General features: G+C 40.4%; 8 protein-coding genes across 12 annotated transcripts; 2 read left to right on the forward strand and 6 right to left on the reverse strand.

Moving 5' to 3' along the window:
- Window positions 1–515: 515 nt before the first annotated feature.
- On the forward strand, window positions 516–36064 carry slc24a6a (solute carrier family 24 member 6a). Of its 5 annotated transcripts, none has more exons than XM_028460382.1 (17): window positions 516–959; window positions 1117–1218; window positions 5817–5893; window positions 5972–6046; window positions 6357–6441; window positions 9212–9315; window positions 9393–9467; window positions 13320–13345; window positions 13437–13490; window positions 13585–13721; window positions 16325–16494; window positions 22700–22952; window positions 24137–24303; window positions 24383–24497; window positions 25618–25797; window positions 28765–28830; window positions 35538–36064. In XM_028460382.1, exons 1-17 carry the CDS (start codon window positions 851–853, stop codon window positions 35636–35638), a joined length of 1896 nt encoding a protein of 631 aa, XP_028316183.1. In that variant the 5' UTR covers window positions 516–850; the 3' UTR covers window positions 35639–36064. The 5 variants fall into 5 exon arrangements, with proteins under 5 accessions (XP_028316183.1, XP_028316184.1, XP_028316185.1 ...); XM_028460383.1 differs by having other exon boundaries at window positions 25618–25730; XM_028460384.1 differs by having other exon boundaries at window positions 16325–16413.
- Window positions 36065–38218: 2154 nt separating this feature from the next.
- LOC114471389 (zinc finger protein ubi-d4-like) lies at window positions 38219–57729 on the reverse strand. Its single transcript, XM_028460161.1, has 11 exons — window positions 57621–57729; window positions 55462–55622; window positions 54834–54941; window positions 53077–53273; window positions 48695–48787; window positions 46326–46410; window positions 44918–45052; window positions 43868–43999; window positions 41498–41610; window positions 41171–41252; window positions 38219–39494 (listed from the first exon to the last, which is right to left on the reverse strand). The coding sequence occupies exons 1-11, from the start codon at window positions 57650–57652 to the stop codon at window positions 39409–39411; spliced, it is 1224 nt and encodes a 407-aa protein (XP_028315962.1). The 5' UTR covers window positions 57653–57729; the 3' UTR covers window positions 38219–39408.
- Window positions 57730–61253: 3524 nt separating this feature from the next.
- Window positions 61254–68457, reverse strand: zdhhc24 (zDHHC palmitoyltransferase 24). The gene is made up of 3 exons (XM_028460516.1): window positions 68120–68457; window positions 65413–65690; window positions 61254–63214 (listed from the first exon to the last, which is right to left on the reverse strand). The coding sequence occupies exons 1-3, from the start codon at window positions 68422–68424 to the stop codon at window positions 62922–62924; spliced, it is 876 nt and encodes a 291-aa protein (XP_028316317.1). The 5' UTR covers window positions 68425–68457; the 3' UTR covers window positions 61254–62921.
- A 4335-nt stretch (window positions 68458–72792) lies between these two features.
- LOC114470696 (uncharacterized) lies at window positions 72793–75979 on the reverse strand. The gene is made up of 3 exons (XM_028459041.1): window positions 75593–75979; window positions 73781–74659; window positions 72793–72825 (listed from the first exon to the last, which is right to left on the reverse strand). The coding sequence occupies exons 1-3, from the start codon at window positions 75977–75979 to the stop codon at window positions 72793–72795; spliced, it is 1299 nt and encodes a 432-aa protein (XP_028314842.1).
- Window positions 75980–83380: 7401 nt separating this feature from the next.
- Window positions 83381–86143, reverse strand: LOC114470697 (homeodomain-interacting protein kinase 3-like). The gene is made up of 7 exons (XM_028459042.1): window positions 86131–86143; window positions 85227–85402; window positions 84958–85134; window positions 84659–84840; window positions 83834–83957; window positions 83585–83704; window positions 83381–83497 (listed from the first exon to the last, which is right to left on the reverse strand). Exons 1-7 carry the CDS (start codon window positions 86141–86143, stop codon window positions 83381–83383), a joined length of 909 nt encoding a protein of 302 aa, XP_028314843.1.
- A 16185-nt stretch (window positions 86144–102328) lies between these two features.
- LOC114470699 (homeodomain-interacting protein kinase 3-like) lies at window positions 102329–110584 on the reverse strand. Its single transcript, XM_028459043.1, has 9 exons — window positions 110412–110584; window positions 110143–110319; window positions 109844–110025; window positions 109598–109721; window positions 109349–109468; window positions 109169–109261; window positions 108821–108990; window positions 108578–108726; window positions 102329–102357 (listed from the first exon to the last, which is right to left on the reverse strand). Exons 1-9 carry the CDS (start codon window positions 110574–110576, stop codon window positions 102329–102331), a joined length of 1209 nt encoding a protein of 402 aa, XP_028314844.1. The 5' UTR covers window positions 110577–110584.
- A 7604-nt stretch (window positions 110585–118188) lies between these two features.
- On the forward strand, window positions 118189–127238 carry LOC114470700 (uncharacterized). Its single transcript, XM_028459044.1, has 5 exons — window positions 118189–118271; window positions 119873–120023; window positions 120105–120176; window positions 126742–126811; window positions 126886–127238. Exons 1-5 carry the CDS (start codon window positions 118246–118248, stop codon window positions 127236–127238), a joined length of 672 nt encoding a protein of 223 aa, XP_028314845.1. The 5' UTR covers window positions 118189–118245.
- Window positions 127239–133266: 6028 nt separating this feature from the next.
- LOC114470701 (homeodomain-interacting protein kinase 3-like) lies at window positions 133267–134706 on the reverse strand. Its single transcript, XM_028459045.1, has 6 exons — window positions 134534–134706; window positions 134265–134441; window positions 133966–134147; window positions 133720–133843; window positions 133471–133590; window positions 133267–133383 (listed from the first exon to the last, which is right to left on the reverse strand). Exons 1-6 carry the CDS (start codon window positions 134696–134698, stop codon window positions 133267–133269), a joined length of 885 nt encoding a protein of 294 aa, XP_028314846.1. The 5' UTR covers window positions 134699–134706.
- Window positions 134707–144179: the final 9473 nt, after the last annotated feature.

The raw sequence follows: 144179 nt of genomic DNA on the forward strand, positions 1-144179 counted from the left end.
GTCTCTCAGAGGAGGTAATAATGAATAGAGGGTTTTTACCTACGTCACGTTTTAGGCAGTAACCCGGATGCGTGGCCATATTGGAGGCACTAGGAGGTAAAGACTGCGATGGGTAAATGTCTGAAACCACATAAGCTCCTCATAATACGTTCTAGATGCAAAGGCATACAGGGATGGACTTGGTTCACAGGAAAGGGCACGATATTTGTCAAAGTTACGGTTTATTGGTGGTGCAGATCCATGCTAGTTGGCTCCTGCGTCAACTCAAAAAATTCCTGGGGATCACGGATCTGGGTTGATAAGAAGTTGGACATTTGTTGCACCAGGATATCTCAGTCGGAGGCTGGAGAACACTCCGTTTACTCGTATACAAGTAGTTAATGAGATGTTTGTTTTTTGTTTTTATTTTTGGTCTGTGGACATTGTATAGTAATACATTTTAGGTTGGAAAAAATACAAATGCTGAAGTGAATATCAGACTCTCGGTTAGTTTTGTAACCAGTGGATGGCGGTAATGTACCTATTACTGAGTGCAAACTGCCAATAAACCCCATAAAGAAGAAGTAGAAGAACCAGCCAATCACACACCAGGAATATCAAAGTGAGGCAGGAGCTCTGGATGCTGGGACCATAGACTGTGAAAAGAAGGTGGGACCTTCTCTGTCTCTACCCAGCTGATGGCTTCCTTTTCCCGGTGTGGCTGGAGGTGAAGATGCTGAGAACAGGCCGGTGATGGAGCCTCCATCGGAGACACGATAAACCGGAGGAGCCTGATCCCGTCTGAGAGGAGGTGTAGGCGGGTTGAGGAAGAGGAGGATGAATGCTGTGATCTGAGGAGCCGAGCAGCGGGATGAAGCCTCTGAGGAGAGCCGGGAGGACGGCGCTCCTCTGCCGGTTGTGCGTGTGTGTGGCCGCTGTGCTGGCTGCTGCCTGGACCTTTGGCTTCAATGATGCTGCAGGTATAAATAACAATAACACCATCACTACAACACCCATTCTCCTTTTCTGACATTTGTATTTATTTGTCATATTAGAATGATAAAAGCAGAACTATATATGCTAAAGTAGGCCATTTGTTTCCAGTGTAAATGAGAACGTCTAACCCTCTTTCTCTAGGCATCAAAGCCTCATCTGTACATCAGAGCATCTTCATATCCAAGAGAGAGCATGTTCATCATAAAGAGGAGGACAACCAAACTGCTGCTATTCCTAAATCTGGTGAGAAAATGATTTAGAGGCAGCATAACACATGGATGTTTAGATGATTGTTTTCACTGATCAGCCAGAATATGGAGGTAGATTTTTGTTTTTATTATTCAATAATAATTAAAGAAAAACCTCTTCAATAAAAAAAAAGTGTTCAGAACTTTTTTTCTTTGATTGAAAAGGTTTTTTTTTTTTTTTTTTTTTTTTAATTGAAGTCATCTTTTTTTGTATTTGGGCCATACTATGGGTAGTACATTTGTGTCTTTTTTATTCAATCAAAATATAAAACATTTCAATCAATAATAATAATAATAATAATAATAATAATAACTCAATCAAAGAAAAAAATTGAGCCCCCCCCCCCAAAATAGCATTTTAACACTTTTATCCTTGATTGAAATGAACAGTTTTTTTGATTGAATAATAAAGACGCAAATCTACCTCCATACCAGATTAAGGATGTTGCCTGTTGCCAGGAAACTGAATGCTGTGTTGTAAGCTGATGAGGCTATCCATAGTGGCTGGCCTTCAGTAATTATCCGCTAGTATAGACCCTTGCGACTGACGTCACGGCACATTGACCCAGAGCCATTTTGGAAGATGATAGCCCTATAGAGATGCACCTGCGTGGGTGTGTTTATTTGAATAATAGTGCTATTTTTTGACTTATTGAAAGCTGCCCACATGCTAAACGATTGTCATCTCCATTCGGCCTCAATATGTCGGAGGCCACGGATTATGTTGACACTCTACCAGGAGCTGAGAGAAGTCAGTACAAGGAGATCGGCGGTAATGACCCCTACAACGTTCCTGTTGACAAATGGAATGAAGATGTCTCTTATTTCCCGGGAGTGACTTATCCTGACATTGTGAACTATCTCGTTTTTACATCTAGCTCATATACAATGGACCACATGAAAAGTTTCAAGGGACTGGAAGCTTACAACCAGTTTGTTTGTGGCTGGATTTATGAAGTAGCTGCTTTTATTTATAATGAACTCCATGTGGTTAAATCCAGGGTAAGAATGCTAATTAAGGTTTTTTGATTAAATCAAAAACATAATATTTGAGGTTTATTTTCCCAAACTCGCCTGTTTTTCAGAGTTTTAGCCTCTGAAAAGTCACTTTCTGAGCAATTCTACACAAAGAGGCTGATTTGCATATTCATGAGTGGGCGTGTCCTCCCTAACCCTAACCACTCCATAGCTGAGCTCATGCTGCTTTATAAACATGAGACAGAGCGTGGGGGCGGGGCATTCGCCAGTACATACATAGACTGTAGAAAATACATACATAGCACTGCACGAAGGACGCTGAAATGCTCATCTTCCTGGGCGTGTCTCTTTACATGTCAATAACGGCAGAGAGCTTCTTGGAGGCGTGGCTTCTCCTGCTCAGTGCCGCGTCAAATTTGTCATCAAAGTGGGAATGCTTCATGAAATTGGAGTGAGGTGTTTGGACTCGCCCTGCAGTAAGAAAGGAGCAAATCACCCTCTAACTAACGATTGAGGGAATCAATGAAACAAACACTTTGGACATGTGTATGAAACCAAAATAGCACTTTATGATGAAAAGTTATTTTAGCTTAACATGGGCCCTTTAATTTATCTGTAATATGAGTGTGCAATGCTAGTATTTCAGAATCTGAGCTATTTTATTGATACATTTGTGTGAAAAATAGATCTGCACACTTGGATCAATGCAAATAAAACAATTTAGTTTAGTTTAATTTAAGTTCCTGAAGAAAGACTTGTGTACTCCAGTCCCAGTCGTGTTAGAGATTATAGATGGAGGGAAGGATTTGGTTAGCAGGAAAGGGCATGATATTTGGAAAAGTTACGCTTTGGTGGTGCAGATCCATACAAGTTGGCTCCCTCGTCTTGGATCAATGACGACCGGAGAGTCTTCCGTCTATTATGTGTCCTGATATCGTCAAATACCTGGATTTCACCAAGCCCGTACACAGTGGAAGACCTTAAATCTTATAAAAGTTTGGAGGCCGGCTGCAGATGCTCGCGTTAGCAACAGATATACTGTATATTCGCAGATAACTCAGGTGCCGCCCCAGGCTGTGCACGGAGATGGATATGACCATGGATCAATGTCGCTTTGAACACACTGCTCCAGTGAGCTCCTGTGTCTTTCTCTCCATGTTTTGACCATCAAAGTCTTGATGTCAGGCCAGAATAAGCTGATCAGATGCATAATTTACGCAGTGATCACTGATGGCACATTGTTCATATATGAGATGGTCAGTAGATCATCTTCAAATAGTGAATACTGATTGACAGACTGTGATGCTGCATTAACTCAGATCAATGGTAGATCAATAGGACGGTTTATGTCCAAATCTGCCAATTTTTCATGGACTGATCAGAGCAAAGTTACAGGACTTTATGGAGCAGCAACATTAAAATGGGGGAAAAATATCATTAGGTTTTAAAGTTATTGGTTTAGTTAGTTTGCTACATTATTAAATGTTTGTGCAGCAGACAGAGAAGTCTGTTTGCCTCCAATTTAACTTCCTCAGATGTCTTTGTGTACTTCTGTACACTCACGTCTCCACATTAAATGAGCAAAACATTCATTTAAATAGGGAGATCTCCACCACTTCTGCACGTGTGCTAATGATTGCTGCAATCATAGTGAGTTCCTCGTAGCAGGTGAGGAAACTGCATCACACCAAAGGATTTAGGGAAGCAACTGGTTTACCACCCTTTATTTCAGATCTTAGTGAATCTGCCCCTCAATGTCTGTAAATATGTAAATAACTCTCATTGCCCCCACCTGTAAATATGTATGTATCTATGTTCTTAATATTCTTTCACTTTTTATAATAGTTTTTCTATTTATATTTTCTATTGATATATAGCCTCTACTATTTTATTGCTTATTTTATTTCCTTCATTGCACTATTTTTCAGGTGTCTTTTGGTTATTCTGTATTGCCTTCTGTTGTCTTTTTCTTGCACTTTATCTGAGCTGTAATGATGATAAATTTCCCAACTGTGGGATCAATAAAGCTACTCTTTCTTTTTATCTCATAATTATGGCTTTTCTATCACATCATTATGACTTTCTGTCTCATAATTGTGACTTGTTATCTCATATTTATGACTTGCCATTGGGATTTTTTCCCCCATAATTTTAAGCCCTTTCACAGTAGTCCAGTTCAGAAATGAAAAAGAATGACAGTGGAGCTGTTTTCAGTGATAAAAATAGCCTGTTGCATATGTGTGTGTGTTTGAACAGTTGTGTGTGACATGTTGTCAAAGCATCACACTAGACCCGTGTATCCTGCCACCACATGATCTGTGTTTTCCTCTAGCTGCACAATGTTGTCTCTGTGGCCGATCCTCTCCAGTTTTATTTCTACACCTTTCTGATTTTGATGAATGTTTGAGAAAATCATGACCTACATCTGAACCATTAAACCAAGAAAAGGAGATGAAATCACTCACTCAGGGTTCTGTTTTGCAGATCAGAGACACGCCCATTCTTCCATTGTAAAACTAGTTATCCATAACAAGTATGTGTGGTATGTGGACTATTCAAGATCACTGAGGACACTACGTTGTCACAGTTCAACAAACAGAAACACTGTATCAGATGTAAATTTGTAGACTCCAGTATATTGGCATAGACTACATGCCTTTGTACTGTGCATGAAACCAGAAAACTAAATAAGCTGGGATTTAAATTTAGCACGAAAAACTTGTAGATGGGACCAGGGGTGGACTGGGACAAATATTCTGCCCAGGCATTTTCTGCACAGACCAGCCCAGTACATTATCAGCAGACACCACATATAAGCCATTATTGAGTCAGTGATCCTCAACATGTGGCTCTTTATGTCTTGATTTTAATTATTATTATTCACTCAGAAAACCTTAAAATGGGGAAACTTTCAATCCCTTTTTACTTTTTTCCTTTGGCCATTTGACCACTTCCTTTCTCCCGTTTTTGCCCCTTTTCAAAAAGTTCTGACACTTTTTTCAGATTTAGATACCTTTTGCCAACACATATCCCTTTTTTCCTATTTTTTGTCAATTTTTGCAAGTTCTTTTGGCACTCTTATTAAAATTTTGTCCTCTCTTTAATTTGTTTTGGCCACTTTACATCCAAATAAGCTAACTTTTGCGGAATATTTATCACTGTTTCCTTTTTTTCTCTACATTTTGCCTTTTTGTGTTCCACATTTTTGCCCTTTTTCACTATTGTTTGGCACATTTTGCCACATGCTTTAATGTACCTTACCTTTTGCCATTACATACCACTTGTTTCCTCTTTATCTGACCATTTTTTGGCCACTCTTGACTGCTTTTGGCCTGTTTTAGTCACCTTTCACTCTTTTCTTGCTACATTTATGCCACTTATGGACCATTTTTGGCCACGTGTTACCATGTCTGCCTCCATTGCCTCAAAAAAAAAATGTTTAAAAAATGTAGCGGAACGGAAAGGGCCCATCTCGGATCGACCGGGATGATTCCCGATATGCCAGATGGGCAGTCCACCCCTGGATGGGACACATTTTATAGTATGTTGTTTATCTTGGCTGAATCAGAAATATCAGACTTTGAAGGTTGTCTACTCTCTGTGCATCTTTCCCAGCGATCAGTGACTTTCCCAAGGACGTCTTTACTTCTGATCAGAGGAGACAAGGAGCCATTCTTCTTCACGTTCTCTGTGTGAGTTTTTCTGAAACCTCTCTGACGTTTGCTTCCATCAAACTGTGGCTAATAATGCGTGTCCTGCTGTTTTCTCAGGCTATCTACACGTTTCAAGCATTGGCCATTGTGTGTGATATTTACTTTGTGCCATCGCTGGAAAAAGTGTCAGAGGTACGAGTAAATTACCCAATGAAATCCTGTGTATGTTATTTATTTATCTTGATCTAGGCAATAAAACAAACACATAAAGGTTGTACAAAAAATGGAATAGATTCTGTGCAAACCAAGTCTGCATCTGGCTCAAATAACAACATACAAGAAAAAAAACATAAATGCCTGAAATGTTAATTTATAAAGTGATAATTTTGGAGTATACAATGGATACAATGTTAGTCTTTGTCTTTGATTAAACTGCATTCACACAGTCTTTGTAATCTTACTTATCTCTAACCTGTTTCACTATTGCCTCTCTGATCACCAGAACCTTCATCTTAGCCAGGATGTTGCTGGGGCAACCTTCATGGCTGCTGGAAGCTCCGCCCCTGAACTCTTTACTTCTTTGATTGGTCAGTACGACACTCACCTAATCAGTGTTCCTACTCGGTCTACACGATAATTACACCATCATTGCAGTAACTGATTATCTGCAATCACCTGATTTGGACCCAGGGAGGTTAAGTCCAGTTATCTGATGCTTTGCCATCACAGCACTAAATTAGATTCATTTACCCTGAGCTTTGTCTTTCTTACTTCCATCAAGGAGGTAATATTTTCACCAGCATTTAACAAGATTATGTCAAAAGTCCTTAACGGATTTCTACATAATTTTAACCAAAAGTAAACCTTATGCCATGAAAGATTCCATTACATTTTGGAGCGAATCAGATCAATATACTGATACGGCAGGCAGGACACTCCTGGGGAGTGTTGTTGCAGACTATCTGGTCAAGTTCTGACAAGACAGACTGGGATAGTTTTGGCAGAGTTGATGTAGAAGAGAGCTCTGGCAGAGCTGACATGGTTGATGAAGATGTTGGCCTGGTGTGGGACACATCAGTGTGCAGGACAGACTACTGGGTGAGGTAGAAAATAGCACCTCCTGGTGCCTGGGAACCAAACGGTCCAGTTTTGGCTCCTCCTGGAGCCAGTAGGCATTAGGGAACTTAGTTGGAGTCTGGAAACTAGCCAGGAAACTAACCTGAGCTAAACAGCTATCCTGGAAACTAGCCATAGCTAAAGAGCTAGTCTGGAAACTAGCTGGAACTAAAGAGCTCGTCAGGAAACTAGCCTCGTAGCTACAGGGCACTAGAAAATTAGCCTGTAAGCTAGGGGGTGCTAGGGAGCTTGCCTGGGAGCTAGAGAGTGCTAGGGAGCTAGCCTGGGAGCTAGAGAGTGCTAGGGAGCTAGCCTGGGAGCTAGGGAGTGCTAGGGACTTGCTCCCGACCAGGTTTAAGCAGCAGGCTTGGCTTAAGCTGCAGACGCACTCTCATGAAACCATTTAGTGATGCTTTAAAACACTCAATAAAGATCTACAAAATGAAAAAGGAGTCGAAAAGACTTCTGTTATACTTTTTTTTTTAAATACCGCTTTAATACGTTATTTTTAAAGGAAATTACACAGAATGTCATGGTAAATGTTTAAATATGATTTTAAATCTATACAAATGACGATAGAATAATTGCCTTACTACGTGTTTAATGTGTACCGTACTTTTTAATGAGATATCACAGTCTCCATGTGTTTAAACCATCAGTATTAATGTGTCTATATAAGGATACATGCGTATCCATCGCCTCCGTTTATCGCATGGTGTAAATGTTTATTCATTGATCATAAATTAATAATGAGGAAGCTCTGAACATACAGAGAGGGAGGGACTGTTCAGGGACAGTCACAGGGCAGAGCACTAAGGCTCCCCAAAGACTAAAATACACTATCGCTTTTCAGGATGTGCGTGTAGTGCACGTAACTCACCTGCACCTGAAGCGTCTGCAGTGTTGGACGTGACATTCAGCAGCGCACACAGCACCGCTGAGCTGCTGCCTCTATTAATTTGAATTTAATGTTTAATGCTGAGTTCAACAAACAGAAGTGTCATAAATTACATATTTATTTCTGAGTTACAGCATCATATTTTATTAAACACTGACAGGTGTTAAAAAAAACTCATTAAACTCACATGATCAGTGTGTGATCACATGCTTCAATTGTTTTCTGTGATAACTTGACTAAATAACACCATCTTTAACCCTTTAGTACTTTAAAGATGTTCAAACCACAGAAACTTCTTAAAAATGACATCTCTAATTATTAAATGATCAATCTTGTAGGTCTTATGAAGATGTCCACTTAAGCTAAACACTGTCAGCTGGCTTGGCTCAGCTGGGAAGCTCCAAACTGAGAAGAGTTTGATGGAATGGGAAAAGCCAGCATGGTCACAGAAGGCTTGGCTAAACCAGGTTTAAACCGTAGGCCTGGCTCTATTAGGAACACTTTGATTAAATACCCCCAGGAGTGTGTGCGTCTCAGTGCTTACCTCTGCTCTGCTGCGCTCCTCCCTCACCTGAGTGTGAACAGCAATCAGGTGTGCTGCAGCCACTCAGGTAGAGGGAAAACACAGCAGCCTCTATAGTCCCTCTATAGCAGGGGTCCCCAATCCTGGTCCTCAAGAGCCCCTATCCAGCATGTTCCCTCTTCCAACACACCTGATTGAAATGACCAAGATCGTTATCAGGCTTCTGCAGAGCATGATGGTGAGTTAATCATTTGAATGAAATAAATCCCGGAATTTAGCGCGATAAGTGGAAATCCAGCTTGTTAGAACAGGCCGAAAGGGCCCTGGTTTTTTTTTTTTTTTTTTTGTTTCATATAAATGCATCCCATATTGTAAAAAGTTGATCAATTCCCTTAATCTTAACTGCTCGTGTTGTAAGTCGCCTTGGATAAAAGTTTCTGCCAAACTAAATTGTAATTGTAATTTAACAAAACAATGTTGTCTAGACTAACTGAATCAGTGAACAGTGATCAATATTGTATTTTTCATTGATCAATGATCAGGGATCGTTCATAAAACCGTCATCGGAGCAGCTTTAAAAAACAATACAAATCAGTAGCTACTTTGACACCTACCAACCAAACTAAACATTATAAAACCCTGTTTTGGAAAATGTATTTCCTGATTGGCCTTGTTTCACTGCAAAAATGTTTCAGCATCTGTTGAAGTGATGTAGAATATGTCCTCTAATTTAATCTGGCAGATGTTGAGCATAAACTTTCGGTTCGCTTGCCCTGTTGTTCATCAAGTATTTCCTTTCCTTTTGTGTGTGTGTTTTCAGGGGTTTTCATCACAAAGGGAGACGTTGGTGTGGGAACCATCGTGGGATCCGCGGTGTTTAATATTCTTGTCATCATCGGTATCTGTGGCATCTTTGCTGGGCAGGTAATACTTTCACTCTATAGAAAATCCTCACTATTTTGGCTCAATGCTGTATTTAGTGTTGATCACTCTTTTTACAGCCTATCTCACTGAGCTGGTGGCCTCTGTTCCGTGATGCTGTCTTCTACATCCTGTCCATTCTGGTGCTAATTATGGTGAGGAATCAACTCAGGTTAAACTAGAGAGACCATGGGGTTATTTCATTAAAGTGCTCTTAAAAGAACCAGGCCTGCACATAGGCGGGAAGGGGGGGGAATAGAATGAAATTAAGTCTCGAGACTCTCGCCAACCACAATGAGTGTAACGTATACAATAATGCAAAAATTATTAGTAACATAATTGATAACGGTGACGACAGAAATTACCGTTGACGCATCGTAACGTCCACCTTCCTGAATAAGGGTCAAAATGCACGTTCTCACTTGTTCACGCTCTTAACGGATTAAATGCTTTTCAAATTTATCAAAAAGTATTATATACTGTTCGAAAGTCTAGAATCTTTCGTTCTTAACCATATAAACCAGTGGGTCGGGACCCAAAAGTGGGTCGCAGACCTGTACTTAATGTCTCTCATGTTGGACTTGACTTTTATTTTGAAAGAAAACTTTGCTTAACAGGCATGCTGTAAAAATGCATGTTGCACAAGAAAATGTATATATTTATTTTTTAAAAAGATTATATGTGTGTGTTTTCAACAGCTATTTTACATTTGGTTGGTTGAATTAAAAAAAAAAAAAAGTGGGTCCCAGGGTGAGACCAGTTGAGAACCCCTGATATAACCATTCTATGACACAACCATCACAGCAAACATTTAAAGTAATGCCATGTCTTATAGAATCCATATATTCCATCAAAAATGCTCTCAAAATCTTCCTAAGACAATAAAAAAATCCAATGAATCCCAGCATTTATTCCAAAACACAGTAAAAATGCTTTAAGAAAAAAAAAAAAAAAAAGAAAGAAATGTAACGCCTTATTCCCAAGAAAAAAGCAGCTCCGCCCTACTATCTTCTCACTTTTTCAGCACTGTGAGACTGACTGTGTCATTAAAAATCTTTATTTTTAAATGAATGTTGTAAATTTATGATAAAATCAGGCCAGTTGCTGCTTTCTGCTTAATTTTTTTTGCTGCAGTACCATACATGAACTGCTGGGTGCAGTGTCGCTTCACCATTTACATTGTGAAGAAGAATTGCAGAAGAAGAACCAAGTCACATGACTCGAGCGCCAAAAAATAACTTGAGTTATTTATATTTTGAACAGTCATTATGTTTTATGGCACTTCAAATATTTGTATATTATGTACATTACATTAAGAATTTTATTTTTTCAAATGAATTTGGAAAAACTGTAATAAAAATCTTTCACCACTGGGGGGGCACTGCTCCCCCTGCCCTCCGCAAACTCTGCGTATTTCATCAAACTCTTCTCATCTTTGAAGATCAGCGGCTCAGCCAAGACAACTGACGTTGTTTATCTTAAGTTCACGTCTTCAGATGACCAATTGATACACACAAATCTTTATATAGGCAAAATACTGAGGGTTTAAAACACATAGAGAGTGCTCTTTAAAAAGTACGGGACACAATAAACATAAGACGATGATTCTATTGTCATTTGTATGAATTTTAAATCCTAATTACACATTTTCCTTGATATTCGGTTAAATTCCTTTTAAAAGACCACATTAAAACAATTGATGGTGAGAAAATGTAAAACAGAAGTCTTTTTGACTCCTTTTTCCATACGTATATCTTTGTTGAGCACGAAATGACATCTTTCAAAAATAATATAACCCTGCACCTTAAACCTGGCCTGACCAATTAGAGCTCCATTTAAGTGAGTCTGACTCTCAGGTTGACCCTGGAAATAACCCTGAACTGGCTTTGATGAAATAATAATTAATTGATCAAAAAATAATTAATGATACATTTTTTTTTACAGAAATTTTAATTGTAATTTTTTTTCAAGTGAAAACACACAATCTTAAACAACTGTATTCAATACTTTGACTTTCCCAAATTCAGAGCTGGCAGAAGTTGTCACTAATCCTGCAACTCTGTATTTGTATAACAGCATAACAAACATGATCAAAACTAATTCTAGAGGGGAAAAAATTCAATTTGTGATATCAAAACAGGGTCATGATCCAACAAAGTGTCAGCGATTCATTTTAGTTTGACAAGAGATGTATTATTTTGTGTGTGTGTGTGTGTCTAAAACAAGAGGGAAGGGATAGAGAGAGGAAATGTTGATATTAATAATGAAATAAGATCTAATAATAATAATAATAACAAAAGAGAAAAAAAACTAAACTAAATAACAAATTAAAAATATCTACATTGACTAGGACTCAGTTGGTAGCCTTGATGCCCTAAGAGGCCAAGGGGCCCAACCCAGCAGACATGAGGGGGCCAGTGCAGCTGCAAAATATATAGTTTTTAAACATGAATGAAAATAAATAATAAATACTAATAATAATTAAAAAAGATCATACATATAAATAAATAGAAGAAAAAAAAAACAAGCTAGTATCTATCCATATCGTTATCCATCCGTACTTTAATGCAAGAAAAGTCTGCATGCGTGTGTGTGTTTGTGGAGCGAATATCTCCCGGTGCGGTATCTGTTTGACCTGAAAGTTTTTCAATGGCTTCCAAAATACTCTGAGTGTGTGCATCCGTTATTCTGGAGTAATTTGGTAATTTCAAAATGTTTATTTTAATTTTATTTTGGCTTGACGGCACATTCATGTTCGCCCAGAAGTGAAACCTATTCAGCTTTTGACCTCATTGTGTGAGGGGGCGCTAGCGCACCATCTATGTCTCTTTCACTGCACAGCTCTGCTCCGGTGTGTGCCAGAGCCAATCACAGTGGCGAGTTAGAGTCACGTGTGCGGCCAGAGCCAATCTGTGCTGCGCACACACATAATTTTCAAAATGTTTATTTTCATTTTATTTTGAAATCACCGCGGAATCAACACGAGTTAGACCGGAGAGGGAGGAGGGCCGTCTGAGCAGCTGCGCTCGCACTGATATACTAGCAAAGCTCTCAAGTCTCACTCATTGGGCTTGAGACACATGCATTTCAACCTGATGTGAGTCACTGAGTGCGTGCATGTGCGCGATCCCACGAAGGAGTAGCGAGTCACACACACACACACACACACACACACACACACACACACACACACACACACACACACACACACACACACACACACAGTACTTATAATAAAAAATATACTAAATGAGTAAAATAAAAAAATTAACAATATTTATACAAAAAGTACACAAAACGACAACAAAAATGCACAAAAATATACAAAAAGGCTTCAAAATCACACAAAATGACTCCAAAAAAATGTACATTACAGAAAAATACATCAAAATGCACAAAACTAAATATTTATACAAAATGACAACAGAAATGCACAAAACAACATAAAAAAAGATACAAAATTACACAAAATGACACCAGAATCACAACAAAAACAACAAAAAACAATAAGAAAACAGAAAGATACCAAAATACACATAATGACTGACTCCAAAAAACATACATCACAGAAAAATACACCAAACGAAAAAAATATAAAAATTAGTAAAAAACAAACACATTTATTATGCGCATGTCCCATAGAATTAAACCTGGGAAATCACACACAGTATTTTACTTTGCGCCCACAAATATACCTCTTTATAACACTACAGAGTATGTACACCTCTTTGTACAGCCAACCTTCAAACACATACTCATTTGGCCGTAATTCTCAACTCTACTTAAGCTCCCACTATATGAATACCTGTACATGCTTCCTACGGGCACTGTACTAGTTAGTAATAATAATAATAATAATAATAAACAAACAAATAATGATACAAATAATAATCAAGCTGGGAGACCTGAAATCCCCCCAATAAAAGAGAAGCACTTATGAACAATTATTCTTATCTTCACCCCCTCCCAAGAGATGTATCATTAATGTTATTGTGTTTTATTTTCAGGTGATCTATGATGAAAAAGTCATGTGGTAAGATAGTGATAAAAGTTTATCAGACTTTAGTAATTGTGCTGCCGTAATTGTGATCAAGTTATTTTTAATTCTTCTGTTTGCGTGTGAGGTGGGAGACCATCATCCTGATTTCTATGTATGGGATCTACATCATCATCATGAAGTGAGACACTCTTCCCATGCAACACTTCCATCATTTTAATTAGAATAATCTCACGGTCTGTATGCATGCACACGTGTGTGTCTGTGTTTTGTAGGTTCAATAGATCTCTGTGCTGCCTGGTTCAGAGGCACTGCGGCAGAGCAGCTCAGCCCTGTCTTAGCAGCCTGCGACGGACAGCTGCAGTGGGACACACAGTGGACTGTGACAATGACATGGTGCCGCTGAAGCCAGGTGCTGCAACTCATGTTTGTATGTGTGCACGAGTACATTAAAAAAAACCAGCATGCTCGTCTTTCAACTGCATTCAACTGACAAAGTGACACATAATCCAGGATGTTTATGTTCCCTTCATAGGAAATGTCTTTACACCTTTATTCTCATGCCTCAAGTTTTGTTATGTGGTATTCATGTGTCTAACAATCTATTTTGGGTTTAAAAGAGTGTGTTTTGAATTGTTTGCTCAAAATTTGGCAATTTAAAGTTATTCCGACTTAGTTTTATCATAGTTACTTGTCGACTAGTTGGAAAAAGTTGCAGGAAAACTGCAAACTATCTAAAAGTAGGCTTATAAGATGACATTAAACACTTTTTAGTAACACTTTACTTGAAGTTTTATACATAAAGGCGGACATTACGCTTTCATTATTATGACATGACACCTGTCATGTCATAATAACCCTAATGGCAGGGTAGTGTCAGTATAAAACTTCAAAATATTTCCATACGTTTTGCATTTTATTGTTGCTTTTATTAATATGATGTTGTTAAAAATATAATGGCCCTCATTTATCAACATTGTGTGAAAACGGGTGTAAATCTGAGTGCACATTGTGTCATACGACAGGGCCAACGTGGGACTTATGAAACAGCGTGAGCCTCGTCCTCCTCCCCAGTGCGTGATGCACAGCGACTTAACCTCATATCAGGGCAGAGATCCTGGAGAGAGAGACAGAAATATGGCATTTATTGGCTTCAGTTGTCCACACGCTGGAATAGAATAGAAGCAATAGAATAACACATTAAAGGAGACATATCATGCTTTTAAATCCTTCCTTTTTACATATAAATCATACAGTTGTGGTCTATATAAAGCGGAACTGCAATGCTTGGGTCTGAATTCCTCATTAATATAGCTCCACCCCTTTTCTACCCCTTTTCTGATGTGCTTCTGAGAGCAACTCGTTTTGGTGCGGTCTCTTTAAAAGCAAATGAGACACTTCATACCCCGCCCCCTCTCCAGGTTGCAGAGGTGATACTCGGTTCAACTCCACCGTGTTCGGCCATTTTTGTAGTTTGATAGAAGAGATACGATTATTTAGCGGCGTAGAAAATGTTTATTCACACGTTATTTACAAAATGTCAACAACAGAAGACTTGTCCATCCAGCCTTACATGTTCGAGCCAGAGTCTGACCCGGCGGAGCGAGATGAAAATGAAGATGATGACCCTGCAGAACCCTAACAAGTGAGCTAACACAAGCACCGAGCTAACGCTAGTGCCAAGCTAACGTCACGAAATGCATTTTAATACAGTCTTTTTGGAGACGAAAACGGCAAAATGAAATGACTAATGAAAACTTTAGACTTTAATTAAATCACGTAGGCCATATCATCAAGGATCTAAAACTAGCACACAGCGCTAACATATGAAGACAGTGCAACTGCTAATGCTAACAAAACAATGACAGGGACGTCTTATCATCACACTTTTTAACGTTATTTACAGCTTACCGAAGTGCTCTGTTCGTCGTCTCCAAAGATAGAAGGAATTGAACCCTCAATCAGACAAAGTCTTTCGGTAAATCCTTCTTTATACTGGCGGAGGTTGCAGAAGCAGTCATCCTTGAAGTGCTTCGCGCACACAAAAATGACCTTACCCACAGATGTGGGTACATTTCCAACAACCAAACATTTTGACTTATCCTCTCGTAACTTCTGCATCCTTGAGCTTGGACTACAAAATAAAAGCGAGAAATAAAAATGGCGGATTGCTCGAAGTGTTGGGCCTGGAGTCGATGTCCTAATTTGGCAGTTCCGCTGCAAATACTGTGACGTTATTGTTCAAAAAACGTAATAGAGAATAGAAAAATCGAAACAGATTGAAAACAATGACCAAAACAGAATATAAAGATATCAACGGAGCACCTGAAGAGATTAATTTGAACTTTTCTGTACTTCTAAACACTCTAAATATACAACAAAATGCATTTAAGGGCTAAAAAAGTGGATTTAGCATGATATGTCCCCTTTAAAAGAAATGAATCAATCCTTTAAAAATCCTCAGTGGAGGCTGAGCTGACACTGGTTCACCTTTGGCTGCTCATGGAGCACTGGTATATCAGACATCATTCACCTACGCAATGTTAACAGGTTAAAATAATGTCACAGACTTCCTCTGAGGTATACAACAGCTTTCCCACGCTGGTCTAATGCACAGTAGAAGTAAGGCGTCTGTGATCTGTGTGCGCGTTGTGTACTGTTGAACCTCTGCACTCCTGCCCGGTAGCACAGTTTAAAGCCTGATATATAAGACTTGTACGTACGTACGATCACATCAGAATTGATTAATACTGACATTTGCATTAATTTAGTCGAACGCACATCGTACAAGATCTGAAAGTATGAACAGTTGATAAATAAGGTCCAAGATGTCCAAACTGTTGTTCTGTGCCCTTTAAGAGTACTAGTACCCCAGGTTGGGAATCACTGCTACACCACCCTGTCCTTCTTGCCCTTTACTCATCACTTTCCGTCATCATTTATTCTTTAGCTTGTCCTCATCTCACTAATATTGAAGTATTAACCCCCTCCTGCGTTGTCCCCCCTCCCTCCCAGACTCTAGCATAGTGGCCGGTCAGGACTCAGGGGTGGTGATGGTGGATGAGCTGCTGAACCTGAACCCACACCAACTCACCTTCTCAGAGGCAAGCCTTCGCCTTCTCATCACCCCGCATTTCCCCCCCTACACCCGCTTGCGCATGGCAGGACGCATGATCATCAACGAGGTACATTACGTTTAGTTCCATGGGTTTTTATCCGATGGGTTGGTGGGTATTTTAATGTGAATGCACAAACTACACTAATAAAGTTACAATAAGTTGGTAATTTATGCAATATTACAATTAAATAAATACAGATCATGCTTTATAGATTTATAATAAAGGACAAAAGCGGCATTTTCTGAAGAAATTACTTTTAGCAAAAATGCTGAAACTATGTTTACAGTCCACATTGACACTGCTACATCCAGCTTTTTCTCTCTCTCACACACACACACACACACATTTTCTTATTCAGTGGCTGTTAATATTGACTACTGTTTTATTTTAATTGTTTTCTCATATTAGAAAGATTAACTGGAGTTTTTTTTCCATCTTCACTGTGTTTTGTGTCAACATTTACTGCAGCGGATCTCTGCGTGTTTGTTTGCACCTGCTTGACACTCGTGTTATTTTCCATTGCTAAACCAATCACCGCAAACAGTTCTAGATTTGAATTGCTTTGCGTCCCCTGCATCAATTTATTTGCATTTCCTCTTCCCATTTTTCTACTCCCCTTGTGAGATCTGCCTACTTTACACATTCGTCAGAGGGGAACACTAAATGGATTGAAGCTGCATTCTGACGTGCAGCAGCCACGCACTCCTGATTCCCTGAAGTTTGTGCCCTTTATTAGCACGTGGAGTGACAGTTGCACATGTTTTAATACCCCTACACCTTTAGTGAATCTGCCCTTCAGAGCAGAGTGACAACCAGGACTCACACACCAAGTATTTATATGACCTGTAATGGACTGGCACCCTGTCCAGGGTGTACCCCCCATCTAGCACCCGATGACCCCTGGAGATAGGCACCAGCAGAACACTGCGGCCCTGAAAAAAGGAGCAAGTGGGTTGGAAACTGGATGGATGTATTAAAATATATATATACTGTATATATATATATATATATATATACATATATATTTCGGCAAGATGGCGCCGCGGATGGCTGCTGTGGTGTGTTGGTGCGCACTTTTTTGTCTTGTTTTTGTCGTAAAATCCGCAACTGGCTGCTCTTATTCCAGAGAAGAGCTCTTGAACGTCAGGGCAACAATCCCCAAAGATTAATTTCCCACTTTCATCGCATCCTCTGTGGATTTACTGGACATTTTACTCAAAGGTGTGCTCACCTTTGCTCACGCAGTGAAGCGCCGGAGGAGAGGAAAAAGAGCTGGTGCGCTTGTGCGCCTCCGCCAGCGCGGCCGACGCACACCGTTACCGGGGATATTCCTCTCTGACGTGCGCTCACTGTGTAACAAAATGGACGAACTCCAGCTGCTGTTGGGTAGAAACAGAGACTTCTCCTCATCTTCTGTTCTGTGCTTCATGGAAACGTGGCTGTGTGGAGCGGTACCGGACTCTGCGCTGCAGTTGGCCGGCTTCCAACTTCACAGAGCGGACCGAGACGTGGAGCTCACCAGGAAGAGGAAAGGTGGAGGAATCTGCTTTTATGTGAACAGCAACTGGTGTAACGACGTGACAGTGATCCTTCAGCACTGCTCTCCTCACCTGGAATCCTTTATTATCAACAGCAAACCCTTCTATTCCCCCCGTGAGTTCGCTTCATTCATCCTGGTTGGTGTGTACATCCCACCGTCAGCTGACTCTTTTATCATTTTGCTTGGTGACTTTAATAAAGGGGACCTCTCACACCAGCTCCCCAAATATAGACAATTAATTAAATGTCCGACCAGAGAGAAGACACTGGATCACTGTTACACCACACTAAGCAGTGCTTATCACGCCGTTTCCCGTGCTGCACTGGGCCTGTCGGACCATTTGATGGTCCACCTGATTCCTTCATACAGACAGAGGCTGAAGCTCTGTAAACCTGTGGTGAAGGAATCTAAACAGTGGACCAGTGAAGCAGTGGAGAAACTCCAGGAGTGTTTGGACTGTACTGACTGGGATGTTTTCAGGTCTGCGAACAGTTCTCTGGATGAGTTCACAGACGCTGTGACGTCCTACATCAGCTTCTGTGAGGACAGCTGCATTCCATCAAAGACCAGGGTGAGTTATAACAATGACAAACCCTGGTTCACAGCTAAGCTCAGAGGGCTGAGGGCAGACAAAGAGGACGCTTTCAGGGGTGGAGACAGAGCCAGGTACAGAGAGTCGAAGTACACGTTTGGAAAGGAGGTGAGAAAAGCCAAACGTTTGTACTCAGAGAAGCTACAACATCAGTTCTCTGCGAATGACTCGGCTTCTGTCTGGAGAGGGCTCAGGCAAATTACAAACTACAAGCACAGAGCCCCTGCTGCTGCTAACGACCTCTGCCTGGCCAACAGTCTGAATAACTTCTATTGTAGATTTGACAGACAATGGGTCAGACCTGACTCCAACCCCCCTCACACCTCTGACCAGCCTCACTCCAACACCTTCACCCCCCACATCAAAGCTACAGTCTCACCACAGCTGCTTACAGAGGCTGTCTCCCCTATCTTCCCCCCCTCCTCCCCCCCTCCCACAGAGACACCTTTCTCCATCAAAGAAAGAGATGTAAATAGACTTTTCAGGAGACAAAACCCCCGTAAGGCTTGTGGACCGGACTCTGTCTCTCCTTCCACCTTAAAGCACTGTGCTGATCAGCATGCACCGTACCAGCCTGTTTTAAGGCCTCCACCATCGTTCCTGTCCCTCAAAAGCTGAGGATCACAGGACTTCATGACTACAGACCCGTCGCTCTGACATCTGTGGTCATGAAGTCCTTTGAACGCCTCATGCTCTCCCACATCAAGGACATCACCGACCCCCACCTGGACCCCCTGCAGTTTGCTTATAGATCCAGCAGGTCTGTAGACGATGCTGTAAACCTGGCTCTCCACTTCATCCTCCAGCACCTGGACTCCCCAGGCTCCTACGCCAGGATCCTGTTTGTGGACTTCAGCTCTGCTTTCAACACTATAATCCCAGCTCTCCTTCAGGACAAGCTTTCCCAGCTGAACGTGCCAGACTCCACCTGCAAGTGGATCACAGACTTCCTGTCTGACAGGAAGCAGCACGTGAAGCTGGGAAAAACCATCTCTGCTCCCCGGACCATCAGCACTGGATCTCCTCAGGGCTGTGTTCTTTCTCCTCTGCTCTTCTCCCTGTACACCAACAGCTGCACCTCCTCTCACCAGTCGGTCAAACTCCTGAAGTTTGCAGACGACACCACCATCATCGGTCTCATCTCTGATGGAGACGAGTCTGACTACAGGTGGGAGACAGACCGGCTGGTGTCCTGGTGCAGCCAGAACAACCTGGAGCTCAACGCTTTAAAGACAGTGGAGATGATAGCAGACTTCAGGAAGAACCCAGCCACCCTCACCCCCCTGACCCTGGGAGACTCTACAGTGAGCTCTGTGGAGTACTTCTGCTTCCTGGGGACCATCATCAAGTGGGAGCTGAACATCAGCTCCCTTATCAAAAAAGCTCAGCAGAGGATGTATTTCCTGCGGCAGCTGAAGAAGTTCAGTCTGCCAACAAAGATGATGGTGAACTTCTACAGCTCCATCATCCAGTCCATCCTCTGCTCCTCCATCACCATCTGGTACGCTGCAGCTACTGCCAAGGACAAGGCCAGACTGCAGCGTTTCATCCACTCTGCCGAGAAGGTCATCTGCTGCAATCTGCCCTCCCTCCAGGACCTGTACGCCTCCAGGATTTTGAGGCGTGCAGGAAAGATTGTGGCCGACCCCTCCCACCCCAGTCATAAACTGTTTCAATCTCTCCCTTCTGGAAGGAGGTTTCGGTCCATCAGGACCAGAACCTCCAGACACAAAAACAGCTTCTTTCCCTCTGCCACCATCCACACGAACACACCCCAAGTCACCCACTGACACCCCCCCCCCCCCCCGATCACCACCTCCATGATGACATTATCTGCTGCACTGTATATATATATATATTTATCCTATTTATCCTTTATTCTCTATCTATCCTTTATTCATCCCTCATCCTTTATATTTATCATTATTATTATTATTATTGTTGCTGGGTTGTTCTTTGTTTTTTTTCTTCTTTTTTTTTTTGTTGTTTGTTTTGTGAACCAACTACCAAGACAAATTCCTTGTACTGTCCTTAAAACTGTACATGGCCATTAAAAACATTTCTGATTCTGATTCTGATTCTGATTAATCAGTGGTAAATGCGTTGGACTGTCACACAGTGGGCCAGGGTTTTTTGTTTACCTTGTCTGCACATGATATCCAAGGTCAACACTACATATAGTGCAATCTTTTTTACAACTATGCATGTTTTTGTAGTGATTACAATTAAATAAATACATGTATTTTATTGCATAGCTGTGACCATCACCAGTCCTTCTTAAGGAAGGGTAAGAAAAACTTTAGTAGAGGGAGAATATAAAAAGAGAGGGCAGTGTTACACCTTGGTGAGGGGGAAAGGGAACGGGAGTGGGAGTTGGGGGTGGGACAATGGAGAGTGGGGAGAGTCTGCAGAATTAGCTATTTAGTTTGTGCTGAAAGTGTAATGTGGTGCTACTGTTGTGCATATTCTGGTGTCATCTATTGAACCAGTCTGGTTATCAATGTGGAGAGATTCACTAGGGTGACACAACATCTGGCGTAAAGCTGCACTGAGAAGACACTGAGAGAAAGGCAGCATCAGGAGTGGAGGTTTTTCCATTTTTTTTCTTTACTTGGTCATAAAAAGAACCACCAGATGATTTTTAAGATTGTGCTGCAGTTCCTGCATGATACTGGAATTTACGGGAGGATCTAGTCGTTAAAATAAAGACCAGTGGAGGGCAGTAATACACCTTGTGGCGTCACACACGTGGGTTAAGAGAGAGGCAGGGCTATGGCATCATCGTTTGCGGAGTATGCGTATACGCCATCCGCACAGCGCCCCAGCGGGTGGCGTTCCCAAATTTTCTGTGGTAGAGGTGTTGTCTTCTGATCAAGGTTGGGGGTTTGATCCTAGTTTATACCTCCTGTCAATGTGTCAAAGTGTCCCTTGGGCAAGCTCTTTGCATGGCAGCTCAGTCCCATTGGTGTGTGAATGTGAGTGTGAATGAGCTGATATTGTAAAGTGCTGTGAGGATAAAGCGCTATATAAATCAAATCCATTTACCATTTGTCATCTGTCCTTAGAGCTGTCAATTAAAAGATCCAGAAGAAGGTAGCGAAAACCTTACAAGAGAACAAAAGCAATTCATTTGCTGGATGGGGAGTGATGTGGGTCTGACCTGCAGCTGAGCCAGCATGTGTGAGCTTGTGGCAGAGCAGGAGCTGACGGCTGCAGCCACTGCACAGGACAGTAACTGCAGAGAAAATAACACCAGAAAAAGCCCCTACATTTGTCATTAGTCTCTAGTGAGTACATACAAAGCCCCACAGTTGTGTGCGTTCACCAGGGTACCGGTATGGGACGATAGGTTTTGAAACAGGGAGGGGAGGGGGGAGGGCGGTTGTTCCTATACAAGTCTCACGATTTTACAAACTGCAGCTTTAAGTGTAACAATGGTGGTCATTAACAGAAGGAGAGGGTGAGTACTCAGACCTATCTATACCTGCTTATCCTGTCCAGTGCCACAGTTGACGATAGCCTATCCCAGCAGACAAGTTTGGTCCCCCAGTTGGACTTTAACCCACAATCCCTTCACCAAGAGGCAGATGTGCTCACTATTGTGAGCAGAGTGACCCCTTGAGAATATTAATATATAATAATATATTATTTAATTACTGATTAAATACAGAGGCTAGAGTTTTGCAGAGACAAAGGTTTTTTTTTGCTAGATAAAACTTATTTTATTTATTATTGGAAGCTATTCAGCAAATTATTAAGAGTATTTAAATGATTTAATCAACTTTGCTATTAAAAGGTTTGTTTAATATTAACTTAGGTTAATCAGTTGCTAATCACTCTTTTGCATTGGTTCACTGCATGCAATGTACTTACCTTTCATATAAAGCAAGAGAAAAATAAAGAAATAGTTGGGTAGTGACTGAGATATTCTTACATTTATTTAATATATGGAAACATATCCATAAACCATAGCAAAAAGCAGTGAGACCATATTAAAGTAGAGATCTCCTGTCACTCCTATGCATGTGTGCTGAAGCTACTGCTGCTACTCATCACGTGAACTCACATTAAGTCCTTTTTATATCAGTGTTTCCTTTAGTCTCATTTGTCTCTGGTTATGAACCATTACTGACCTGCAGAGGCAGAGGCTGATCCGATCTCGGGTCATCCCAGAGGAGGCTGCAGCAGCAGGGGAGGAAGGTACAGCCTGGGAGAGGGAGAAAGCAACGGCGGCTCAGACAGCAGAGGGAGAGCTGGAAAGGAACAAAGATAAGAGAGAAGATACAGGTGGAGAAGCACAGCTGAAAGATGAAGAGGAGGAAGAAGAAGAGGAGGAAGAGCAGGACAAAGAAGAAGAGGAGGACATGCCTTTCAAACCCTTCACTATACCAGGTGAGAGATGAGATAGACATGAATTAGACAATATGATACAATTCAGGATTTGCATGTCACGATACGATATCCCAATACTAAACAATACGATATATATCGCAATATTAATAATTACAAATTTCACCTTTACAAGTACAAAATGGTATAAAATATACTTTATTTATTTTTATTGTAACTTGTAAAATCAAGTAAATGGTAACTAACTAATTCAACTACAAATATCAAAAACAATGTATGTTTATCAAACTGTCAAATTACCTTTTTCAATAAGGTTTAACTTTTGATTCTTCTACAGATTCTGATTCTGTTAAGTTCTTAAATTCTTAAAAAAAAAAGTAACCACATACATCTATCAAAGTGCCCAATCAACTTTCAAACTAAAATGCATTGAGGAGTGATGTAGTTTACAAAACTCTGAAGTGGTTTACTGAAAATCAATTTGGACATTTTCTGGACCGATACGATGATCATCGCGCAGTGAAACAATGTGATATTGTATTATATTATATGAATTTTTTCTTACACCCTTAATACACACTGTTTTACTTAAATGCTTACATATAACTATTGTAATATATCCTGAAAAATAGCACACATGTCCTGGAACACGACACCCAGTTTTCTGTATTAGGACACAATTCACAGAGCACTGCACACTTGAATCAAAAGTGCACTTTATTGTCAAAATTTGAAGTTTTTTTCCAAAATGAGCACACAGAGCAAAAGTAGCACACTGCACTTCTAAATACAAGTTTTCAAAGATGACAACACAAATGCATCCTATGAATAAATCAGAAGGGACCATCGCAGTGCCTGACAGAACATTACTAAATAAATGTAATAGAATTACAGTGCTTTAGTTTTGACATCAGAGTTCTGTTTTTGAGGAATGTGTGCAGTCAGTTGGTGCCTGTGTGCAGTGAGTGGAAAAAGCAGCACCAGGTACAACGGAGGAGGAACTTTTACCCAGTGGAAACGGGAGAAAGGAGAGTAGAGCCGAGCCTAGTAGAGCCGATTCCGCTTGTGGAAACATGCCATTAGTGTTTTATCAATAGAGGAAAAACTGTAATTGGAGCTGTATTTTTTCTGCTCCAGGCTGATGAATGAGCTGTATCTGAGCATAATGGTTCAGAATGATTTAGCAGGACAGATGGATGTGTATGCGTGCACTTGTTTCCCCTCAGGTGGCTGGTGTGACCGTCTGAAGTGGCTGCTCTCCTGGCCAATCAGCTTCCTGCTCTACTACAGCATTCCCAACTGCAGCGTTCCACGCTGGGAGCGCTGGTACCTTCTCACCTTCCTGTCGTCAACGCTGTGGATCGCCCTGTTCTCCTACCTCATGGTCTGGATGGTAGGAACCACACACACAGCTGCATCACACGTGCACACTTACACATTACACTAATGAAGGACAACTGTGCATGTGTTAGGTTACCATCATCAGCTACACACTAGGAATCCCTGAGGTCATCATGGGCATCACTTTCCTGGCAGCTGGGACCAGTGTTCCTGACTGCATGGCCAGTCTCATTGTGGCACGACAAGGTGTGTGTACATAGTTTGAATAATAATAATAATAATACCAATCTGACCCAAAGTCCATGTTGAAGCAGGCAGAGGGTTCTAACCAATGCAAAGTTTGAGATTCTTCCAGGGAGGCAAAAGAAAAAATATTATTAAATATGTCGGTCTCGAGATTCACACCAACCACAGTGTATAACATATACAATAATGCAAAAATGATTAGTAACATAATTGATGATGCTGAAAATTGCGTTGATGCGTCGTAACGTCCACCGTCCTGAATACGAGTCACATTGCATGTTTTGACTCTTTCACGCTCTTAAAGATGCAGTCTGCAACTATTATAACAGTGACTTTTTGTCATATTTGCTGAAGCTGTCACTAAGGACAGCTTTACATCAAACTAGTAGTTTGTGTGAAGAAACAGGCTTGTTCGTGTGCACGCAGCAGCCTCCATTTGAGCTGCTGTAAGTGACACTGTGTTGTTGCTGCTGCTGCTGACATGTGTGCACATAGAGAAAGAGAAGCGCTGCAGTAATGTGCTTTTAACAGAGCATGTTATATGACTGTGATGTTACTGTCTGGCTAACGTTAGCTTGTTAGCTCCTCTGAGGGAGTGACTTTGGAAAGTTTGGAGGCAGGGCAAGAGAGCAGCGGGGAGGGAGGGGGAGGGAGGGAGGGATCCGAAAGTAGCAGAGTGCACCTTCAAGGGTTTAAATACTTCTTAAATACAGCAGCATATGACCAGTATCATAAACAGTTTGAAAGCTTGGAATCTTCTGTTTTTAACCATATAAACCACTTTAAGTCACAATCATCACAGCAAACACAGTCACATATGTTGTCAAACTTGGAAAAGAAATGGCGACATAAACAAGCCAGCACTCCAACAAATTAATTCACATATTTTGTACAATCACTGTGTTTTATGGCACTTCAAATATTTATATATTATGTACATTATATTAAGATTTGTAGTTTTTCAAATGAATTTGGGAAAAACTGTAAAGAAAATTTTTGATCACTGCATGTGATTCTAACCTGCAGGACGCAGATTGTAGCCTCTGTTGAAAGCTCACATTGAGCTGTTTTGTGTGCGTGTGCGTGTGTGTGTGTGTGTGCATGCGTGTGTGTGTTGCAGGGATGGGGGACATGGCCGTATCCAACTCCATTGGGAGTAATATTTTTGATGTGCTGCTGGGCCTGGGCTTTCCCTGGGCCTTGAGAACCCTCATCGTCAGCTATGGATCAGTGGTAATCACCACATCACAGGCAGCACATTTCTCATCACCTCCATTGTGTCACAACTTGGTTTTTGTGGGTTAGTTTTGTGTTGTTTTAAACATTTGTTCAATTATCCATGTTCAATTACGACTCAATTATGATTATGTTGACCAGCATTTTTACCAATTACAATTAAAATTAGAATTATTGTTTTTCCCCTGGAAGTCAATTCCAATTACGTCCAGAATTACTGAAGTTCAAATACTATTAAACACAATTACCGAGCCTTCAATAAATAAGCCCATAAATTTGACCTTCCTCTTGTGTTAGCTTTCTGTTAGCATCTCTTATGATAACGGGTCAGTTTTGACACATGTCTTAAATCATATAATTAGTTTTTCATCTCTTGGTTACCTTATTATGCTTCCTTATCAATTAAAATATTGGTGGCTGTGGACCAGTGGCGGCTGCTGGTCTTTCATGCAGGGGAAGCTCATTTTCTGCCTACTTCAGAAAATGTATCTGTTTATTTAAATGTGAATTCTAGTAGAATTCACATTTTGTTGTCAACAACTATTTGTAGATTATCACACACGCACGCACGCGCGTAGCTGCTGCGCGCTGGAGTGTGAGTGTTTGGTCAAAAGTCTCACAACACAAGCAGTAACAGTCTCCACAAACACCAAAAACAGACACTAGGTTTGTCAGAAGTTGATTCGCTATGAGAGGATCAGCAAAGTCTCCGTGTCAACACAGAGCAACGGACTGAAATATTTGAAAAACCCGCCTGTGTGCTTACAACGTCATACTCTCTGATTGGCTCATTTCGCTGTCAATCAAAATTGAATTAGCCTGAGACAGATCATCCAATCATCATCCATTATTCCAGCGTCTGGAACAGACAGATCCAGCCCACTGCTCCATAGACCTCCTGTGAAGCCCGGCGTCCGATGGGCGGGACTAATTGCGTCATAACCGAGCATTTATCCAATGAGCGTCTAGTTTGACGGCAGTGGATCAACCCCTAAATCTTCTCCCATTGAAGTCAATTGAAGCTGAACTTCACCACTGTTTATTAACACTGTGACGCTGCGGTAATGAATGAAGAACGTCACGCTGTCACTCTCAGTTTCCTGTTATAAGAAGCTGATTCTGAACTAAACATACATGTGTTCTGTCATATATTTAGTCAATGAAATGTACACACAACACTACATATTTGACCACTGATTTTAGGGGAAGCTGAGGTTCCCTTGTAGTCTTAAAGCATCCGCCACTGCTGTGGACAGAGGGAATGAGTGAGTGGTAGTACCTAAAGCAGGTATTTGGGATTAACGTGTCTAAAGTTAAGCCCAGTATGAGTTTTATCCCACATCCCAAGGCGTGCCAGTGCATCGAATACCAGTATATGTGCAAAAAACCAGATGCAGCCAGGCCAGCAGAAAGAGTGGGGGCCAGGGAGCCCCAGGCCACCCCCCCACAGCCGAGCAACCCCCCAGACGCCCCCAAGATCCCAGGCTGAGAGGCAGCCACCGCCCCCCACACACACATCCGAGGAAGCCCCAAGCAGCCGAGCACCCAGCGCATCCCGCCACCGACCCCAACCCCAAACCCCAAGGCCCCCCGCCAGCATCCCGCCCCCCCATCCTCCCACGCCAAGGCCCACGCTCAGCAGACGGCCAGAGCCGCGCCGAATGGGCAGCCAGCGGGCACTCGCCGGCAGGCCCAGAGCCAGCAGGGACCAATGCACACAACTGTTAACCTTCAGACTGGTTTCAGGTTGCCACGGTGCTCAGATGATGAGAGCGACCGACTGCTCAAGTGCGTGTCAAGTGAAGGCGATATGAGCGCAAAAGCGGAATTTCAAATTTTTCAAAATAAAATGACCAGAACATACTTCAAAATGAAATAAACTTTGTTTTGTAAACCTTAATTTTTTGTCTTTGCGACTCAGAACCAAATGGTTTCACTGACCAGAACTGGTCCGCTGCCCGGCGGTTGGGGACCCCTGCTGTTGGGTACACAGTTGGTTTCCCACCATGTGCACTGTCATCAGCATTAAATATCTGTCCCAAACAATAAACTCCACTATCCCCCCTGATTTTATTTTACAACTCCACTACTGGTCACTGACAGTGTGGTTTTAATGTAGAGGAGTTAAAAAGCTTTTCTACCTATTAAAGCTGCTGGAGTCAATAGTTTTCATAAGATTGAGACCCCGGCCCCATTTGGGACAACAGATGGAGATTGGTTATAATCTGGCGCGTTTACATTCATGTATGTTTTAATCATTTTTGTTCATTAACAAGATAGTGACATAGTGACAATGCTTATTTCATCAGATAGTGACAGTGTAGGCCTCATAGATCAATAAATCAAAGATCATTTGCTTCAAAAAAAGACCTAAAAGGTTGAAATTGATGCTCATTAGCTTGTTTTGGCCTCCACTGTAAATTAAAAAATGAAACATTGTTGCGAGCAGAATTGTTAGAACACCCAACAACTGCGTACATAACTCCCTTTTTTTTTCCCACTTTTCTCAACGGTTACCGCCGTGTTGTAAATAAAGATGTCATAAAAGATCGTGGAAACTAGCAAATCAGAGAGGATCATGGGATATGTGACGTCAGTTGCAAACCACATATTGACATTGGAAAAGTTTCTCACGTTGCATTGTGGGATGTGGAGTCCCAGAGATGGATGCACTGATGTGTTTTTACTTCATTCTCATCATGTCTCCAGAAACTGTCAAAGTGACTTCCCAACACATTTGTGTTGTTTTCATGGACTGAAAGTTGTTAAAAAACAATGATGGATGTTAACTGTGGGGCTTACACAGAAATCCAGACAAAATGTAAAGTCTGGTGCAGTGATGTGATGTCACAGGGAACAAATTACTGTCCTCCTTATTAAATATAGATATTTGATTTATTGATCTAAGAGGCCTACACTATGTCTATCTGATAAAAAACAAATATAGTCTCCAGGAGCTTTAAGTGCAGTTTGGATGTATTAATGGTTTAAGTGCTGATTTTTAATTTCCATAGATTTTTTCTGTTTCTAGGTGAAGATAAACAGCAAAGGTCTGGTGTACTCTGTGATTCTGCTGTTGGCCTCCGTCACACTCACTGTGAGTACAAACGCTGCTGTTTAACATTAGAACGTTTCACAATAAGTGCCTCTTGATTTCTTATTGTGACTAAAACCACTTTGTTTTCAGGGGTGGCGTAATGGGGTAACAGTTCTATGTCTTACACATACACAGTTACAATTATTAAAATATGCTTCATATCTTAAGGATTAATGTATCATAAAAAATATTAATACCAATATTTTCTTTGATTAGGAAGCATAATCAAACAAATTACATTATAGATAATATTTTTAGGGTATTTTACAGCTGATTTAAGACAAAACTGACCCGTAATCATCAGAAATGCTAACAGAAAGCTAACACAAGAGGAAGGTCACGTTTTATGGGGTTATTTATTAAAGGCTCAGTAATTGTGATTATTTAAAATTAAACTTCAGTAATTTAGGATGTAATTGTAATTGACTTTCAGGATAAAAATTATAATTGCAGATTTAATTGTAATTGGAAAGAATGCTGGTCACGATAATCACAATTGAGTTGTAATTGAAAAATGTATTTGACCCCAGCCCTGTTTGTTTTTGGCACCAATGTTTTTATTATGAATCCATTTTGAATAGAATGACATCTTTAATGACAGAAATATGCTTTTATGAATAAACCATCCCTATTCAGCCTGTTTAGGTTAAGTTGAGCAGCACAAAACAACAGATGTGTCACATAATCCTGTAATTAAAAGATGTTGGTTTTTAAAGTAAAAGGTAAAGAAAAGTGCCTTTAATTTACAGGTAATGTTCTACTATACAGTTCAGAAAAGTCACAGGAAACATCTGATCAGCTATCATATTGGTCACTAGGCTATAAGGCTGATGCTTTTACTGTTGATTGATGCTGAAGAGTGATTGGTTGGAGATGATGACGTAGAAACCAGAGATGTGGACCATACGCAGAGTTTGCTGGGGGCAGGGGGGGCATGCACATGCTGTCAAAGGTCAACGCTACAAGAAGTGCAATCTTTTTAAGACAACAATGCATGTTTTGTTATCGCAATTAAATACATGAATGTATTTTATTGCATAATTGTGATCATCACCAGCCCTCCCTAAGGAAGGGTAAGAAACACTTTATTATAGGAAGGATATAAAAAGGGGAGAGCAGTGTTACACCTAGGTGAGGGGGAAGGGAACATGGAAGAGGGAGTTAGGGTAGGATATGGAAGGGGAAGAGTTGACTGTTTTAAAGTGAGATGTGAAGTTATAGTTGTGCATATTATGCTTATTGTGTTATAGTTCAGTCAGTCTGGTGACAAGTGTGCAGAAACTGAAGTGGGTGACACAGCACCCAGCTTAAATATACTGATGGTGGCCATGAACAGAGGGAAAGAGTGAGTGGTTATACCTAAAACTGGTATTTGGGATCAACGTGTCTAAGGTTAAGCCCAGTACAGGCTTATCCCACAGCCCAAGGCCAGTGCATCCATGGCCAATGTTTGTGCAAGAACCGCTTCTGCGAACCCAAGTGCCACCCCAGGCACGAAGATCCCAGGCCGGGAGGCAGCCACCGCCCCCCACACACACACACCCGATAATGCCCCGAGGAGCCAAGGACCCAGCGCACCCCACCACCGACCCCAACCCCAAGGCCAACCTCCACCCACGCCCCAGCACCCAACCCCACAAGAGGAGGGCCCAGAGAGCCCCCCCGCTCTAGATCCCAGTGGAAGAGCAAAGGCCCATGCCTATGGGCATCGTCATGTCCAGGAAAGTGGTCAACACGGACACCAGCCTGATGGGCTGGCGTCCGTGTTGACCACGGACGCCAGCCCCTCGTGCGATCAGTGAAAGGGTGCTGGAGTGTGGGCCGCCAGCACTCCTACATCAATTACTTGGAGCTCTCAGCTGTGTTTCTTGCGCTGACGCATTTCCTTTCGTTCATCACGGGCCACCATGACCTGGTGAGGACGAACAATACGACCACGGTAACGTACATCAACCGTCAGGGCGGATTGCACTCCAGTAGGCTGCACCTGCTGGCTCGCAGGCTGATCCTGTGGACTTGTGGTTGCCTCCTCTCACTGAGAGCGACGCACATTCCAGGAGCCTTGAACGCGGCGGGTATAGACCTGTTCTCCAGGAAGGTGGATCTGTTTGCCACGGAAGAAAACACGCAGTGCGTGCTGTTTTTCCAGTAGACGTGTTAGCGCACATTTGGCTGCACATGCTGCTCTATGCCTTCCTCCCACTGTCCATTGTACCCCCATCCTCACCAAGGTGCGGGAACACGGGCACACCTTGATCCTGGTGGCTCCGCATTGGCCGGCCATGCACTGGCTGGCGGAGATTTACTGGCTGCTGTGCACTCCCTCTGGCAACTCCGGCTGCGGAGGGACTTCCTGTTTCAGGCGGGGGGCTCAATTTTCCATCCTAACCCAGAGCACTTGGCGCTATGCCCTTGGCCACAGAGTGGCGCAATCTGTCAGCCGTGGGACTCTCACAGCGTATGATCTCCACCATACAGGCTTCCTCCACCAGGTCTTTGTACGACTGTAAGTGGAGGGTGTTTGAGAACTGGTGTCACCGGGCGGGACACACCTTTTTTCAGTGTAGGAGTGATTTTGTCATTCTTGCAGGACTTGATTGACAAATGGAAGGGTTTTTCCACGGTGAAAGTGTATCTGGCAGCTAGTAATTTGTAAATTAACATATTTTTTTTATCTATGAATGTAAATGGTTCAGACAGAGTTAAACAGAGGTGGGGGGTGGAGTAAAACATGGTCATAGCACAGGACACCTGGGAAAAGATTGAACAGAAGCTCACTTGGTCACAAACTCAAATACATGGGGAAATTACAATGGAAAGGGATTATTCATTTATTTATAACTCCAAAAATAATGTCAAAAATAGGACAAAAAAATCCTGTCTCCTGTTGGAGGAACAGTGGGACGCATGTGGCTAACCACCACACTCACATATTCTGGACGTGTCCCAAGCTGAGTGTATTCTGGAGAAAAGTATTTGAAGCATTGAAAATAGTTTTCCAACACACCATGGCACGACTGAGAAGCAGGTACAAACACACGCAGAGATCATCGCTGCAGTAAATGTTGACACAAAACATGCAGCGGTGATGAAAAAAGACTCCAGTTAACCTTTCTAGTATAAGAAAATAATTCAAATAAAACAATAGTAAATATTAACATCTACTGAATGAGAAAATAAAATGTGTGTGAGGACAGACTGTGATGCTGCATTAACTCAGATCAATGACAGATCAATAGGACGGATTTCTGTCCAAATCTGCCTATTTTTCAGGGACGGAGCAGTTACATTAAATTAGGTGGAAAATTATCATTATCATTGTTTTTTAAAAAGATAATAATAACAAAAAACATTTTTATTTGTTTATTTAATTTTCTACATTATGAAATGTTTGTACAGCAGACAGATAATTCAATCTGCCTCCAATTTAACTTCCTCAAATGTCATTGTGTGCTTGTGTGCACTGATGTCTCCACATCGAATGAGCAAAATGCTCATTTAAATAGGGCGGTCTCCACCACTTCTGCATGTGCACTGATCATTGCTGCAATCTTACTGCATTCCTCACATGAGGAAACTGCGTCACCAAAGGCTTTAGGGACGCAACTAGTTTACCACCCTTTATTTCAGATCTTAGTGAATCCACCCCTGAGTGTTTACACCATGTACTGTACCTGTACTCCTAGAAATGGACTATGCACCATACAGTATACAGTATATCTGAGATTTATAATGTACCTCCTTCTCTTTCTACTGTTTTTATTAATTATCATTGGTACTTAGGAATTTTGTTTACTCTTGTATGTTTATACAAGATTCTATAGAGTATTTATATATGTTATCAATATATGGTAGATATGTATACATGTAATTTGAGGTGTCTTAAAGACTGACTACAATATTGTTTATTTCTGATTTTGTTATATTTTGTGGTTTACCCTCTTGGTGCTTGCCTGGTTGTTGTTGTTGTTGATGTTGTTTTATTTATTCCTATAATATGTTGCTTCTTTGTTTTTTTCTGTCTTGGGGTTTTTTAACCTGTTTACAAATTTAAAAATGGTTATGTGGTAGGACAATTTTACTATTACACCATGTACTGTACCTGTACTCCTAGAAATGGACTATGCACCATACAGTATACAGTATATCTGAGATTTATAATGTACCTCCTTCTCTTTCTACTGTTCAGCCAACACAGTACTGTACTGTGTTGGCTGAAATAAATAAAACCTAAGTTAAAAAAAGAAATAAAATAAAATAATGCTATTATTATTAATGATCAATAAGTCTGCTCAAACCCCTGCTGGACGGCACTCTGAAGGCAAACGTGACTTTGATTGACAGGTCCACCTTTAAACAAACTGACAGCCAATCAGGAAGCAGCTGAAAACATCAAGTTGGGCTGAGGCGTGCGCGCACTAGCAGAGAAAATGATTCAAATAGTGATATCATTTAGATTCATAGATTATACCAGTGTAATTATTGGTTGTTTAACAGAGGAACTGTTCACATTCTAAAATCTAAAAAGATGCTGGATTATCTCAGATTATGTCATTATTATTTGACAAATAATAATGTTTATAATTGTTTTGTTCATAATAGTTAAATAAACCTGCTCTGTAAAATGGCACAAGCTGTGGCACATTATGTCCTCATGATTATTTAAGACTTGGACATTAAAGTGAACTTGACTCGAGGCTTTAATGACATGACTTGAGAAACAGTGACTTTATTCCCAGCTCTGGAAGAAAGCTTCGAGCCCTGAAGTATATGAATAAGTGTCCTCTGGAGTGTTGGGTCCGCTACGTTTATTTTTGTGCGAGTGGAGGCAGATATGGTAACACACGTGGCCAAAAATGGTCCAAAAATGACAATAACATGGCAGGAAACGAGTGTAAAGTGATTAAAACGGTCTAAAAGCCGTCAAAAGTGGCCAAAAACTGTGGGCAAATAAATAGGAACCAGGTGGTAATGGCAAAGGGTGGCTTTAATAGAGAAAATGTAGCAAGCAATAGTGAAAAAGGGCAAAAATGTGGAACAAAAACAGGCAATATGTAGTGAAAAAGGAAAATAAGTGATATTTATTGGGCAAAAGTTGGCTTATTCTGATGAAAAGTGGTCAAAAAAAATGAAGAAAGGACAAAAAAAAATAAAAGAACTTGCAAAAAATTTACCAAAAATAGGAAAAAAGGGATAAAAACTGAAAAAAGTTTTTGAAAAGGGGCAAAATCTGGACAAAGGAAATAGGGAAAAAGTGGTTAAAAAGTTTTTAAAGTTTTCTTGGGGGAATAATAATTAAAATCATGACATAAAGACTTAATAGCAGCTTCAACATGGTGTCCTCTGATAATGTAGTGGACTGGTCTGGACACAAAATGCCAGGGCAGAATATTTGTCCCAGTCCAGCCCTAATTACACCCAATAAGGCAGTTCTTCTCAAATGGAGGTACGTGTACCCCTAGGGCAGGGGTCTGCAACCTTTAATCTCAAAGGAGCCATTTTGCCTATAATCTCACCTGGATTAAAGTCCTTCCGGAGCCAAAAAACAAACAAAAACCTCCTCAATGAAGACAATACAGTGTTAAGATTCTATACAGTTAAAATAATGTCAAATCATTTTATGGGTAATGGATTTGAAGGGCTACAAAAAATAACTTGAATTTGATAACTTGATCATGTCGGTCAACACATGCTAATTTCTTGCAACATATCAAGCATGCATATTAAGCCGTTATGTGGGCAATTAAAAGAATCTCTTCCCACACAAATACAACCTCTATTTTCTTCCAGAATAGTCTTTTTGTTAGTTTGATTATCTTACCAGGGATTTAAATGTAAGGTTAGCCACAGGTGCAGGAAAGTTTGGTTTGTAGATGTTGCAGGAGGTGAAGTAGAAGGTTCCAAAGTTATTACACAATGTGATACATTTTTATGTTAACTAATTGTTTTATCATTATTTTATTGGAAGTTGATGTCATTAATCATCAATACCCTCTGTAAGAAATAACAATTCATTATTTTAATATTTTTTAAGGCTACAGGGAGCCATTGCAAAAGAGTCAAAGGGCCACATGAAGCTCCAGAGCCGCAGATTGCAGACCCCTGTGCTAGGGGTATACAATGGCACTTCAGGGGCTGAGAGAGAGAGAACAACAACAAAATACACAAAATGACACCAAACACACACTAAGAGAGAAAAATACTATTACCAGCAACACACAAAATGACAAAGACTCATAAAATAAGAGAAATATATTGTATAATAAAAAGAACAGACAAACAACAACAAAATGACACAAAAACACAAAATTGTGACAGAAATGATCTTGATTAAAACATGAACTGAAAATACAAAGGTCAGTCTTGGTCTCACATCAGGAGATGATAGTAAATAATAAAAACCATACAAATAAATCTTACTAAATAATGTTTAATTCCACTTAATTAGAAAATGTGTGTTATCACTCATTCATTCCATCATTATGATCTATAGTTGTTGTTTCATATTATGCTGAGGATAATGTTGTAGTAGGACATAAGGTGGACTTTAGCCAAGAAAAGTTTGAGAACCACTGCAATAAGGAATGTCCACATGGAAGATTCAAAGTCTTAGAAATAATGGACTAATCCTGTGTAGTTAAGACAGATGAGATGATTTCTTGTTGTTTTTCAGGCTTGTGTTTTATCTTTCTGTCCGAACTCCTCAGGTGCTGAGTGTCCACCTGAACCGCTGGAGGCTGGACCGCAGACTGGGACTGTGTCTCCTGCTGCTCTACGCCATCTTCCTCCTCTGCTCCATCGCCTTTGAGCGGCTTTAAACACACACATACTCACACTCAGCAACAAAGTCACTGCTGCCTTTGTTAATCATGTGCGGAGTGATGACCACCTCCTCATTTCACTGCTGCGTTACCATGACTACGGCTGCCCTAACGTGCTGTTGTTTACCTTTGATATATCTGAGTATTTTACATGGTTTTCTACACTCACTGCAGTCTCTGTGAAACTGAACCTGACTGCTGATGCACCACACATTTATATAGTAGTACATTAGTATTATGAAGTGTGTTTGTTTACCTGTGATCACTTTATGACTGCCACAATAACCTCAACGACCAAAGTGTGTGTGTGTGTGTGTGTGTGTGTGTGTGTGTGTGTGTGTGTGTGTGTGTGTGTGTGTGTGTGTGTGTAAAGTTTTGTATTCCCATCAGGATTGGGGTCAATTACATTTTTCAGTTACAATTATGTTTTCAATTACCTATGTTCAATTATGATTACAGTGACCATTATATTTTCAATTTACAATTAAATTACAATTATTTGTTATCCTCAGAAAGTCAATTACAATTACGTTCTCAGTGACAAAAGTTCAGTTACAATTAATCAAAATGACTGAGCTTGAAATAAATAATCTGATAAAAGTGAACCTTCCTCTTGCGTTAGCTTTCTGTTAGCATCTCTTATAACAATGGGTCTTAATCAGCTGCAATAGACACTAAAAACAAATATCTATCATCTAATTTCTTTCCTATCTATTGGTTACCTTATTAGGCTTCCTAATCAATGAAAATATAGATTTTATTATTTTTGGTGTGTTTGCATTAGAGGTCGACCTATATATCGGCCGGCCGATATAAGGACTTTTTTCAATATTGGGCATTGGCCGATTTTTTTACTAATTTTTTTTTTTTAATTTAGCACTTTAGAGTAGCTATTAAAGGTAAAAAGAAAGAACATTAAAATATAATATGAATATACAACAAAAAAAGGTAATAATAGCATGTGCATGGGAGAGGTAGAAGCCAATAGGCTTATAAATAAAAAGCTGATATGATAGGATAAGGATTTTAGTTTTACTTGGTTCAATTTAAAGTTCAATAAATGTAGTTCTATTGGTGTGTTTAATTTAATTTCTAATTTATACATTTATATCATGAGTGTTTAAATTGTCTTTCATAATCAATGTGCTTTAAAAAAAAAGTTTATTGGCCTCAAATATTGGCTTCCAAAATCAGCTTTAGATATCGGCCATTGGTTGAAATTTTTTCTAAAAATCTGTATCTGCGTCGACCTCTAGTTTGTAAACCCCTAGATTTCTTTTTTTTTTTTTAAATGGTAAAATGTGGGAAAGCTTAATACGAAACACATGTTATTAATTATTAACTACATATGTGTAGAACTGTACATAGAAATGTAACATGGTTCCCCAGTTTTGCATTAAATTATCATTGACAATTTTTATAGACAAGGCAATTACAAAGTTAATTATCTAAACATAATTACAATTTCATTATGATTATGACAGCAACATATTTTTTGAATTAATTATGATTAATAATCAATTACGTGATAACAAATATAATTCACCCCAACCGATTCTGATTCCCTCCACCTGTGTGTGTGTGTGTGTGTGTGTGTGTGTGTAGCATTGCATGGCTCACCATTCTGCTCCTGATGATTGCACTAACTAAGCCACTGTTGTCTTTGGCCTGTTTGTAGACATTTGGCCTCCTTTCCTCAGAGCTCTTCAGTGCAGACCTCATGCTTGTTTTTCATTGTCGCTAATATTGAGCTAATATAAAATCTGTCCTTGTTTGAAACGAGAGTCGCTAAGTTCAATAAAATGCTTTATTTGTTGCTGGGTTTTCTCTGCAGCTCATTAAACTTCACACATTTCCACTGACTCTTATGTTATCCTTGTAAAGACTGAATCATTAAAGGTGCAGTCCGCAACTCTTGGATCCCTTTCCCCCTCCTTCCCCGCTGCTCTCTTGCCCTGCCTCCAAACTTTCCAAAGTCCCTCCCTCAAACAAGCTAACATTAGTCTGACAGCAACATCACAGTAATATAACATACTCTGTTAAAAGCATATTACTGCAGCGCTCCTCTCTCTCCACGTGCACACACCTCAGCAGCAGCAGCCGCAACACAGTGTGACTTCAGCAGCCCACACGGAGGCTGCTGCACAAACAACACATGCACCACAGAGTTCTAGTGTAACAATTACAAATCAAAAATAATGTAAATCAGGCAGCAGTAATTACCTTTCAAGCAGAAAGGTTGCTAGTTCCATCTTCTACTCCTCCACACCATACACTGTAAAAAAGACGGTGCACTAGCTCCGGGAAAGGGGCGGGGCCTGTGTGCAACAGCTGTCAGACAGCCTAACAAACACAATCCTGGCTCTGATTGGTTCTTTTTGCTCGGTCGCGGTGCATTCTGGTAGTCAGCCAAAGGCTGCAGGAGCAGCAGGAGGGACTCAATGAGTCAATGAGTTTTTCACACAAACTACTAGTTTGATGTAAAACTGTCCTTACCTAGTGACAGGAGTTGCATACTGTTCTTTTAAATCATTTAAAAAGTGTTAAAATACAAAAATAAAGACACATTTCAAAGTGAACTTTATTCATCAGGCTACTTTTGCTCCAATACCCAAAAAAAGTAAAAAATAAAAATACAACATCATACAAATACTCATAATGGAGGTTCGACACATCGGAAAACAATTAAATCAACTTAAAACATATCACAGTCATAAAAAAATAGAAAAGTCCATTGTCCAATACAGTACATGGAACGCCTCAGGAGCTATAATATATTGACGTGTTATAGTATAGACTTTACAAAAATCCTACTAGAAAAAACTCCCAGTGAAATATCAGGTCATACAAAAATGTAAAAAATAAAAAGCAAAACAACACGACAGAAAATAACCAGTTACGGTGTGAGAGTGTGTGTGCGCGTTTATACGGGTGCTGTGCAATCTGCATGCAAAACCACGTGGCGTTCACTGATCACTGCGTTTCCACGTTTCAACGCCATAAAGAATAAAAGTCACCACAGAGCTTTAGAGACACGGTGACAAAGTAGAGCAGGAAACAGTTTCTACAGGTGATACTGGTTCCAGTTCAACAACTGTGTGTGTAAATGAATGGATTGACCTCTGACCTCTGATGTGATTTAAGACAAACGTGAATGTTTAAATGATGAACCTTGGCACTGACAGGCCTCCCTCACTGAAGCCTCTTTTAAACACAAACACAGACAGATGATAGTTCACTAGTAACCATAGACCCAATAATAATAATAATAATAATAATAAATCTCATGTGTTGTTTATCTGCTCTCACCCACAGGGAGTAAAAATAGAGAATTTGGCTGCAGAAAAGCAAGGCAGCACGTATTTATTTAGCTCTGAAGCTAATCTATTATTTCCTGGGAGCTACCATGGAAACAGCAGTTGCTATGGTTACTAGATGTGCTCTGCCTCTCCATGTACTTTGAGTAAAAGATGGGATAAAGTGTGTGTGTGTGTTGATTGTGTATGTACACACAGTGTGTTGGGTTCCATGCTGGCAGGTTGTAGTGACGATGTGATCCTGTGTGGACCAATCAGAGGTGAGGACCATGAGCCCCCCCCCCCTTTATGTCACTGCCGTTATGAAAGCACTCTCGCGCTGATCTTTGAGCTACATCACAGCCAGTGCTGAACTCAGAGGTGGTCTGAAGTTTGGTTATTGGGGGGGGGGGGTCATCGAGTGTCCTGGTGCTGAATGGGTGGAGTTACTGAGAGTGATGTCACTCTGGGGCGGAGTTCTGGTTCTGCTGGTATATGGAGGCCTTGTCCTTCAGCAGGGCCAGGCACAGGTGGCAGCTCCAGCTCCCTGTGGGACGAGAGGAGATAAAGAAATGCTTCAATCTGGATATTAAATATGAATCAGCAGCTAAACAGTCATTTCATTTAAGGTGGAAACAATACTCTCAACCAGAATCATTAAACACAGGACGTGATGTTAAATTGTCCTTTGTGCTGAAAGATGGTAATCACATGAGATTTACCATTTGAGAGTGGTGTAATCATAATAATCATAGGGGTGATAGATCATCTTTATTGTTGTCACATATGTACAGGTGTTTTTCAATTTCAGATAGCCTACAGTACCTATAAGTTTGAAAGTGTCAGCATTTTGTGCTTTTCATAGCCTAAATGACAAAACACCGCTATTTCCTGGTACGGCAGAGATGCTGCACATTCTCAATCCGCTGTAAGGCAGGAGGAGGCCACACCCCCTCCCAAAAGCACAATGCTGCTCTGCCTCTGTTCCCATAGTGTGTTTCTGTGTTTGCACATGTGCAGTCAGTTCGCCAAGATGAAAACCATTTACGTAAAAAGGCAGCTCTCTACCCTGCCTTTGGACGTAACCGCGCTATGCTAAATGCTATACGTATGTTCACAGTGCAATAGTGAATTGATATTGCGTGGCCGCTGCTACGTTTTCCAGGTAGAAGCAGGATAACACTACAGTCAGGATGACAGCGTTAGAGACGAGTTGTTGTTGTCATTTTCCCAGAGCCAATCTCATTTCAATATGATTTACATATGTAAATGAGGACGTGGATAGGGAGGGGGCATATGTTCGCTAACATCCGCGCTGATTCAGATGTTCAAATGATAGGTGTGTGGATCCAGTCCTACACGTAGATTTAAACATCTGAATTTTTACGAGTGTATGCCTGTCTCTGGACTGAGACGTACGCTTATTTCACACCAATTTTCATGCAAGTCTTTGTACATGAGGCCTCAGTGGAGGGCAGTAATACGGCTTGTGGCGTCCACTCTGCCGTGAATACAGAGGACGAAGAAGACGACACATGAGGATGCTCATAAAACTTGCGTTACAAAAAAAACCGGACATACAAAAGAAAAGAGGAATTAGATGGAGACAAAGACAAGAGGCGGTAGAGCTTCTGCTTTGTTGTTAGTGTTACTGTTGTTGTTGTGGTGGTTGCGCATGCAGGTTAAGAGAGAGGTGTTTGCAGAAAATGCATATACGCCGTCCACACGGTGACCCAGTGGGTGGAGTTCACACACTTTCCTATTCTGGGACCCGTTTTCAGAAGTTGTCGTATTCTGCTTCCAAATCATCATTGCCATGTGCCGTAAATTAGGGGTGCCCAACGCATTGATCGGGGAGGCATTTTGTGTCAATCGCGCTCGTGGGACGCAAGACTTCATAAATGATTGAGAACGACATAGTCATGTATACTAGATATGAAACCTAACAATTCAGTTTATGACCTCAATTTGAGGGGGCGCTGGAGCAAAAATCAGTTCATTTACAACCTCTAATAATCAGTAGAAGAAGACCCTCCACCAGCTCAAAGACGCTCACAGACGACCACAGACACACTCCCAAAGTTACAGATCTGACTTGCCGACTTCCCTTACAAAAGAATCTATCGTCCTTCCCTGTGCTCTTCTTTGTTAACTATGCCCACAATCTGTTCCCTAAGAACACCACACCTATGCGTTATGCTGTGAATTGCTAGCTGGTCTTACCCTCTGGGGGTTCAGTCATGGGGGGAGTCAGACAGTACATGTGGTAGCCTCGGTCGCAGTCATCACAGAACAACAGCTGATCCTGTGAATACACACATACCGACATGACACAAACATTAAAAAACAGGATCAAATGGCTAAACCTAGTGAAACCTAAATAACAGTAAATTAAATAAACTCAGCAAATATTTCCTTTTTGTAGAAGAAACCAAAAAATGACCTGAAGAAGATTTCTAAAAGAAACTCATAAAACTGTATATTTTTTACTCTAAATATTTGGTAATTGTGACCAAATATTTGCATCAACATTGAAAAGTGGAAGCTCACGTCGTTCTCTGAGGTCCCACAGACGTTGCAGCACTTGCACTCGATGCACTGCCAGCGGTAGGTTTTCACTGCAGCCATCATCACCGGGGTGAACTGCAGGCACGTGGGGTGGCCTGGGGGGGGGGGCAAAACCACATTCAACACAAGCAACTTTGGACAAACTGCTGCTGCTTACCAGTGGTGTCTGGTGCATTTTTCTCCAGGGGGGCTACAAGTCCAAAATAGACATACACCAAAAATAGGGGTTGTGTAGCTTTGAACAAATTAAGTAGGGAAGATTGCAATTACAGAATTGCTTTCAAACTAACCACATTTATTTCCACAGAACCCATAAACAAACAAGAAGAATTACAATAGAGTGAGTGTGTGTGTCAGGGTTATTATACGTTTTGAAATGTTATTTGTTTTTATTTTAATTTAGTTTTTCAGATTTCTTTTTTTTTTAACAAGTAACAAGTAACAAGTAATTAAATAAAAAATGGTGTGAAAAAGAAAGTGGTAAATTAATATACATAATTTAAAACCTGACAAAATGTAATTTAAGACCTATTTTACAAAAGTGAAAAAGTGCTTTAAATCAGTCATACGTGTCTTCATCTATGCTGGGTCTGATTCTGACTTTTGTAAAAGGAGGAAGGAAAAGCACAATTATTGAATTTCTCTTTCTCCATTTTGCTTCTCCTTCTATTGTCCCACAGCTTCACCTGTCAAAAAGTCACTTTACAACGGACGACTGTGGCGTCAGCACCTCCCATGGCGGCAGATGGTGTTGTTTAAATGATCAAAAGCTGCATTCAACTCTGCACAGCCGCAGACTGTACTGACACACCATTTGCTTAAATTGAAGAGGAGTTATTGCGCATGTACAACTTTTTATGAGAGTGAATGGTAAAAATGAGTGCAACCCAAAGCGGAAACACATCACCAATCAGACACAGATGAACAAAACAACTTTACTCATCACCATTATCTATTTAATATTTATTTTGATTATCTAAATACAGATATAAATTGGTTTTATAGTATTTTTAATTCATTATTTTGTTTAAATCTTCCACAAACTAACATGATGAGTGGTGGAGCGAAAACAAGTAATTTCAGCATTATTGTGCCCTTGTTTACACTTCTACGTATACGTAAAATGTAAAATATGTAAGAAACCGACAATATCCAAGCAATAAGTGACAGACATCAGTCCCAACAGGACCTTTGCTTTAAATTTCCTAAATTCTGTGACCAATTTCTATTTAATGAAGGGAAATATGCATTTGACACATGTCCTACAGGGCCTGTACTATGAAGCTGGATAAATATATACCAGATATCTGTCTTTCAGTGGGCTTCACATAACCAAACATTTGCAGTCACCGAGCAGCTGTACTATGAAGCAGGTTATCAACATGCTCACTTAAGCCAGGGGATTCCAACCAGGCTGTGTGCGTGCTCACATTAAAGGGGCCCTGGTTGCTGCATCTGATCAATCACAAACACAGAGATACAGGCTCCAGAGCAGCATACGCTATGTATTATGAAGGACTAAGAGGAAATCCAGCGTCGTAGTACAGAACGTTGGGATCTTACACCCTAATATTCCCTCTACATTAGTCACTAATCTGGCACAGCTGATTTTACTCCTCTACGTACCAACATCAGTCTCCAGTCCTTTTTTATCCTGTCCTCCATCAACTGTTAACCCACGTATTTCTTCCCTCACTCAGGTGTAACACTGCCCTCTGTTTTTACATCTTTCCCCACAATAAAGTCCTTCAACATCTAGTATTAGACAATCTTTAGAGTGAGCTTGTAGCTAAAGTTCACTACAGGTCCCTGTCACGGGGCTAACCTGTGCCCTCCATGTGCAAACAGAAAAGAAACATGTCATGGGTTCATATCGTGGTGTGCTTCTTGGAAGGTACCACATGTAATAGAGTTGGAGGGGTGTTTCAATGGTTGGTGTCAAGAGCCGTCAGGCTGTAAAGCAAATTTTTTTTGTGTAGAGCTTTGTTTTCATTCGTTTTCACTTTTCCCCCTTATTTTGCAAGTTGGATGTCTTCTATTTTTCTTCAGGCCTGCACTGTAAATACTGCTGCACTGTTACCACTGTAAATAAAAACACTTTCACTGCATTTTTGGAACCTTGTACTACTTTTTGAGCCTACCCACTAGGCCATTCTTATAGTCCCCATTTAAAAATAATAAAGTATTGATAATCCTATTTTGTATCACAGTTGAGGCTGATAGAGGGTGTGGGGAATGTGTTTGTGGCACAATTTGAGCCCGAGATTTGAGCTGATTATGTTTGTCCATTTAGGATAACAGTGAAAGCTTCTGATGCAGCATTATCACAAAGACCAAACCATGATTTCATACCAGAGCGCCCGCAGTCAGAGCAGGAGACCAGCTCCTCTGATTGGCCGGTCTTCTGGTTTAAGGTGGAGTCTCCCAGACAGAAATCACAATAATCGTTGGGCAGGGCAAGGCCATTGGGACCCTTCTTGTTTGCTGAGAAAAAAATAAAAAATAAATCATATTCACGTCATGTTTAATCATTCATGAACAGAACAAGCACAAAGTTATTAACATGAATATTGAACGAGAATTTCCCAGTTTTAACAAACAAAAGTCCCTTCAGAGATAAAATTCCAGATGAGGCACAAACATCCATCTCAGCACCTGACTGATGAACTAAGGAAGCGGTTCCCAACTAGTCTGGCTTTGGGACCTACAATCACACCTGAATATGGAGCTGTGGTCCAAGTTTTTCAAATTCTCACATACATTCAATGAAAAGATGCTGGAGTTTCAATTTAAAATACAAAATATTACAATAGAAGGAGTTTGTACGAGCTTGGGATGCTAGAGAGTAGAATATTCTCTTTTTTTCAGTTACAGCTGCCTTTTAGTCAAAAAGTGCAGTTTTATCCAAATGCTAAAAGAAAAGAGAATGTGCCAAAATCGCCCTCCCAAAAAAAAAAACAAAAAATGATCGACTTATGATTATGTGATTATTAAAAACTGAAAATTGGGAAAATAAAACTACCAAAGAATTATTTCCCCATCTATTTTTTGAGATACAAATCAATCTTAACCTCCTTAAAAGTAGAGGATCTTTTTTTGCCAAAGGAAACATTACTGACCCAATAAAAATGAGTTCCCAACCCACCAGTTGAGAACCTCTGAACCCAGAAATAAATGAGAGCTGATCATGTGGAGAGGAAGATATGCCCATGTCTATGAACATGTTGAAGAGAAGAAAGTATGATATGCCTGGAAAAAAAATGAAAAATTATAGAAATAAAAAAATAAATAAAAATGAAGTGTGATATTTAAAAATTAATGAGAGGGAGAGTTCTTTGGAACAAACACACACACATGCAATCACACCTCCCTCCTCTCTCTCAACACTACAGTGTGACTCACTCTTCGGCTCCTCTGGCTGGCGAGGAGTGGGTGGTGCCTCGATCTCCTCTCGGTCCTCGCCCTCCTCCTCGGCCAGGTGAGAGTGCGTATAGTGGTAGCTCAGGCCGGGGCGGTTCTTGTAGCGCTTTCCACAGACTGACACACACACACACACATAGACACAGAACAGTGTTATAACGATGGCGCTCACTGTAAGCACCACCTAGAATCAGCCCGTTAGAAAGCGAGGGGGAGCTACGATAGTAAGAAAGTCATTCAGCCAATAGTAAGCGTTTGTACGGTTACACAAGTTACACACTAACAACATCTCTGCATTAAAAGAGCAATGTTCCCTGTGTTGTTGCTGTTGTCAAACAGTAGTTCGAGGTGTAGTCTTCCATTTCAAACCAAACACAGTCTAGGCCTGGGCAATATTATCTAGATACAAGATATCGAGTTTTCCATTTGGCGATACAGAAAATTACAATATCGCTTAAATCGATATATTTTTATTTTATAGCCTATTTTGTATCAAAATACTGTCGCTGTTTTCACTTTTTCTCAGAGCAGCATAAAAAGCACATTTAGATGGATTTCTGAGTGCGTTCTAACCCAGACCTTCATCTAAACAAACACACTACAAAACTCACTCACACGTGCTGTCCCTTACAGGAGAAAAAGCCATAAGTGAAACATATTGTGCAGCCGTTTGTTAAAAAATGTGCCAAAAATACACAAAAGGACAACAAAAATACACCTAATGACTCAAAAAAACACAAGGTATACAGAAACGTACATAAAAGGAAGGTATTCAGAAAAAAAGCAAGAAAAATACAAGAGGTTACTCCAAAAATACACAAAACTACTGCCAAAATAAACAATTCAACAACAAAAATATACAAAGAATGACTCCAAAATAAATCGAGTTTTCTATTTTGACAATATATAAAATTACAACATTGCTTATAATGTTATACTTTTATTTTATATCTTATTTTGTATTAAAATATTCATTTTATGAGTCACTGCTTTCACTTTTTCACAGGACAGCATAAAAAGCACAGTAAGATGGATTACTGAGTGCATCCTAAACCAGACCTTCCCCTAAACAAGCCGCACTACAGAACTCACTCACACGTGCTGTCTCTTAGAGAAGAAAAGGCCACATATTGTGCAGCTGTTTGTTAATAAATGTGCCTGTGTGGTATTTTACATCAGTAACTTTAACCCAGTATTGTTTTTATGCTAAGACTTTATTGAGTTAAAAATATTGAAATTTATATCATATCGACATTTTGAGAAAAAATATTGAGATATGAGTTTCGGTCCATATCGCCCAGCACTAGCACAGTGTAAGCTTTTTTTGTGTTTCAGGGAAAACAAAGCCAAACATCTGCTTCTCACACACACTTTGAAAGCTTCTACTCACTGTCACATGCATATGGTTTGTCCCGTTCCTCTAGAGCTGCTGCTGCAGCCTCCGTTTTCTTTTTGCCATTTTTGTCACTGCGGCCCTGAGAAACAACACATGGAAGACTGAGCGCCACACAATCACTAATAATGAGTCTGAAAATATTTGTATTCAAATCTGTTGCTCCAGTTGTGAACAAATGACAACTTTAAGTGAAGACAGACAACCAATAAAAACAAAAAAAAGACTCAATAATAGAAGTGATTATAATAATCCAACCTTTAAGTGCTCAAGAAGTGTTTGAAAAAAAAAAAATTAAAAAATCTAAATATTAAGATGAAACGTTTTTGTCATACTTTTGTCATCCACTAGAAAACAACCACAAAAAACAAAAGCAATTAGGTCATGATTCTCAAATGCCTCAAGAGATTTATTCAAGAATCTCGATTTTGGCATCAGGCAACGTGCCAGAGGCAACATTAAAATGCTAAATGTTGCATTATGATAGCCATAATAATGTCAAATATTCACTTTTCAGGATCTGAAACTGAATTAACCTAGGAGCCACTAGTGGTGGAGTCTGTGTGAGATTGGGCCGCATCTAGGGTTGGGTATTGGTTGGCTTTTTTATGAGTTGTCTAGAAATCACAGAGTTTTGCTAACGCTTGTAAATGTGACTGAAATCCGTGAAAATGATAAAGCGCACTTTTAATTTGAAACGCCTTTGTTGATCAGTCATCAACGTCTCACTTGTTATTTACTCTGTAGTGGATCAAACTGTGGCTCTACGTTGTAAACAAAAATAGTTAAATCATTCTGACGTTTGTCAGAGTTTCATTGTAACGAGCTGCAGCAGCTGACGCGCACACCTCCATTTCATTCTAATTTCATTCATCTCCTGTTGGGGGCGGAGTTTCCCGTTTCTCATGATTTTGTTCGTACGGCAGGGTCAGAGCTGCCATGGAGGTGTACACATTATCTCGCCAGGTTTTTTTTTTATAAATCCCAAACTGCTTATATGTGGCGTATGTTTTCTTTTGTAGGTACGCAGCGTTTATAAATGAGGCCCATGGTGTTTACATGTTATGCATATGTTAGCACAATTAAATGGTTGCTTCATTAAAAAACATGATTAACTTTTTTTTGACAGGACATTTTTTTCATCGATACGATAATCCTGCAGTAAAATTACACAATATATCGCCAAATCAATTTTTGTCTTAGTGTACTATTTAAAATCTTATTGCCCTCCTGTTAATGACAAAGTAACTGAAGTGTTTGTTAGGTTAGTCCTTTGCTCATCAACAAAACAGCCACGATGCTGTGCTTTCCTAATCACTGTATCAGTCCTCATCCCTGGAACTGCTCTGGGAAAACTTAACTGAGAAAGACCAAAACAAGAAGACATGAACACAATAAATATCTAATTAAAAACTAAACTATAACCAGATTTTCAAAAATGTGCATTAAAATTACAAATACTCTCATTAATGTGCAAGGAAACATTTTAATGAAGAAGCAAAGGCACATTTAATACCATATAATTCTGCTCTGGACATCAGCACACTGTGCTGAATTAAAATCTGCCTGTTTTCTAGGGGTGTTGAAAAAAATCAATTCTGCAATATATCGCGATATTATGTCGCGCAATTCTCGGAACAATCCTAAATACGTCCATATCAATTTTTTTAAAAATAAAAAAAAAATAATTTTATTTTTTTCTTACCTTTATTTAATCAGGAAAGTCTTTTCCACTGCAGAAGACATTGTAACTGCACAAAGAAGTGCTCTGAAACCTGGACATGTTGACTAGCTTGTGTTTTACAATAAAATCTAAAAAGAAAGAACTAACTTTCTGCATTTATTTGTTGTTCTAGGCATAAACCTCAGTTAAGCTGCACTTAAGTCATGTTGCACTAAAGTCAAAGTTGGTTTAAAAGCCACAGGCAGATTGTATGTTATTTTATTTTAAGTTGTTGGCACATGGCATGTTAAAGCCAATGTTTTGAGTGTAAAATATGCCAATAAAATATATTTCATACATAATGTTCTCATGAAGGTGCACACAGTTACAGATTAGTAGTTTCTTAAGTCATATATATATATATATATATATATATATATAAAATTGCAATTATACTATAATTACTATTATACTTTAATACCGAGATATATCGTATCGTATCGTGACCTGTGCATCAAGATACGAATCGTATCGCCAGATGCCAGGCAATACACGCCACTACTGTTCTCTAATCCAATCAGAAGTAGGGATTTAATAATGATGGTAAAATGACAAAAGGAGATTCTGATATGAAACATCCTAAAAGACTAAATGAAGTGTTAAAGGAAGCTGCCTCAAGCGCTGATGCTGAACAGTAACTCACCTTGGACTTATTCTTGCCTCGTCTTTTTGGAGTTTCATCCTCAAAGTCTTCATCATCCAGGTCGTCTAAGTAGTCATCGTGGTCCAGGACTCTCTGAGGTGGAAAAGGGACAATTATTTCAGATTTAAACATCGGACTTTCAGGAAGTAACAAAAATGTTATCAGTGTTATTTTCGGAGCCTGAGTTTGGTTAAAATAAAAACAATAAACAACTCAACAATAAAAAATATTGCACTAATAGTATGGAAAGATCCACACATTTTGTCACACTGACATTAGCAACACACGTTGATGTACAGCAGAGTTGGGGTCAATTACATTTTTCAATTACAATTACATCTTCGGTTACAATTACCAGCATTTTTACTATTATCCTCAGAAAGTCAATTCCAATTACGTTTTCAATTACTAAAGTTCAATTAAAAATGTATCACAGTTACTGAGCATGAAATAAAAAACCTAATAAAAAAGTTAACCTTGGGTTGGGGTCAATTACATTTTTTCAATTACAATTACGTCTTCAATTACCCATGTTCATTCTCAACTTACTTACAATTACAGTGACCTGCATTTTTTCCAATTACAATTAAAAGTAGAAATCTTACTTTTCCCATCAATTACTAAAGTTTAATTACAATTGATTACAATTACTTAGCCTTTAATAAATCAGCGGCGTAAAACGTGACCTTCCTCTAGTGATAGCATCTGTTATGATAACGGGTCCTAAATCAGCTGTAAAATACACTAATAATTATCTATCACCTCATTTATTTCCTATCTATTGGTTTCCTTGTTAGGTTTCCTAATCAATGAAAATATAGGTATTAATATTTTTGGTGTGGGCGTCTGAGCCCTTTTTGTGTCAGTATACCCCTAGACTTCAATTTTTTTTAATTGTAAAATGTGGGAAAGCTTGATGGTGTTGGTGCGCACTTTTTTGTCTTGTTTTTGTCGTAAAATCCGCAACTGGCTGCTCTTATTCCAGAGAAGAGCTCTTGAACGTCAGGGCAACAATCCCCAAAGATTTATTTCCCTCTTTCATCGCTTCCTCTGTGGATTTACTGGACATTTTACTCAAAGGTGCGCTCACCTTTGCTCACGCAGTGAGTGCCGGAGGAGAGGAAAAAGAGCTGGTGCGCTTGTGCGCTTCCGCCGGCGCGGCCGACGCACCGCGCCGTTACCGGGGATATTCCTCTCTGACGTGCTCTCACTGTGTAACAAAGTGGACGAACTCCAGCTGCTGTTGGGTAGAAACAGAGACTTCTCCTCATCTTCTGTTCTGTGCTTCACGGAAACGTGGCTGTGTGGAGCGGTACCGGACTCTGCGCTGCAGTTGGCCGGCTTCCAACTTCACAGAGCGGACCGAGACGTGGAGCTCACCGGGAAGAGGAAAGGTGGAGGAATCTGCTTTTATGTGAACAGCAACTGGTGTAACGACGTGACAGTGATCCTTCAGCACTGCTCTCCTCACCTGGAATCCTTTATTATCAACAGCAAACCCTTCTATTCCCCTAGTGAGTTCGCTTCATTCATCCTGGTTGGTGTGTACATCCCACCGTCAGCTGACTCTTTTATCATTGTGCTTGGTGACTTTAATAAAGGGGACCTCTCACACCAGCTCCCCAAATATAGACAATTAGCGGTGGAGAAACTCCAGGAGTGTTTGGACTGTACTGACTGGGATGTTTTCAGGTCTGCGAACAGTTCTCTGGATGAGTTTACAGACGCTGTGACGTCCTACATCAGCTTCTGTGAGGACAGCTGCATTCCATCAAAGACCAGGGTGAGTTATAACAATGACAAACCCTGGTTCACAGCGAAGCTCAGAGGGCTGAGGGCAGACAAAGAGGTCGCTTTCAGGAGTGGAGACAGAGCCAGGTACAGAGAGTCGAAGTACACGTTTGGAAAGGAGGTGAGAAAAGCCAAACGTTTGTACTCAGAGAAGCTACAACATCAGTTCTCTGCGAATGACTCGGCTTCTGTCTGGAGAGGGCTCAGGCAAATTACAAACTACAAGCACAGAGCCCCTGCTGCTGCTAACGACCTCTGCCTGGCCAACAATCTGAATAACTTCTATTGTAGATTTGAAAGACAATGGGTCAGACCTGACTCCAACCCCCCTCACACCTCTGACCAGCTTCACTCCAACACCTTCGCCCCCCACATCAAAGCTACAGTCTCACCACAGCTGCTTACAGAGGCTGTCTCCCCTATCTTCCCCCCCTCCTCCCCCCCTCCCACAGAGACACCTTTCTCCATCAAAGAAAGAGATGTAAATAGACTTTTCAGGAGACAAAACCCCCGTAAGGCTTGTGGACCGGACTCTGTCTCTCCTTCTACCTTAAAGCACTGTGCTGATCAGCTGTCTCCAGTGACATTTTTAACACCTCACTGGAGACATGCACCGTACCAGCCTGTTTTAAGGCCTCCACCATCGTTCCTGTCCCTCAAAAGCTGAGGATCACAGGACTTAATGACTACAGACCCGTCGCTGTCATGCTCTCCCACATCAAGGACATCACCGACCCCCACCTGGACCCCCTGCAGTTTGCCTATAGATCCAACAGGTCTGTAGACGATGCTGTAAACCTGGCTCTCCACTTCATCCTCCAGCACCTGGACTCCCCAGGCTCCTACGCCAGGATCCTGTTTGTGGACTTCAGCTCTGCTTTCAACACTATAATTCCAGCTCTCCTTCAGGACAAGCTTTCCCAGCTGAACGTGCCAGACTCCACCTGCAAGTGGATCACAGACTTCCTGTCTGACAGGAGGCAGCACATGAAGTTGGGAAAAACCATCTCTGCTCCCCAGACCATCAGCACTGGATCTCCTCAGGGCTGTGTTCTTTCTCCTCTGCTCTTCTCCCTGTACACCAACAGCTGCACCTCCTCTCACCAGTCGGTCAAACTCCTGAAGTTTGCAGACGACACGACCATCATCGGTCTCATCTCTGATGGAGACGAGTCTGACTACAGGTGGGAGACAGACCGGCTGGTGTCCTGGTGCAGCCAGAACAACCTGGAGCTCAACGCTTTAAAGACAGTGGAGATGATAGCAGACTTCAGGAAGAACCCAGCCACTCTCACCCCCCTCACCCTGGGAGACTCTACAGTGAGCTCTGTGGAGTACTTCTGCTTCCTGGGGACCATCATCACTCAGGACCTCAAGTGGGAGCTGAACATCAGCTCCCTTATCAAAAAAGCTCAGCAGAGGATGTACTTTCTGCGGCATCTGAAGAAGTTTAGTCTGCCAACAAAGATGATGGTGAACTTCTACAGCTCCATCATCCAGTCCATCCTCTGCTCCTCCATCACCATCTGGTACGCTGCAGCTACTGCCAAGGACAAGGCCAGACTGCAGCGTATCATCCACTCTGCAGAGAAGGTCATCAGCTGCAATCTGCCCTCCCTCCAGGACCTGTACGTCTCCAGGATATTGAGGCGTGCAGGAAAGATTGTGGCCGACCCCTCCCACCCCAGTCATAAACTGTTTCAATCTCTCCCTTCTGGAAGGAGGTTTCGGTCCATCAGGACCAGAACCTCCAGACACAAAAACAGCTTCTTTCCCTCTGCCACCATCCACATGAACACACCCCAAGTCACCCACTGACACCCCCCCCCACCCCCACCCGATCACCACCTCCATGATGACATTATCTGCTGCACTGTATATACAGTATATATATATATATATTTATCCTATTTATCCTTTATTCTCTATCTATCCTTTATTTATCCCTCATCCTTTATATTTATCATTATTATTATTATTGTTGCTGGGTTGTTTTTTGTTTTTTTTTATTTTTTGTTGTTTGTTTTGTGCACCAACTACCAAGACAAATTCCTTGTACTGTCCTTAAAACTGTACATGGCCATTAAAAACATTTCTGATTTCTGATTTTCTGATATGAAACATATTTTAATAATTAACAACATGTGTAGAACTGTACACAGATCTGTAACATGGTTCCCCAGTTTTGCGTTAAATTATAATTGAGAATTTTTATAGAATTTTCATGGCAATTACAATTACAGAGTCTATTATCTAAACTCAATTACAATTTATTTAGGATTACAACAGCAACATGTTTTTTAAAATTACAATCATAATTACACCATCATTGTAACTAATTATCAATTATGCAAATACAATTATAATTGACCCAAACCCTGATCTACAGCAGAGAAGTCATAAAAGCATGAAACTGATGATTTCTGGCACGAGATTTGAGTTTTTTCAAAGTAGTAAAACATTTGGGTTATTTGACAGAATTTCTTCACTTTGAAATCCTTTAATGAAATATTTTGGTGAGATTAACGTGTTGCACTTTGTGCGCTGCTATTGAAAGCCATCATTAGTCATCATCCAGAATCCAGCCTGACCTTGCGAATGCGCCCAGAGGACGTGTGAGTAGCTGCTGATGAAGCGGGCGGCTCCACAGAGGCCAAATCGTCCTCTGGGTTGCGCAGATCGGTTACACCGCTCCTCCTGTCCAGTGGCTCTCCTTTCAGCAGTGCCTCCAGACTGCTGCCATCCACTCCTCCTATCGCATCACGCTTCAGGCCCAGCTCTATGTCAGCTGCACATTGCAACACACAACCCAAAACCATTTAGGTCAAACACATCAGAGCTTTGCTAACACTTAACCAGTGCAATTTTAACTCACCTGTCAAATAGTTAAATATAAGTAAGGCTGCAACTAATAACTATGTTGATAGTCGACTAGTCATTGATTAATCGATTAATCGAATAATAAATTGTACAAGTTTGAGTTTACCTCGTACTGAGATCGTTTATGAGCATATATGTGCGCGTATGCAACTCTAACCTAATCCAATAAACTAATAAAACAAGTGTCCGTTCACTTTGAAAACAAAAATGAACAAAACTGATTTTTTTTTTTTTTAGCAAATTCATTTTCCGGTAGTGCACATGCGCATATGCTCATAATGAATCTCAGTACGAGGTGAACACAGACCGTGACACATGTTTATTTACTTTTGGCGAAGATTGGAGGCTGCACTCAAGTGTTTAGAAAACCTTTTGGGTCCCGGGCCCGCATAACCTTATCGGCCCGTAACGCACGGTAACAAAATCAGACCAAATGGTAGATCATGTCGTGCTTTGCACTGTACAGTAAGAATCCTTTTTTTTAATATTTGTAGCCTTCTATTTAAAACAGCTGGCTAACGCTAGCTGTAACACAGCACTGAGCTCTGGTCAAAAGCCTGCAATGTAGTTTTAACATCAACTCACACTGTTTCACGTTTTCAGATATCTGTAAATTTCAGCAAAATCTCAGGCTTCGGTTATCCGAATGCGCTACATAAAAAGCAGACGTTGGGGGGTCATTTATTTATTACATGTGGTCTTTAGGTAAAACTAATCCTGTGCGAATAGGGCTAATGAAAACATTGGTATTATTATTTGTGGTGTGGGCATCTGAGCCTTTCTTGTGTCAGTATAGGCATTTATAAAAATGTTAATGGTAAAATGGAGGAACGCGTTATGTGAAACATATTTTAATAATTAACTACATATGTGTAGAATTGTAGAGTAGACAGAATTTTATAAAATTTTCATGGCAATTTTCTTCACAATTACAAAGTCAATTATCTAAACTCAATTACAATTTCATTACGATTACGACAACAACAGAATTTTAAAACTTGTGACATTTGTACTGATAAATCTAATTAATGGACCATGGGATTCCTGGCGCTGACGGAGTGTCATGGCCAGGATGGGCTGCTCTGCTGGGAGCGCTACGACAAAAGTAACCAGCTTTGTTTAAAAGGCGTCACCTCCTCCTGAGCAACGGACATCGTTTGCCCTAAAGCTGCAACATCAAAGCAGCGGCAGCTACCAGTCGCTATAAAACATGGAACCAGCTGATTTTTGTTTACCTCCAGCTCAGCTAAGGTTCAGCGCATCCCCACTCAGCCATTTCATTATGCTGTCCATACCTATCGTCACTCGCTCTACGCAGCTATTCAGCTCCACGGCATGAAAAGGACGTGTGATGACGTAACCGACAATTATCAACAATTAAATTTGCACGCGACTATTTCTGTTATGGATTATTATCGACAATGCCGACTAATCGGTGCACCCTTAGAGCCAACCTTGTTTGACGTACCTGCTTTGAGTGCGGGAAATGCCAGGCGGGGGTCCTCAGGGGGGTGAGAACGCCGCTTCTTCCTCCAGCGACGGGCTGGGTACGTGTACAGCTGTCCTGGAGCTACACCTACATTGACAAAAGATAAACTGTTAGACAATCAGAGATGGCAAATTTTAATCACAGCGGGGGCCACAAAATAAACATTCATGTCAGCATTTAAAATAACAACAAATGTGGACATTTTTGCAGACAAGAACATATATATTGTTCTGTAATTTTGGGGTTTTTGTATGTTTTTAGTCGATTTTCTGTATTTTTGTTTTCGTTTTGTGTGGTTCTGGAGTCACTTTGTAAGTTTTTCTGTAATTATGAGTGTTTTTCTTGATGTTTTGTGTGTTTTTCTTCAAGTCATTTAATAATTTTCGTTTTCATTTTGAATCATTTCAGATTTCTTTGGTATATTTGTAGTCATTTTATGTGTTTTGGAGTAAATCTGTGGACTTTAGTTGTTGTTTTGGGTCATTTTGTGTGTTTTGTGAGTAATTTTGTGTGTTTATTGGAGCTATTTTGTGCCTTTACTTTGGGAGTTGCACAAAAATAAACCAGGGCCACTAGAATATTGTAAAAAAAAAAACAAAAAACAAACCTGCACTGCGATGTCTCTTTTCCATCCAGATGTAACAATTGGACTGGGCCACGCCAGTCTGGGAGTCCAGGAAAGGCATGAGGATGCTGCGTTCGGCACACAGACGAGCATTGTAGCTGTGGCACTGCTCGATGGCGTCTCTGTAATACTGCTCTCCCAGCCTGAAAAGCAAAGATTACACCCACAACACAGATGAAGACAGACTATTTACATGGTTAAACACAAAAAACATATAACTTGTCCTAAAAAATTGTTTCTTTTCCAAAAGCAACAATTTTTGCCTCCAAGGAGGTTATATTTTTGCTGGCATTATTGTATTTACTTATTTGTTTGTGAACACTCTAACTCAAAAACTAATTTAAGGGTTTTGATGACATTTTCAGGAAATATCTAAAATGGGATAAAGAAGAAGTGATGCATTTTGGGAATTATCTAGATCAATATACCGATTGTTGATTAGTTTAAAAAGATTGATAAATCCCTACATTCAGGTCTTTGCACTTGCTCTACAACACCTCCTGTTCTTCTCTTTCTTTTTCTGTTTAGATCATACAACAGCACAGCTATGTGCTTTAAAGTGAGTGTACATGACCATGGCACCATGATCAGGATCATTGATCACAACTGCAAATATCTGCCTAAGAGGATATTTGCTGCTTGGCAGAGGTTTGCGCTCTTATTTTGACTGAAGCATTCTCACATTAAAAACTAAACTGTATTGTCAATACTTAATAAAAGTAAAACTGTCACAACTGGAGGTGGTTTTAAGAAGAGGATGACGCTTGGGACATGGTGTTGTCCAATCGACATCTTGAATAACTACTGTACTTAACGTTCAGAGCCTTGATGCACTCTCAAAAGACACATAAATAAGCAGCTTAGTTACTGTAACTACCATCCACATATTTACCAAACTCAAGGCCTGGGTGATATGGACCAAAACTCATCTCAATAGTTTTTCTGAAAATGGCGATATACAATATAAATCTCAATCATTTTAATTAAAATTAAGTTTGACCAGAAAGACAAATCAGGGTTAAATTTAATGATGTAAAATACCACACAGGCACATTTATTAACAAACAGTAGCACAATATGTTCCACTTTTGTCTTTTTCTCCTCTAAGGGACAGCACGTGTGAGTGAGTTCTGTAGTGAGGCTTGTTTAGATAAAGGTCTGGGTTAGGACACACTCAGAAAGCCATCTAACTAATGTTGTTCTGAGAAGAAACGAAAGCATTGACCAAATCGATATAGGCAATAATGTAATTTTCTATATCACCAAAATGGAAAACTCAATATAGCTTGAATATATATATATATATATATATATATATATATATATCGCCCAGCCCTTGGGTCCAGTATGACCCGTCAGCGTCACAAAAATCACAGAGGACAACATTCATCTTTGAGATGAACTCTTTATTATTGAGTTCCAGTTATTTGTCACTGATTGACCATGATCAATAACAGATAGAGGTGTGGAGTCAAATGTTATCTCCTTGAACTACAGGTTAAGCACTGCTATAGTATTTTCTTTAAACTCTCATTGAAACCCTTTGATATGAACATAGTACACAGCTATTTGGTCCACAGTGTAGGGAGAACGGCCTCTATAGCTCCTCTCTACACTCGGCATCCATTAGCTTGTGTACATGATGTTTTCCGCAGTGCTGAGACAAGCAGCTGCTCAGTTGGCTTTACCTTCCTAGTGTCTAATGACCAGGAGGCTGTTAGGTTAGCATCAGCACTGTGATGATGATGATGAGTGAGAACAAAAGAATGATCCACAAAGCGCCCGCTACCCTGTCCGCCTACAGAGGAAACTACTGCTCTCCGTCCACCCGAATGAGCACAGGACAGATACCGAGCTTAGACCGGCCGCAAACACACACAAACAACAACAGGGAAGCTTGTAAACAATGGTTTGAACTGTGCTCAGCGGCGGCTGACTCATATTAGCGCTAAGCTAACATGCTAACCGCAGCACCGAAAATAACGTTTCCTCCTGGGACAATTATTGTACTACCGTCGACACGGAGGACTACATGTAAACAGCTGCTTGGCGCTGTCTGGGGCAAATTCACCGAAACGATTAGATACAGTTTCTGTACATCTGGTTCTTCCGGTCTTAGAATAAATAAAAGGCAAACTTACACTTTAACAACACTGTCGACGGCCGCCGCCATATTTGCTTACTGCGGTTATATCAACGGACACTGCGCATGCGCCCGAAGATTTGAGGAGCGATGTTATATGGCTGTGTTCGAAATGGCGAACTCCGCTCTCATAGATATAGGCTAGTGGCTAACTGTCAAAAAGGGCTTTAGTTTTTAAAATACATTTTTATAGCAGGGCGTTTCCTTTTAAATTGAATCCAAAATCATATTTATTTTGCACCATATTTGAAACTTTGACAGGCTTTTATTTTGAAACTACACATCAGAATGTCTTGATACTTATTGGGTCACACTATGGGGTCGTGTACTATAACCCTGAAGTGGAATTAGTCTTTGATAACAGGGTGTTTCCTTTTAAACCGAATCCTAATTCCTATGCATTAGTCTCATATTTGAATCCTTGGTGGGCTTTTATTTTGATACAACACCGGTGTCACGGTCTGAGTTTACCTCCGGACTGAGATTCTTTTTCAATCTCAGTACGTGACTGCTACGTACCGAGATGTACCCGTGCTGGATTAGCCATGCACAGAGATTGTTGTACTGATTTGAAAAAAAAAAAAAATGCTTAAACATCAAATCAGTCGACAATCGATAAAAATCGACCAATGATAAAAAATATATATGATATATGAATACAAGAGCTTATTATTGTAAAGATACATTAGGTTAACTGTTATTTATTGCAATTGCTGCATGAGACACTATTACTTACTCAAGTTTTTGACTGAGATTGTCACTCAGATTGCCATAGTACTAAGCTTGCCATGGGAAATTAGTGAAAGGAAGAATAAATTCTGAAAAAGTATATTCCAACAGGTGCTTTATTTTTATCCAAACAGAATACATGTAATAATAAAAAACTGCATAGAATAATATATAAAACATATATTTTTTCTATACAAACACAATACAAACTGCATAGAATAGATTATTAAACATGTTTTTTATACAAATACAATACATGTAATAATAAAAAAACTGCATAGAATAGATTATTAAACATATTTTTATACAAATACAATACATGTAATAATAAAAAAACTGCATAGAATAGATTATTAAACATATATTTTTTATACAAATACAATACATGTAATAATTTAAAAAAACTACATAGAATAGATTTTTAAACATATTTTTATACAAATACAATACATGTAATAATAACTGCATAGAATAGATTATTAAACATATTTTTTTATACAAATACAATACATGTAATTATAAAAAACTGCACAGAATAGATTATTAAACATATTTTTTGTATAAATACAATACATGTAATAATAATTAAAAAAATGCATATAATAAATTACTAAACATAAAAAAAATTTTTAAACCAACACATTGCTTTGAAATTGAATTTTCAATCTCAGCACGGTGGAAAATTCATTTTCCGGTAATGCGCATGCTCATAATCGATCTCAGTACGAGGTAAAACTCATATCATGGAACACCTGCATAGTTGCTCTCTAGTGCTCGCGTAGAGTAGGAGCATAGACCTTATATACGTAGACGCCTCATGACGTGCTGGAACGCATGAAACGTCGCTGCCATATTGGAGAGGTCTCCTCACTCTACGCTTTTCAACCAAGCTACATCTTTTCATTGAAAAAGTCACACCAAAATGTTTGTTAAAAAAATGAAACTTTGAAGCCAATCTTAACAATATACCGTAATTCTTATCAAAGTGGCTCGAATTTGAATCAAATAAACACAAAATAGGTGTTTTTAATGGGAATCAAATGGACAACAACAAAATCTATTATTATTTTTCACATTTTGTTTTTCAAATAAAACGTGCAATTAACAATAAGCAGTAATTGTTATCAAAGTGTATTGAATACAAATCAAACAAAAAAAACAAACAAACTTTTTTTTAATCATCTTTCATGTTTTGCATACTGGGATAAAAGTGTTTTAAAAAAACAAAACAAAATATGATTATACAGTTGCATTTTATTCTGTTCAATTTGGTTTTGTTTTATTTATGTCATATTTTGTATATATAATATAATACATTAGTATATTATTATTAATAAAAATTACGAAATCTAATATAATACATTGTGTGTGTGCGAGTGTGTAATAAATTCAAATAAACAATCAAACTTGTTTCTTTAATGAAATATCAAATTAATTAATTTACACATTTACCAAGAGCACAGTACAAAGTCTTTTAGCATGAAAGCATATTTTTCATTGTTGACAGCATCCTGTTTCATAACTAAATCTCTGCCGTTTGTAACAAACCAAACCGTGTGAAAATTGGGTAAAAATTCGGGGAGTTATGATGATTATTGTACTTGGGGATAAACCTTCCTCAGTAGAAATAAATGCAGGCCCGGCGCATTAGAGACCTGTCCAAGATGGCGGCCGCGTTGATTGTCAGCTCCAATAGGCAGCTTCAGTCCATGAGGCGTCTACGTGTATAATTGTCTAGGGCAGAACCACACTGCTTAAAACAAAATTACGACAACAAAAATTATTTAAGCAGAAATTATGCATTTAACATCTAATACATGTCATACATACAGTGTGCATCAGGTATTAGTTCAGAACTTTGTGGTTACACTTTTTGTTTATTGCTAGCATTGGTCTAAACTGAAGTCACAAGTTCAAAACTCAAGACTCAAGGTAGGAAATAGAAAGGGTGGTGAAGAATATATTATTTTACAGTGAGGGTGAGATATGAAGTTGTAGAACATATTGTGCTTATTATGTTGTGTAATCAAGCCAGTCTGGTGATAAGTGTGAAGCTTAGCTATTAAGTTGGTGGCTGTGGACAGGGGGAAGGAGTGAGTGGTAGTACCTAAAGCATCAGCTGAAAGTTTGAGAAATTAATTGATTATAGTATTTTGTGTTTTATATTACTGTCCTGTGTATTTGGGATGCATAGGAATTAAGGAGAGTATTATTTTTATGTTTACAGTAATCTATATATTTTTTGTAAGGTACTAAAGAACAAAAAGCACATACAGTATGTTCTTACTGTAATGTGCGGCACTCCTGATTCAGTCTTGTTGCAGTATATTACAGTATTTACAATAATTTAGAACCATCAATGTGCAAAAGATCTTATTATGTAATACGGACCTGACAAAAATCATTCAATTTTGAAATATATGTATTTCATGTACTGCTCTTTGTTGTTAGTATTTTATAGTTCAGTGTGCTCAGAGTGACACTGTGTGTTTCCAAAGTGAGATTATTTGCTTGTGTTGTGGTTGAATGAGCTTTTTGTGAGACGTGTATGAAGTGTTTAGTTGGTGAGAAACAACTGGGAATGAGATTAACTGTTGAGATGTGATAGACATGTAAGCTGTGTTTTGAACATGTGACTTCAGTTTGGACCAATGCTTGTTAGCAATCAAAAAAAGAAAAAAAAAAAACTGTAAAATGATCAGTCACAGAAAGTTTTTTTTTTTTTTAATTATTTTATTTAAAAAAAAACAAAAAAAAAACAGTTTTATTATTTCAAGCAAACATTTTTTACAAAAATACTGTATATAATAAAAGTGTCTCCTCTGTCCCAGAGATCATTTCACAATTCATTCAAAATGTATCCCAAAATATCAGGAAACAGCAAAAAGGAACAAGGCAAAATTAAACCTTTAGCAAAAACAATAAAGAAGCGTAAACTCCAATTCAGTCAACAGAAAAATACACTTACACACAGTAATCTGAATAACAAACAAGTGCAAATAAAAAGAATACAGGACTGAAGTGAGTCATTAAACTGTGTAGAGAAAGTAGGCACTTTTCAAAAAAGACTAAGCATACTGTACTTCATATAAACAAAACTGGATGTGATCATGTGACTGCGCTCTAATACACAAACTTTTCTAAAAATATCAAATGTGTCCTGTGTTTACAGTGTAGGACCAGATAAAGCACAGATGTTTCCTAAATGTTGTGCGTGCACGCACGCGCACGCGCGCGCACACACACACACACACACACACACACACACACACACACACACACACACACACACACACACACACACACACACACACACACACACACACACACACACACACACACACACACACACACACACACACACACACACACACACACACACACACACACACACGGGGGGGGGGAATCACTTCTAGATGAATGCACACCAGTCCATCCCACGTGTACCTGCCAGCCTAACTTTCACTAAACTTACCTTATTTAAGTAGTTAGGTGTAGTGGCAGTGTTGCGAGTGAAGCTATAGCGATCAAGTGACCTTCACTATCGATCACCATCTACGTGACATGAAAAGTAAACACAAAAAAATATTAGGCACTTAGGCGTGTACACGCGTGCACGTCAGTAAGTGTACCATGGGCCACCTTTCTTATCAGTCTTTTTGGGATGTCTAGAATACGTCGTTTTCAGACGTCCACAAACGACGTCCAAAAACGACGTAAAAACTTTCACTCTGCACCCGCCAAAGACGTTTTCTCAACTTCAGGCCATCACGTCATTTCAACATCGGTCTGTTCAGTGGGATAGCTTCACTTGCGCCACACCTGCTTTTACATGTGACTGATGTATTTATGTTTGTTAGGTGCACATCCAGGTGTGCAGACACTTTAATGTGTATACACATTAAAGTGTGTTAACACGTTAAAGCATCTGCAAGCACACATGCGGACGTGACTTGTGCGTTGTGCCTTGTACCCATTCTAAGTCAATGGGAAATGTAGATCAGACATACAGACGTGCAGGCGCAGGGTACACGTTCGTTTACTTGTTCGTTGGACTGGTGCGCATGAATTTAGAAGCGATCCACCCCCCCCCCCACACACACACACACACACACACACACACACACACACACACACGTGACTTTGCGATGCAAAAATTTAACAAGATTTCAAAAATCTGGCTCGATGATGTTTTGTAGTAAAATAAGTGGAAAACATGCAGGTGGAGCTCAGGAGCGCCAAAGGAGGTTTTTTTTTAATCCAAAAACTGTACAAACCATTTTATAACAGCCTTCAGATTCAGTCCTGTGATAATTACGTCACTGTGTACTAGTGAGTGATTGTAAAATGCTTTACTTATGATAACATTCTTTGTTCAGTGATGAATTCAAACACTTTCAGTGTTTTGTAATGAAAACATTTTGATTCCAGAGTTCACCTTTAATACAGACCCTCAGTTTATTTTTCACATCCAGAGAGAACTTTAGCTTCTTCATCTACCACAAGCTGCCCCTCCCACTGCTCCCAACAACATCCACCATTACCATAAACACACTGAGGCTCTCAGCTGTTATTGGTTGGGCTGCAGCGACCCTGTGACCTGAAAGTTGATCCCATCCCCAGGCAGAGGCGAGGGGATGAGTGGAGACAACCAGCAGACGTACCAGCGCAGGCCCAGCGTATGACGCAGGTTCCCCACAGGCCCCAAGCTGTAGGGCCGACGGGACGAGTACCACTCCCTGGTGGTCTGACCTCGGAAGAGCAAAACCACGTGAAAAAAGAAGAAGGCCGACACCAACAGGAAACCCACTACGCACGTGTCGGCGATGAAGGCGAAGGCAAAAGCTCGAGCTGTGACCTGACCTGAGAGAGGAAACACAAACAGATCACAATCCTTTAATCCCTGTTTACACAAACAACATTTTGCTTCTGTTCCCGCTTTTGTTTCCAAAAAGCTCCGTATTCACCCAACGTTTTTAAAATGATCTATTTTTGCAAAATCAATGCAGCATACATGCCAGGCCAATAGATGGAGGTGTAGTTTTGTAATGAACCAAAATAAAAGCATGCAGAGACACTTCTGTCGAACACAAGTGAGAGTAGAGCCTCACTCTTTAGAATTCTTCAACAAAGTGTTGATTTACTTCTCCATCACTTGGATCAGAAGAGACGCATTTGAATAAATGGTCAGGTGATGTGTTTCAATAAGCGCGAGAATGACACAAATGTTTGCTGAGAAGGTGAATGGAGGCTGTCCTCTGTTACATGATTAAATGATGTTATAAAATACATAAACGACTTGTTCTTGGCTCATTGTGTAGCTGTGTGTGTCACACATGTAGAAGCAGGTTGCTGAGTTGCTGATGATAGCATGGCATAGTGATAGAGACAGAGGAGGAAGTGGACTCCGTGACCAGTGATTTAAAGGAAGTTTGGTATTACGGGAATAGTTTTAAATAACCATGAAATATTAAATTAAATAACTTTTAGAAGTACAAAAACGTTTTTAATATTGACCTTTTTTAAACCTTAACAAACTGCGACACAGTGACGTCATGAACCGGATGATCCGGAACCGGAAGTAGCGTGCTCAATACCAAGAGGGAGCCATAATCTTAAAATTAAAATGAACGTTTTGAATGTTTTGCAACACCAAATTACTCCAAAATAACAGATGCACACACTTGGGGTATTTGGAAGCCGTTGACAAAGTTTCAGGTTGAACCGATACCGCTGTCGGGGAGATATTTGCTCCACAAACACACACGCAGAATTTTTTGAAGTTGTTTAATTTCCATAATTCCATTCAAAAAGTTAAACTTTCATAGATTATAGATTCAGGGCGGACAATTTTAACGATTTCAAGTATTTTTTTATTTTTATTTTTACATAATTTGGGCTTCCAGTTCATAAAATCCACAAAAACAGGATTTCAAAAAATTAGAATACTGTGAAGAAATCACCAGTTACTTTTCAGTTTTTCAGAAAAAAAAGAGAAGGACTGGACTGTTGGCCAGTGGTCCAAGGTCCTCTTTTCTGATGAAAGGAAAGTGTGTCTTTCATTCAGGAATCAAGGTCCAAGGGTTTGGAGGAAGACGGGTGAGGAATAGAACAGAACATTGCACCACAAATCTTGACTGACTAGATATTTCACACTGGACCTCAAGCAGCTTGGGTGTATTAAAATAGGCCCAAGCTGTACCCAAGCCTATTTTCTTACATAAATGTAAGAAAATACTTTAAATTCCTGTGAACAGTAAACTTCAAGAAAACTTAATTTTTCACTTGTTTTTTATTTTTTGCTCATTCTCATCATTTGCTGCTGGAGCGCAAGGAACAACTATGATTTCACATGGCCGTGAAGGCATCATGTTTACGTGCAGCTTTCTCTGCCAGTGTGTGTCTTGTTTACATGTGTTCTGAGTGTTGATTGGCTGGAAGGCTGGGGAATGGGCGGGTATAAGCGGAGAAAGAGTCACAGTGTGTTAACACGTTCCGTTCCCACAGGAAGTGTTTGATTGTTTATATTTAGCATTGACTATTGTCTACAGGTTACTACGACCTCCATTAAAGCCTGTTAAACTGTGATAACAGCTCCAATCATGTCCTTACAATACCTTTTGGGTAGAGCTGCGGTGCGTGTGCCATCCCCACCCCCTCCCCCCGAGCAGCGCTAGGCGCCGCGCTACTAATCTACAGGCCGCAAGATGTATTCAAAGGTTCGATTCAAGAGTTTTATGAATCAATATCGGGCTATACAAAGGAGACTCGATTCAAATTGATTGATTTTTTTAAACCCAGCCTTAGTTTTATTATTTAAGTTAAATGCTAATTTAGCACTGTGGTTGTGTATGTTTAGGCAATGTTGTTTATTATGCCATTCTTTAGGCAATACCTATTTAGAAGGTCATGTTAGATTCTTGTATGTATTTTATGCAATGTAAAAAGATCAAAATGTGTGATCTCTCTCTTCTCTTGTGATGAATGAATTAATCAGTTAAATAGATGAATGGATTACTAACAGAATTGTTTACTACTGCTTCGTTATTGTCAGGTCCTACCTGAGATGAGCATGATCCAGGGTATGAGCAGCAGCAGCACACTGTGCACGGTCACGCCCTCCTTCAGGATCACAATGAACACCTCAGCATTCATCAGCGTGGCGTACAGAAGCCCCGCCCACATGAACAACAGGCAGCACAGGAAGTAGCGGTAGTTGTGGAAGCCGACGCACTGGTCAAAGAAGACGCAGTGGTGGTCCCGCCGCAGCACACACACTCTGCAGTCGTAGCAGTGGGAGCAGCGTGGAGGAGTGTGGGCCTCACATGTGTAGCAGAACCTGTGAAACAAAAACATCCAATTAGTCTGGGATTAGTGAAACAATATTATAATTCCTCTGTAATAATAAAATCCCTTAACATTTAACCATTTCAACATAAAAATCTATTCATTATGAGATGAAAACAACAAATGGCAAACATGAGCACACATCCAGCTCTAAAAGGACATTATTTAACACTTCCATATTTTTCTGTGAAGCATTAAAGGTCAGCTGAGCTGGCTAAGGCCAACCTATCTAACAATTTTCTTATTAAAAAGATGACTATGTTGATCTAATATGGAGGAATTGATTAATATATACACAAATATTAGTTATAAATAGTAATACATTTCAGTTCAATCTCAAACTGGACAGAACCAGAAATATCTGGCCATTATTTTAAAAAAAAAAGACAATAACATTGTGTCCTTGAGTTAACGCACGCACCCAAATTAATTTTTATTATTATTTTTAAAGTTTCATATTTGACCACAGGGGGCGCCCTGTTTCAGTGGCAGTACAGGTCCAACACAATGTTTTGGTTGTCAATAAGACTCTTGCCTGGTTAAATAAATGCAGTAAAAATCCTCTGTGGTCTCTCAGTTGGAAAGCACGTGTTTAAAAATTGCAGTTATTTTATTTTATTTTTTGGTTTTTATTTGTTGTAAAAGGATAGTGCAATAAATGCCAAAATGTTAATATAATTTGCACCAAAAACAAAATTGGAGTTCTTTTTATTCATTTATAGATCATTATTTTATGGCTCTGGCCTGCTTAAAGAGATCCTCCACTGTTTATGATTTTTACAAATGTGGCCTAAAACCTTTGAAATTCACTTCAGTTAGAAGATCTATGCCTAACAAAATACATTGTTATGCACAATATTCATTTTATTAACTTCTAAAAATGAGACTATTTTACAGTTTTAGAGCCTGTGTTCCACCATCTTTGAATCACGTGATTAATAAGCCTTTTCACACACTCGCTCTAACCCCTCCTTGAGGAGCAGTGGGCAGCCATGGTGTAGCACCCAGGGAGCAGTTATGGTTAATATAAGGAACTGATCAACATCTCACAGTGATGGACCAGGGAGATTAGAACCAGTGAGAATACAAGCCTGCTCCCTTAACTAATAGTCCCTTTATCCACAGATCATATATTTATGTTCAGTATACAGTATAGATTATCCAGTATATACAGTAGATAATGCTAAACACAGTGTGAGCGCTCAATAGAGGGTTATCATGGCACATCATCACTGCTTATTAAATCGTAAGTGGCCATATTGGAGGTACTTAGCAGGTAAACAAAGCAGATCCCAAACGTCAAAGAAAGGAAATGGTTAATTATTGACGTGTTTTTGGCTGTACCAATCAGTCAGACCGTGAAAAACATTTGGAGTATTATAGACTGCCAAAAGTTAGAACAAATCAGGGAGAACAATGTCAAAAGTTATCAGAGGAAAGGAGGAGCTTGTGGTTAGCGAAGCTAAACCAGGATCTACGAGGCAAAAATCTAAAACACATCTGAATGTGTTTGGCCCATTTCTTGTCAGGTAAGTGAACTGTTGATAGCAGCGACTCTTAACTAATTTTAGAGTTCCTTTGTAGATCTTTATTGAGTGTCTTAAAGCATCACTAAATGATGTGCGTCTGCAGCTTAAGCCAAGCCTGCTGCTTAAACCTGGTCGGGAGCAGGTTTGACCCACAGACTGTGTTACTATGGTAACCAAGGTGTTTTCTCGTTGATGAAACTGCCATGGAGCCGGACTCCCAGGTTAAACCTGGACTTAACCCTGAGCTGGCTTCGATGAAATACCCCCTCTGGAAATGAAGATACTTTTTTTTCTTTCTTTCTTACTTTATTTAAACTCATTTAAATACAATATAACACAATGTATCACACAAATTAACATACAACTGCAAAGGAATAGAAGACAATTAAAAAAAGGAACAGACAACTAAAAATAATAAACAAAATAATCAGAAGGGACGGCTTAAGTGCCCGTGTTGATATATTTCTGGACTGTTTTGTAAATGTTTATGGCCTTATTGTTTGCAGTGGTTTCAGTTGTGTGAAAATAACTTCGTTTTGAAAGTGATGTTGATCTGGTTTGTTTTGGCTCCATTTGGCTTTGTGTGTGTGGTATTTAGTGAGGAATATTAGGGTTTGAATCAGAAGCGGAAATGTGGGGTTATCAAAATAAAAGGATGTCTCTCTCCTTGAATCCAGCCATATATCCTGTTTTATTGTAAATAAGTTGCTGTAAGTGGATCCAGAAGTTTTTACTATAAGTGCAGTTGTAAACAGGTGATTAATTGTTTTGATCTCTTTTTGGCAGAATTCACAATTATAATTAATATCTAACTTAAATCTTTCCAAGGTTTTTTTGGAACTGAAGATACTTCTACTAACAGAACACACGTACTATGAAGAGTGAAGTGTACCTCCAGCCCTGGCCCATTCCCTCTGCTCCCAGGAACACCCCCTTGATGCTGGGACTGGTTCTAACGAAGAGCAGAGCGTTCCAGCAGATATTCCATAACATGAAGTACTGGGCCAGCAGGTGGACCACCTTCCACCGGGAGGACCACTCCGCCTTCTTCTGCTCTTCATCCAGAGGAGCCTCCACTACCACCAGGTAGCTCACCTCCCCGGTGATGGAGAACACCAGGAAAGTGTTGAGGAACACGGGCAGATGGTGACACAGCTTTTCCACCTTACAGAACACTCTGCTGCCGAGGCTCGCCATGTTTGTCCGACCCTCAGCTCCTCTTCACACGGCGGAGGGATTTCAAAGACGCACGGCGGTGAACACCGACTCAATTAACGGTCAGTTTCACCGTGAATTAACACAACAAACATCATTTTAAAAAGACCATGAATGACCGAAAATTATAAAATGCCAATTTAAGTAAAACAAAAATGCATACATCTATATTTTAAATCCTAAAACCTTCTCTTCCTCAATTATCAGTCAGGTGTTACACAAAAATACATCCGCTAAAAAGATCATTTGTTCCGTCTTCTACAAAAAGAACAGTCTCATGTGATGTGTATTCTCAATGTTCAATTTTTCTTAAAGATCTTGTAAAATATTCACAGAATAACCAGTTCCACCAGTGCTTGAATAGGGTTTTTGTGCTCCGAGGGTTTTAAATCAAATTTGTAGCACACAATTGTGCCTATTTTGTATGAAACTGTAGTTTAAATATTCAGTGAGTTAGAGGTGCTGAAGCAAAACACATTTTTTTAAAAGATCATAAATCACCGATAATCATGTAATGTCAATTTAGGTGAACAAAAATGTATACATCTATGTTTTAAAACCTAAAACCTTCTCTTCCTCAATCCGTGGCATCTATAGACGAATGATGTGTTACATAATTAAAGTTCTCATATATCACTCAATTCTCAAGCAGTTTTCACTGGGTTTGTTTGTAACAAACGTCAGACATAATATCTATCTATCTATCTATCTATCTATCTATATATATATATATATATAGAGAGAGAGAGAGAGAGCGAGAGAGAGAGATAAACATAAATAGAACAAAAGGAACCTAGAAAACGTTCAGATGTGCTTGTATAATTGTACTAATACTGTATTATTGTTATTGCTATTCTTATAATTATCATTATATTCGCATATTATTGTATTATTATTTTATTATTGATACTTTATATTATAGTTAGTGGTATTCTCATTGTATTATTATTTTATCATTATTATTATATTGTATTATTATTAATAATAAATGTTGTTCATTTTTAATATTATTGTTTTTTATTATTGTATGAAAGTTACTGGATTCTTATATTATTTTGTTATTGCTATTATTATTAGGGGGCCATGCCCGCGGGGCCAGGGAACCGCGTATGTAAGCATACGCGGTTCCTAGGACCAGCGGTGCTAGGAACCCTATTGTAATCGTAAGGATTTTTATTATTATTATTATTATATATATTATTATATTTATTATTGTGGCAGCCATGGAGGGGAAGCCGGCTGCAAGGGATTGTGGAAGTGCACTGTGATGTTCTGTTTAGCGCTTTAGAGTGGAATTGTACACTTTGTTAGCCCTGTTCTGAAGTGGCTGTTAAATATAAGTTGTGTCTTCATGTTATGTAATGAAGAAGGTGCGTTGTGTTTGCACCGTGTGTCAGGTCTGTGTGCGCAGCAGTGACTCTGCGCACTGTGCATGTGAAGAAGGGTTATTAAAAATAGCACCCCCTGCAGTTTTGGGTGTGTGTGAAACGTGACCAGTCGTCAGTGTCTCGTGTCTCCGCATCGATCGCCACATTATGTTTCCCCCGGTAAAAGTAGTGCTGCAGGCTAAACCGTGCAAGGTAAGGCAGTGCCCTTTGGGTATTGGGTCCAGACCACCCCGTGTACCTTGGACGCAAAAATTCACATATGTCCGCCTGCAGGTGGCGCTATAACAAAGGTCAACGCGTTTTGGTCAATAACTCCCACACCGTTTGTTGCAAATTTAAAAACTTCATATCCACAGATTCCTTGAATAGCACTGAATCACCTGGGCTAGGCCACGCCCATTTCCACAATTTTTTCTCGGAGCAAAATCGCAAAAACTGGAAAACCTACTTTTTCGAAATCCTCCTTGGGGTTTTGTCCAATCAGCGTGAAACTTGGCACATACAGTCTTCAGTTGGACGTGATATACAGTTAACTAAATGAGTTTCTTCGGGTAAATTATGCGCAAATTATTAGCGAGTAAAGTTTTCTAGCTCGCTATAAAAATGCAAACTGGCGCATATCTCGGTCAAAATAAATGCTAACAACACCAAATCTAAGATCCTTAGTTGGCATGTGACTGTGAAGAAATGCGCCAAATTTGAATGATGTAGGCCACTAGGGGGCGCTACAAATAACGAATATTTATATCTCTTAATTGGCACGATCAATTTTTACCAAATTTGGAGGGTATGATCTTGGGTCCCTCCTGAGGCGATATCTCAAAGTTAATCGCAATTGGTCAAAGTGGGTGTGGCTAATGACATCATAACACATAAATAAACAAACATTTATTTCTGCTGAATTCTTATGTTGAGGGTAGTGAAATTTATAGAACACCACATAGACCACCCATACCAAAATTTGTGCCACTAGTTGGCGTTATAATTTTCAAAACTTTTTGGCCTTGAACTTTCACAATTTAATTCACATCTTCGTAAAATTCATATCCACTTGTTCCTGATATAGAGTCGCATTTTCCGACATAGGCCACGCCCACTCCCACAGCACAATGCTCTTTGTAAGTCACGACATATCAAAAACCTACTTTTACAAATTCCCCTTAGGGGGTTTTGTCCAATCAGCGTGAAACTTGGCACGTAGAGTCTTCATTTGGACCTGTTCTACAGTTCAGCAAAAAAAATTGTTCGGGCAAAATATGCGCAAAATATTAACGAGTGAACTTTTCTAGCTAGCTATTAAAACGCCAACTGTTGCATATCTTGGTCAAAATATTTGCTAAGACCACCAATTCTGAGATCCTTGGTTGCCATGAGACTGTGGGGGTATGAGCCAAATTTGAATAACTTAGGCCTTGAGGGGACACTGCAATTATGAGAAATTTATATTTCCTAAATGGCACAACTGATTTTTACCAAATTTGGTGGGTATGACCTTGGGTCGCTCCTGGGACCGTATCTCGAAGTGAATCGCGATTTGTCAAAGTGGGCGTGGCTTATTACTACATAACATATAAATAAACAAACCTTTATTTCAGCTGAAGTAATATGTTGAGGGCTGTGAAATTTACAGGGTAACTATAGAAGAGCACACAGATCACCCATACCAAAAAGTGCACCACTAGGTGTCGCTAAAATGGGTGCAAATGCATTTTGGCCTGTAACTTTCACACTTTAAATCACATCTTACAAAACTTCATATCCACCTGTTCACAGCAAATGGCACGTTGGCCTGTGTCCTGACGCTCGCCACGAGCCTGTCATCCTTCGTGACGTACTTCCACGGGCTCCTCAAAACCTGGGGGCAGAGTCGCACGGGAAGTGTAATGGCAATTTTTCAGATTTTGTTCCACTGTTCCAATGATTGCCATTATCACACAGGTAGGAGTGAAGTCTTACGCAGATGCAATCAATGATGTTCCAGCCGTTATTGTAGTTGAATTGGGTTTATTTGTAATGTTTGATAAGTCAAACGGAGAACAACACACACCTTTCCAGCTGTTTGTCTGAGTGCTGAGTTTCACCATGAAAGCCTGTCTGGTGAGAACTGTATGTGCTCCCCCTACCTGTTACACCCCTTCCTGTCACCTATGCCCTTATATACACACACCCCAGTGCCCTTTGGTGTCCCTAGTGGAAACTAATATATAAGACATATCCACAACTAAATATCATGCCAACAATAAACACAAAATGGCTCCTACACACCGGCCCCTAATTGTTTTAAGTAAATAAACAAACAATTAGACCAACAAAAGTTAAAGGAGCTATAAACAGTACATTTTTTTTTTTTTTTAACAAGATATGTATGTGGTGGCATGAAATCTAGTCTTTTCATTTTTAGGGCCAGAGGTTCTAGAACATAGCACCTGTTGGGATCTGGTCTTTACCACCAGTCCTTGCTGTTGTATTTTCTTGGAGCAGACATATCTTTGTTATTGGTCTTTCCAATATGTTGCAGACCTTGCGCATCTGGTTTAGTCTCCAGGATTCTGCCCAGTAACCAGGAACCTCGTGAGGCAGTGGAATCAACCACCACAACAATGTCACCTGGAAAAAAAGCTTCTTTTTTCCTTAGGCCATCGTTGTCTTTCTTGGATTAATGGCAAGTATTCCTGTATCCACCGTTTCCAGAAGAGATCTGCCATATACTGCACCTGCCTCCATCTGCGTTTAATGTATAGATCCTGCTTTACGAAGAGTCCAGGTGGTAGTAGTGGCTTGGTTTTCAACAGAAGAAGATGATTTGGAGTAAGTGCTTCCAGGTCCATTGGATCATCTGAAATTTTGGTTATGGGTCTATCATTTAATATTGCTTCCACTTCACAAATGAAAGTTTGCAGTCCTTCCTCATCAAGAACTTGTTGATTCAGAACGGAACGCATCACATGTTGAACCATTCGGATCAGTCTTTCCCAAATACCGCCGTGATGGGATCCTGCTGGGGGATTAAAGTACCACCTTATCCCACGCTGAAGCATAGCACTATGGATTTTGTCTTGGTTCAAGCCAGTTAGTGCTTCCCTCAATTCTCTTTCTGCTCCAATAAAATTAGTGCCATTGTCTGATCTTAATGTTGAAACTTGACCTCGTCGACAGATGAATCTTCGTAACGCATGGATGCAGGAATCTGTGTCAAGTGTATGTGCAACTTCAAGGTGTACTGCCCTGCTTGCCATGCAGGTGAAGATTACACCATATCTTTTAACGAGACTTTGTCCTCTTTTAATTTCTATAGGACCAAAGTAGTCAACTCCTACATTTGTGAATGGAGGCCTATCTGGCAGAATCCTCTCTAGGGGCAAATCTGCCATTTTTTGTTCTCCAATTCTTCCTCGCTGTCGTTTACATATCACACAGTCTGTTATGACTTTTCTTGCAGCAGAGTTTGCTTTGATAATCCAGTATTTTTTGCGAAGGCGAGCCAGCAAATGATTTCTTCCCCCATGTCCGAGTTGTTTATGAATGTGGCCCAACAACAGTGTGGATATGTGAAGGTCTTTTGTGAGAATAATTGGATTCTTTGACTCTTCAGGCATCGCTAGTTTGTTTAGTCGACCACCTACTCTTAAAAGTCCATTATCCAGCACAGGATCCAGTTTGTACAAATTACTGCATCTTTTGACATAATTTTTACCAGATTCTAGTACAGAGAGTTCTTCTTTAAATTTTTGTTTTTGACTGAAAGAAATGACTGCTTTTTCTGCTTGGGCAAGATCTTCAGGACATAAATACTGTCCGCGGAGTGTTGCTTTAAAGACTTGCATTTCCTTTTCCACCTTTTCTTTTATTTTACAGGGATCATTTTCAAAGCCACTGACTGTGGTCTGAATCTCCTTTCGTCTTTGAGTCAGCTGTAAGAGGGTTGTTTTTACTTTGAGAAGCCAAGCTACAGCAGTTGTGAGATTCCTCCATGATGAGAAATAGTTGATCAGAGTGTTTGTGGGATTCAATGGATTAGTAACAATGGCATTTACTGTAACATCCTGTTTGATTTCTGGATCATGAACAGAGATTGCGATTTCCAAGTAAGGTTTTGGCCATTTTTGTTGTTGCTTATAGAGAAACTCTGGTCCTTCGATCCATCGCCTGCAGTTTAAGAAGCGTTCTGCTGTTAGTCCTCTGGAGGCTTCATCTGCAGGGTTTTCCTTTGTGTTGACATACCTCCATTGTGCAACTTCAGTAGCATCCCTCACGACGGAGATCCTGTTTGCTACGAATGTTTGGAAGCGTTTTGTTTCATTGTTGAGGTACTTTAACACTGTTGTGCTATCAGTCCAGAAGATGGATTTGTCCAATTTAAGATGTAATTCTCTTTGCAACATTATGTCAACTCGAACAGCCAGGACTGCAGCTGTGAGCTCCATTCTGGGAATTGTCATCTGTTTCAAAGGTGCAACTCTGGATTTTCCTAATATGAATGCAACATACACTTCATCTTTATTATTTTCCAGCCTTAGATATGACACTGTGCCATACCCACATTCACTGGCATCTGAAAAATGGTGCAGCTGTGCATATCTGATTTGGCCGAAGTTTATTGGTTTCATACATCGGTCCACTTTGAACTCTGCCATCTTGTTGAGATCTGCAAGCCACCCAGTCCACCGTTGACAGAATGTTTGGGGTATGTTTTCATCCCATCCAAGGGCATTTTTACAGAGCTCTTGCATAATCAGTTTGGCTGGCAAAGTAAACGGCGATAAAAACCCTAAAGGGTCATATACAGAGCCTACTACTGATAAGATGCCACGTTTTGTGTATGGTTGTTCCTGTGCAGTAATTTGGAATTTAAACACATCCTTTTCAACACACCATTGCAGCCCCAATGCTCTTTCCATTGGCAGATGGTCTTTGTCCAAGTCCAACTCCTTGGTTTCTTTGGTTCTGTGTTCTTGCGGGATGGAAGCTAACACAGCACGACTGTTGCTGATCCACTTTGACAGTAAGAATCCTCCTTTTCTGCATAGGGTAGTCAAGTCTCCTACCAGTTGAATTGCTTTTTGTTCTGAAGATGTGGATTTCAAGCAATCATCCACGTAGAAGTTGTTGAGTATTGTGTTTGTTACCTCTGCTGGAAAGTGAGCTTTATTGTCTTCAGCTGTTTTTCTCAATGCAAAGTTTGCACAACTTGGTGATGACGCGGCTCCAAAAAGATGTACCTTCATCCGGTGTTCAACAAGATCTTGATGCACATCACCGTCGGGCCACCACAGGAATCGTAGATAGTCTGTATGCTTCTCTGCTACTTTTACTTGGTGAAACATTGCTTTGATGTCGGCCAGCAAAGCAATCGGTTCTTGTCTGAATCTGATGAGAATTCCAATGAGTGAGTTAGTAAGGTCTGGACCTTTCAGCAGTTGGGAGTTAAGTGATGTTCCTTTGAAGACTGCTCCACAATCAAAGACTACTCTTAAGGTTCTCTTCTTCGAGTGATACACCCCATGATGCGGTACGTACCATAGCTCCCCATCACTTCTCTTCAGCTGCTCTAGTGGTACCATTTCAGCATAACCATTGTTAATCATTTCTGTCAGGAAAGATGTGTACTCATCATGAAAGTTTTCATTTTTGACAAATTTGTGTTTCAGACTCTGGATGCGCTGTTCTGCAATGCACCGATTATTTGGCATGCTGGGATTTTCTTGTTTGAAAGGCAAGTCTATACAGTAGTGTCCATCCATCATTTTTGCAGAGTGACTCACGATATTCAAGAATTTGACCTCCTCTTGAGACATTTCCTCTTTCTCCTTGCCGTTTTTACTAAAGTCATGATTGTACTGTTTGATTAACAACTCCTCTAGGTTCACAATGGATATTCGATTGACAGAAGCAGCAGCAGCACCATTTGGATCTCTAATGATGTTGTCTCCTCTCAGCGGACCGTAGATGACCCACCCCAGTAAGGTCCTTGCTGCATATGGTCCATCTCCTTTGCTGTTGACCAGCTCCCAAGGTTCTGATACCTTTGAATTATTTGTCCCAATAAGAAGGTCTATGCCAGAGTCTATTTCGTGAATTTTGATATCCTTCAAATGAGGCCATTTTATGAGGTCTTTTTGTCTGGGGATGCAGAGCTGGGAAACAGGCATAGTCTTATGTGTGAACACATCGGGTAATAGAATGAAATTGTCCTTTTCCAGACTAGATATTTCCAAACCTGAGATATGATGACTGGTAATTTGTTTTACTTGGTTCATGGTCTGCAAAAGAATATTGGTTCTTTTTCCTGTTATATTTAGTCTTCTCATTAAGCTTTCTGTGCAAAACGTAGATGTACTTCCATTATCCAAAAATGCGTATGTTTGTAGCACTGTATCTCCTTTTTGGCTTTTTACTTGTACTGGTACAATGGAGAAGATGCAATTTTCATCACCGGCCCCAATATGCCCACATGTATGAGGTGAGAGAACAGCAGTGCCCGCAGTTAGTTTCTCATTCATTTCAGAAATTTCAAGTTTCTTTTCTTTGTACTTTTGTTCAATGTGAAGTATTTCTGGATGATTTTGCTTGCACACGTCAATCGACTCTTGCAGTCTTTGCTCATGTGTCCTATTTTCAAACACCCAAAACACATTCCCTTTCCCTTTAGGAAGTCTATTTTTTCTCTGTGAATTTTCTTCTTCATCTGTGGACACTGCACCAATGTGTGACCACTCCTATTACAACACAAACAATATTGATATTTGGGGTTTGATACATTTCTTTCCTTTCCATTTGTTGTCACATTTTCTTGTTCTTGTGGTTCTATAGGTGTTGCCGTTGTTGCAAAACTGCTTCCTCTTGGTCCTGACTTTCCTCTTGGTTTAAATGAAGTTGAGCTTTTCACGGTTACAACTGGCTTAGGATCCTGGATGTTTCCAAAAAGTGGATCTGACAGTACCTTCACTTCTCTCTCTATGAAGTCTACCAGGTCAGAAAATGTAGCTCGATGTCCATGCTGGTCTTGTAGTTGACATGCTCTATTCCTCCACTTGTCTCTCAGCTTATAAGGCAGTTTCAGAAGTATGGTCTTTATATTGGAAACAACATTCATTTCTTCCATATAGGTGAGATGTGTCATTGCGTTACAACAACCTCTGAGAAACAATGAGAATGCTTGTAATGTTTTTAAATCCTCCGATTTGATTGCTGACCAGGCAAATGCTTTGTCCATATATGCAGTGGCGATTTTATATTCATTCCCAAAATGTTCTTTGAGAAGATGTTTTGCTCTTTGATAGCCTTGAGCTGGAGGCATATGTTGGCAGCTGTGGACTAAGTCTTTTGCATTCCCCTTTGTGTATTGTCCTAGGAAATGCAAGCAATCACTGTGGTCTTGAGTCTTTTGTTCCACTCCTCTCTCAAATGCCCTGATAAAAGTTTCGTACAGCAGAGTATCTCCATCATAAACAGGGATATCTCTTGATACAGAAGAGCGGTAATGTCATTTTGTCTCTGAATTATGTCACAGAGATCACTTTGGTTATAAGGATTAAATACAGGCGGTGTATTGTGAACATACGTTTGTAAACCTTCTTGCCTATAATTCTGTTCTTCATGCCTGTGAAGGGAGTTTTGCGTTACATGCGTCCCATCCTGAGCTTTAATTGATGGTCCATGAGTTGTTCGTTTTGGTTTAACTGCTTGTTGCTGGGTGAAAAAATCAGCTTCCTTCCTCATATCCTGTCCTTGTTGCATTTGATCAGGAAAATGTTCACTTGCAGGTGCTTTCAACTTCGCTGATCCTTCCTTATGAGCAGTTGCCTTTTTCAAATATGAGTTCATCCCATCAGATACTCTGGAACCGTCTCTCCCATTTAATACATTGATTTTTGCATTGGTTGCTGCCAGCTCAGTCTCTATTTCCAGTTGTTCCTTTTTTCTTTTCAATTGCTCCTCTAGGGCTTCAAGTTCATGCCTTTTCCTCAAAGCAGCAGCTCGTTCCATGAGTGCAGCCTTTTCTGCCTGAGCTTTAATACAGGCAGATGAAGTTGAAGATACACGTGATGAAATTGAAGATACACGCGATGAAGAACTAGACTTGTGGTTTGATTTAGCTTATGAGGCGTTTGACACACTGTCATCAGGTTCAATAATATCTGAGTTTATCTCATCTTGTTGTGTGGCAATTAAACCTTCAGCAGTGGTGTGTGGTTTCCGTCCAACTTCAGATAACCACATTTTTACATCTTGTATGAAGCCATCATATATTTCCATTTTGTGTTTAAACCATTGATTTTGCTTTTCACATTCATTTTCAGGCAGTGGTAAATTCATCAGTGACTCATGTTTTTCTTTGGCTTCATAACTTCATAACATTAATTCTTCCAAGTTGTTTTTGACGACAGTTGCATTTTTATTTAATTTCATGAGCTCTTTCAGCATTTTTATGGACTTTTTAGCTTGTTTACATTTTAAGTTTCTTGACTTCTGACATGTTTCAACAAATAAAATCATGCCCTTTGCAGTGGGTCTGATAACTCGTTTTTCCTTCTTGGGATCCTTATCAATGTCGCCTTCTTGTGGCTGAACGTCGGAATTGACAGCAGACATTTGTGACTGAAAACCCCTGCCTTGATGATGCAATGTTTCAAACAGCTGATGTGTTGCACGATTGTAGCTTTCAATTAGCTGACTCCACCATAGCTGCTGTCCAATGCAGCACTTCCTTTAGCTTATCCAATAAAGCTTAATGATAGCATGTACCCAGTCTTTTGTGCTCCGGTGGTTTCCAATCCTCCAGTTAATTGTGTGTAGGGCAGGTGTCCTTTCCAGTTGATTGTGCATGGACGCCAGGCATGTGAAACAAAACAATTGCATGTCAACATCTCATTCTTCTTATTTCTTTGAATTGTTACAAGTTTCACTCATAGAGCGTAGTTCTCACTTAATTGTAATGGCAATTTTTCAGATTTTGTTCCACTGTTCCAATGATTGCCATTGTCACACAGGTAGGAGTGAAGTCTTACGCAGATGCAATCAATGATGTTCCAGCTGTTATTGTAGTTGAATTGGGTTTATTTGTAATGTTTGATAAGTCAAACGGAGAACAACACACACCTTTCCAGCTGTTTGTCTGAGTGCTGAGTTTCACCATGAAAGCCTGTCTGGTGAGAACTGTATGTGCTCCCCCTACCTGTTACACCCATTCCTGTCACCTATGACCTTATATACACACACCCCAGTGCCCTGTGGTGTCCCTAGTGGAAACTAATATATAATACATATCCACAACTAAATATCATGCCAACAATAAACACAAAATGGCTCCTACAGGAAGGCTTGGACCCCTTTAATAACTGCTTGCAGTTCTAGTTATTATTGGTATTATTATTATTTTTTTTTTTTTTTTGTCACTGGCAATGTTTTCATGGGAGCTTTCATTCCTCATTAATTCAGAATAAAAGTGAAATCATCTTTAAACATTTAATTCCTAATGCAAATTGTATTCCAAATTAAACTTAAATCTGAATTAGGTGGCTGGTTTGTTCCGATTTAAATTCTGAATTAAATAATTCCTCTATCTTGTATTGCATTTTTACCTAACCATAGTAAAAACACTGACGAAACAGGGAGTGGGTTTAAACCTCTAAACCCAAAGAACACTATAATAGGAAAATAGTTGAGCAAAAACAACACAGAAAATCAGGTAACCGGGACTCGAACTCGCAACCTTGAGCATGAAAATCCAAAATATTACATAGGACAGTGGCTTCCAAACTTTTCACAGTCCCGTACCGCTTCAGACATTTAACCTATAAACCATGTACCCCCTACTCCTCCACACTTAAAAAAACATAATAATGTAATGTCATATGCAGTTTAGCCCTACAAGGGAATTTTTCTCAGAATTTTACCTATCCTGTTGAGGAGTAATATATAATGGAAAAAAACAACAATAAGAAAACATCTTTTTCAGAATTATCACTTGTTTGATTCATCTAATAATTTAACCAACTGGCATTTTTAGTAATAAACCTATTTTTTCTTTGTTTTAGAAAAATAAGTTAAGTTAAATTTGTTATGTTGCTGCTGTTTTTATCCTGCAATACGAGCCAACGCAACGACATTTCATTGTTATCTGTACTGTAAAGTTCAAGTTTGAATGAAGTTTGAATAAAGAAAGTCCAAGTCTTAATTGAACGTATCGCAGTAATACAGCATATTGATCACCCTGAAACTATGAAATACAACTCACTACAACTTAAATAAGATGGATGAGCCAATGTTTGGCTGAATTTGAGTGAATCTGTCTTTAATCGTTCTCCACGTTTCTATTTTTCTGTCCACATTCACACACGTAGGGGTCTACATGGTGGCAAAGTACATTAAGGTCTTGATAAAACATTTGTCTAGTGCAAACAAATGCAGCTTTTGCCATATTTGCAATTTTTTTGTCAAGATTCTTTCACTCTGTTTGGCATCATGTGCTGGTCTTCTTTAAAGCTTGAGTTTGACTGTGAATAATTCATCCAAGTAGAGAGCAGAGGCTCTTTATTATTTTGGTGTGTAGTTTTTTTTTTTTTTTTTTTAGATCACCCATCACCAACCCTTTTAATTATTTTCAGTAGGAAAATGATTATAAACAGAGTCAAAATGATCACTACTGTTCATTAATCAATAATATTTTGTCAGATTTTATTCCATCACAAATGTTTTACCAATTCTAAATATATGATCTGTTATTGTATCAGTGGCATTATTGTTGAAGCATTGCATGAGGTGAATAGCTGGGACAAAGGCCACATGGACCTCTGGTAACTATAGGAGGAAGCTGAGATCATGCTACCATGTTGGTGTTTGGAATTAGTTTTTCAGGCCGACATGTATTGGGCAATGCCCCTTTTCATTTCTATCCAGGACTTTTAGCAGCTCTGCAGAACATTTAGCACACTACAATGTCAGGTACTTCCCCAAAAAGCTGAGAAAAATTTTTTTGAGAAAGGGGTCAAAACTATGAAAACATTAACAAAGCAGGTAAGTCATAAATGTTTATTGTAAAAATGTCACAAAATTATGCCAATTGCATGAGAGAGGGTACTCGGTACTGCAATCTTTGGGTTAATATGCCACAATTTTATTTAAAACAGGGTACACAGCATCCCAATCCTCAGGCAAATGTGCCTCCATCAGTCCACATTTGCCGTTTTCATTAAATATGGGGTACTCTGCATCCCAGTCTTCAGGTGAATGTGCCTCAATGAGTCCACATTTGCCGTTTTCATTAAATATGGGGTACTCGACATCCCAGTATTCAGGTGAATGTGCCTCGATGAGTCCAACTTTGTCGTTTTCATGAGAAACGGGGTACTCGTCATCCCAGACTTCGGGTGAATGTGCCTCAATGAGTCCAACTTTGTCGTTCTCATGAGAAACGGGGTACTCGTCATCCCAGACTTCGGGTGAATGTGCCTCAATGAGTCCAACTTTGTCGTTTTCATGAGAAACAGGGTACTCGTCATCCCAGACTTCGGGTGAATGTGCCTCGATGAGTCCAACTTTGTCGTTTTCATGAGAAACGGGGTACTCGTCATCCCAGACTTCGGGTGAATGTGCCTCAATGAGTCCAACTTTGTCGTTTTCATGAGAAATGGGGTACTCGTCATCCCAGACTTCGGGTGAATGTGCCTCAATGAGTCCAACTTTGTCGTTTTCATGAGAAATGGGGTACTCGTCATCCCAGACTTCGGGTGAATGTGCCTCGATGAGTCCAACTTTGTCGTTTTCATGAGAAATGGGGTACTCGTCATCCCAGGCTTCGGGTGAATGTGCCTCAATGAGTCCAACTTTGTCGTTTTCATGAGAAACGGGGTACTTGTCATCCCAGACTTCGGGTGAATGTGCCTCAATGAGTCCACATTTGCCGTTTTCATTAAATATGGGGTACTCGACATCCCAGTATTCAGGTGAATGTGCCTCGATGAGTCCAACTTTGTCGTTTTCATGAGAAACGGGGTACTCGTCATCCCAGACTTCGGGTGAATGTGCCTCAATGAGTCCAACTTTGTCGTTCTCATGAGAAACGGGGTACTCGTCATCCCAGACTTCGGGTGAATGTGCCTCAATGAGTCCAACTTTGTCGTTTTCATGAGAAATGGGGTACTCGTCATCCCAGACTTCGGGTGAATGTGCCTCAATGAGTCCAACTTTGTCGTTTTCATGAGAAATGGGGTACTCGTCATCCCAGACTTCGGGTGAATGTGCCTCGATGAGTCCAACTTTGTCGTTTTCATGAAAAACGGGGTACTTGTCATCCCAGACTTCAGGTGAATGTGCCTCAATGAGTCCACATTTGCCGTTTTCATTAAATATGGGGTACTCGACATCCCAGTATTCAGGTGAATGTGCCTCGATGAGTCCAACTTTGTCGTTTTCATGAGAAACGGGGTACTCGTCATCCCAGACTTCGGGTGAATGTGCCTCAATGAGTCCAACTTTGTCGTTTTCATGAGAAACGGGGTACTCGTCATCCCAGACTTCGGGTGAATGTGCCTCGATGAGTCCAACTTTGTCGTTTTCATGAGAAACGGGGTACTCGTCATCCCAGACTTCGGGTGAATGTGCCTCGATGAGTCCAACTTTGTCGTTTTCATGAGAAACGGGGTACTCGTCATCCCAGACTTCGGGTGAATGTGCCTCGATGAGTCCAACTTTGTCGTTTTCATGAGAAACGGGGTACTCGTCATCCCAGACTTCGGGTGAATGTGCCTCGATGAGTCCAACTTTGTCATTTTCATGAGAAATGGGGTACTCGTCATCCCAGACTTCGGGTGAATGTGCCTCAATGAGTCCAACTTTGTCGTTTTCATGAGAAACGGGGTACTTGTCATCCCAGACTTCGGGTGAATGTGCCTCAATGAGTCCACATTTGCCGTTTTCATTAAATATGGGGTACTCGGCATCCCAGTCTTCAGGTGAATGTGCCTCAATGAGTCCAACTTTGTCGTTTTCATGAGAAACGGGGTACTCGTCATCCCAGACTTCGGGTGAATGTGCCTCAATGAGTCCAACTTTGTCTTTTTCATGAGAAACGGGGTACTCGTCATCCCAGACTTCTCGTGAATGTGACTCAATGACCTGTGCCTCGGTTTGACTAGAGGAAAAATTTAAAAAGATTAGTATAAAATTCAAAAGAACAACAAGTTGATTTCCATGTGCACAAATGCTTAAACAGTGCAGTTACTCACTGTTCTCTGCTGTCTGGCTCCTGGCTCAGGTATGACCCCGTAATGTAGGGATGCTGAAGAGCATCAGTGGGAGAGATTCTCTCTTCCCCATCCAGATTCAAGAGTTCTTTCAGGAACTCGATGAAGGCCTTCCTGTCTTCGATTGTCTCATTGTGCCATAGTTCAGTCATCTGGATTAATAAAAATATAGAGCGTTAGGTCAATACACAAGTTCATACCTCTCTTGCTCATGTTTACAAAAAAGAAACAGTGAGTAAATTCAGCTTATAAACGCATGTCTAAAGTAGGTTACATTTTAAAGAAGAGATCTCTAAGTATTTGAACTCAAATATCATAGAGAACACTTACATAGAGCAGGTCATCTAATGATGACAAATGTGGACGATATTCGGGCCACTCCTCAGCTTTTGTTCTGTTCCTAGACTTGTACTCTTCTGGTGTCTGAGGAAACACAATGACAATAAAAGGGGTTTAAGATACGTTTAGGGCAACAATCAAGGTTCAACAACAATAAAAACTATGTTTTACCAGCAACCTCCATCTTGTGCCCAATTCATCCACCTCATGACAAAAGAACTTCTTGCTGTAAAGGCCAAATTGGAGCTGTTGTTTTGATGGCATTCCCAGCATCTCCACCATGCTCTGCATCTGCAGAAAGAACACAGTTGCACACATTAGGGGCAGGTCGTCAAGACTATCTATACCGGTGTACATGTGAAAAAGAGAATGTAGGTAATTAAATGATTGGAGGGATGATGTATAAAAAAGACGACCTACCATGAGGTATTCGCAGTGGACAGGAAAGAGGTTGTCATTAAGGAAGAGGAATGCCAGCGTGCAGCCCGCTCCCCACATGTCAATGGCCCCCGAGTAAGGAAGGCCAAGACAAATCTCTGGGGCCCTGTGAAGCAAAATTAATGAAAGACACTTTAGAACTCTATATCTTAGCATTAAGTACCAACACTATAATAACACAGATTTGTTACAAAAACCTTTTAGTTAGGAACCAGCTCATAGCTCATAATTAAGATGCAATAGGCATAGACTGCCGGGGGGGGGGGTCTGGCATGCTCGGTTGGAGAGAGGTTGGAGAGGGCGTTAAGAGAGAGGTCATTTAGGTTAGAGAGGGACCGGAGAGGGTCCCATTCCTCTTTCAAACACTCCCTCTATGTCTGCTTACTCCCTTGTGTGTTTGCTCCTGTACTCCTTCTGGCTTTTGTCTTGCAGGTCCGTGGGATCCTCAGTGTGGAGTTACAGAGACTCAGCGGCTCTGTCTCCACCCTTTTCTCTGCACACACCCAACACAGCATAACGTGGATGGCTGTTCATCATAGGAATGGGATCCACACAAGGTTCCTGCTGCTTAACAGAAGGTTTTCCTTGCCGCCATGATGAATTCATGTTGGGTGTGGGATACATATGTATGTGTATATACGTATATATGCATATGTGTGTATCCATAAAATGAAGAGTCCGTCCTTAAGACTGCTCTACTGTAAGGTGCCTTGAGATACCATTGGTTATGATTTGGCGCTATACAAATAAAGATTGATTGATTGATTGATTGAAATCCAGAAGTTGTTCAGGGTGACACCCTCATACCTGTAGCCGGTTGGTTGAATTCTGAGCCCGGGCGTGGCGGCAGAAATGGGAGAAGCCACTCCAAAATCAATTAGCTTTACGCTAAATGAACTGTCATCAATGTTGACCATCATGATGTTGTTTGGCTTGATGTCATTGTGCATTATTTTTACAGCTTTCAGTCCCTGTAATGCCACCATCAGCTGCAGGGACACAATGAGAAAAGGATGAGAATGGAGTTCCTCTTATGGAGCTGTTTAAGCTCAGGTTTGAACTCATGGCTTTCTTAATTGATCAGCAAGTAATAAAAAGATTCATACCTGCTTTGCAATAGGACGGATGAAGTTGACGTTTAATGAACGGACCAGGTGGAGCAAATCCACGTCCAACAGCTCAAAGACGAGGCACTTATGGCCCAGGTATTCAAACTGCTCATAAAATGTCACCAGATTGAAGTGGTCAGCATTCAGAGAGCTGATGGTCTTCAACACTGACAGCTAGAGGGGAAAATAAGGACAATTAGATCATCTTCATCACTTTACCCCAAAAATTCATAGTTAAAGTTCTGTTGAAGGCACCAAACACTTACTTCGTCCTCCACATTTTGAAAATACGTCTTCTTTAGGATTTTTACTGCCACCAATTTGCTGCTGTTGTGAGCACGACACTTGGCAACTTTCCCAAAGCTACCTTCTCCGATAAACTCCAGGATTGTGTACCGAGTGGAGGGGCTGTGGAGGGCATGGCCTACCATTAGAGGATGTGCTGTCAAAGTGGATAGACAGGGCACAAGGTTAGTATTCAGTATTTTAACACTAATAATCAATCAAAGAAGGAAATCTTGTTCTGTACTGTCACTTCTAAAGTTTGTGTTAGAAAAAAAGGCCAAAAGAAAAAGTCCTGAGTAACAAGGGCATCAATAGAAACGTAATGGTAAAAATATCCAGCAAGAATAATAATAAAGTACGGATACTTCAAAACTAGTTAAATACAGTATTAAGTACTTTAAGTGCATTTGTCCATACTTAATGTATGCATGTACAATATAGCAAACAGTTTATTGATGTTATTTGAAAGTGAACGGTTGTCTAACTGCAAGATGATAGAGAACCCAACAGTATCTACTTGTAGTTTGGTTTTAAAGAAAAAGCAGGCCTGCAAATCCACTATATATGTGAAGTCCTGTCTCTCTATTGACTGCATGTGTAGCACATCCTCATTTTCTGTTGGTACACTGAGCATTTTATTTTTGCTGTAAAAGTTATTCAAAATATTTAGGTCAAACACTCTTATATTTTGTATGACATGCACACACATCTTTGGCTCTGAAAGCTCCCACGAAGTGTTCCAAACATATTTTCTATAGATAATCTGTAATTCTTTATGGAAATCTAGTGATTCCTTCACTGACTACAGTGTTTTTTTTAATTTTTTTTATTTATTTTAGTAGATTACAATTCCTCCTCATATTTTGTATGTAAATTCTGTCTTACCTGTAGCAGCCATTCCTCACTCAGGTCTTTACTATTTAACCTTTCAAACTTCACAAAAAATGCTTGTTTTACTTGTTAATACAAAGATTCTCAGAGAGCTTTTGCTACTTGACCACTTGCAGTGAGAGAAGCAACTGACGTTCTAAAATTGTTTGGTTCTCTTTCATCTTGCTGCCACGGCAACCATTCAACTTTCAAGTAATGTCAACAAACTGTTACCTAAAAAAAAACAAAAAAACTTGCAAATCCAGTAAGTTTTAACAATAATAATTATAAAAAAAAAGTATTAAGTATTAATACATGGAGCTTCTCCTGATATATCACATCCATTCTGTGAACATTGAGGTCAAACACTTTTTTTATGTATTACATGTAGGGATGGGAATTAAACGCGTTAATTGCGATTGATTAAATAATTACAGAAAAATAACGCCGTTAATCGCTTTTTTTGCGCTCCTAACAGAGCGGAGCCTTTGTTATTTAAAGTGTTCCCGGTATACCCATAATACTGATGCACAGACTACAATACAAGACGGGACACAGGTGTGCTTCTTTGGTGTTAATTTTGGCTTGTAAAAACACCAGATGGAAAACAAAAGCCAAGTTGTTTTCAAATTGTTCAAGAAAGAGAGTTTGCTGATCACTGGACCTTTTGCAGCCTCTTGTACCACCTCAATGCTAACATGTAGCGGCTAGCGTGGACACTCGCACAGTGCTAGCTGCTACATGCTAACACGCTGTGTTGTCTGTACACACTGGACATGATGACAGGGTTCAGAGCCAAAATGAATGTCTACGACTGACAAATGAACAAAACTCACTGGATAAATGTTATTATCTGAAGGAGAGAAAAAGCAACAAGTTCTGTGTAATTACACGGACTGTGTTCAATGATGTTATTGCTCAGAAAAGTTTGGTTACTGTTTTTGATGCGTTAACTTATAGCACTTCATATGGACCTGATGTTTTATTTCATTTCTATTTTTTTATTCTTTGAAAATTGACAAAAATACACAGCAATATTCTCCCCTGATGGTCTGAACTAAAGGTAGCAGCAGCCGTTGGGATTATAGTCTCAAATACAGCTGAATTATAGTAAATAGCTACAATAACCACAATAATGTTATTAATATAAATGAAAATACCTGAAGTTGAGGGCTTTTCTCAGATAATTTTAGGTGAGATTAAAAAAGACATTAAATAAACAATTACAAAGCACAATTAGTTAAACACTCAGTTTTTTTTTTTTTATCTCTTGACACAAATCATTTAAGGAAAAAATATTTATAAATATATTAAAACCAGAGTAAAAGTACTTTCTAAAGATCTAGGAAATCTAGTGATTCCTTCAATGACTACAGTTTTCTTTTATCTTAGCAGGTTAAAATTCATCCTAATATTTTGTCTGTAAATACTGTCTTACCTGTAGCAGCCATTCCTCACTCAGGTCTTTACTATTTAACCTTTCAAACTTCACAAAAATGTTTGTTTTACTTGTTAATACAAAGATACTCAGAGAGCTTTTGCTACTTAACCACTTGCAATGAGAGAAGCAACTGACATTCTGGTATTGTTTGGTTCTCTTTCATCTTGCTGCCACGGCAACCATTCAACTTTCAAGTTATGTCAACAAACTGTTTCCTATATTGTCCATGTATACATACAGTGTGAACAAAGTAAGTTAATGTACTTAAACACTGTACTTAACTAATATTTTCAAGTATATGTACTTTACTTGAGTATATTATTTTGAGATATTTTTTACACTACATTTCGATTGATGCCCTTATTATTACTCAGTACTTTTTCTCTGCTGTCAGCTTAGTTTTTTGCAATTGCTTCATTTCTGATAAATAGTTTCAGTAGATTCTATGATACATTTAGTCTGTCACACTCATCATTGCGTTCAGTATTTCAACACTAAGACCATGGAAATTACATCTTGTTCTGTCACTCCTAAAGTTTGGATTCAAATAAAAATAGCAGGCCTGTACACACTTAGGCTGTGAAAGCTCTCAAACTGCTTCAAACAGTATCATCAACACAAGATATTAAACTTGTTTTTGAAGGGAAATATTTTCTCAATATTATAACCACAGTTAATGTATTTTCTAAGGATAATCCATACTTTTATTTATTTTATTTTTTTTGAAAGAAAATCTAGTGATTCCTTCAATGACTAAAGTGTTCTTTTATCTTAGCAGATTAAAATTAATCATCATATTTTGTCTGTAATTTTTGTCTTACCTGTAGCAGCCATTCCTCACTCAGGTCTTTACTATTTAACCTTTCAAACTTCACAAAAATGCTTGTTTTACTTTTTGATACAAAGACACTCAGAGAGCTTTTGCTACTTAACCACTTGCAGTGAGAGAAGCAACTGAAGATTCAGTTTTGTTTGGTTCTCTTATATATTGCTGCCACGGCAACGTTCACTTTCAAGTAACGTCAACAAAGTGTTTCCTATATTGTACATGTATACATACAGTGTGAACAAATTAAGTTAATGTACTTAAATTTTGTACCGGACCAGTATTTTCACAGAAATGTACTTTACTTGAGTATTCTTTTTAGGGGATAATTTTACATTTCTACTGATGTCCTTATTATTCAGTACTTTTTTAATTCAATCAGCTAAGTTAGGGGGCCAAGCCCGGGGACAGGGAACCGCGAACCCTATTGTAATCGTTCCGATTATTATTATTATTAGGGGGCCAAGCCCGCGGGGCCTAGGACCAACGGAGCACGGAACCCTATTGTAATCGTTCCGATTATTATTATTATTAGGGGGCCAAGCCCGCGGGGCCAGGGAACCGCGTATATAAGCATACGCGGTTCCTAGGACCAGCGGTGCTAGGAACCCTTTTGTAATCGTTCCGATTATTATTATTATAATTGTTACCTTTTATAGTTCCGTTGGTAAAAGTGGTGCTGCAGAATAAACCGTGCAAGGTAGGGTGGTGCCCTTTGGTGGTTGGGTCCAAAACCCCCAGGGGCAAAAATTCACCTATATCCGCCAGCAGGTGGCGCTATAACAAAGATCAACGCGTTTTGGCCAATAACTCCCACACCTTTTGTTGCAAATTTAAAACCTTCATATCCACAGATTCCTTGAATAGCACTGAATTACCTGGGCTAGGCCACGCCCAGGTAATTGGAAAACTTACTTTTTCGAAATCCTCCTTTGGGTTTTGGCCAATCAGCGTGAAACTTGGCACGTACAGTCTTCAGTTGGACATGATATACAGTTAACTAAATGAGTTTGTTCGGGTAAATTATGCGCAAATTATTAATGAGTAAAGTTTTATAGCTCGCGATAAAAATGCAAACTGGCGCATATCTCGGTCAAAATAAATGCTAACAACACCAAATCTGAGATCCTTAGTTGGCATGTGACTGTGAAGAAATGCGACAAATTTGAATGATGTAGGCCACTCGGGGGCGCTACAAATAACGAATATTTATATCTCCTAAATGGCAAGACCAATTTTTACCAAATTTGGAGGGTATGATCTTGGTTCCCTCCTGAGGCGATATCTCAAAGTTAATCGCAATTGGTCAAAGTGGGCGTGGCTAATGACATCATAACACATAAATAAACAAACATTTATTTCTGCTGAATTCTTATGTTGAGGGCAGTGAAATTTACAGAGTCGATATAGAAGACCACATAGACCACCCATACCAAAATTTGTGCCACTAGTTGGCGCTATTATTTTCAAAAATTTTTGGCCTTTAACTTTCACAATTTAATTCACATCTTCATAAAATTCAAATCCACTTGTTCCCGACATTGAGTCGCATTTTCTGACATAGGCCACGCCCACTCCCACAGCACAATGCTCTTTGTAAGTCACGACATATCAAAAACCTACTTTTACAAATTCCTCTTAGGGGGTTTTGTCCAATCAGCGTGAAACTTGGCACGTAGAGTCTTCACTTGGACCTGATCTACAGTTCAGCAAAAAAAATTGTTCGGGCAAAATATGCGCAAGATATTAACGAGAAAACTTTTCTAGCTAGCTATTAAAATGCCAACTGTTGCATATCTTGGTCAAAATATTTGCTAAGACCACCAATTCTGAGATCCTTGGTTGCCATGAGACTGTGGGGGTATGAGCCAAATTTGAATAACTTAGGCCTTGAGGGGACACTGCAATTATGAGAAATTTATATTTCCTAAATGGCACAACTGATTTTTACCAAATTTGGTGGGTATGACCTTGGGTCGCTCCTGGGACCGTATCTCGAAGTGAATCGCGATTGGTCAAAGTGGGCGTGGCTTATTACTACATAACATAAATAAACAAACCTTTATTTCATCTGAAGTAATATGTTGAGGGATGTGAAATTTACAGGGTAACTATAGAAGAGCACACAGATCACCCATACCAAAAAGTGCACCACTAAGTGTCGCTAAAATGGGTGCAAATGCATTTTGGCCTGTAACTTTCACACTTTAAATGACATCTTCCAAAACTTCATATCCACCTGTTCACAGCAAATGGCACGTTGGCCTGTGTCCTGACGCTCGCCACGAGTCCGTCATCCTTTGTGACGTACTTCCACGGGCTCCTCTAAACCTGGGGCAGAGTCGCACGGGAAGGCTTGGCCCCCTTTAATAACTGCTTGCAGTTCTAGATATATTTATTTTTATTATGTTTATCTACTTTTTCGAACTCCTCCTTGGGGTTTTGTCCAATCAGCGTGAAACTTGGCACGTAGAGTCTTCAGTTGGACGTAATCTCCAGTTAACTCTATGAGTTTGTTCGGGTAAATTATCCGCAAATTATTTGCGAGTAAAGTTTTCTAGCTAGCTATAAAAATGCGAACTGGCAAATATCTCGGTCAAAATAATTGCTAACACCAAATTTCAGATCCTTAGTTGGCATGTGACTTTGAGGAAATGCGCCAAAATTGAATGATGTAGGCTACTAGGGGGCGCTACAAATAACAAATATTTATATCTCTCAAATGGCACAACTAATTTTTACCAAATTTGGAGGGTATGATCTTGGGTCCCTCCTGAGGCGATATCTCAAAGTTATTTGCGATTGGTCAAAGTGGGTGTGGCTTATTACTTCATAACATATAAATAAAAAAAAACCTTTATTTCAGCTGAAGTATTTTGTTGAGGGCTGTGAAATTTACAGGGTAACTATAGAAGAGCACAGAAATTACCCATACCAAAAAGTGCACCACTAGGTGGCGCCAAGGGGGCGCTGCAAATATGGGAAATGTATATCTCATAAATGGCAAGACCAATTTTAACCAAATTTGGTGGGTATGACCTTGGGACGCTCCTGGGACCGTATTTCAAAGTGAATCGCGATTGGTTAAAGTGGGCGTGTCTTATTACTACATAATATATAAATAAACAAACCTTTATTTCAGCTGAAGTATTATGTTGAGGGATGTGAAATTTACGGGGTAACTATAGAAGAGCACACAGATCACCCATACCAAAAAGTGCACCACTAGGTGGCGCTAACATTGATGCAAACGCATTTTGGCCTGAAACTTTCACTCTTTAAATCACATCTTCCAAAACTTTATATCCACCTGTTCACAGCAAATGGCACGTTGGCCTGTGTCCTGACACTCGCCACGAGCCTGTCATCCTTCGTGACGTACTTCCACGGGCTCCGCGGAACCTGGGGGCCGAGTCGCGCGGGAAGGCTTGGCCCCCCCTTTCATAACTGCTTGCAGTTATAGTTATTATTTTTATTGTTACCTTTTATAGTTCCGTTGGTAAAAGTGGTGCTGCAGAATAAACCGTGCAAGGTAGGGCGGTGCCCTTTGGTGCCCTTTGGTGGTTGGGTCCAAAACCCCCAGGGGACCTTGGACGCAAAAATTCACAAATATCCGCCAGCAGGTGGCGCTATAACAAAGGTTAATACGTTTTGGCCAAGAACTCCCACACCGTTTGTTGCAAATTTAAAACCTTCATATCCACAGATTCCTTGAATAGCACTGAATCACCTGGCCTAGGCCACGCCTAGGTAACTGGAAAACCTACTTTTTCGAAATCCTTCTTGGGGTTTTGTCCAATCAGCGTGAAACTTGGCACATAGAGTCTTCAGCTGGATGTGATATACAGTTATCAAAATGAGTTTGTTCGGGTAAATTATAAATAAATTATTAACGAGTAAAGTTTTCTAGCTAGCTGTAAAAACAAACTGGCGCATATCTCGGTCAAAATAAATGCTATCAACACCAAATCTGAGATCCTTAGTTGGCATGTGACTGTGAGGGTATGCGCCAAATTTGAATGACGTAGACCACTAGGGGGCGCTACAAATAATGAATATTTATATCTCTTAATTGGCACAACCAATTGTTACCAAATTTGGAGGGTATGATCTTGGGTCCCTCCTGAGGCGATATCTCAAAGTTATTCACGAATGGTCAAAGTGAGCGTGCCTTTCAGGGTACCCAAGGACACCCTGAAAGGCGCCTCTAATTATAATGTATTTAAATATTTATTGTTAAAACAAGCTAAAAATCTACAATAAATACACACAACACAACCATGAATAAATGACACTTTGCTTTCTCTATTTTATTGTACTGATTTCTACTTTTTCTATGCAGTAAAATATTTGCCAAATAATTCTCCACAATGGAGAAAATGATGCCAAACTCTTTCAGATGATTCTGATCATTTTTGTTGATCATTTATCAAAAGTCTCTAGATTTCCTATATATTTATTTATAATAAAAAATATTAATCTGGACTTGATCAGCACCATGTAATACTGAGTATTTTGCCCCCTCCCATACTGTAGCGTGTTTCTGGCCCCGCCCTTGTTTGAAGCACAGTCCCTAATCCCAGATAATCCCACAGCAGCTGAGAGTCTGCACTCATGGCTGCACCGTCAGAGAGTTTGTGGCCTCTTGGTCACCAGAGCAGAACAAAACATGGCACTTTCACACAGATGGGAGTGTTTAGCATGAAGAGAAGGTAAGTCAACACGTGATAATGGAGTATGATTTATTATAATACAAAAAGAAGAGCTGTCATTTTGTCACGAGCCTCTGTATTTACCATTAAATCCTATTATGCAGTGATGAGCTTCAGGATCATCAAGTGACAATACATTTATTTGTACATGTCAAACTCATGGTCCGGGTGCCAAATCCAGCCCATTGGAGCATCCATTCCGGCCGCAGGAGAAAGTAAAAATTACGGAGAAAACATAAATCTTGTGTAAATGAAACTCAACAATGCTCATATTGCATGATTGCAGTTGTTTTTTAATGTTAAACTGTTGAACAAAAATGTTCCTCAAATTTCGAGACAATATTTGCCTTAATTAAGTATAAATATGTCACAAAAGCTAGGAAATTTAAAGTAAAGATCCTGATATCTGTCACTTATTGCTTGGATATTGTCGGTTTCTTACAGTTTCCAGCATAAAATCTGAGGCCCACTTGAGATCAAACTGGTCTGTATTTGGCCCCTGAACTAAAATAAATTTGACACACCGGTTTTAGAGCATTGGTCAGTTGGATTTCAAGTGGTCCAGACCAACATTTTTATGAAAGAAATATTTAGCAATATTGTGCACTAAAATTTGACAATATTCAAACAACAGAAACTTTTCATGGGAATTATTTAAGCAGAAATTGGGAGTCATTTTAAATCACTGTATCGTCATAATAAATAAATAGATAGATAGATAGATAGATAGATACTTTATTCATCTCCAAGAGAAATTCACAAAATAAATAACAAAAAAATAACATGTCAACAGATTTATTTGAAAGTAGAACTGTCAAGTGGAGTTTTATCTAATTTGTTACACATACACTGAAGTTCTACAATATTTGCAGGGGTTCACAGTTTTCCAATACATATATATAACACGATGGAAGTCATTTTTACTCTGACATTGTTGAAAGAAACCTAATCCTGCCCAATCCGCAAATTATTTGACAAAATTTCTCCAAATTAAATAAATATTCCAGTAGTCACTACCTGTCACCTATTGTTTGGATATTGTTGGTGTCGTATAGACCAGGGATTCTCAACTGGTCTCACCCTGGGACCCACATTATGCCACGGTCATTAAATCGCGACCCACTTTTTTTTTAGTTTTTCAAAAAAAGCTGTTGAAAACACACATATATAATCTTTTTTTTTTAAGACAAATCTATTAATTTTCCTGTGCAACATGCATTTTACAGCATGCCTGTCAAAAGAAACGTTTCATTCAAAATAAAAGAAAAGTCCAACATGAAACATTAAGTATTTATTTATTTTTGACCAGCTGTCTGCGACCCACCCAGTACAGGTCCGCGACCCACTTTTAAGTACCGACCTACCAGTTGAGAATAGCTGGTATAAACAACATACCTTTTATACAATTTATATGCAACTCTCACTAATGTTTAAATTGTTTGATTCCCAACCTCTGCGGCCCACTTCAGATCAAACGTATCCGTATTTGGCCCCTGAACTAAAATGAGTTGGACACCCGTGGTTTAGAGTTTTTTTTAAACACTACAGATGACATTGTGTTCGGTCACTGAGAGGCTGATATTTGTCCTTGTGCCTGTGCAGCAGAGTGAATCCACTGCAGCAGCGCTGGATGGAGCTGAGGGACAGAGAACATCGAGCTCACCAGTACAACCAGCAGCTTCTGCACCAGTTTGCAGAAGCTCAGGACACTCTCAGAGAGCTGCAGGCCCGCAACGCTGAAATGAAACTGATTAGGGTGAGCATACAACACAGCAACGATCTGAGAGAGCCAATACGTTCCCTGTGAGTGCCAAACCTTGACCTTTGCCCTCTGCAGATGGAGTATGAGAGATACCTGCAGGAGAACGGCCTGCGGTGGCAGCAGCAACTCCAGACTGCTCAAAGGAAGGTAAGACAACTGTATGTAAAGTTTATATTCTATAGACCAGTGTTTTTCAAATGAAGGTACCTGTAACCCTGGGGTACGCGATGGCACTACAGTGGGTACGAGAGAGAGAGAGAGAGAGAGAGAGAGAGAGAGAGAGGTATATTAACAAATGAAAACATTAAAAATATGGGCTTTTGTAATGTTTCTTTTTTACTAAATATTACCAACAACTACACAAAATGACTACAAAAACTCACAAAATATACTGAATAATAAAAACAACAGGCAAACAACAACAAAATCTACACAATGACACCAAAAACACACACACACACTCAGAGAGAAAAATCCACCCTATTGCCAGCAACACACAAAAACGACTACAAAGACACGCTAAATAAGTGGAAAATACACAAAATCACTTCAAAATACACCAAAATAACAGAGCAACAGACAAATCAACATAATTATTAATCAAACAACACCAAAAACACACACACTGAGGGAGAATCATTTAAATAATACCAACAACATGCAAAAACGACAACAAAAACACACAAAATAGGAGAAGAATATACTGATAACTCACAAAATGCACCATGCACCACACACCCATACCCAACCCTTGGGGGGCTGGATGGTGGGGCTGGGGGTGGAGGGGGCCGCCACCTGTGTTACTACGTAGTGGCGTGGGGGCGGCCCTCCCACCTCTAGTTGCCCTACTAATCCCTCCAATTTTAATCGCATCTAAACATGCCACCCCCCGGAGGGTGTATCATACACCCTCCGGCCTATTACACCACATACACATAAATCCACAGAGGCTGGATGGGGAGCACCGCTCCCCTCCATCCCTCTTCTTTTAATTACACCCCATACATTCACCAAACACACTCATTCACACAGGGGATCGGGAAGTGCCTCTCCATTGGGGAATGGAGAGGCACCATAACAGGGTGGTGGGTTGGTACACATATTTGGGCCTCTCCGGTGGGGGCCTGGCCCCTCTGTTGGTGGCTGAGCCACCGCATAGAGTAAAAGTACATCAGGATGGTGCGGTCGGGCGTGGCGGTGGGTCTCGGGGGGGCTTTGCCGGGGTCTCTCCTTGCGGGGTCTTTCCGGGCGGTGCCGGCCTGGTGGGGCGCAGGGGTGCCTCTCCCCCTTGGGTGTGGCTTGGTGCTTGTTTCGTCTCCTGGTGGCCTTGGGGGCGGGCCCCGCGGTGTGCGGGCCCGGGGCGGCCTGCCTCGCCGGTTTCGGGGGTGGGTGTGCTCCGGTGGTTGAGGTTGCTTTCGGCCGCCTGGTGGGTATGTCCTGCCGTCCGTGGACTGGTGGGTGGGTCCGGGGCATCTTTGGCTGGGGGCTGCTGTCCCGCACTGGATGTGTGCCGTTGGGGTGCCTCCGTCCCCGCGGTGGGGGTCGCCGGTTGCTCGCGGGCCGGCGGGGGGTGCTGCCCCGTGGCTTGCGCTGTCCGGGGGGCGGCGGGCCCTGGGCTGCTGGCCTTGTGCCGTCTGGGGCTGTGCGGTCCTGCCGGGCTGTGGCGTGGTCCTGGGCTGGGGTGGGGGGCGCGTCCCGGGGGGCTTGGCCCGGGGGCTTGCCCTTGGGGGGTCCTGGTCCCGGTCCCGGGGTGTGCTCCTGGGGCCCGGGGTGCTTGGCCGGCTGGCCGGGCCGGTCCTGGCGGGGGTCTTCGGGGGCGGGTGGCGCGTGCCGCGCCCTTGCATACCTTCTGGTGCGGCCCCTGCTTGGGCAGTAATAGGGGGCCACATCCCGCCAGGGCGGTCTGGCTTGGCCTCTGGAGGGGGCCCTGGCTTTAAAGAAAGCATCTGGGGCGCCCGGGGGGGCTAGGTTGGGGCACCTGGGGACCGGCGGGGGGACTCCCGGCGGCCCCCTGGTGCCTTATGCGGCTTGGGGTGTGGTCGTCCGCCCTGGGCGGGCTGCTCCTGGTGCTGCATCCGTTCCGGGTCCTCCAGGCCTGGGGTCGGGTCCCTGCTGGCTCTGGGCTCGCCGGCGGGTGCCCGCCGGCTGCCCGTTCGGCGTGGCTCTGGTCGTCTGCTGGGCGTGGGCTTCGGCTCCTCCGCTGGGGTCTCGGGCGGGGAGTTCTCTGGACCCTCCCCTCGGGGGGCTGGGCGCGGGGGTGTGGGTGGTTGTGGGGGGGTGGGGGTCTGGGGGGCCTTGGGGGTTGGGGGCTGGGATCGGTGGCGTGGTGCGCTGGGTCCTTGGCTCCTTGGGGCCTTCTCGGGTGTGTATGGGGGGGCAATGGCTGCCTCTCGGCTTGGGATCTTGGGGGCGTTCGGGGGGCTGCTTGGCCGTGGGGTGGTCGCCGGGGGCCCCTAGATTTCCCGCTCTTTCTGCTGGCCCGACTGCTTCTTCGGGCCCGGGGGCGGCTCATGGGTTTTGCAGTAGCGGTTCTTGGAATCACATTTGTCATGGACGCACTGGCCTCGGGCTGTGGGATAACACTCATACTGGGCTCAACCATAGACACGTTGTTCCCAAATACCTGTTTTATGGAATTTCCACTCACTTCCTCCTCTGCTCACAGCCACCACCATTATTCCTAAGCCGCACACTGGTCACCAGACTGGCTTGATAACGCAACAATAAGCACAATATACACAACCACAATTTCACATCGCATCACTTGAAACTTATTGACTATTCCCCACCCATTCGTTTTCCTATCTTGTATCCCTCCTCCCTGTTAACACCCCCCTCACCCTGGTGTAACACTACCCTCTCTTTTTTACATCCGCCCTTTAATAAAGTATTTACCCTTTCCTAGGGAGGGCTGGTGATGGTCACAATTATGCAATGAAATAAATAATAAAATATGCATTGCTGTTAAAAGATTGCACTTCGTGTAGTGTTAACCTTCAACAGCATGTGCAGACAAGGTAAAAAAAAAAAATAAATAAATAAAGAAACCCTGGGTTTCTACCTGGCTCCGCCCACCTGAACACCGTTTCTGAACACTTTAATAAACCTTATAACTTTTCTCTGAAACACATTAGTAACATCACATACCACAGACGTGTTCACATCATTACTAATGTTGTGTTGCTTTATGTTTTTTTGGGGGTTTTCTGTGCAAACGGTAGTTTTCTGTATAACATTGTGGATGTAGATCATTAAGTGAAAGTCACTGAGAGGTTGATCTGCAATAAAACATCTACTGACGTCTGTAGTAAAGTTCCCTGGATACAAACCTGTGGAGAATGTAAAGGAGGAGATGATAATTTAAATGAATCCACTTTTAAGGCTTGATTGTTGTTTTATATTGTTATACATTAAAATCTGTAGATCATGTATCTTTGAAGTTATGATGGAGCAGTGAATTGTGACGCTGCTCTTGGAAACATAGGGTCACGGGTTCGCGTGCCACTTCAGTCTTTTTTTCATGACATATTTTTAGGACGTTGAGATGACTGGCGACAATATTACATTAAAAATCAATATAAATGATGCAATATCAAGCGGCAGTCACTGTCTTTATATCCATAGTAACAGGAGGACTCTATGCAGCCATCCTATGCTGCTGCCACATCTCATCAGACACATTTTATTCATATTATTCTCCGCTCATCACGTCACTGAAGCAATAAAGTGATGAAGCGACCAAAAAGTGTGACTAATTACGGGTGATTTAAGCCACTATAGTCACTGAAGGTGTTTTCAGTGTGAACGCACCTTTAGAACAGGCTCATATTCCTCAAACACCGGCTTATTTCACCCATCGGGGTGAATAAATCACTCTCTTCCGGGTGGTTGCCATGGCAGCACGAGTAATCTCTGATCCATTGATGATGGCTTTTTATTGCGCGTGTGCACGTAAGTAACTCAAGGTTTACATACTCAGGATTGATTGATCCACTTCATACCAGCTGTAATGGAATCAGATACCCAGAGTTTCCCATCGCGGGGTATGTTGACCCAGAGTTTATGGATAGACTCAGAGTTTGTTAACCCTCCTTTATGGAATACCCCTCAGGCAAACAACAACACAATACACAAAATAACACCAAAAACACACAAAATGATGATAGAAATTATCTAAAATTAGAACATGAACTGAAAAGACAAAAGTCAGTCTTTGTCCCACATCAGGTGAGAGACGACCATAAATGATAAAAACTATAGAAATAAATCTATTCAGAAGGCACTAAATACTGCTTCTTTCCACTTATTTACAAAATGAGATTCTTTAGAATATGCGTTATCACTCATTCATTCCATCATTATGATCTATAGTTGTTTTTTCACAGAATTATGAGCAAAATGTAGTAGTCGGACATAAGGGGGTACTTGGATTCAAAAGTAAGAGAGGGGGGTACTTGAGCCTAAAAAGTTTGAAAACCACTGCTCTAAACAATCTTTAAAATCCTTTTTTAACACTCCTATTATTATTATTACAATTTGACCCCATTCAATGTTTATCATTCAAAAAATAATAATAGTTGGCTTTTTTTTTTTGCTTCATATTTCATGACTTTTCCTAATTTAATGGGTAGAATTGATTAAATTACACACATTTGTGTTCCTCTGGGGTCAATTTGACCCCAAGCTGTTTTAGCCATGATAAACTTGTTTGTCTATGTGTGACCTTACATCTCCACATCTGCAGATACAGAGTTGATAATTCTGAGTTAATACATGGCACATGCTGTGCCTGACACAAAAACTGCAAATCATTTTCTGGAGGCAAATATCCCTGGGGTCGGATTGACCCCAAGGGTAAAATGTGTTTGTACTATTTGAGGAGAATAGGAGGGCTGTAGGGCCCATGTTAAGCTAAATCTACTTTTCTGTGCTTTAAACATGATCAAAGTATTATATGGGCTTCATACACATGCACAAAGTGTTTTTCTCATTGATTCCCTCAATCGTTAGTTAGAGGGTGATTTGCTCCTTTCTTACTGCAGGGTGAGCACAAACACCTCGCTCCAATTTGATGACGCGTTCCCACTTTGATGACTAATTTGACGCGGCACTGAGCTGGAGAAGCCGCGCCTCCAGGAAGCTCTTTGCTGTGATTGACATGTAAACTGACACGCCCATGAGCTCGGCTACAGAGTGGTCGGGAGAAGGGTGGTCCGTCGTCTGGCCCTACGTCACCGTGCGGGGACGAGGAAGTCAGTGTCCCGTGTATAGACACACCCACTCATGCATATACATAAGTAGGTTGCAAATCAACCTGTTTGTGTAGAGTTGATCAGAAAGTGACCTTTCAGAGGCTAAAGCTCTGGAAAACAGGCGAGTTTGGGAAAATAAACCTCAAATACTATGTTTTTGGGGTTCTTAGAACAAATGGAGATGGGTGAAAAATAACATGATATGGGACCTTTAAATTAAAGACATTCCTCATGAAATTTGAAAATCCATGTACCCTTCGTTGTTTGGTTATTTTGTTTCAAAACCAAAACAGATTGTTTTTTTGTTTTATTAATTTTAAACCAGAAACAGGAAAACAGAAAAACCAAAAGCCAAACAAGCAGTGTTTTTCTGTTTTAAAACTAAATCTGGTTCTGTTTGTGTGATATTTGGATATTTACGGGGAAACTAGGACAACAGCTTCATGTTTTAATCTCACCACACAGAACGACTTTTATTCTGCTGCGTTTGATAAAAATGATCTTGTTTCATGTTTTCCACCTCACACTGATGGCAGAGGTATCATTAGTGTGTCGATGACGTTTCGTTAAAGAGTTATTGATGCTGGAAGTCTGAATCTGTGAATATCTGCCAAGTTTACAGAACAGTGTTACGATCCAAGTAGTATCCAGATAAACTGGTGACTGGGCGGACTTTTGCTCCCAGTCCGGACATAAAAAAAAGCAACGCACAAGTCCATCTGTGGAACCGGAGGTGGTGTAATGAATCTACTGGTGCTCCTCGTTTCTTGTGATCAACTTTGTGTGTTGACGGCTGCTGTTAGCGGTATTTATAACGTGCAAAAGAAACATTTTTACTGCCCTCAAAAAATCTGTAATTGTTTTTGCAAAAGTGTCAAATGGTAGAAGTTCTAACATCTATTGTTCCTCACGCCAGCCTCACAGTTAATAGCCAGTCACCAGTTTATTTGGATACTATTTGGACCGTAACACCGCGAAACAAAACATTAACGTGAGCAGCTTTTTACGAGCTAAAACATCCACAGAAAACTGATGAAATCAATCCTAAACAGTCCTATTGTGTGTGGAGACCTGGTCCAGGACCTGCAGATGGAAACCAGGTGCCGCGGGCTTCAGTTCTCACTCTCATTTCCCCGTAAATATTAAAATATTACGCAAACCGAACAAGTTTTTAGAAATTGATTAAATAAAGAAAAAGAACTGGAAAACGCTGCTCATCTGTTGTTTGGTTTTTCCTGTATTTCTGTTTTGGTTTTAAATCAGTAAAACAACATAACCACAATATTTGTTATTTTGATTTGGTTTTAAAACGGAATAACTAAAGAACGACGGGTACATTAACTCTTTTTTTCTATTGTTGTTGAATAAATGTCCATTTGTTTAACAGAGGATGGAGACCTACTCAAATCCCTACCCACACATTGCTGCAGAAGAAATAAAAACATCAACCCTGCATGGTTGGTTTTTTTATTTAAAGTAAACATTTTTTCAGCTGTTTTTATTTGTTAATTAATATTAATAATTACTTTCAGACTTTTCTAAAAGACACTCTGATGATGACTACGTGTCCTCTCTTCATCGGCTCACTAACAACCAGTCCCACTCTGCTGATCTAACCTTGTCTCTGCAACCAGATCACCCACAACACCCATATTCTATGTCCAATCAGAATACATCATGGACCTCTGATCCCCACTGGTCCAGGATATCCACGTCTCTATCTAAGAAGCTTTACACAGAGGAACCACAGGTTGTGGATGAAGAGGAGAAGGGTGAAGATGAGTCCAGCAGAGGAGGAAGCTCAGAACGACAAAGGAGAAGTTCATCACTTGGACTGGACGTTCATCCAGGTAGAGGAAAAAACAACAACATAAATCAGACCTAAATCCTCTCTCTTGTTATTATTTTTTTATTTTTTTATTTTTTTGTCACTGGCAATGTTTACATGGGAGCTTTCATTCCTCATTAATTCAGAATAAAAGTTAAATCATCTTTAAACATTTAATTCCTAATGCAAATTGTATTCCAAATTAAACCTAAATCTGAATTAGGTGGCTGGTTTGTTCCGATTTAAATTCTGAATTAAATAATTCCTCTATCTTGTATTGCATTTTTACCTAACCATAGTAAAAACACTGACGAAACAGGGACTGGGTTTAAACCTCTAAACCCAAAGAACACTATAATAGGAAAATAGTTGAGCAAAAACAACACAGAAAATCAGGTAACCGGGACTCGAACTCGCAACCCTGAGCATGAAAATCCAAAATATTACATAGGACAGTGGCTTCCAAACTTTTCACAGTCCCGTACCGCTTCAGACATTTAACCTATAAACCATGTACCCCCTACTCCTCCACACTTAAAAAAACATAATAATGTAATGTCATATGCAGTTTAGCCCTACAAGGGAATTTTTCTCAGAATTTTACCTATCCTGTTGAGGAGTAATATATAATGGAAAAAAACAACAATAAGAAAACATCTTTTTCAGAATTATCACTTGTTTGATTCATCTAATAATTTAACCAACTGGCATTTTTAGTAATAAACCTATTTTTTCTTTGTTTTAGAAAAATAAGTTGACCAAACATTTATGTAAATTTGTTATGTTGCTGCTGTTTTTATCCTGCAATACGAGCCAACGCAACGACATTTCATTGTTATCTGTACTGTAAAGTTCAAGTTTGAATGAAGTTTGAATAAAGAAAGTCCAAGTCTTAATTGAACGTATCGCAGTAATACAGCATATTGATCACCCTGAAACTGTGAAATACAACTCACTACAACTTAAATAAGATGGATGAGCCAATGTTTGGCTGAATTTGAGTGAATCTGTCTTTAATCGTTCTCCACGTTTCTATTTTTCTGTCCACATTCACACACGTAGGGGTCTACATGGTGGCAAAGTACATTAAGGTCTTGATAAAACATTTGTCTAGTGCAAACAAATGCAGCTTTTGCCATATTTGCAATTTTTTTGTCAAGATTCTTTCACTCTGATGTTTCCATGTAGGAAAATACCAACAAAATTTGAAATAAGATCAAATTGCTTTTACTTAGGCCAAAAGGTTTTGTTGTGGCGGATTTTTATATTCATCATCATATCGTCAAATGTATGTTCATGTGTACAATTTGTCATGTTTTAATACATGATGACTCCATTACTCTTTGCACTTTTGAACAGCTGAATCATGTTAGATTAAACAGTACAGATCGTATTGTACTCATACAACACAGAGTCTCTGCTGAGGGCCAAAACTCAAACTCACATGCAGATATACACGAACGCACACACTATCAAGGACAGATAAGAGTGGTGCCCAATCTTCCTCATAATATACACGTCTTCATCATCCTCCAACATTTCCACTGTGGGAGCATCTGACTCCCTCCTTTTCTTTCTTTCAGGGTTGGGACCTTTTCTCACATCTGTATAAAAGCTTAAGCTTGAAACTGTTAGACAGAGCGGCTCTCGATCATCGGACGTCCGCCCGGGTGGTCACTAATTTTGTCCATCTTTGTACTTTTTTTACTTAGTTTTATAATAAACCTTTTTTATAAAATCATCAATGCTTCGCCTGGACTCCATCACTCAACCAGAGCAATAAATCATGTCTCCAAATTAGGTCAACCGCAAATTTTGCCGTAACAGTTTCATAATTCCAGGGGATCTATTGGGGGATTTACCATACTGTTACAGATTGGCACAAAGTGCACAGCCATGTCCAGCTCATCATGCCAAACAGGGAGATCTGCTGCACCTGTAGAGTTGAGCATGGCTGTGAGTTGTTGACAATCAGCTGGACTGGAGTACATAAGGAGGATTTTCACTCTTGATTCCGTTGCTGTGAGAAATTGGACTTAGAAGGTTTGGCATCATGTGCTGGTCTTCTTTAAAGCTTGAGTTTGACTGTGAATAATTCATCCAAGTAGAGAGCAGAGGCTCTTTATTATTTTGGTGTGTAGTTTTTTTTTTTTTTTTTTTTAGATCACCCATCACCAAACCTTTTAATTATTTTCAGTAGGAAAATGATTATGAACAGAGTCAAAATGATCACTACTGTTCATTAATCAATAATATTTTGTCAGATTTTATTCCATCACAAATGTTTTACCAATTCTAAATATATGATCTGTTATTGTATCAGTGGCATTATTGTTGAAGCATTGCGTGAGGTGAATAGCTGGGACAAAGGCCACATGGACCTCTGGTAACTATAGGAGGAAGCTGAGATCATGCTACCATGTTGGTGTTTGGAATTAGTTTTTCAGGCCGACATGTATTGGGCAATGCCCCTTTTCATTTCTATCCAGGACTTTTAGCAGCTCTGCAGAACATTTAGCACACTACAATGTCAGGTACTTCCCCAAAAAGCTGAGAAAAAAATGTTTGAGAAAGGGGTCAAAACTATGAAAACATTAACAAAGCAGGTAAGTCATAAATGTTTATTGTAAAAATGTCACTAAATTATGCCAATTGCATGAGAGAGGGTACTCGGTACTGCAATCTTTGGGTTAATATGCCACAATTTTATTTAAAACAGGGTACACAGCATCCCAATCCTCAGGCAAATGTGCCTCCATCAGTCCACATTTGCTGTTTTCATTAAATATGGGGTACGCTGCATCCCAGTCTTCAGGTGAATGTGCCTCAATGAGTCCAACTTTGTCGTTTTAATGAGAAACGGGGTACTCGTCACCCCAGACTTCGGGTGAATGTGCCTCAATGAGTCCAACTTTGTTGTTTTCATGAGAAACGGGGTACTCGTCATCCCAGACTTCAGGTGAATGTGCCTCAATGAGTCCACATTTGCCGTTTTCATTAAATATGTGGTACTCGGCATCCCAGTCTTCAGGTGAATGTGCCTCAATGAGTCCAACTTTGTCGTTTTCATGAGAAACGGGGTACTCGTCATCCCAGACTTCGGGTGAATGTGCCTCAATGAGTCCAACTTTGTCGTTTTCATGAGAAACGGGGTACTTGTCATCCCAGTCTTCAGGTGAATGTGCCTCAATGAGTCCACATTTGCTGTTTTCATTAAATATGGGGTACTCTGCATCCCAGTCTTCAGGTGAATGTGCCTCAATTAGTCCAACTTTGTCGTTTTCATGAGAAACGGGGTACTCGTCATCCCAGACTTCAGGTGAATGTGCCTCAATGAGTCCAACTTTGTCGTTTTCATGAGAAACGGGGTACTCGTCATCCCAGACTTCAGGTGAATGTGCCTCAATGAGTCCAACTTTGTCGTTTTCACGAGAAACGGGGTACTCTTCATCCCAGACTTCGGGTGAATGTGCCTCAATGAGTCCAACTTTGTCGTTTTTATGAGAAACGGGGTACTCGTCATCCCAGACTTCGGGTGAATGTGCCTCAATGAGTCCAACTTTGTCGTTTTCATGAGAAATGGGGTACTCGTCATCCCAGACTTCGGGTGAATGTGCCTCCATCAGTCCACATTTGCTGTTTTCATTAAATATGTGGTACTCGGCATCCCAGTCTTCAGGTGAATGTGCCTCAATGAGTCCACATTTGCCGTTTTCATTAAATATGGGGTACTCGTCATCCCAGACTTCGGGTGAATGTGCCTCAATGAGTCCAACTTTGTCGTTTTCATGAGAAACGGGGTACTCTTCATCCCAGACTTCGGGTGAATGTGCCTCAATGAGTCCAACTTTGTCGTTTTCATGAGAAACGGGGTACTCGTCATCCCAGACTTCGGGTGAATGTGCCTCAATGAGTCCAACTTTGTCGTTTTCATGAGAAACGGGGTACTCTTCATCCCAGACTTCGGGTGAATGTGCCTCAATGAGTCCAACTTTGTCGTTTTCATGAGAAACGGGGTACTCGTCATCCCAGACTTCGGGTGAATGTGCCTCAATGAGTCCAACTTTGTCGTTTTCATGAGAAACGGGGTACTCGTCATCCCAGACTTCGGGTGAATGTGCCTCAATGAGTCCAACTTTGTCGTTTTCATGAGAAACGGGGTACTCTTCATCCCAGACTTCGGGTGAATGTGCCTCAATGAGTCCAACTTTGTCGTTTTCATGAGAAATGGGGTACTCGTCATCCCAGACTTCGGGTGAATGTGCCTCGATGAGTCCAACTTTGTCGTTTTCATGAGAAATGGGGTACTCGTCATCCCAGACTTCGGGTGAATGTGCCTCAATGAGTCCAACTTTGTCGTTTTCATGAGAAACGGGGTACTCGTCATCCCAGACTTCGTGTGAATGTGCCTCAATGAGTCCACATTTGCCGTTTTCATTAAATATGGGGTACTCGACATCCCAGTATTCAGGTGAATGTGCCTCGATGAGTCCACATTTGCTGTTTTCATTAAATATGGGGTACTCTGCATCCCAGTCTTCAGGTGAATGTGCCTCAATTAGTCCAACTTTGTCGTTTTCATGAGAAACGGGGTACTCGTCATCCCAGACTTCGGGTGAATGTGCCTCAATGAGTCCAACTTTGTTGTTTTCATGAGAAACGGGGTACTCGTCATCCCAGACTTCGGGTGAATGTGCCTCGATGAGTCCAACTTTGTCGTTTTCATGAGAAACGGGGTACTCGTCATCCCAGACTTCGGGTGAATGTGCCTCAATGAGTCCAACTTTGTCGTTTTCATGAGAAATGGGGTACTCGTCATCCCAGACTTCGGGTGAATGTGCCTCGATGAGTCCAACTTTGTCGTTTTCATGAGAAATGGGGTACTCGTCATCCCAGACTTCGGGTGAATGTGCCTCGATGAGTCCAACTTTGTCGTTTTCATGAGAAATGGGGTACTCGTCATCCCAGACTTCGGGTGAATGTGCCTCAATGAGTCCAACTTTGTCGTTTTCATGAGAAACGGGGTACTTGTCATCCCAGACTTCGGGTGAATGTGCCTCAATGAGTCCACATTTGCCGTTTTCATTAAATATGGGGTACTCGGCATCCCAGTCTTCAGGTGAATGTGCCTCGATGAGTCCAACTTTGTCGTTTTCATGAGAAACGGGGTACTCGTCATCCCAGACTTCGGGTGAATGTGCCTCCATCAGTCCACATTTGCTGTTTTCATTAAATATGTGGTACTCGGCATCCCAGTCTTCAGGTGAATGTGCCTCAATGAGTCCACATTTGCCGTTTTCATTAAATATGGGGTACTCGTCATCCCAGACTTCGGGTGAATGTGCCTCAATGAGTCCAACTTTGTCGTTTTCATGAGAAACGGGGTACTCTTCATCCCAGACTTCGGGTGAATGTGCCTCAATGAGTCCAACTTTGTCGTTTTCATGAGAAACGGGGTACTCGTCATCCCAGACTTCGGGTGAATGTGCCTCAATGAGTCCAACTTTGTCGTTTTCATGAGAAACGGGGTACTCTTCATCCCAGACTTCGGGTGAATGTGCCTCAATGAGTCCAACTTTGTCGTTTTCATGAGAAACGGGGTACTCGTCATCCCAGACTTCGGGTGAATGTGCCTCAATGAGTCCAACTTTGTCGTTTTCATGAGAAACGGGGTACTCGTCATCCCAGACTTCGGGTGAATGTGCCTCAATGAGTCCAACTTTGTCGTTTTCATGAGAAACGGGGTACTCTTCATCCCAGACTTCGGGTGAATGTGCCTCAATGAGTCCAACTTTGTCGTTTTCATGAGAAATGGGGTACTCGTCATCCCAGACTTCGGGTGAATGTGCCTCGATGAGTCCAACTTTGTCGTTTTCATGAGAAATGGGGTACTCGTCATCCCAGACTTCGGGTGAATGTGCCTCAATGAGTCCAACTTTGTCGTTTTCATGAGAAACGGGGTACTCGTCATCCCAGACTTCGTGTGAATGTGCCTCAATGAGTCCACATTTGCCGTTTTCATTAAATATGGGGTACTCGACATCCCAGTATTCAGGTGAATGTGCCTCGATGAGTCCACATTTGCTGTTTTCATTAAATATGGGGTACTCTGCATCCCAGTCTTCAGGTGAATGTGCCTCAATTAGTCCAACTTTGTCGTTTTCATGAGAAACGGGGTACTCGTCATCCCAGACTTCGGGTGAATGTGCCTCAATCATGAGAAATGGGGTACTCGTCATCCCAGACTTCGGGTGAATGTGCCTCGATGAGTCCAACTTTGTCGTTTTCATGAGAAACGGGGTACTCGTCATCCCAGACTTCGGGTGAATGTGCCTCAATGAGTCCAACTTTGTCGTTTTCATGAGAAATGGGGTACTCGTCATCCCAGACTTCGGGTGAATGTGCCTCGATGAGTCCAACTTTGTCGTTTTCATGAGAAATGGGGTACTCGTCATCCCAGACTTCGGGTGAATGTGCCTCGATGAGTCCAACTTTGTCGTTTTCATGAGAAATGGGGTACTCGTCATCCCAGACTTCGGGTGAATGTGCCTCAATGAGTCCAACTTTGTCGTTTTCATGAGAAACGGGGTACTTGTCATCCCAGACTTCGGGTGAATGTGCCTCAATGAGTCCACATTTGCCGTTTTCATTAAATATGGGGTACTCGGCATCCCAGTCTTCAGGTGAATGTGCCTCGATGAGTCCAACTTTGTCGTTTTCATGAGAAACGGGGTACTCGTCATCCCAGACTTCGGGTGAATGTGACTCAATGACCTGTGCCTCGGTTTGACTAGAGGAAAAATTTAAAAAGATTAGTATAAAATTCAAAAGAACAACAAGTTGATTTCCATGTGCACGAATGCTTAAACAGTGCAGTTACTCACTGTTCTCTGCTGTCTGGCTCCTGGCTCAGGTATGACCCCGTAATGTAGGGATGCTGAAGAGCATCAGTGGGAGAGATTCTCTCTTCCCCATCCAGATTCAAGAGTTCTTTCAGGAACTCGATGAAGGCCTTCCTGTCTTCCATTGTCTCATTGTGCCATAGTTCAGTCATCTGGATTAATAAAAATATAGAGCGTTAGGTCAATACACAAGTTCATACCTCTCTTGCTCATGTTAACAAAAAAGAAACAGTGAGTAAATTCAGCTTATAAACGCATGTCTAAAGTAGGTTACATTTTAAAGAAGAGATCTCTAAGTATTTGAACTCAAATATCATAGAGAACACTTACATAGAGCAGGTCATCTAATGATGACAAATGTGGACGATATTCGGGCCACTCCTCAGCTTTTGTTCTGTTCCTAGACTTGTACTCTTCTGGTGTCTGAGGAAACACAATGACAATAAAAGGGGTTTAAGATACGTTTAGGGCAACAATCAAGGTTCAACAACAATAAAAACTATGTTTTACCAGCAGCCTCCATCTTGTGCCCAATTCATCCACCTCATGACAAAAGAACTTCTTGCTGTAAAGGCCAAATTGGAGCTGTTGTTTTGATGGCATTCCCAGCATCTCCACCATGCTCTGCATCTGCACAAAGAACACAGTTGCACACATTAGGGGCAGGTCGTCAAGACTATCTATACCTGTGTACATGTGAAAAAGAGAATGTAGGTAATTAAATGATTGAAGGGATGATGTATAAAAAAGACGACCTACCATGAGGTATTCGCAGTGGACAGGAAAGAGGTTGTCATTAAGGAAGAGGAATGCCAGCGTGCAGCCCGCTCCCCACATGTCAATGGCCCCCGAGTAAGGAAGGCCAAGACAAATCTCTGGGGCCCTGTGAAGCAAAATGAATGAAATACACTTTAGAACTCTAAATCTTAGCATTAAGTACCAACACTATAATAACACAGATTTGTTACAAAAATCCAGAAGTTGTTCAGGGTGACACCCTCATACCTGTAGCCGGTTGGTTGAATTCTGAGCCCGGGCGTGGCGGCAGAAATGGGAGAAGCCACTCCAAAATCAATTAGCTTTACCCTAAATGAACTGTCATCAATGTTGACCATCATGATGTTGTTTGGCTTGATGTCATTGTGCATTATTTTTACAGCTTTCAGTCCCTGTAATGCCACCATCAGCTGCAGGGACACAATGAGAAAAGGATGAGAATGGAGTTCCTCTTATGGAGCTGTTTAAGCTCAGGTTTGAACTCATGGCTTTCTTAATTGATCAGCAAGTAATAAAAAGATTCATACCTGCTTTGCAATAGGACGGATGAAGTTGACGTTTAATGAACGGACCAGGTGGAGCAAATCCACGTCCAACAGCTCAAAGACGAGGCACTTATGGCCCAGGTATTCAAACTGCTCATAAAATGTCACCAGATTGAAGTGGTCAGCATTCAGAGAGCTGATGGTCTTCAACACTGACAGCTAGAGGGGAAAAAAAGGACAATTAGATCATCTTCATCACTTTACCCCAAAAATTCATAGTTAAAGTTCTGTTGAAGGCACCAAACACTTACTTCGTCCTCCACATTTTGAAAATACGTCTTCTTTAGGATTTTTACTGCCACCAATTTGCTGCTGTTGTGAGCACGACACTTGGCAACTTTCCCAAAGCTACCTTCTCCGATAAACTCCAGGATTGTGTACCGAGTGGAGGGGCTGTGGAGGGCATGGCCTACCATTAGAGGATGTGCTGTCAAAGTGGATAGACAGGGCACAAGGTTAGTATTCAGTATTTTAACACTAATAATCAATCAAAGAAGGAAATCTTGTTCTGTACTGTCACTTCTAAAGTTTGTGTTAGAAAAAAAGGCCAAAAGAAAAAGTCCTGAGTAACAAGGGCATCAATAGAAACGTAATGGTAAAAATATCCAGCAAGAATAATAATAAAGTACAGATACTTCAAAATTAGTTAAATACAGTATTAAGTACTTTAAGTTCATTTGTCCATACTTAATGTATGCATGTACAATATGGCAAACAGTTTATTGATGTTATTTGAAAGTGAACGGTTGTCTAACTGCAAGATGATAGAGAACCCAACAGTATCTACTTGTAGTTTGGTTTTAAAGAAAAAGCAGGCCTGCAAATCCACTATATATGTGAAGTCCTGTCTCTCTATTGACTGCATGTGTAGCACATCCTCATTTTCTGTTGGTACACTGAGCATTTTATTTTTGCTGTAAAAGTTATTCAAAATATTTAGGTCAAACACTCTTATATTTTGTATGACATGCACACACATCTTTGGCTCTGAAAGCTCCCACGAAGTGTTCCAAACATATTTTCTATAGATAATCTGTAATTCTTTAAGGAAATCTAGTGATTCCTTCACTGATTACAGTGTTTTTTTTATTTTTTTTATTTATTTTAGTAGATTACAATTCCTCCTCATATTTTGTCTGTAAATACTGTCTTACCTGCAGCAGCCATTCCTCACTCAGGTCTTTACTATTTAACCTTTCAAACTTCACAAAAAATGCTTGTTTTACTTGTTAATACAAAGATACTCAGAGAGCTTTTGCTACTTGACCACTTGCAGTGAGAGAAGCAACTGACGTTCTAAAATTGTTTGGTTCTCTTTCATCTTGCTGCCACGGCAACCATTCAACTTTCAAGTAATGTCAACAAACTGTTACCTAAAAAAAAACAAAAAAACTTGCAAATCCAGTAAGTTTTAACAATAATAATTATAAAAAAAAAGTATTAAGTATTAATACATGGAGCTTCTCCTGATATATCACATCCATTCTGTGAACATTGAGGTCAAACACTTTTTTTATGTATTACATGTAGGGATGGGAATTAAATGCGTTAATTGCGATTGATTAAATAATTACAGAAAAATAACGCCGTTAATCGCTTTTTTTGCGCTCCTAACAGAGCGGAGCCTTTGTTATTTAAAGTGTTCCCGGTATACCCATAATACTGATGCACAGACTACAATACAAGACGGGACACAGGTGTGCTTCTTTGGTGTTAATTTTGGCTTGTAAAAACACCAGATGGAAAACAAAAGCCAAGTTGTTTTCAAATTGTGCAAGAAAGAGAGTTTGCTGATCACTGGACCTTTTGCAGCCTCTTGTACCACCTCAATGCTAACATGTAGCGGCTAGCGTGGACACTCGCACAGTGCTAGCTGCTACATGCTAACACGCTGTGTTGTCTGTACACACTGGACATGATGACAGGGTTCAGAGCCAAAATGAATGTCTACGACTGACAAATGAACAAAACTCACTGGATAAATGTTATTATCTGAAGGAGAGAAAAAGCAACAAGTTCTGTGTAATTACACGGACTGTGTTCAATGATGTTATTGCTCAGAAAAGTTTGGTTACTGTTTTTGATGCGTTAACTTATAGCACTTCATATGGACCTGATGTTTTATTTCATTTCTATTTTTTTATTCTTTGAAAATTGACAAAAATACACAGCAATATTCTCCCCTGATGGTCTGAACTAAAGGTAGCAGCAGCCGTTGGGATTATAGTCTCAAATACAGCTGAATTATAGTAAATAGCTACAATAACCACAATAATGTTATTAATATAAATGAAAATACCTGAAGTTGAGGGCTTTTCTCAGATAATTTTAGGTGAGATTAAAAAAGACATTAAATAAACAATTACAAAGCACAATTAGTTAAACACTCAGTTTATTTTTTTTTTTATCTCTTGACACAAATCATTTAAGGAAAAAATATTTATAAATATATTAAAACCAGAGTAAAAGTACTTTCTAAAGATCTAGGAAATCTAGTGATTCCTTCAATGACTACAGTTTTCTTTTGTCTTAGCAGGTTAAAATTCATCCTCATATTTTGTCTGTAAATACTGTCTTACCTGTAGCAGCCATTCCTCACTCAGGTCTTTACTATTTAACCTTTCAAACTTCACAAAAATGTTTGTTTTACTTGTTAATACAAAGATACTCAGAGAGCTTTTGCTACTTAACCACTTGCAATGAGAGAAGCAACTGACATTCTGGTATTGTTTGGTTCTCTTTCATCTTGCTGCCACGGCAACCATTCAACTTTCAAGTTATGTCAACAAACTGTTTCCTATATTGTCCATGTATACATACAGTGTGAACAAAGTAAGTTAATGTACTTAAACACTGTACTTAACTAATATTTTCAAGTATATGTACTTTACTTGAGTATATTATTTTGAGATATTTTTTACACTACATTTCGATTGATGCCCTTATTATTACTCAGTACTTTTTCTCTGCTGTCAGCTTAGTTTTTTGCAATTGCTTCATTTCTGATAAATAGTTTCAGTAGATTCTATGATACATTTAGTCTGTCACACTCATCATTGCGTTCAGTATTTCAACACTAAGACCATGGAAATTACATCTTGTTCTGTCACTCCTAAAGTTTGGATTCAAATAAAAATAGCAGGCCTGTACACACTTAGGCTGTGAAAGCTCTCAAACTGCTTCAAACAGTATCATCAACACAAGATATTAAACTTGTTTTTGAAGGGAAATATTTTCTCAATATTATAACCACAGTTAATGTATTTTCTAAGGATAATCCATACTTTTATTTATTTTATTTTTTTTGAAAGAAAATCTAGTGATTCCTTCAATGACTAAAGTGTTCTTTTATCTTAGCAGATTAAAATTAATCATCATATTTTGTCTGTAATTTTTGTCTTACCTGTAGCAGCCATTCCTCACTCAGGTCTTTACTATTTAACCTTTCAAACTTCACAAAAAATGCTTGTTTTACTTTTTGATACAAAGACACTCAGAGAGCTTTTGCTACTTAACCACTTGCAGTGAGAGAAGCAACTGAAGATTCAGTTTTGTTTGGTTCTCTTATATATTGCTGCCACGGCAACGTTCACTTTCAAGTAACGTCAACAAAGTGTTTCCTATATTGTACATGTATACATACAGTGTGAACAAATTAAGTTAATGTACTTAAATTTTGTACCGGACCAGTATTTTCACAGAAATGTACTTTACTTGAGTATTCTTTTTAGGGGATAATTTTACATTTCTACTGATGTCCTTATTATTCAGTACTTTTTTAATTCAATCAGCTAAGTTAGGGGGCCAAGCCCGGGGACAGGGAACCGCGAACCCTATTGTAATCGTTCCGATTATTATTATTATTAGGGGGCCAAGCCCGCGGGGCCTAGGACCAACGGTGCACGGAACCCTATTGTAATCGTTCCGATTATTATTATTATTAGGGGGCCAAGCCCGCGGGGCCAGGGAACCGCGTATATAAGCATACGCGGTTCCTAGGACCAGCGGTGCTAGGAACCCTTTTGTAATCGTTCCGATTATTATTATTATAATTGTTACCTTTTATAGTTCCGTTGGTAAAAGTGGTGCTGCAGAATAAACCGTGCAAGGTAGGGTGGTGCCCTTTGGTGGTTGGGTCCAAAACCCCCAGGGGCAAAAATTCACCTATATCCGCCAGCAGGTGGCGCTATAACAAAGATCAACGCGTTTTGGCCAATAACTCCCACACCTTTTGTTGCAAATTTAAAACCTTCATATCCACAGATTCCTTGAATAGCACTGAATTACCTGGGCTAGGCCACGCCCAGGTAATTGGAAAACTTACTTTTTCGAAATCCTCCTTTGGGTTTTGGCCAATCAGCGTGAAACTTGGCACGTACAGTCTTCAGTTGGACGTGATATACAGTTAACTAAATGAGTTTCTTCGGGTAAATTATGCGCAAATTATTAATGAGTAAAGTTTTATAGCTCGCGATAAAAATGCAAACTGGCGCATATCTCGGTCAAAATAAATGCTAACAACACCAAATCTGAGATCCTTAGTTGGCATGTGACTGTGAAGAAATGCGACAAATTTGAATGATGTAGGCCACTCGGGGGCGCTACAAATAACGAATATTTATATCTCCTAAATGGCAAGACCAATTTTTACCAAATTTGGAGGGTATGATCTTGGTTCCCTCCTGAGGCGATATCTCAAAGTTAATCGCAATTGGTCAAAGTGGGCGTGGCTAATGACATCATAACACATAAATAAACAAACATTTATTTCTGCTGAATTCTTATGTTGAGGGCAGTGAAATTTACAGAGTCGATATAGAACACCACATAGACCACCCATACCAAAATTTGTGCCACTAGTTGGCGCTATTATTTTCAAAATTTTTTGGCCTTTAACTTTCACAATTTAATTCACATCTTCATAAAATTCAAATCCACTTGTTCCCGACATTTTCTGACATAGGCCACGCCCACTCCCACAGCACAATGCTCTTTGTAAGTCACGACATTTCAAAAACTTACTTTTTCAAATTCCTCTTAGGGGGTTTTGTCCAATCAGCGTGAAACTTGGCACGTAGAGTCTTCACTTGGACCTGTTCTACAGTTCAGCAAAAAAAATTGTTCGGGCAAAATATGCGCAAGATATTAACGAGAAAACTTTTCTAGCTAGCTATTAAAATGCCAACTGTTGCATATCTTGGTCAAAATATTTGCTAAGACCACCAATTCTGAGATCCTTGGTTGCCATGAGACTGTGGGGGTATGAGCCAAATTTGAATAACTTAGGCCTTGAGGGGACACTGCAATTATGAGAAATTTATATTTCCTAAATGGCACAACTGATTTTTACCAAATTTGGTGGGTATGACCTTGGGTCGCTCCTGGGACCGTATCTCGAAGTGATTCGCGATTGGTCAAAGTGGGCGTGGCTTATTACTACATAACATAAATAAACAAACCTTTATTTCATCTGAAGTAATATGTTGAGGGATGTGAAATTTACAGGGTAACTATAGAAGAGCACACAGATCACCCATACCAAAAAGTGCACCACTAAGTGTCGCTAAAATGGGTGCAAATGCATTTTGGCCTGTAACTTTCACACTTTAAATGACATCTTCCAAAACTTCATATCCACCTGTTCACAGCAAATGGCACGTTGGCCTGTGTCCTGACGCTCGCCACGAGTCCGTCATCCTTTGTGACGTACTTCCACGGGCTCCTCTAAACCTGGGGGCAGAGTCGCACGGGAAGGCTTGGCCCCCTTTAATAACTGCTTGCAGTTCTAGATATATTTATTTTTATTATGTTTATCTACTTTTTCGAACTCCTCCTTGGGGTTTTGTCCAATCAGCGTGAAACTTGGCACGTAGAGTCTTCAGTTGGACGTAATCTCCAGTTAACTCTATGAGTTTGTTCGGGTAAATTATCCGCAAATTATTTGCGAGTAAAGTTTTCTAGCTAGCTATAAAAATGCGAACTGGCAAATATCTCGGTCAAAATAATTGCTAACACCAAATTTCAGATCCTTAGTTGGCATGTGACTTTGAGGAAATGCGCCAAAATTGAATGATGTAGGCTACTAGGGGGCGCTACAAATAACAAATATTTATATCTCTCAAATGGCACAACTAATTTTTACCAAATTTGGAGGGTATGATCTTGGGTCCCTCCTGAGGCGATATCTCAAAGTTATTTGCGATTGGTCAAAGTGGGCGTGGCTTATTACTTCATAACATATAAATAAAAAAAAACCTTTATTTCAGCTGAAGTATTTTGTTGAGGGCTGTGAAATTACAGGGTAACTATAGAAGAGCACAGAAATTACCCATACCAAAAAGTGCACCACTAGGTGGCGCCAAGGGGGCGCTGCAAATATGGGAAATGTATATCTCATAAATGGCAAGACCAATTTTAACCAAATTTGGTGGGTATGACCTTGGGACGCTCCTGGGACCGTATTTCAAAGTGAATCGCGATTGGTTAAAGTGGGCGTGTTTTATTACTACATAACATATAAATAAACAAACCTTTATTTCAGCTGAAGTATTATGTTGAGGGATGTGAAATTTACGGGGTAACTATAGAAGAGCACACAGATCACCCATACCAAAAAGTGCACCACTAGGTGGCGCTAACATTGATGCAAACGCATTTTGGCCTGAAACTTTCACTCTTTAAATCACATCTTCCAAAACTTTATATCCACCTGTTCACAGCAAATGGCACGTTGGCCTGTGTCCTGACACTCCCCACGAGCCTGTCATCCTTCGTGACGTACTTCCACGGGCTCCGCGGAACCTGGGGGCCGAGTCGCGCGGGAAGGCTTGGCCCCCCCTTTCATAACTGCTTGCAGTTATAGTTATTATTTTTATTGTTACCTTTTATAGTTCCGTTGGTAAAAGTGGTGCTGCAGAATAAACCGTGCAAGGTAGGGCGGTGCCCTTTGGTGCCCTTTGGTGGTTGGGTCCAAAACCCCCAGGGGACCTTGGACGCAAAAATTCACAAATATCCGCCAGCAGGTGGCGCTATAACAAAGGTTAATACGTTTTGGCCAATAACTCCCACACAGTTTGTTGCAAATTTAAAACCTTCATATCCACAGATTCCTTGAATAGCACTGAATCACCTGGCCTAGGCCACGCCTAGGTAACTGGAAAACCTACTTTTTCGAAATCCTTCTTGGGGTTTTGTCCAATCAGCGTGAAACTTGGCACATAGAGTCTTCAGCTGGATGTGATATACAGTTATCAAAATGAGTTTGTTCGGGTAAATTATAAATAAATTATTAACGAGTAAAGTTTTCTAGCTAGCTGTAAAAACAAACTGGCGCATATCTCGGTCAAAATAAATGCTATCAACACCAAATCTGAGATGCTTAGTTGGCATGTGACTGTGAGGGTATGCGCCAAATTTGAATGACGTAGACCACTAGGGGGCGCTACAAATAATGAATATTTATATCTCTTAATTGGCACAACCAATTGTTACCAAATTTGGAGGGTATGATCTTGGGTCCCTCCTGAGGTGATATCTCAAAGTTATTCACGAATGGTCAAAGTGAGCGTGCCTTTCAGGGTACCCAAGGACACCCTGAAAGGCGCCTCTAATTATAATGTATTTAAATATTTATTGTTAAAACAAGCTAAAAATCTACAATAAATACACACAACACAACCATGAATAAATGACACTTTGCTTTCTCTATTTTATTGTACTGATTTCTACTTTTTCTAAGCAGTAAAATATTTGCCAAATAATTCTCCACAATGGAGAAAATGATGCCAAACTCTTTCAGATGATTTTGATCATTTTTGTTGATCATTTATCAAAAGTCTCTAGATTTCCTATATATTGATTTATAATAAAAAATATTAATCTGGACTTGATCAGCACCATGTAATACTGAGTATTTTGCCCCCTCCCATACTGTAGCGTGTTTCTGGCCCCGCCCTTGTTTGAAGCACAGTCCCTAATCCCAGATAATCCCACAGCAGCTGAGAGTCTGCACTCATGGCTGCACCGTCAGAGAGTTTGTGGCCTCTTGGTCACCAGAGCAGAACAAAACATGGCACTTTCACACAGATGGGAGTGTTTAGCATGAAGAGAAGGTAAGTCAACACGTGATAATGGAGTATGATTTATTATAATACAAAAAGAAGAGCTGTCATTTTGTCACGAGCCTCTGTATTTACCATTAAATCCTATTATGCAGTGATGAGCTTCAGGATCATCAAGTGACAATACATTTATTTGTACATGTCAAACTCATGGTCCGGGTGCCAAATCCAGCCCATTGGAGCATCCATTCCGGCCGCAGGAGAAAGTAAAAATTACGGAGAAAACATAAATCTTGTGTAAATGAAACTCAACAATGCTCATATTGCATGATTGCAGTTGTTTTTTAATGTTAAACTGTTGAACAAAAATGTTCCTCAAATTTCGAGACAATATTTGCCTTAATTAAGTATAAATATGTCACAAAAGCTAGGAAATTTAAAGTAAAGATCCTGATATCTGTCACTTATTGCTTGGATATTGTCGGTTTCTTACAGTTTCCAGCATAAAATCTGAGGCCCACTTGAGATCAAACTGGTCTGTATTTGGCCCCTGAACTAAAATAAATTTGACACACCGGTTTTAGAGCATTGGTCAGTTGGATTTCAAGTGGTCCAGACCAACATTTTTATGAAAGAAATATTTAGCAATATTGTGCACTAAAATTTGACAATATTCAAACAACAGAAACTTTTCATGGGAATTATTTAAGCAGAAATTGGGAGTCATTTTAAATCACTGTATCGTCATAATAAATAAATAGATAGATAGATAGATAGATACTTTATTCATCTCCAAGAGAAATTCACAAAATAAATAACAAAAAAATAACATTTCAACAGATTTATTTGAAAGTAGAACTGTCAAGTGGAGTTTTATCTAATTTGTTACACATACACTGAAGTTCTACAATATTTGCAGGGGTTCACAGTTTTCCAATACATATATATAACACGATGGAAGTCATTTTTACTCTGACATTGTTGAAAGAAACCTAATCCTGCCCAATCCGCAAATTATTTGACAAAATTTCTCCAAATTAAATAAATATTCCAGTAGTCACTACCTGTCACCTATTGTTTGGATATTGTTGGTGTCGTATAGACCAGGGATTCTCAACTGGTCTCACCCTGGGACCCACATTATGCCACGGTCATTAAATCGCGACCCACTTTTTTTTTAGTTTTTCAAAAAAAGCTGTTGAAAACACACATATATAATCTTTTTTTTTTAAGACAAATCTATTAATTTTCCTGTGCAACATGCATTTTACAGCATGCCTGTCAAAAGAAACGTTTCATTCAAAATAAAAGAAAAGTCCAACATGAAACATTAAGTATTTATTTATTTTTGACCAGCTGTCTGCGACCCACCCAGTACAGGTCCGCGACCCACTTTTAAGTACCGACCTACCAGTTGAGAATAGCTGGTATAAACAACATACCTTTTATACAATTTATATGCAACTCTCACTAATGTTTAAATTGTTTGATTCCCAACCTCTGCGGCCCACTTCAGATCAAACGTATCCGTATTTGGCCCCTGAACTAAAATGAGTTGGACACCCGTGGTTTAGAGTTTTTTTTAAACACTACAGATGACATTGTGTTCGGTCACTGAGAGGCTGATATTTGTCCTTGTGCCTGTGCAGCAGAGTGAATCCGCTGCAGCAGCGCTGGATGGAGCTGAGGGACAGAGAACATCGAGCTCACCAGTACAACCAGCAGCTTCTGCACCAGTTTGCAGAAGCTCAGGACACTCTCAGAGAGCTGCAGGCCCGCAACGCTGAAATGAAACTGATTAGGGTGAGCATACAACACAGCAACGATCTGAGAGAGCCAATACGTTCCCTGTGAGTGCCAAACCTTGACCTTTGCCCTCTGCAGATGGAGTATGAGAGATACCTGCAGGAGAACGGCCTGCGGTGGCAGCAGCAACTCCAGACTGCTCAAAGGAAGGTAAGACAACTGTATGTAAAGTTTATATTCTATAGACCAGTGTTTTTCAAATGAAGGTACCTGTAACCCTGGGGTACGCGATGGCACTACAGTGGGTACGAGAGAGAGAGAGAGAGAGAGAGAGGTATATTAACAAATGAAAACATTAAAAATATGGGCTTTTGTAATGTTTCTTTTTCACTAAATATTACCAACAACTACACAAAATGACTACAAAAACTCACAAAATATACTGAATAATAAAAACAACAGGCAAACAACAACAAAATCTACACAATGACACCAAAAACACACACACACACTAAGAGAGAAAAATCCACCCTATTGCCAGCAACACACAAAAACGACTACAAAGACACGCTAAATAAGTGGAAAATACACAAAATCACTTCAAAATACACCAAAATAACAGAGCAACAGACAAATCAACATAATTATTAATCAAACAACACCAAAAACACACACACTGAGGGAGAATCATTTAAATAATACCAACAACATGCAAAAACGACAACAAAAACACACAAAATAGGAGAAGAATATACTGATAACTCACAAAATGCACCATGCACCACACACCCATACCCAACCCTTGGGGGGCTGGATGGTGGGGCTGGGGGTGGAGGGGGCCGCCACCTGTGTTACTATGTAGTGGCGTGGGGGCGGCCCTCCCACCTCTAGTTGCCCTACTAATCCCTCCAATTTTAATCGCATCTCAACATGCCACCCCCCGGAGGGTGTAAATGATGATACACCCTCCGGCCTATTACACCACATACACATAAATCCACAGAGGCTGGATGGGGAGCACCGCTCCCCTCCATCCCCCTTCTTTTAATTACACCCCATACATTCACCAAACACACACATTCACACAGGGGATCGGGAAGTGCCTCTCCATTGGGGAATGGAGAGGCACCATAACAGGGTGGTGGGTTGGTACACATATTTGGGCCTCTCCGGTGGGGGCCTGGCCCCTCTGTTGGTGGCTGAGCCACCGCATAGAGTAAAAGTACATCAGGATGGTGCGGTCGGGCGTGGCGGTGGGTCTCGGGGGGGCTTTGCCGGGGTCTCTCCTTGTGGGGTCTTTCCGGGCGGTGTCGGCCTGGTGGGGCGCAGGGGTGCCTCTCCCCCTTGGGTGTGGCTTGGTGCTTGTTTCGTCTCCTGGTGGCCTTGGGGGCGGGCCCCGCGGTGTGCGGGCCCGGGGCGGCCTGCCTCGCCGGTTTGGGGGGTGGGTGTGCTGGGGGGGTGCTGGTGTCCTCACCGGGGTTGGGGCAGGGTTGTTTGGCGCCTCGGGATGATGCTGTTTACTGGGGGGGCGGCGCTAGCTGTTCCGGTGGTTGAGGTTGCTTTCGGCCGCCTGGTGGGTATGTCCTGCCGTCCGTGGACTGGTGGGTGGGTCCGGGGCATCTTTGGCTGGGGGCTGCTGTCCCGCACTGGATGTGTGCCGTTGGGGTGCCTCCGTCCCCGCGGTGGGGGTCGCCGGTTGCTCGCGGGCCGGCGGGGGGTGCTGCCCCGTGGCTTGCGCTGTCCGGGGGGCGGCGGGCCCTGGGCTGCTGGCCTTGTGCCGTCTGGGGCTGTGCGGTCCTGCCGGGCTGTGGCGTGGTCCTGGGCTGGGGTGGGGGGCGCGTCCCGGGGGGCTTGCCCTTGGGGGGTCCTGGTCCCGGTCCCGGGGTGTGCTCCTGGGGCCCGGGGTGCTTGGCCGGCTGGCCGGGCCGGTCCTGGCGGGGGTCTTCGGGGGCGGGTGGCGCGTGCCGCGCCCTTGCATACCTTCTGGTGCGGCCCCTGCTTGGGCAGTAATAGGGGGCCACATCCCGCCAGGGCGGTCTGGCTTGGCCTCTGGAGGGGGCCCTGGCTTTAAAGAAAGCATCTGGGGCGCCCGGGGGGGCTAGGTTGGGGCACCTGGGGACCGGCGGGGGGACTCCCGGCGGCCCCCTGGTGCCTTATGCGGCTTGGGGTGTGGTCGTCCGCCCTGGGTGGGCTGCTCCTGGTGCTGCATCCGTTCCGGGTCCTCCAGGCCTGGGGTTGGGTCCCTGCTGGCTCTGGGCTCGCCGGCGGGTGCCCGCCGGCTGCCCGTTCGGCGTGGCTCTGGTCGTCTGCTGGGCGTGGGCTTCGGCTCCTCCGCTTGGGTCTCGGGCGGGGAGTTCTCTGGACCCTCCCCTCGGGGGGCTGGGCACGGGGGTGTGGGTGGTTGTGGGGGGGTGGGGGTCTGGGGGGCCTTGGGGGTTGGGGGCTGGGATCGGTGGCGTGGTGCGCTGGGTCCTTGGCTCCTTGGGGCCGTCTCGGGTGTTTATGGGGGGGCAATGGCTGCCTCTCGGCTTGGGATCTTGGGGGCGTTCAGGGGGGCTGCTTGGCCGTGGGGTGGTCGCCGGGGGCCCCTAGATTTCCCGCTCTTTCTGCTGGCCCGACTGCTTCTTCGGGCCCGGGGGCGGCTCATGGGTTTTGCAGTAGCGGTTCTTGGAATCACATTTGTCATGGACGCACTGGCCTCGGGCTGTGGGATAACACTCATACTGGGCTCAACCATAGACACGTTGTTCCCAAATACCTGTTTTATGGAATTTCCACTCACTTCCTCCTCTGCTCACAGCCACCACCATTATTCCTAAGCCGCACACTGGTCACCAGACTGGCTTGATAACGCAACAATAAGCACAATATACACAACCACAATTTCACATCGCATCACTTGAAACTTATTGACTATTCCCCACCCATTCGTTTTCCTATCTTGTATTCCTCCTCCCTGTTAACACCCCCCTCACCCTGGTGTAACACTACCCTCTCTTTTTTACATCCGCCCTTTAATAAAGTATTTACCCTTCCCTAGGGAGGGCTGGTGATGGTCACAATTATGCAATGAAATAAATAATAAAATATGCATTGCTGTTAAAAGATTGCACTTCGTGTAGTGTTAACCTTCAACAGCATATGCAGACAAGGTAAAAAAAAAAAAAAAAAAAAAAAAGAAACCCTGGGTTTCTACCTGGCTCCGCCCACCTGAACACCGTTTCTGAACACTTTAATTAACCTTATAACTTTTCTCTGAAACACATTAGTAACATTACACACCACAAATGTGCTCACATCATTACTAATGTTGTGTTGCTTTATGTTTTTTTGGGGGTTTTCTGTGCAAACGGTAGTTTTCTGTATAACATTGTGGATGTAGATCATTAAGTGAAAGTCACTGAGAGGTTGATCTGCAATAAAACATCTACTGACGTCTGTGGTAAAGTTCCTTGGATACAAACCTGTGGAGAATGTAAAGGAGGAGATGATAATTTAAATGAATCCACTTTTAAGGCTTGATTGTTGTTTTATATTGTTATACATTAAAATCTGTAGATCATGTATCTTTGAAGTTATGATGGAGCAGTGAATTGTGACGCTGCTCTTGGAAACATAGGGTCACGGGTTCGCGTGCCACTTCAGTCTTTTTTTCATGACATATTTTTAGGACGTTGAGATGACTCTGGCGACAATATTACATTAAAAATCAATATAAATGATGCAATATCAAGCGGCAGTCACTGTCTTTATATCCATAGTAACAGGAGGACTCTATGCAGCCATCCTATGCTGCTGCCACATCTCATCAGACACATTTTATTCATATTATTCTCCGCTCATCACGTCACTGAAGCAATAAAGTGATGAAGCGACCAAAAAGTGTGACTAATTACGGGTGATTTAAGCCACTATAGTCACTGAAGGTGTTTTCAGTGTGAACGCACCTTTAGAACAGGCTCATATTCCTCAAACACCGGCTTATTTCACCCATCGGGGTGAATAAATCACTCTCTTCCGGGTGGTTGCCATGGCAGCACGAGTAATCTCTGATCCATTGATGATGGCTTTTTATTGCGCGTGTGCACGTAAGTAACTCAAGGTTTACATACTCAGGATTGATTGATCCACTTCATACCAGCTGTAATGGAATCAGATACCCAGAGTTTCCCATCGCGGGGTATGTTGACCCAGAGTTTATGGATAGACTCAGAGTTTGTTAACCCTCCTTTATGGAATACCCCTCAGGCAAACAACAACACAATACACAAAATAACACCAAAAACACACAAAATGATGATAGAAATTATCTAAAATTAGAACATGAACTGAAAAGACAAAAGTCAGTCTTTGTCCCACATCAGGTGAGAGACGACCATAAATGATAAAAACTATAGAAATAAATCTATTCAGAAGGCACTAAATACTGCTTCTTTCCACTTATTTACAAAATTAGATTCTTTAGAATATGCGTTATCACTCATTCATTCCATCATTATGATCTATAGTTGTTTTTTCACAGAATTATGAGCAAAATGTAGTAGTCGGACATAAGGGGGTACTTGGATTCAAAAGTAAGAGAGGGGGGTACTTGAGCCTAAAAAGTTTGAAAACCACTGCTCTAAACAATCTTTAAAATCCTTTTTTAACACTCCTATTATTATTATTACAATTTGACCCCATTCAATGTTTATCATTCAAAAAATAATAATAGTTGGCTTTTTTTTTTTGCTTCATATTTCATGACTTTTCCTAATTTAATGGGTAGAATTGATTAAATTACACACATTTGTGTTCCTCTGGGGTCAATTTGACCCCAAGCTGTTTTAGCCATGATAAACTTGTTTGTCTATGTGTGACCTTACATCTCCACATCTGCAGATACAGAGTTGATAATTCTGAGTTAATACATGGCACATGCTGTGCCTGACACAAAAACTGCAAATCATTTTCTGGAGGCAAATATCCCTGGGGTCGGATTGACCCCAAGGGTAAAATGTGTTTGTACTATTTGAGGAGAATAGGAGGGCTGTAGGGCCCATGTTAAGCTAAATCTACTTTTCTGTGCTTTAAACATGATCAAAGTGTTATATGGGCTTCATACACATGCACAAAGTGTTTTTCTCATTGATTCCCTCAATCGTTAGTTAGAGGGTGATTTGCTCCTTTCTTACTGCAGGGTGAGCACAAACACCTCGCTCCAATTTGATGACGCGTTCCCACTTTGATGACTAATTTGACGCGGCACTGAGCTGAAGAAGCCGCGCCTCCAGGAAGCTCTTTGCTGTGATTGACATGTAAACTGACACGCCAATGAGCTCGGCGACAGAGTGGTCGGGAGAAGGGTGGTCCGTCGTCTGGCCCTACGTCACCGTGCGGGGACGAGGAAGTCAGTGTCCCGTGTATAGACACACCCACTCATGCATATACATAAGTAGGTTGCAAATCAACCTGTTTGTGTAGAGTTGATCAGAAAGTGACCTTTCAGAGGCTAAAACTCTGGAAAACAGGCGAGTTTGGGAAAATAAACCTCAAATACTATGTTTTTGGGGTTCTTAGAACAAATGGAGATGGGTGAAAAATAACATGATATGGGACCTTTAAATTAAAGACATTCCTCATGAAATTTGAAAATCCATGTACCCTTCGTTGTTTGGTTATTTTGTTTCAAAACCAAAACAGATTGTTTTTTTGTTTTATTAATTTTAAACCAGAAACAGGAAAACAGAAAAACCAAAAGCCAAACAAGCAGTGTTTTTCTGTTTTAAAACTAAATCTGGTTCTGTTTGTGTGATATTTGGATATTTACGGGGAAACTAGGACAACAGCTTCATGTTTTAATCTCACCACACAGAACGGCTTTTATTCTGCTGCGTTTGATAAAAATGATCTTGTTTCATGTTTTCCACCTCACACTGATGGCAGAGGTATCATTTGTGTGTCGATGACGTTTCGTTAAAGAGTTATTGATGCTGGAAGTCTGAATCTGTGAATATCTGCCAAGTTTACAGAACAGTGTTACGATCCAAGTAGTATCCAGATAAACTGGTGACTGGGCGGACTTTTGCTCCCAGTCCGGACATAAAAAAAAGCAACGCACAAGTCCATCTGTGGAACTGGAGGTGGTGTAATGAATCTACTGGTGCTCCTCGTTTCTTGTGATCAACTTTGTGTGTTGACGGCTGCTGTTAGCGGTATTTATAACGTGCAAAAGAAACATTTTTACTGCCCTCAAAAAATCTGTAATTGTTTTTGCAAAAGTGTCAAATGGTAGAAGTTCTAACATCTATTGTTCCTCACGCCAGCCTCACAGTTAATAGCCAGTCACCAGTTTATTTGGATACTATTTGGACCGTAACACCGCGAAACAAAACATTAACGTGAGCAGCTTTTTACGAGCTAAAACATCCACAGAAAACTGATGAAATCAATCCTAAACAGTCCTATTGTGTGTGGAGACCTGGTCCAGGACCTGCAGATGGAAACCAGGTGCCGCGGGCTTCAGTTCTCACTCTCATTTCCCCGTAAATATTAAATATTACACAAACAGAACAAGTTTTTAGAAAATGATTAAATAAAGAAAAAGAACTGGAAAACGCTGCTTATCTGTTGTTTGGTTTTTCCTGTATTTCTGTTTTGGTTTTAAATCAGTAAAACAACATAACCACAATATTTGTTATTTTGATTTGGTTTTAAAACGGAATAACTAAAGAACGACGGGTACATTAACTCTTTTTTTCTATTATTGTTGAATAAATGTCCATTTGTTTAACAGAGGATGGAGACCTACTCAAATCCCTACCCACACATTGCTGCAGAAGAAATAAAAACATCTCCCCTGCATGGTTGTTTTTTTATTTAAAGTAAACATTTTTTCAGCTGTTTTTATTTGTTAATTAATATTAATAATTACTTTCAGACTTTTCTAAAAGACACTCTGATGATGACTACGTGTCCTCTCTTCATCGGCTCACTAACAACCAGTCTCACTCTGCTGATCTCACCTCGTCTCTGCAACCAGATCACCCACAACGCCCATATTCTATGTCCAATCAGAATACATCATGGTCCTCTGATCCCCACTGGTCCAGGATATCCACGTCTCTATCTAAGAAGCTCTACACAGAGGAACCACAGGTTGTGGATGAAGAGGAGAAGGGTGAAGATGAGTCCAGCAGAGGAGGAAGCTCAGAACGACAAAGGAGAAGTTCATCACTTGGACTGGACGTTCATCCAGGTAGAGGAAAAAACAACAACATAAATCAGACCTAAATCCTCTCTCTTGTTATTATTTTTTTATTTTTTTATTTTTTTGTCACTGGCAATGTTTACATGGGAGCTTTCATTCCTCATTAATTCAGAATAAAAGTTAAATCATCTTTAAAAATTTAATTCCTAATGCAAATTGTATTCCAAATTAAACCTAAATCTGAATTAGGTGGCTGGTTTGTTCCGATTTAAATTCTGAATTAAATAATTCCTCTATCTTGTATTGCATTTTTACCTAACCATAGTAAAAACACTGACGAAACAGGGACTGGGTTTAAACCTCTAAACCCAAAGAACACTATAATAGGAAAATAGTTGAGCAAAAACAACACAGAAAATCAGGTAACCGGGACTCGAACTCGCAACCCTGAGCATGAAAATCCAAAATATTACATAGGACAGTGGCTTCCAAACTTTTCACAGTCCCGTACCGCTTCAGACATTTAACCTATAAAACCATGTACCCCCTACTCCTCCACACTTAAAAAAACATAATAATGTAATGTCATATGCAGTTTAGCCCTACAAGGGAATTTTTCTCAGAATTTTACCTATCCTGTTGAGGAGTAATATATAATGAAAAAAAACAACAATAAGAAAACATCTTTTTCAGAATTATCACTTGTTTGATTCATCTAATAATTTAACCAACTGGCATTTTTAGTAATAAACCTATTTTTTCTTTGTTTTAGAAAAATAAGTTGACCAAACATTTATGTAAATTTGTTATGTTGCTGCTGTTTTTATCCTGCAATATGAGCCAACGCAACGACATTTCATTGTTATCTGTACTGTAAAGTTCAAGTTTGAATGAAGTTTGAATAAAGAAAGTCCAAGTCTTAATTGAACGTATCGCAGTAGTACAGCATATTGATCACCCTGAAACTGTGAAATACAACTCACTACAACTTAAATAAGATGGATGAGCCAATGTTTGGCTGAATTTGAGTGAATCTGTCTTTAATCGTTCTCCACGTTTCTATTTTTCTGTCCACATTCACACACGTGGGGGTCTACATGGTGGCAAAGTACATTAAGGTCTTGATAAAACATTTGTCTAGTGCAAACAAATGCAGCTTTTGCCATATTTGCAATTTTTTTGTCAAGATTCTTTCACTCTGATGTTTCCATGTAGGAAAATCCCAACAAAATTTGAAATAAGATCAAATTGTTGGTTAGCTTTTACTGAGGCCAAAAGGTTTTGTTGTGGCGGATTTTTATATTCATCATCATATCGTCAAATGTATGTTCATGTGTACAATTTGTCATGTTTTAATACATGATGACTCCATTACTCTTTGCACTTTTGAACAGCTGAATCATGTTAGATTAAACAGTACAGATCGTATTGTACTCATACAACACAGAGTCTCTGCTGAGGGCCAAAACTCAAACTCACATGCAGATATACACGAACGCACACACTATCAAGGATAGATAAGACTGGCGCCCAATCTTCCTCATAATATACACGTCTTCATCATCCTCCAACATTTCCACTGTGGGAGCATCTGACTCCCTCCTTTTCTTTCTTTCAGGGTTGGGACCTTTTCTCACATCTGTATAAAAGCTTAAGCTTGCAACTGTTAGACAGAGCGGCTCTCGATCATCGGACGTCCGCCCGGGTGGTCACTAATTTTGTCCATCTTTGTACTTTTTTTACTTAGTTTTATAATAAACCTTTTTTATAAAATCATCAATGCTTCGCCTGGACTCCATCACTCAACCAGAGCAATAAATCATGTCTCCAAATTAGGTCAACCGCAAATTTTGCCGTAACAGTTTCATAATTCCAGGGGATCTATTGGGGGATTTACCATACTGTTACAGATTGGCACAAAGTGCACAGCCATGTCCAGCTCATCATGCCAAACAGGGAGATCTGCTGCACCTGTAGAGTTGAGCATGGCTGTGAGTTGTTGACAATCAGCTGGACTGGAGTACATAAGGAGGATTTTCACTCTTGATTCCGTTGCTGTGAGAAATTGGACTCAGAAGGTTTGGCATCATGTGCTGGTCTTCTTTAAAGCTTGAGTTTGACTGTGAATAATTCATCCAAGTAGAGAGCAGAGGATCTTTATTATTTTGGTGTGTAGTTTTTTTTTTTTTTTTTTTAGATCACCCATCACCAACCCTTTTAATTATTTTCAGTAGGAAAATGATTATGAACAGAGTCAAAATGATCACTACTGTTCATTAATCAATAATATTTTGTCAGATTTTATTCCATCACAAATGTTTTACCAATTCTAAATATATGATCTGTTATTGTATCAGTGGCATTATTGTTGAAGCATTGCGTGAGGTGAATAGCTGGGACAAAGGCCACATGGACCTCTGGTAACTATAGGAGGAAGCTGAGATCATGCTACCATGTTGGTGTTTGGAATTAGTTTTTCAGGCCGACATGTATTGGGCAATGCCCCTTTTCATTTCTATCCAGGACTTTTAGCAGCTCTGCAGAACATTTAGCACACTACAATGTCAGGTACTTCCCCAAAAAGCTGAGAAAAAAATGTTTGAGAAAGGGGTCAAAACTATGAAAACATTAACAAAGCAGGTAAGTCATAAATGTTTATTGTAAAAATGTCACAAAATTATGCCAATTGCATGAGAGAGGGTACTCGGTACTGCAATCTTTGGGTTAATATGCCACAATTTTATTTAAAACAGGGTACACAGCATCCCAATCCTCAGGCAAATGTGCCTCCATCAGTCCACATTTGCTGTTTTCATTAAATATGGGGTACTCTGCATCCCAGTCTTCAGGTGAATGTGCCTCAATGAGTCCAACTTTGTCGTTTTAATGAGAAACGGGGTACTCGTCATCCCAGACTTCGGGTGAATGTGCCTCAATGAGTCCACATTTGTCGTTTTCATGAGAAACGGGGTACTTGTCATCCCAGTCTTCAGGTGAATGTGCCTCAATGAGTCCACATTTGCTGTTTTCATTAAATATGGGGTACTCTGCATCCCAGTCTTCAGGTGAATGTGCCTCAATTAGTCCAACTTTGTCGTTTTCATGAGAAACGGGGTACTCGTCATCCCAGACTTCAGGTGAATGTGCCTCAATGAGTCCAACTTTGTCGTTTTCATGAGAAACGGGGTACTCGTCATCCCAGACTTCAGGTGAATGTGCCTCAATGAGTCCAACTTTGTCGTTTTCACGAGAAACGGGGTACTCGTCATCCCAGACTTCAGGTGAATGTGCCTCAATGAGTCCAACTTTGTCGTTTTCATGAGAAACGGGGTACTCGTCATCCCAGACTTCAGGTGAATGTGCCTCAATGAGTCCAACTTTGTCGTTTTCACGAGAAACGGGGTATTCGTCATCCCAGACTTCAGGTGAATGTGCCTCAATGAGTCCACATTTGCCGTTTTCATGAAATATGTGGTACTCGGCATCCCAGTCTTCAGGTGAATGTGCCTCAATGAGTCCAACTTTGTCGTTTTCATGAGAAACGGGGTACTCGTCATCCCAGACTTCAGGTGAATGTGCCTCAATGAGTCCAACTTTGTCGTTTTCATGAGAAACGGGGTACTCGTCATCCCAGACTTCAGGTGAATGTGCCTCAATGAGTCCAACTTTGTCGTTTTCACGAGAAACGGGGGTACTCGTCATCCCAGACTTCAGGTGAATGTGCCTCAATGAGTCCAACTTTGTCGTTTTCATGAGAAACGGGGTACTCATCATCCCAGACTTCAGGTGAATGTGCCTCAATGAGTCCAACTTTGTCGTTTTCACGAGAAACGGGGTACTCGTCATCCCAGACTTCAGGTGAATGTGCCTCAATGAGTCCACATTTGCCGTTTTCATGAAATATGTGGTACTCGGCATCCCAGTCTTCAGGTGAATGTGCCTCAATGAGTCCAACTTTGTCGTTTTCATGAGAAACGGGGTACTCGTCATCCCAGACTTCAGGTGAATGTGCCTCAATGAGTCCAACTTTGTCGTTTTCATGAGAAACGGGGTACTCATCATCCCAGACTTCAGGTGAATGTGCCTCAATGAGTCCAACTTTGTCGTTTTCATGAGAAACGGGGTACTCGTCATCCCAGACTTCAGGTGAATGTGCCTCAATGAGTCCAACTTTGTCGTTTTCATGAGAAACGGGGTACTCGTCATCCCAGACTTCAGGTGAATGTGCCTCAATGAGTCCACATTTGCCGTTTTCATGAAATATGTGGTACTCGGCATCCCAGTCTTCAGGTGAATGTGCCTCAATGAGTCCAACTTTGTCGTTTTCATGAGAAACGGGGTACTCGTCATCCCAGACTTCGTGTGAATGTGCCTCAATGAGTCCAACTTTGTCGTTTTCATGAGAAACGGAGTACTCGTCATCCCAGACTTCGGGTGAATGTGCCTCCATCAGTCCACATTTGCTGTTTTCATTAAATATGGGGTACTCTGCATCCCAGTCTTCAGGTGAATGTGCCTCAATGAGTCCAACTTTGTCGTTTTCATGAGAAACGGGGTACTCGTCATCCCAGACTTCAGGTGAATGTGCCTCAATGAGTCCAACTTTGTCGTTTTCACGAGAAACGGGGTACTCGTCATCCCAGACTTCAGGTGAATGTGCCTCAATGAGTCCAACTTTGTCGTTTTCATGAGAAACGGGGTACTCGTCATCCCAGACTTCAGGTGAATGTGCCTCAATGAGTCCAACTTTGTCGTTTTCATGAGAAACGGAGTACTCGTCATCCCAGACTTGGGGTGAATGTGCCTCCATCAGTCCACATTTGCTGTTTTCATTAAATATGTGGTACTCGGCATCCCAGTCTTCAGGTGAATGTGCCTCAATGAGTCCAACTTTGTCGTTTTCATGAGAAACGGGGTACTCGTCATCCCAGACTTCGGGTGAATGTGCCTCAATGAGTCCACATTTGCCGTTTTCATTAAATATGTGGTACTCGGCATCCCAGTCTTCAGGTGAATGTGCCTCAATGAGTCCACATTTGCCGTTTTCATTAAATATGGGGTACTCGGCATCCCAGTCTTCAGGTGAATGTGCCTCAATGAGTCCAACTTTGTCGTTTTCATGAGAAACGGGGTACTCGTCATCCCAGACTTCGGGTGAATGTGCCTCAATGAGTCCAACTTTGTCGTTTTCATGAGAAATGGGGTACTCGTCATCCCAGACTTCGGGTGAATGTGCCTCGATGAGTCCAACTTTGTCGTTTTCATGAGAAATGGGGTACTCGTCATCCCAGACTTCGGGCGAATGTGCCTCGATGAGTCCAACTTTGTCGTTTTCATGAGAAATGGGGTACTCGTCATCCCAGACTTCGGGTGAATGTGCCTCAATGAGTCCAACTTTGTCGTTTTCATGAGAAACGGGGTACTTGTCATCCCAGACTTCGGGTGAATGTGCCTCAATGAGTCCACATTTGCCGTTTTCATTAAATATGGGGTACTCGGCATCCCAGTCTTCAGGTGAATGTGCCTCGATGAGTCCAACTTTGTCGTTTTCATGAGAAACGGGGTACTCGTCATCCCAGACTTCGGGTGAATGTGCCTCAATGAGTCCAACTTTGTCGTTTTCATGAGAAACGGGGTACTCGTCATCCCAGACTTCGGGTGAATGTGACTCAATGACCTGTGCCTCGGTTTGACTAGAGGAAAAATTTAAAAAGATTAGTATAAAATTCAAAAGAACAACAAGTTGATTTCCATGTGCACGAATGCTTAAACAGTGCAGTTACTCACTGTTCTCTGCTGTCTGGCTCCTGGCTCAGGTATGACCCCGTAATGTAGGGATGCTGAAGAGCATCAGTGGGAGAGATTCTCTCTTCCCCATCCAGATTCAAGAGTTCTTTCAGGAACTCGATGAAGGCCTTCCTGTCTTCGATTGTCTCATTGTGCCATAGTTCAGTCATCTGGATTAATAAAAATATAGAGCGTTAGGTCAATACACAAGTTCATACCTCTCTTGCTCATGTTAACAAAAAAGAAACAGTGAGTAAATTCAGCTTATAAACGCATGTCTAAAGTAGGTTACATTTTAAAGAAGAGATCTCTAAGTATTTGAACTCAAATATCATAGAGAACACTTACATAGAGCAGGTCATCTAATGATGACAAATGTGGACGATATTCGGGCCACTCCTCAGCTTTTGTTCTGTTCCTAGACTTGTACTCTTCTGGTGTCTGAGGAAACACAATGACAATAAAAGGGGTTTAAGATACGTTTAGGGCAACAATCAAGGTTCAACAACAATAAAAACTATGTTTTACCAGCAACCTCCATCTTGTGACCAATTCATCCACCTCATGACAAAAGAACTTCTTGCTGTAAAGGCCAAATTGGAGCTGTTGTTTTGATGGCATTCCCAGCATCTCCACCATGCTCTGCATCTGCAGAAAGAACACAGTTGCACACATTAGGGGCAGGTCGTCAAGACTATCTATACCTGTGTACATGTGAAAAAGAGAATGTAGGTAATTAAATGATTGAAGGGATGATGTATAAAAAAGACGACCTACCATGAGGTATTCGCAGTGGACAGGAAAGAGGTTGTCATTAAGGAAGAGGAATGCCAGCGTGCAGCCCGCTCCCCACATGTCAATGGCCCCCGAGTAAGGAAGGCCAAGACAAATCTCTGGGGCCCTGTGAAGCAAAATTAATGAAAGACACTTTAGAACTCTAAATCTTAGCATTAAGTACCAACACTATAATAACACAGATTTGTTACAAAAATCCAGAAGTTGTTCAGGGTGACACCCTCATACCTGTAGCCGGTTGGTTGAATTCTGAGCCCGGGCGTGGCGGCAGAAATGGGAGAAGCCACTCCAAAATCAATTAGCTTTACGCTAAATGAACTGTCATCAATGTTGACCATCATGATGTTGTTTGGCTTGATGTCATTGTGCATTATTTTTACAGCTTTCAGTCCCTGTAATGCCACCATCAGCTGCAGGGACACAATGAGAAAAGGATAAGAATGGAGTTCCTCTTATGGAGCTGTTTAAGCTCAGGTTTGAACTCATGGCTTTCTTAATTGATCAGCAAGTAATAAAAAGATTCATACCTGCTTTGCAATAGGACGGATGAAGTTGACGTTTAATGAACGGACCAGGTGGAGCAAATCCACGTCCAACAGCTCAAAGACGAGGCACTTATGGCCCAGGTATTCAAACTGCTCATAAAATGTCACCAGATTGAAGTGGTCAGCATTCAGAGAGCTGATGGTCTTCAACACTGACAGCTAGAGGGGAAAAAAAGGACAATTAGATCATCTTCATCACTTTACCCCAAAAATTCATAGTTAAAGTTCTGTTGAAGGCACCAAACACTTGCTTCGTCCTCCACATTTTGAAAATACGTCTTCTTTAGGATTTTTACTGCCACCAATTTGCTGCTGTTGTGAGCACGACACTTGGCAACTTTCCCAAAGCTACCTTCTCCGATAAACTCCAGGATTGTGTACCGAGTGGAGGGGCTGTGGAGGGCATGGCCTACCATTAGAGGATGTGCTGTCAAAGTGGATAGACAGGGCACAAGGTTAGTATTCAGTATTTTAACACTAATAATCAATCAAAGAAGGAAATCTTGTTCTGTACTGTCACTTCTAAAGTTTGCGTTAGAAAAAAAGGCCAAAAGAAAAAGTCCTGAGTAACAAGGGCATCAATAGAAACGTAATGGTAAAAATATCCAGCAAGAATAATAATAAAGTACGGATACTTCAAAACTAGTTAAATACAGTATTAAGTACTTTAAGTTCATTTGTCCATACTTAATGTATGCATGTACAATATAGCAAACAGTTTATTGATGTTATTTGAAAGTGAACGGTTGTCTAACTGCAAGATGATAGAGAACCCAACAGTATCTACTTGTAGTTTGGTTTTAAAGAAAAAGCAGGCCTGCAAATCCACTATATATGTGAAGTCCTGTCTCTCTATTGACTGCATGTGTAGCACATCCTCATTTTCTGTTGGTACACTGAGCATTTTATTTTTGCTGTAAAAGTTATTCAAAATATTTAGGTCAAACACTCTTATATTTTGTATGACATGCACACACATCTTTGGCTCTGAAAGCTCCCACGAAGTGTTCCAAACATATTTTCTATAGATAATCTGTAATTCTTTAAGGAAATCTAGTGATTCCTTCACTGATTACAGTGTTTTTTTTATTTTTTTTATTTATTTTAGTAGATTACAATTCCTCCTCATATTTTGTCTGTAAATACTGTCTTACCTGCAGCAGCCATTCCTCACTCAGGTCTTTACTATTTAACCTTTCAAACTTCACAAAAAATGTTTGTTTTACTTGTTAATACAAAGATACTCAGAGAGCTTTTGCTACTTGACCACTTGCAGTGAGAGAAGCAACTGACGTTCTAAAATTGTTTGGTTCTCTTTCATCTTGCTGCCACGGCAACCATTCAACTTTCAAGTAATGTCAACAAACTGTTACCTAAAAAAAAAACAAAAAAACAATAATTTAACAATAATAATTATAAAAAAAGTATTAAGTATTAATACATGGAGCTCCTCCTGATATATCACATCCATTCTGTGAACATTGAGGTCAAACACTTTTTTTTATGTATTACATGTAGGGATGGGAATTAAACGCGTTAATTGCGATTGATTAAATAATTACAGAAAAATAACGCCGTTAATCGCTTTTTTTGCGCTCCTAACAGAGCGGAGCCTTTGTTATTTAAAGTGTTCCCGGTATACCCATAATACTGATGCACAGACTACAATACAAGACGGGACACAGGTGTGCTTCTTTGGTGTTAATTTTGGCTTGTAAAAACACCAGATGGAAAACAAAAGCCAAGTTGTTTTCAAATTGTGCAAGAAAGAGAGTTTGCTGATCACTGGACCTTTTGCAGCCTCTTGTACCACCTCAATGCTAACATGTAGCGGCTAGCGTGGACACTCGCACAGTGCTAGCTGCTACATGCTAACACGCTGTGTTGTCTGTACACACTGGACATGATGACAGGGTTCAGAGCCAAAATGAATGTCTACGACTGACAAATGAACAAAACTCACTGGATAAATGTTATTATCTGAAGGAGAGAAAAAGCAACAAGTTCTGTGTAATTACACGGACTGTGTTCAATGATGTTATTGCTCAGAAAAGTTTGGTTACTGTTTTTGATGCGTTAACTTATAGCACTTCATATGGACCTGATGTTTTATTTCATTTCTATTTTTTTATTCTTTGAAAATTGACAAAAATACACAGCAATATTCTCCCCTGATGGTCTGAACTAAAGGTAGCAGCAGCCGTTGGGATTATAGTCTCAAATACAGCTGAATTATAGTAAATAGCTACAATAACCACAATAATGTTATTAATATAAATGAAAATACCTGAAGTTGAGGGCTTTTCTCAGATAATTTTAGGTGAGATTAAAAAAGACATTAAATAAACAATTACAAAGCACAATTAGTTAAACACTCAGTTTTTTTTTTTTTATCTCTTGACACAAATCATTTAAGGAAAAAATATTTATAAATATATTAAAACCAGAGTAAAAGTACTTTCTAAAGATCTAGGAAATCTAGTGATTCCTTCAATGACTACAGTTTTCTTTTATCTTAGCAGGTTAAAATTCATCCTCATATTTTGTCTGTAAATACTGTCTTACCTGTAGCAGCCATTCCTCACTCAGGTCTTTACTATTTAACCTTTCAAACTTCACAAAAATGTTTGTTTTACTTGTTAATACAAAGATACTCAGAGAGCTTTTGCTACTTAACCACTTGCAATGAGAGAAGCAACTGACATTCTGGTATTGTTTGGTTCTCTTTCATCTTGCTGCCACGGCAACCATTCAACTTTCAAGTTATGTCAACAAACTGTTTCCTATATTGTCCATGTATACATACAGTGTGAACAAAGTAAGTTAATGTACTTAAACACTGTACTTAACTAATATTTTCAAGTATATGTACTTTACTTGAGTATATTATTTTGAGATATTTTTTACACTACATTTCGATTGATGCCCTTATTATTACTCAGTACTTTTTCTCTGCTGTCAGCTTAGTTTTTTGCAATTGCTTAATTTCTGATAAATAGTTTCAGTAGATTCTATGATACATTTAGTCTGTCACACTCATCATTGCGTTCAGTATTTCAACACTAAGACCATGGAAATTACATCTTGTTCTGTCACTCCTAAAGTTTGGATTCAAATAAAAATAGCAGGCCTGTACACACTTTGGCTGTGAAAGCTCTCAAACTGCTTCAAACAGTATCATCAACACAAGATATTAAACTTGTTTTTGAAGGGAAATATTTTCTCAATATTATAACCACAGTTAATGTATTTTCTAAGGATAATCCATACTTTTATTTATTTTATTTTTTTTGAAAGAAAATCTAGTGATTCCTTCAATGACTAAAGTGTTCTTTTATCTTAGCAGATTAAAATTAATCATCATATTTTGTCTGTAATTTTTGTCTTACCTGTAGCAGCCATTCCTCACTCAGGTCTTTACTATTTAACCTTTCAAACTTCACAAAAAATGCTTGTTTTACTTTTTGATACAAAGACACTCAGAGAGCTTTTGCTACTTAACCACTTGCAGTGAGAGAAGCAACTGAAGATTCAGTTTTGTTTGGTTCTCTTACATATTGCTGCCACGGCAACGTTCACTTTCAAGTAACGTCAACAAAGTGTTTCCTATATTGTACATGTATACATACAGTGTGAACAAATTAAGTTAATGTACTTAAATTTTGTACCGGACCAGTATTTTCACAGAAATGTACTTTACTTGAGTATTCTTTTTAGGGTAAATGGTAAATGGACTTGATTTTATATAGCGCTTTATCACCACACTGAAGCAGTCTCAAAGCGCTTTACATATCAGCTCATTCACCCAATCACTCTCACATTCACACACCAGTGGGACAGGACTGCCATGCAAGGCGCTAGTCGACCACTGGGAGCAACTTAGGGTTCAGTGTCTTGCCCAAGGACACTTCGACACATAGTCAGGTACTGGGATCGAATCCCCAACCTCTCGATCTACCACCTGAGCCACGGTCGCCCTAAAATTAGGGGATAATTTTACATTTCTACTGATGTCCTTATTATTCAGTACTTTTTTTATTCAATCAGCTTAGTTAGGGGGCCAAGCCGGGGACAGGGAACCGCGAACCCTATTGTAATCGTTCCGATTATTATTATTATTAGGGGGCCAAGCCCGCGGGGCCTAGGACCAACGGTGCAAGGAACCCTATTGTAATCGTTCCGATTATTATTATTATAATTTTTACCTTTTATAGTTCCGTTGGTAAAAGTGGTGCTGCAGAATAAACCGTGCAAGGTAGGGCGGTGCCCTTTGGTGGTTGGGTCCAAAACCCCCAGGGGACCTTGGATGCAAAATTCACCTATATCCGCCAGCAGGTGGTGCTATAACAAAGATCAACGCGTTTTGGCCAATAACTCCCACACCTTTTGTTGCAAATTTAAAACCTTCGTATCCACAGATTCCTTGAATAGCACTGAATTACCTGGGATAGGCCACGCCCATGTCCGCCTAACTTTTCTCGGTTCAAAATTGCAAAAACTGGAAAACCTACTTTTTCGAAATCCTCCTTGGGGTTTTGTCCAATCAGCGTGAAACTTGGCACATAGAGTCTTCAGCTGGACATGATATACAGTTATCAAAATGATTTTGTTCGGGGTAAATTATGCGCAAATTATTAACGAGTAAAGTTTTCTAGCTAGCTATAAAAACAAACTGGCGCATATCTCGGTCAAAATAAATGCTATCAACACCAAATCTGAGATCCTTAGTTGGCATGTGACTGTGAGGGTATGCGCCAAATTTGAATGACGTAGACCACTAGGGGGCGCTACAAATAATGAATATTTATATATCTTAATTGGCACAACCAATTGTTACCAAATTTGGAGGGTGTGATCTTGGGTCCCTCCTGAGGCGATATCTCAAAGTTATTCACGATTGGTCAAAGTGGGCGTGCCTTTCAGGGTACCCAAGGACACCCTGAAAGGCGCCTCTAATTATAATGTATTTAAATATTTATTGTTAAAACACGCTAAAAATCTACAATAAATACACACAACACAACCATGAATAAATGACACTTTGCTTTCTCTTTTTTATTGTACTGATTTCTACTTTTTCTAAGCAGTAAAATATTGCCAAATAATTCTCCACAATGGAGAAAATGATGCCAAACTCTTTCAGATGATTTTGATCATTTTTTGTTGATCATTTATCAAAAGTCTCTAGATTTCCTATATATTGATTTATAATAAAAAATATTAATCTTTTAATGTTAAACTGTTGAAAAAAATTTTGAGACAATATTTGCCTTAATTAAGTATAAATATGTCACAAAAGGTAGGAAATTTAAAGTAAAGATCCTGATATCTGTCACTTATTGCTTGGATATTGTCGGTTTCTTACAGTTTCCCGCATAAAATCTGAGGCCCACTTGAGATCAAACTGGTCTGTATTTGGCCCCTGAACTAAAATAAATTTGACACACCGGTTTTAGAGCATTGGTCAGTTGGATTTCAAGTGGTCCAGACCAACATTTTTATGAAAGAAATATTTAGCAATATTGTGCACTAAAATTTGACAATATTCAAACAACAGAAACTTTTCATGGGAATTATTTAAGCAGAAATGGAAGTAATTTTAAATCACTGTATCATCATAATAAATAAATAACATTTCAACAGATTTATTTGAAAGTAGAACTGTCAAGTGGAGTTTTATCTAATTTGTTACATATACACTGAAGTTCTACAATATTTGCAGGGGTTCACAGTTTTCCAATACATATATATAACACGATGGAAGTCATTTTTACTCTGACATTGTTGAAAGAAACCTAATCCTGCCCAATCCGCAAATTATTTGACAAAATTTCTCCAAATTAAATAAATATTCCAGTAGTCACTACCTGTCACCTATTGTTTGGATATTGTTGGTGTCGTATAGACCAGGGATTCTCAACTGGTCTCACCCTGGGACCCACATTTTGCCACGGTCATTAAATCGCGACCCACTTTTTTTTTTAGTTTTTCAAAAAAAGCTGTTGAAAACACACATATATAATCTTTTTTTTAAGACAAATCTATTAATTTTCCTGTGCAACATGCATTTTACAGCATTCCTGTCAAAAGAAACGTTTCATTCAAAATAAAAGAAAAGTCCAACATGAAACATTAAGTATTTATTTATTTTTGACCAGCTGTCTGCGACCCACCCAGTACAGGTCCGCGACCCACTTTTAAGTACCGACCTACCAGTTGAGAATAGCTGGTATAAACAACATACCTTTTATACAATTTATATGCAACTCTCACTAATGTTTAAATTGTTTGATTCCCAACCTCTGCGGCCCACTTCAGATCAAACGTATCCGTATTTGGCCCCTGAACTAAAATGAGTTGGACACCCGTGGTTTAGAGTTTTTTTTAAACACTACAGATGACATTGTGTCCGGTCACTGAGAGGCTGATATTTGTCCTTGTGCCTGTGCAGCAGAGTGAATCCGCTGCAGCAGCGCTGGATGGAGCTGAGGGACAGAGAAACATCGAGCTCACCAGTACAACCAGCAGCTTCTGCACCAGTTTGCAGAAGCTCAGGACACTCTCAGAGAGCTGCAGGCCCGCAACGCTGAAATGAAACTGATTAGGGTGAGCATACAACACAGCAACGATCTGAGAGAGCCAATACGTTCCCTGTGAGTGCCAAACCTTGACCTTTGACTCACAAAATATACTGAATAATAAAAACAACAGGCAAACAACAACAAAATCTACACAATGACACCAAAAACACACACACACACACTAAGAGAGAAAAATCCACCCTATTGCCAGCACACACAAAAAACGACTACAAAGACACGCTAAATAAGTGGAAAATACACAAAATCACTTCAAAATACACCAAAATAACAGAGCAACAGACAAATCAACATAATTATTAATCAAACAACACCAAAAACACACACACTGAGGGAGAATCATTTAAATAATACCAACAACATGCAAAAACGACAACAAAAACACACAAAATAGGAGAAGAATATACTGAATAATAAAAATAACAGAGGGCTATTCCATAAAGTGGGTTATGTTCAAACTCTGAGTATATTTGGGCTCAAATGAGGGAAATTCATCCTATCCCATTCCTAAACGCGATGTATGTTCTTCTCTGAGTTATGTTACCATGGTAACATTGTCCGTGAACTAAACCTGGTCGCTGGCAGGTTTTATCAAAGAAACCCTGGGTTTCTACCTGGCTCCGCCCACCTGAACACCGTTTTTGAACACTTTAATTAACCTTATAACTTTTCTCTGAAATACATTAGTAACATCACACACCACAGACGTGTTCACATCATTACTAATGTTGTGTTGCTTTATGTTTTTTTTGGGGGTTTTCTGTGCAAACGGTAGTTTTCTTTATAACATTGTGGATGTAGATCATTAAGTGAAAGTCACTGAGAGGTTGATCTGCATTAAAACATCTACTGATGTCTGTAGTAAAGTTCCCTGGATACAAACCTGTGGAGAATGTAAAGGAGGAGATGAAAATTTAAATGAATCCACTTTTAAGGCTTGATTGTTGTTTTTATATTCCATCCATCCATCTATCTTCTCCCGCTTAGCCGTTTCCGGGTCGAGGGGGCAGCATCCTCAGTAGTGTTTTATATTGTTATACAGTTAAATCTGTAGATTATGTATCTTTGAAGTTATGATGGAGCAGTGAATTGTGACGCTGCTCTTGGAAACATAGGGTCAAGGGTTCGTGTGCCACTTCAGTCTTTTTTTCATGACATATTTTTAGGACGTCGAGATGACTCTGGCGACAATATTACATTAAAAATCAATATAAATGATGCAATATCAAGCGGCAGTCACTGTCTTTATATCCATAGTAACAGGAGGACTCTATGCAGCCATCCTATGCTGCTGCCACATCTCATCAGACACATTTTATTCATATTATTCTCCGCTCATCACGTCACTGAAGCAATAAAGTGATGAAGCGACCAAAAGTGTGACTAATTACGGGTGATTTAAGCCACTATAGTCACTGAAGGTGTTTCAGTGTGAACGCACCTTTAGAACAGGCTCATATTCCTCAAACACCGGCTTATTTCACCCATCGGGGTGAATAAATCACTCTCTTCCGGGTGGTTGCCATGGCAGCACGAGTAATCTCTGATCCATTGATGATGGCTTTTTATTGCGCGTGTGCACGTAAGTAACTCAAGGTTTACATACTCAGGGTTGATTGACCCACTTCATACCAGCTGTAATGGAATCAGATACCCAGAGTTTCCCATCGCGGGGTATGTTGACCCAGAGTTTATGGATAGACTCAGAGTTTGTTCACCCTCCTTTATGGAATACTCCTCAGGCAAACAACAACACAATACACAAAATAACACCAAAAACACACAAAATGATGATAGAAATGATCTAAAATTAGAACATGAACTGAAAAGACAAAAGTCAGTCTTTGTCCCACATCAGGTGAGAGACGACCATAAATGATAAAAACTATAGAAATAAATCTATTCAGAAGGCACTAAATACTGTTTCTTTCCACTTATTTACAAAATGAGATTCTTTAGAATATGCGTTATCACTCATTCATTCCATCATTATGATCTATAGTTGTTTTTTCACAGAATTCTGAGCAAAATGTAGTAGTCGGACATAAGGGGGTACTTGGATTCAAAAGTAAGAGAGGGGGGTACTTGAGCCTAAAAAGTTTGAAAACCACTGCTCTAAACAATCCTTAAAATCCTTTTTTAACACTCCTATTATTATTATTACAATTTGACCCCATTCAATGTTTATCATTCAAAAAATAATAATAGTTGACTTTTTTTTTTTGCTTCATATTTCATGACTTTTCCTAATTTAATGGGTAGAATTGATTAAATTACACACATTTGTGTTCCTCTGGGGTCAATTTGACCCCAAGCTGTTTTAGCCATCATAAACTTGTTTGTCTATGTGTGACCTTACATCTCCACATCTGCAGATACAGAATTGATAATTCTGAGTTAATACATGGCACATGCTGTGCCTGACACAAAAACTGAAAATCATTTCCTGGAGGCAAATATCCCTGGGGTCGGATTGACCCCAAGGGTAAAATGTGTTTGTACTATTTGAGGATAATAGGAGGGTTGTAGGGCCCATGTTAAGCTAAATCTACTTTTCTGTGCTTTAAACATGATCAAAGTGTTATATGGGCTTCATACACATGCACAAAGTGTTTTTCTCATTGATTCCCTCAATCGTTAGTTAGAGGGTGATTTGCTCCTTTCTTACTGCAGGGTGAGCCCAACACCTCGCTCCAATTTGATGACGCGTTCCCACTTTGATGACTAATTTGACACGGCACTGAGCTGGAGAAGCCGCGCCTCCAGGAAGCTCTTTGCTGTGATTGACATGTAAACTGACACGCCCATGAGCTCGGCTACAGAGTGGTCGGGAGAAGGGTGGTCCGTCGTCTGGCCCTACGTCACCGTGCGGGGACGAGGAAGTCAGTGTCCCGTCTATAGACACACCCACTTATGCATATACATAAGTAGGTTGCAAATCAACCTGTTTGTGTAGAGTTGATCAGAAAGTGACCTTTCAGAGGCTAAAGCTCTGGAAAACAGGCGAGTTTGGGAAAATAAACCTCAAATACTATGTTTTTGGGGTTCTTAGAACAAATGGAGATGGGTGAAAAATAACATGATATGGGACCTTTAAATTAAAGACATTCCTCATGAAATTTGAAAATCCATGTACCCTTCGTTCTTTGGTTATTTTGTTTCAAAACCAAAACAGATTGTTTTTTTGTTTTATTAATTTTAAACCAGAAACAGGAAAACAGAAAAACCAAAAGCCAAACAAGCAGTGTTTTTCTGTTTTAAAACCAAATCTGGTTCTGTTTGTGTGATATTTGGATAT

The sequence above is a fragment of the Gouania willdenowi genome, chromosome 10, assembly GCF_900634775.1.
Source record: "Gouania willdenowi chromosome 10, fGouWil2.1, whole genome shotgun sequence".
NCBI lineage: Eukaryota > Metazoa > Chordata > Actinopteri > Blenniiformes > Gobiesocidae > Gouania > Gouania willdenowi.

Bases quoted from the DNA above. Each gene is read 5' to 3' on its own strand.
- slc24a6a (XM_028460382.1), top strand. From the start codon at position 851: ATGAAGCCTCTGAGGAGAGCCGGGAGGACGGCGCTCCTCTGCCGGTTG. The intron at 960-1,116 runs GTATAAATAACA...CTCTTTCTCTAG, and splicing joins TGGCTTCAATGATGCTGCAG to GCATCAAAGCCTCATCTGTA. The intron at 9,468-13,319 runs GTGAGGAATCAA...TTTTATTTTCAG, and splicing joins CCATTCTGGTGCTAATTATG to GTGATCTATGATGAAAAAGT.
- LOC114471389 (XM_028460161.1), bottom strand. From the start codon at position 57,652: ATGGCGGCGGCCGTCGACAGTGTTGTTAAAGT. The intron at 55,623-57,620 runs GTAAGTTTGCCT...TTTGCTTTTCAG, and splicing joins GTCGACAGTGTTGTTAAAGT to GCTGGGAGAGCAGTATTACA. The intron at 41,253-41,497 runs GTGAGCTTCCAC...GTGTATTCACAG, and splicing joins GTGGGACCTCAGAGAACGAC to GATCAGCTGTTGTTCTGTGA.
- zdhhc24 (XM_028460516.1), bottom strand. From the start codon at position 68,424: ATGGCGAGCCTCGGCAGCAGAGTGTTCTGTAAGGTGGAAAAGCTGTGT. The intron at 65,691-68,119 runs GTACACTTCACT...TTTGTTTCACAG, and splicing joins GGAATGGGCCAGGGCTGGAG to GTTCTGCTACACATGTGAGG. The intron at 63,215-65,412 runs GTAGGACCTGAC...TTCCTCTCTCAG, and splicing joins CTGGATCATGCTCATCTCAG to GTCAGGTCACAGCTCGAGCT.
- LOC114470696 (XM_028459041.1), bottom strand. From the start codon at position 75,979: ATGCCTGTTTCCCAGCTCTGCATCCCCAGACAAAAAGACCTCATAAAA. The intron at 74,660-75,592 runs GTGAGTCACTCT...ATTACTGCACAG, and splicing joins AGGTCAAATTCTTGAATATC to GAACAACCATACACAAAACG. The intron at 72,826-73,780 runs GTAGCTTGGCTT...ATCCCCCAGCAG, and splicing joins GGAGGAATCTCACAACTGCT to GATCCCATCACGGCGGTATT.
- LOC114470697 (XM_028459042.1), bottom strand. The intron at 83,958-84,658 runs GTATGAGGGTGT...TTTGCTTCACAG, and splicing joins ATTCAACCAACCGGCTACAG to GGCCCCAGAGATTTGTCTTG. The intron at 83,498-83,584 runs GTAAAACATAGT...GTGTTTCCTCAG, and splicing joins GCACAAGATGGAGGTTGCTG to ACACCAGAAGAGTACAAGTC.
- LOC114470699 (XM_028459043.1), bottom strand. From the start codon at position 110,576: ATGGTAGGCCATGCCCTCCACAGCCCCTCCACTCGGTACACAATCCTG. The intron at 110,320-110,411 runs GTAAGTGTTTGG...TTTCCCCTCTAG, and splicing joins TTCAAAATGTGGAGGACGAA to CTGTCAGTGTTGAAGACCAT. The intron at 109,469-109,597 runs GTAGGTCGTCTT...TTCTTTGTGCAG, and splicing joins TCCACTGCGAATACCTCATG to ATGCAGAGCATGGTGGAGAT.
- LOC114470700 (XM_028459044.1), top strand. From the start codon at position 118,246: ATGGGAGTGTTTAGCATGAAGAGAAG. The intron at 120,177-126,741 runs GTAAGACAACTG...TTTGTTTAACAG, and splicing joins TCCAGACTGCTCAAAGGAAG to AGGATGGAGACCTACTCAAA. The intron at 126,812-126,885 runs GTTGTTTTTTTA...AATTACTTTCAG, and splicing joins AAAAACATCTCCCCTGCATG to ACTTTTCTAAAAGACACTCT.
- LOC114470701 (XM_028459045.1), bottom strand. From the start codon at position 134,698: ATGGTAGGCCATGCCCTCCACAGCCCCTCCACTCGGTACACAATCCTG. The intron at 134,442-134,533 runs GCAAGTGTTTGG...TTTCCCCTCTAG, and splicing joins TTCAAAATGTGGAGGACGAA to CTGTCAGTGTTGAAGACCAT. The intron at 133,844-133,965 runs GTATGAGGGTGT...TTTGCTTCACAG, and splicing joins ATTCAACCAACCGGCTACAG to GGCCCCAGAGATTTGTCTTG.